Genomic DNA, 144,179 nt, shown 5'->3' with positions numbered 1-144,179 from the left:
CACACACACACCTGCACACAAACAGAACATGAAAATGTAAGCAGAATGAAAGAAAAGAGGGAAGATCTAGAGAAAAAATTGAACAGGATTTAAAATGTATGTCTCCTCTTACAGTAACTGATATTATTTCCTCAGTTTAAATTACACTTCTCTCTCTCTCTCTCTCTCTCTCTCTCTCTCTCTCTCTCTCTCTCTCTCTCTCTCTCTCTCTCTCTCTCTCTCTCTTCTACTGCAATACATTCTCCCATTTTTTCTCACCATGGTTCACACAATTCATCGAGGTGGAGAACAAATAGCACCTCACCTGTGCACAGATAAACGACTGAACGAGATGGAAAAAGGAGGAGAGGAGATTATGAATCGGGATGGGCCTCCAGTGTCGGCCTGCTACCCTCTGTTGAGCTATGAGTTCAGGAAAGGGATACGGGTCGATGTACAAAGAGAGGAGGTGAGCGCTGGGTGGTGGGTGGAGTGGGGGCACCACCGGGCTTGTTGGCAGGGATTAATGAAGGGATTTGCTGGCACAGGACATGCAGAGAATGGTAAAGAGAAATGAGATGAGGAGGGAGAGAGGAGAGGTAAGAGAGGTAAGAGAGATGAGGAGGGAGAGAGATGAGGAGGGAGAGAGATGAGGAGGGAGAGAGAAGAGGTAAGAGAGATGAGGAGGGAGAGAGATGAGGTAAGAGAGATGAGGAGGGAGAGAGAGATGAGGAGGGAGAGAGATGAGGTAAGAGAGATGAGGAGGGAGAGAGATGAGGTGAGAGAGATGAGGTAAGAGAGATGAGGAGGGAGAGAGATGAGGAGGGAGAGCTGCATGGAGAGAGATGAGGATGGAGAGAGATGAGGAGGGAGAGCTGCATGGAGAGAGATGAGGTAAGAGAGATGAGGAGGGAGAGAGATGAGGAGGGAGAGAGAATGAGGACGGAGAGAGATGAGGAGGGAGAGAGATGAGGAGGGAGAGAGAAGAGGAGGGAGAGCTGCATGGGCTGCTGAGGTGCTGCAGATACTGTATGATGATGAGGCAGAGGAGAGAGAGGGGAGAATGCCACTGACATTTGAATACATTGAAAACACCCCCCTGCCCACACACACACACACACACACACACACACACACACACACACACACACACACACACGTGCACATACACACACATGCACACACACACGCACGTATGCACGCACACACAGACACAGACACACACACACACACACACACACACAGTACACACACATCATTTTTTCTATTTCAACTTTAAAACTGCAAATTCTTCCCATCACTTTCTTTCAGTCTTTCTTTCTTTCTTTTTTCCTTTTTTGTCGTTCTTTCTTTCTTTCTTTCTTTCTTTCTTTCTTTCTTTCTGTCTTTCTTTCTTTCTTTCTTTCTTTCTTTGTCTGCATGTTTTGCACCCTCACTGGCACACAGAGGAACAAAGTTAAATTATGCTACTTTAATTGAACTAGCCTCTCCAAATTAATTTATTCAGCTCCACTGATGAGGGAAGTTTTTGAAAATAATGATAAGAGGGGGACAATCACTGTTACTAATGAGGTACACAAATCAGCAAGCGGACCCATCAGTCACCCTGTTTACCTCCGCAAGATCATTGACATCGCTCAGCTAATGTCGAACAGAGACTCAAGGCCATGGCCCGTGGCAGACTCACCGGGGGTTGTGAGGAGATTTTAATGATTAGGGCAGTAAGTTTATTTGCCTTGTGATCTGCAGTAAAAAAAAAAAAAAAAACGTGTTTGCCGAAAGAAAAATCCTTGAATGTCTACATAGAATGTGAATATTGTGTTACAATCGAGTAGATTAACTTTATTAATCCCCGGGGAGAAATTAAGGAATCAGAGCCTGTTGCTGATTATGATTCCTTAATTACGAAACCCACCAGAGCCGCATTATCTTGCTCAACAAATGTAAGGAAAAGTGGTGGGTTTGCTAAGACATTAGGCAGCACATTTTCAAGGACCATCTGCCAATCTCAGTGAACCTGGGGGCTGAGCTACACTAGATGAAATGCTGCTGAGCATACATTAGAGCTGATATAAAACCTGGACGATCCGGTTGGAGAGCCGGATCAAGACCTCATCCCGACAGACCGGATGGCTGTCGTGCATTGATCCGCCAAAGGCGGGTCAGACGGCATTTCATTAATATGTCAACAAAATGGCAGTTACAGCGCGAGAAATTGTGAAACCGGAATATATCCTCTTTAGTTGTCTACAACAGCCATTCTCTAATCTCTCTAGTATGCTGTTCAGTCACGAACACTCACTGAGTAAAACTGAACCAACTCCCACCTCGTCATTCATCGAGCCTTTTTGATCCGTCCTGCCTGTTGTTGCCAATTGAGTCGTGGATCCCCACTCCCTAGCCTATGTGTGTGCTTCTGACTCTGTTGAGGTCTACATTTCTAAATGTTAACAGTGCTCTGCCAACGCTTTTACATCTCAGTCTGTAGGCTACTCTTATAGTCTACAGACGTGACTCTACTATCACTCACTGCGTTACAGCGTACAGACTTTAAAGCCACTGCTGTCACTCCCCTCGTCCGAGTCAGCAGCGGCGCCCTCGGCGATGCGGTGAGACGAATCCTGACTTAGTTGTTGGTAGCAGCGAATCCCCTACGGATCGGATCAACGCTTAAGTTTCGTTTTTGCCATGAGTGTGCGAGTCGCTGCTCGCCTCCTGACTGTCCCTGCTCAGCTAGACTTCTGATCCCAAATATTTGACTTTTAGTCTTCTTAAATACAAACACACACATTATTTATTGCGAAATCAGGAACATGCCGTTTCACTGCTGCCAAAGGCTCTTCGAGTCGTGGTTGCATGTTTAGTGAGGAGACCCAGGTGGGTCGGATCGCAGCATGAGTTTAGGAACTGTGACGATTCATAAAGTGAGTTTTGTTGATCAAACTGTCTTACTCTTTGATTTATCAACGTGAATTGATAAATGGGACAACAAAGGCGAGGCGCATAGATACTTAACGGCAGAAACGTTTTAAAAAATGCATTATTATTATTTTATTTTTATTTATTTTAAATAAGTGATCCGAGTGATCCGAATGATCCGTCTAATCCGGATACCCTCCTTGGAATGATCCAATCAATCCGGACGCCTCAAAGATTCGAGTTAAGCACCTCTAGCATACATTGGCTACATACAAATGTCTGACAGCAATTCCAGTCTTTCTGAAACCTCAATTACACCCTTATGGATGATACTGGACCTCAATTACACCCTTATGGATGATACTGGACCGTGATGGATTGGATTGGTGTTGTTAGGGATCTTACTAGGGCGGTAAAGCGTTGCGGATCGGCCGCGGATTTTACCACCGTCGGTGAAAATACATTGAAACATATCTGCACTGATAAAAAGGATTTTGAGGGGCAGTACATTCCACTGACAAAAAATGGATATTTTTTACCCCAACAAATTAGGTTGCTGAGGTTACTCTGATGCAAGGGGTATAATATACTCACTCTACCTATAAATAAGGAGTAGGACTTAGTACTGGTGAGAAATGACTAAACTATACCTAATTTGCATTCATACGCTATAACTAATACTAATGGCTAATGTCGAAACTACCTATAAATGACTAAACTTTACCCAATTTACATTCCAACACTGTAACTAATACTATTGGCTAGTATGATCCAAACCGTCTCTGTCAAAACTACCTATTGAAATTGGTTAAGGCCCGCAATGCGCATTGCGTCCTGGGACTTCATTGGAAGAAGAATCAACCGACGACTGTGGCGAGCCTCGCAGCGGATGAAGTTAACTTCCAATGGACGGGACAAATTCAGAAGGTAAGCTGGCCAGTCGTGCATTAAACATGGGATACAAAACATGAACAATGATCAAAAGGAAACTAAATCACGCTAGAGTTGTAGTTGGCTCGTAATAACTGTCTGTCTGTGACTCAGGCAGCTGCTATCAGCAACGCACTGGGCAGACAGACAGGTCAATGGACCTGTACGCTGCCGTTCAAACTTCGTTTGGAGAAGGCAACAAGTATGCCCTGTGTTAAAGATGAACGGATAGCACTACCAATTTCAAAATGTTGTAGAATGAAACCCACTGCAGCCAAGTTTTTTTCCATTCTCAAATGTTGCCTTGTTGGCTAGTTTTGGCGCGCAGACTGGGACTGGCTGCTGGTGGGGACCTGACCTCGTGTGTCGTTCTACAAATATTTGTTGCCGAATGTTCCATCCACTGTTTGCGCTGCCACTGCCACTTGATGCTCTGCATCACGCGAAAGCACGGAGGAGAAAATTCTACAAGATAGCCTCCTTTTTTGCTTTCACACAAGGCTGTAGTGTGATAATCTTACAAGTTACATGCACCTAAAGGACTGTGCTCGTAGACAGACTACGAACGGCACATTACTCTATTTCATTCTCCACAATAAATCCATTCAACATGGAACGGCTACGTTTGTAGCTGGTCACTGAATCCTTCGTAAGTCTTTCAGCAGTTCCCTTCGCGAATCGTCCTCTTTGAATGTTGTTTTAAAAATGTGTAAATTCCTATGGTCACCAAGTTTTCAAATCAATGAAATGCGCGACGAAATGCTTCATATCAACTGTCAAAGCAGTGTGCGTAAACAGTCATCATTCTGGGATGCCTCCGTGCCGAGTCAACTAAAGACTTTTTTGTATTATTAATCATAATCGTAGACATTCTTAGTTTGAATGACAGTTTGAAGATGGGGAGCGAGACAGACGGTGTGTGCATGCCGGGTGCCTGCCTGTGAGGGAGAGGGGGAGCGAGAGGAATCGATCATCAAATTAAATAACTTTTTAAACAACGCTACCCTAGACATGCTAAATCCTGCTGAGAATAAACGCTAACAAAGGATCAATCCGTTAACATTGCGAGGAGACATTGATTAGTTTGTTGTAAATGTATCATAGTAAGTAGTCCTATGTAGACCAACACGCCCTTATGTTACTCTGAGTAGTGGTGAGAGGAGGTTTTTGGCGAGGGACCTCCCAATGTGATCATCCACGGTCATAACATCACCTAACATGAAGTCAGTTATTTTTTGTTGGACGTTGCAAACTCAATCTCAGGGTTAGTTTTGACAACGATAGTTTGATAGTTGCTTTCATAGTCGAAGGACTCGCTATGAACAGACACGCGCAGGTTCCATAAGCACAGCCATTCTCTCTCTCTCTCTCTCTCTCTCTCTCTCTCTCTCTCTCGCTGGTCTCCGCAGTTCGCACACACTTCAGTTGTACCGAAATGATGACGTTTGACATTAGGAAGGGCAGTCCAACGAAAAGAGACCGGTAGCCTATATTTTCACAACTACTGTAGTATAAAAAGTGAAACAAATGCTTCTAAACGGATAGCAATTGCAAGGAGTAGAAATGTTTACATAATAATCAAGTGTAAAAGTACAACTTCTTAAACTTTATCCATGTCAAATTATTCACAATGTTTTGTGCATAATGAAGGTGTTCTGCTTCTGCCTACTGCAGGAGTTGAGAAAAGGCGGTAACTGCTTACCTCTCATGTAAGCTACAGCCTATGTGGTGTGTGGCAAGTCATATTAATGACCAAGAATGACTTACTTGTAACTTAATTGTTATGTGCTTTTAATATGTGTTTCAGGCAGTGGTGTTGCATCTTTTATATGCATGGTTGTCCTGAAGTCATTCTGGAACAGGGTAAGTCGCCGACTGAAGAAAAATAAACAGACTTAAAGGCCATAACACTGTCATGTTATTTGTTTATGAATAGCCATTTTCACTCACTCAGGCTTGCTGTCCTTGTTGCACTGTGCACTGTGTAGGATGGTGGCAGAGTAGATTTTGCAACTAAATAATAAACTCATATTTACAGTTAGTACTATTATAACTAATATTGCAATTTGCGCAGTCATAGAGAATATTTTGAATTTGATGGTGGTGGTAAGAATCAGTGAAAAAGATTTATGACTGGGCCGCATGAATTATGGAACGAGACTGCCAAATACATTTCACAGTGCACCTTTGAGGTCAATAGATCCCTTTACTGTTTGCATACAGATGTGACATAATCAAGCTGCGCTCTCATTGTTGGAGCACAATGGACCATGTATGCACATTTGTAAAGAAACTAGCCAGGTGTTATTTCTGAAATAAGCAAATGAATGGTCACGATAACTTCAGATATGAATTGGAACCGCTCATTCCTTATGGTGGCCTCAGTCCGGTCGTTCTTAAATTTCTTGAAACAAACTCCTATGTTCTGAAACAGCCTATTCCCGTAGAATAGCGTAACAAGTGTTCTTTTTAGGGTCTCTATTTAAAAAAAGGATGGCAGGTCTTCTCTCTTTAGGGTCTGCACTGTCTCTGTGTGTGTTTGAGTCAACAATGTGTGAGCAGTCTGATGACTTAACTTCTATGTGAAGCTGTCAAGAACTGTGTAGAGGGCAAATACACTGTGGATTGGTCACAACTGTTACTAATAACTCAACCCCTTTACTTTTTCAGCTCTAGACAGATGACCAAAACAGACCATAGAATGTACCTTTAAAGAAAAAAGTTTAACCAATGAGTATTCTTAATAGTGTATCTTGTCCCAGGGTTGTGTTCAGGTGCGTGACAACTGACAACATTGAGAAGACCCAGGAGCGGGAGAAGGGCAGCCTGATGAAAGAAGGCGACAGTGTTCTGTGGTCACACCTGAGATGATGGTCCTGAAGAGGAACGAGAGGAGATACTGGGCATAAAAATACAGGCACTGTACGTTGTTTTTCTGTCCATTATCTTTTTACTCTTTTTGGCATACTGTATTTCACTCGCATATGTAGTAATCAGTATGTGTTATTGTTAAAGGGGCATCACAGTGGAGGACAATCATGAAAAGGTTGAAGACTTCACTGTGCCCATCCCTGAAGTCCCTCCACTCGGTGCAGCAGCTCTTTCCACCATACTGCCATGCTCTGGGTTGTCCCTGCCACCATCCACCTTTTGGGTCATCCGTGCCGCCAGCCATCACCGTGCCTGCAGCGCCTGGGTCATCCGTGCCACTCCCCACCATGCTGCCAGCCATCACTGTGCCTGCAGCACCTGGGTCATCCCTGCCACCATCCACCGTGCCTTCAACGTCCACAGCACCTCCGGTCTCTGTGAGCCACTTTGCAGCTCTACTGACCTCTCCAGTATACAGTATGCTGTAATTGCTAATGGTTTCTCTGAGTGGCCTGACCGGTTAATTGTCCCGTATCCCAACTATTTACCACTAAACAAGTGATTTTGTAATAAGTAGGAGATCTTTGCAATGTTATCAGTATGGTTGGACTCTGATGTTTCACTGCTGTATGTCTTCCTCAAAGAGTAAACCGAATTCTGAGTATTCTTGGATTTAGTCTTTGAAAAGTAGAGCAGCCGTTTGTTTGAAACTGTTGTCCTGGACACCAAATAGACTGGAACTGATATCCTTTTTTAAAAGAAACTGGTATCCTTTTTATGTGTGCAGTTTAATGGTAGAACAGTATACACTGATGTGCCTTTATCAGTAACAAAGTGAAAACGGAACAAAATTTGACTATTTCTGTCAAAAACTGCTACAAATTCTACATGTTGTTTATATAAACCTAGTTCTGGAGGAAGTCTGAGAGTTATTGACAGTTGCCATGTCAAGCTTCCGCCTTCGCGTAAATTTAAATCCCACCTTCCCTCCTTCCCCTGTCATGCGCAAAGGCTATCCTAATTGTCCCAGCACCTCCCCCTACTCCCTCATCTCACTGGATCACCCAGCTACATGTCCCCTACACTTATGGAGTGGAAGCGGATCTCGTGCCGCATGATCTCCGCAGGGTCCCAGGACAGAGGCCAGCTAACATCGAATTATGCCTATTGACTATGGTTACCATACTCCAGGGCAAACTCGTGAATTAAATGGTCCTGTTGTTAATGTTTGTTTACTTTTTGTGAGATAAACTGAAACATTGAGTATCTGCTCATTTTTCAAATTTTCCTGTTGGCGATATCCCTTTAAATAAAACATCTTGGTTGATATGCACAGGTTTGTTGTAATTGTAATTTCCCTGGTGGACGTTTGCACAACACAGTAGAGGCAGAAAACACTGATTGTTAAAAAGTAACTTTTTAGTTTTTCTCAAAGTTTATTTTAATTTTAAATGATATACTTTTTATTTTTACCTAAGTAGATTCTTTCAATGGTACATTTACTTGTGATTGAGTACAATTTCAACAGAGTAATTATTCTGATTACTTTATTGTTGTATTTTTCTTATTTCTATTAACCAGAGGTGAAAAGAGTACTAAAATATTTTACTCAGAGTAAAATATTTTAGTACTCTTTTCACCTCTGGTTAATAGGAATAAGAATAACACAGCAATAAAGTAATCAGAATAATTAGCAGTTGATAAATAAGCAGTAATACTAAAAGGCTCCATGAAATGAGTAAACGTTAACCCTTTTTTATCAGTAATAGGTGTTAATAAAAAGCTACATGAAATGAGTAAATTTTAACCAATTTTTAACAGTAACAAGTGGTAATAAAAAGCTACCTGAAATGAGTAAACGTTAACCTATTTTTATCAGTAATAGGTGTTAATAAAAAGCTACATGAAATGAGTAAATTTTAACCAATTTTTAACAGTAACAAGTGGTGATAAAAAGCTACCTGAAATGAGTAAATGTTACCCCATTTTTACCAGTATTTTTTACTTTGATGTGGTCAGTATAACAGAACTTCTGGAATTGGTTAATCTTAACTGAATATGTAGGGGTACGTAATACTCTATTTAGGACTGTGGAAATCCTTACACCAATTAAATTGAGTAAATCCTATAGATCTCTTTTTACAGTGTGTCCTTACACACCATCCGGCGGTAGTCGGGCGTCAGCGGCGCGGGAGCCGGCTCCACGCCGCGCTGCATTTGGAAAATAGAACTCGAGCGTATTTTTCACGATGGCGACCGGCGGTGTCTCATTCAAATGAATGGCAAAGTAGCACGCTAGCTTTGGCTGTGGGGGGGTTTTGAACAGGACTGGTCGCACACGCCGACGCTGTCAGTGTGAAAGGCAGAGAAAAACACAACGGCAGAAAGACCACATTCGTCCCACGGCCATTCCGTTCGGCTTTGGTATGTTTGACCCCTTAGAATGGCTCGACAGCAAGACATGTGTCTCTATAATCAATTTCCATAGTACGGTTTTCAGATTCCAAGAAATTACCAAGAAATTACCATCAACGCTTGAAAAGTTTCATTTCAATTACTCAATGCTGATTAGTTCCTTAAAATATTTGACTCCCTTCAAGACATTTGTTTCTGCCTCAAATGTTCTTTCTTCTGTTTTTTGTTGTTTGTTTGTTTCTTCTTTCTTTCACCTGAACATACATGAATATCTGTCAATGCATGTAAATCTATTGAATGGTGAGTGGCTGGTGCTGTGTAAACAATTCATTAATTGCAATTAATGTAGCAGGCGTCTAACTTACGTAAGGACCAGTGCTGTGCTTCAAAGTAATGGCATGGCACAGGAGATGACATCTCCCAGACTGCCATCTGGGACTGACTGCAGTTTTGAAAACATCTCAGTCAAAGTCAAACCAACAGCCTTGCCTCAGCCTTCCCTATATATATTTTTAAGAGGAGAGAAATGTTGTTCTTTTTTTGACAGAATTCTAATACATGAGTAAGCCCAGAAGTCTCTGAGGAATCCATCTTTGAAAGCATGGCTGGACTGGTCATAATGCATACAGGGCATTTGCCTGGTGGACTGTTGATGATTGTTGATGGTCCTCCCCTCAATGTACTGGTATTACTCCTCATGACATCACTGCTGACCTCTCCAAGTCAGAGTTGAGGTCAAAATAGCTTGTAACACAGATGACTAAATATGTTGTCACAGGCTTCATTGTTCCTCTCAATGCCTGATCTTGGTTGAAAATGCCCGGCATGAGTTTTCGTCCCAGTCCGGCCCATCTTTGAAAGTGCAGTGAATAGGCTGGCTGTGAATGGTGAGACATAATAGAGGGAAACAGCTTTTTGATTACTCCGTTTTCAAGGCCTGTGGCGGCTGCCTGCCACCGGCCTGTCACCCGGACTTGCTTGAAGTTGGCCTTCCATCCACATCCACAAAGCAGAGAAGAGCAGAGGGAGTTGAGTAGCGTTCAGCTAATCATCTGGGAGCACATTTAATTTTCCTCCCACACATAACATAGGCGAGTTAAGGACATCCCATAAGCATGCACAAAAGATAACATCCCTAATAGATAAATGCCTGTACTTTGCTATGAAAAACACAGTGTTTTATGTGTCCATGAAGGTAATAATAATCATATATTTTACAAATAGATATAGAGTAGACAGTAAGGAGCTGAAACCAGGTGACAGACAAATGCATAATAGAGGGAAACAGCCTTTGATTCCTCTATTTCAAGGCCTGTGGTGGCTGCCACCGGCCTGTCACCCGAACTTGCTTGAAGTTGGTCGCTGGTCTGTCCAAACAGCAGAGCGAGCAAAGGGAGTTGAGCAGCGTTCGGATAATCTGCTGCCAGCACATTTAATTTTCCTCCCACACACAAGTGAGTTAGGGAAAGACATCTTTAACATGCACAACAGATATCATTAATGGACAACTCCCTCCCCTGTGCTTTGATATGAAAAGGACTTCTATGACAGTCATTTGTGAAGTTGTTTGTGTTCGTAAAACTTAATAAAACTTTTGCGAACAGATATAAATCAAACAGATTTTTCTTTTTTTAAATCAAAAAGATTTAATAAATGAATCTTTTGACAACTTTTCTGTCTATACATAGAAAGCAAGGATATGGGAAGTCTAGACTAAATGCCTTTACAGTTTTCCTCGATTGCCTCCACACAAGTTCTGGTACTTCACACACAATTCTCGGAACATCTCACCCATTTCCCAACCCCCCTAACTGAACACTGAACACTGAACACTAAACACAATTCCTACTTAACACTCAAATTCCAGTTTTAAAACACACTCTTTTCACACCATTACACACAATTCTCTGGATTACACTCAATTTTCATAAAGAAAAACACTGGGTTTCTCATGGAACACACTGTCATTCACAACACTACAATCAACTGCCATACTATGTTCACTTCCTCATCACATGGGCAAACTCTCTTCATACCGGTTTACAATCTGAAATCATCACCCCATAAGGACACACATTGCATGTGATATTGATGAAAACATGAGTGGATGCAGTGTGAAAACACATTTTTTCCGTTTTTGAACTCCAAAATCTGTTATACAAGAGATCACTTTCATGTGGTTACCCAATATTTTACAATAAATTAGTGATTTTTTTTTAAAAATGTCAGAAAAATATGTAAAATATATTTTTTGCCACACATCTGTGTACTCAATGGAGGAGGCATGTGGCGATATTGCTGTTGATGCCTTCTCTGGGTGGATGCGCCATGCAAGACGGTATTTCCCTCGTTGCCTGGCCAGGGAAACTATTGCATGTGATGTGGATGAGGTCCTCTGGCCAGACCACAATACAGTTTTTCTCGATTGCCTACACACAATTTTCGGAATCAGTCTTCGAATTCTCAAAACTCTACACACAAATCTCCAAACCTCACACACAACGGGCCAAACTCTTCACTACCTCTGAAAAATGCACGTCTTGTCTCAAAACAATGTACTCTCTTCTAAAAACCTCATTTTGTCGTCAAATGACACACACAGAAAATTGTGTGTAGGCAATCGAGAAAAACTGTATTGTGGTCTGGCCAGAGGACCTCATCCACATCACATGCAATAGTTTCCCTGGCCAGGCAATGAGGGAAATACCGTCTTGCATGGCGCATCCATAAGGCATCAACAGCAATATCACCACATGCCTCCTCGATTGAGTACACAGATGTGTGGCAAAAAATATATTTGACATATTTTTCCTGACTTTTTAAAAAAATACACTAATCTATTGTAAAATATTGGGTAACCACATGAAAGTGATCTCTTGTATAACAGATTTTGGAGTTCAAAAACGGAAAAAATGTGTTTTCACACTGCATCCACTCATGTTTTCATCAATATCACATGCAATGTGTGTCCTTATGGGGTGATGATTTCAGATTGTAAACCGGTATGAAGAGAGTTTGCCCATGTGATGAGGAAGTGAACATAGTTGCAGTTGATTGTAGTGTTGTGAATGACAGTGTGTTCCATGAGAAACCCAGTGTTTTTCTTTATGAAAATTGAGTGTAATCCAGAGAATTGTGTGTAATGGTGTGAAAAGAGTGTGTTTTAAAACTGGAATTTGAGTGTTAAGTAGGAATTGTGTTTAGTGTTCAGTGACATTGGTTAGGGGAGTTGGGAAATGGGTGAGATGTTCCGAGAATTGTGTGTGAAGTACCAGAACTTGTGTGGAGGCAATCGAGAAAAACTGTAAAAGGCAGGATGAAGCAGAGTAGATGTGAGTGTGTGGTTTTTTTTCATAGCAATAGGCTATACAGTAATGTAATAGGTTTTTTGTACTGCCAAATAGGCAGTGGGGTTTATCTTTGTGTTGTTTTTGTGAAAAAGAAATACAAATCTTTCTGTTTCTGTTTGTGTGTTGTGGGAATGAAGTTTTTCCAACTTATGTCACAGTATCCATGCAATCCAGAAAAAGGCCCAAGTTACTGGGAGAAATTAGTTTTACCCTGTGCCCAACAGTGTTTTAATGGGTCTGCAAATGTGTATTGTAGTGACTGTCTGTGTGTGTCATTTGACGACAAAATGAGGTTTTTAGAAGAGAGTACATTGTTTTGAGACAAGACGTGCATTTTTCAGAGGTAGTGAAGAGTTTGGCCCGTTGTGTGTGAGGTTTGGAGATTTGTGTGTAGAGTTTTGAGAATTCGAGGACCGATTCCGAAAATTGTGTGGAGGCAATCGAGAAAAACTGTAATACTAAGTCTTACACCTGCTACTTTAGTACTAGAACATTATGCTTACTGTTGTACACTTTTACATACACATGAACACATACACGCAGTATAATATTCCAAGACAACTTGAAGGTAGAGAATTTTTTTTTTCCATGATGCTATTGAAATTAAATCTGAAAAAAATCTCAAAATTGCATTGAATGGCATTTTGGAAAATAGCTCTTTTTCAAAGTTCTCTAACTTTTCAGAATGAACAACACACCCCTGCACTATCTGGCTTCAAAGCCATTACAAGACACCGCAAAGTGACGTTGTGTCAAAGCAATTAGGGCTGGTGCAGGGCAGAAAGAGAGAGAGAGAGAGAGAGAGAGAGAGAGAGAGAGAGAGAGAGAGAGAGAGAGAGAGCGAGAGAGAGAGAGAGAGAGAGAGAAGAGAGAGAGAGAGAGAGAGAGAGAGAGAGAGAGAGAGAGGTGGGGGGGGGCTGCTGAAGCAACGCCGTAGACTGCACAGCACAGCACCTGACAGATACTAGTGATCAAGCAGCGGTGCACTGCACTAACATAATAGCTACGAGGGCTTCGATTGACACGAACGATTAAGCCAAGCGTGTTCGAACTACAATGACAACATGGTGAGAGGCAACGAGTGTACAGAGATAGCAAGAGATGAGCTTCATGTTCACCTCCAACTTCAGAGAGTAGAAGGAGGGGAGGGAGACGACAGAGTGCAGCTGAGCTACACAACAAGTAAATAGATTAGCAAGACTTCCACTGTACTGTAAAGTGGTTATGACTAGTAAGATGCAAGGAATTAAACGGTGGGCAGTGTTCTCCAGCCGCCAAGGCCTGCAATTTAAACAACAACAAAAGCCCAATGAAATGCCAGCGGAGATTCAGAGAGAGCGAGAGAGCGAGAGAGAGAGAGAGAGAGAGAGAGAGAGAGAGAGAGAGAGCGAGAGAGAGAGAGAGAGAGAGAGCGAGAGAGAGAGAGAGAGAGAGAGAGAGAGAGAGAGAGAGAGAGAGAGAGAAAGAGAAAGAGAGAGATTTGAAGAAACCATGGAAAGAAATCTTTTGGAGGGAAAAGTGTGACAAAAATGGAAAGAAATGCACTTTGGGCAAAACATGCTGAGGTAGCCTACATCTTAGTACAAACAAAAGCCGTCAAATGATCCAATTACTTGCTGCTAAAGGGTCATTTACCTCCCAACTACATGTCAAAACTTTTGAACAACTAACATTTATCTGCCTGTTAATTATTGAGTTACAGTGCTTAAACAGACAGCCAGTTGAGCAGATTTTCTTAACACAGGAATCTGCGTTGATGAAATTGTAATAGAAAGTGCAGCAATGTCCCAGGGGCTCGTGACACCAGGCTTGTGTCCTCCTACAACCTCAAAAATTCCCCCAAAAATTGACATCCTGAAATACAAAGCCAGTGCCTCAGATATCCTCATATAGCACAACTCTCTGTGTGTGTGTGTGTGTGTGTGTGTGTGTGTGTGTGTGTGTGTGTGTGTGTGTGTGTGTGTGTGTGTGTGTGTGTGTGTGTGTGTGTGTGTGTGTGTGTGTGTGTGTGTGTCTGTGTGTGTGTGTGTGTGTGTGTGTGTGTGTGCGCGCGCATGCGTGTGTGTGTGTGTGTCTGTGTCTCCATGCGTCTGCAACAGCAGGGAATATTGATGTACGGTGAGGTGAGGAGGACAACATGTTTTAAAGGAGTCAATGCATTATTTTACTCCATTAATTCTGCTGTGGTCTTTCATGTTGACACTCTGGTGGAGGAGGCAAGGCAAGAAGAGTAAATCCTCAGATATGCTATAGTCACAGGCCACGTGACACATTTTTTAAAGATTTATTTCGCCTTTTTTGCCTACACTTGTGACAGGACAGTGAAGTGATATACAGGACACTAATGGGGAGAGAGAGACGGGGAAGGATCACAAAAGACCCAGGTCGGAATCGAGCTTGGGTAGCTGACATAGTACTGCAACCTACAGCTTGAGCACAGCAGGGCCACATTAGGCTTTCTAAGGAAACCGCCTGTTTTTTTCTTGGTGAATATGTTGCTACGAGACTTCTTATCTCATTTGTTCATTATTCTGTTTTTGGCCATTCATTGATGAAGGCTTGCAGTAGAGCAACATTTTGTGACACACAGCAACATGGAGTAACCTGTTATAGCGTATTTTTATTTTTATTTGTTTTAAAGGCAGTAAATGGTTTCTCAGGGAATGACTCCTTTAATATGTACGCTCTTTTCCTCAGAGTGCACAGAGACGCATCTTGTCACCAGGCTAGGCAGGCAGCCGCTTGGGGCCCCCAAGCCCCTATATGGTGAAAAATGGCTCACACTTTACTATAGTAGGTGCTTTAAAGGTTTGTTTTAAATGTTCCGTCCTTTGAATTTTCGCTTGGGGCCCCACCTGACCCTAGAATCGTCTCTGAGAGTGTCTGAGGGTTTTATGTCCAGTGATGAAGTGTTGACTGATTACCTTGGCTGTTCTAGGGCCTATACAGAGGGAGGTAAATCAACTTTTGCAAAACCCAACAATGTATATATCCTTGGGCCTATAGTGGCTATTTTACTAGAATTTCAATCTTGATTGCATTGACCATCAATAGTTCTTTTAGGTAGGCCTAAATTGAGCATCTGTCAATATAAGTTATTTGACCAAATGTACTGTATAGTGTTTAATTGTTGTGACGTATGTATTACTCACAAAGGTGCTGAGAAACTGTTGCGGTGGAGGTTGACATGATGTGGTGGAGAGCAAGAGAGAGAGAGAGAGAGAGATAGAGAGAGAGAGAGAGAGAGATGTGAGAAAGAGAAAGAGAAAGAGAAAGAGAAAGAGAAAGGGAAATACATGGCAGACACAAAGTATATGACAAGAAAAGAAGCAGGTGAAGAAAGAGAGAGGGTGTAAAAACAAATGGCACAGCTCAGCATTCCAAGACAAATGACTCGGTAGAGGAGGAGTGAGGTGGGCTGTGGGGCTTCTGTGGCTTCGCCTGCTCTCCCCTCCCCAGCTCAGACTATCCCCCAGCTAAATCAGAAAAGAGAGGGATTTTATTGGAAGCATGGATGAGAGAAGTAGAAATAAAACATACCCAGGGCGAATAAGATACCCATGCATTAGACGGCAACGCAATACACCCTGTATTACATTTGATATATGGTGCCTGTGAGATATTCAATCTCCTTCTGCCCCCCTTGCTTCCCTCCCACAGTGGCACAAAGGAGAATCTTTTTAATATTAATACAACTCCCTTAATCAACAACTATTTAATATAAGCTGTCCCCGCTGTCAACAGGGGAGAATTAATAGCACATGTACTGCATTATGTGCTTTAGCGCACTATTGGATTTACAATAACACCACATCCACTCATGTGAACGCGATACTCCACAGCAGTCACAGTTTAAACAGCGCGAGGTTCTGATTTGATGGATGGAAGTAATTGTAATTTTTTCCATTGTGCTTTAGTTTTGAAGGTATAGGGTCAATTTGGGATAGGAGGTAGCACTTATATTCCCTAACTGCATTTCCTCGGTTTGTAAAGTCCTCACTGATGCGTGTCATACCATGCATTATCCGGTTAGTTGTAATATTGAACATATCAACTTACCTTAGTTTCACATTATCAGGCAACTATTCTGAAATCATTCATGTTTTATTGTTTGCATTCAAAATTCCTTGAGTGCTCGTGCAGTCTCATGGCCTCATCCATGTTCATAACACTTGTGTATTGTGTCTGATATGTCGTTTACAGCATTACACTTCTACCACAGATAATACTATATCGAGTAATAAATACATATGTTCTCAGGTAATTTTTGGTCAAAAACAGGGAACCAAAGTGCATACACTCAAATGGTTCTGAATATGTTAACACTTCCAGAGAATTCTAGAGACTTCTGACTTTTCCCTCCGTTTTGTTGTTTTATGTTTTGTCCATGAAATGGATTAGAGAGAATTCCCCCCTCGAACTGAAAAGGTGAGTAGGGAAATAAAACGATATAAGAATATAAATGCTTAACAAGGTTACTTGCATGACCACAGTTAAATTACACAACGAGCATGAACCCCAGCCTTGCAATGTAACATTCAGTCAACACCTGGCTTACATGGCTTACCTCTAAAGGCTCACTTGGACGCGGAGCGAAAATTAAATGGGGAAATGTGAATTCCACCAGCCAATTTAAGGGTGAGGTGTGTGTGTGTGTGTGTGTGTGTGTGTGTGTGTGTGTGTGTGTGTGTGTGTGTGTGTGTGTGTGTGTGTGTGTGTGTGTGTGTGTGTGTGTGTGTGTGTGTGTGTGTGTGTGTGTGTGTGCGCGCGCGTGTGTGTCTGTGTGTCTCTCTCTGTGTGTGAAAGAGACTTATATTAGAAGTGGGAATTGTCTCAGGTGCACTCAGAGGTGAAAATACAATATTATTAGTAGCCTACTTTAAAACAAAATACAGAATTATAATAATAATACTGTGACCTGTAACTATGAACGAGATTTTGCAGTAAAGTGGTTAAGCTTATTATACTTTTTGTTTGTTAATTGGATATGGAACCAGAGTGTGATTGAGTTTAAAAGCTAAAATCACAAAATTAGTCAGCGCTTAATTAAGCTACCATTCTGACCAAAGGTTTTGTTGTGAACCTCTTATGGGAAAGGGATATTCAAAAACCATTGATATCATTGAAGGCAAGGATAAAGGCTACAACCCTGAGGCAAGTTGCGACTTGATGTTCCAGACCTGCTTGCAACATACATGGGTTCACCGTGTTTATAAACACAATGTTGTGAGGAGAGGCAAGACACTGGCTGCCAACCACGTGAACTAATTTTTTGACTGACAGCGGTTTCCAACAATCAGAGGTTGAGTTGTGCACAGCTACGTAGTGTCGCGCAGCCAGGAGAAAACAAAAATATAGACCAGCATCAGGAATCATTTGGGCAGCCTGCTGTGCCATCCCTAGGGGTGTGTTCAAAATATCGGTATCGGGATACAGTATCGCGGTCCTCTTCACAATATACTGATATGGAGGCTCAGTATCACAATATTTCATGTGCAACAAAAAATGAGTCAATCAAGTTGCTGAAACTGCATGTGACAGTTGCTCCTTGCTATGCAGTAGGCAAACATCTTTGTGGAGACCGAGTTCTACATACGTGTAACTGTTTCTCTACAGATTTTTTAAAAAAGTAAGATTTGATTACCGTATACGTAAGCTATGTCTGTTTTCTGAAAAATGTAAAAAAAAAATTAAAAAAATTTAAAAGTAAAAACTTTAAAAAGGTATACAATACGTATCGTGACCCCTTTGTCGGGATGTGTATCGTATCGTATCGTGACAAAGTTGCCAATACCCACCCTAGCCATCTCAACCACCACTTTGAATGGCTTTGAATGCACATAGGTACATCATGCTGCACAGCTCTGCAGAGACAAAACACTTTTTTCTTTTAGACATTTCCTTGAGAAAATCTGAAACCCTTACTTCTGAATTGGGCAGCAAACAGAAACACCTCTGAGTCAATGTGATTTCAAAGAATTGAAGGCAAGGATCAAAAGGGACAGGAGAGCCGTTTCCCATTTCCCAATAGTCTTTTTCATGTCTCTTTCCCTGACATGGACAGTTGTGGAAATGGAAAGTGGTCATTATGTGGCATGACAAGGGTGCCAATTTTCTGGGGCATCACTCACTTTAAATCCATTTTAGCCTGGAGACACATATACGCTGCATTCCGGCTCTTGAGATTTGAGGGTTTATTTTTTATTAAACATTTATGTTAGGGCTGAATGAACACATTCTAATGCAAAATGTGGGTCTTACTTTTAATTCATGTTTGCATGTGCTTCGAAGGCTGAGATATTTAGGATTTAATAGGTACAGGGCCCCCTTTCACAAAAAGGGCTTAGGCTAAAATGGGTTAAATCCATGGGCTACACTACAGGACGTGGGGACTTTAAGTGGTTTCAGGTTAGAATCCAGAGCAAGCATGTGGTAAAATCTCCTGTTGTGCAGTGCTTGATTCACTGTAAGTGAGAGCTATGATCTTGTTTCATATAAATGGAGTTTAGTTTAATCCACATCAGTTTGCAATTAAATTGTAGTACGTGCAAAAACATGGCCTAAATCCTGATAACGTCCCCCTCTCTTATACATAAAACCCCTCAAAATAGAAAAGTATTCTCCGCTATCTTAGCTACAAGGTAGACAGATGGAGACAGGCGTGGGATGTGAGGGGTTAAAAAAAAGGGGTGGGGGGTGGATGAGGCACACTCCGTCCCATACAACCAGGCAGGGGTGGGGAACCTTTTTCATTCAAAGGTCCACTTCAAATTCCTCTGAGGGCTGTAAATGTCCTCCGAGAGCAGTATTATGAACACAAACCAGGATTTATCCTGCACTTTAGGCCTATGAGTGATTCTACGATTCCCCTACGCTTTTGGCAAAAGCAAAATGTCAATTATCAGTATTTTTTTTCAACTAAATGACCTAGATGTTTACATAGTGTATATATTTAAGTTTCCAAACAAACAAATTGCCAAGCTTAATCTTAAATCATTTGATAAATACTCTAATGAAAGCGAACATTTGCTTAATTATTTTGTCAATAGTGTTATGGACAAATACTATGTCATTTCAAACATATATAAAAATACTACAGAGTTGAAACAATATATGTTTGAAAGTGCTTATGTCCCTTAGCAGTAATGTTGTCTTTAATCTGTGCAACTGATATAGAAAATGTGATTGTTGAGCTTCATAAGTAGGATTTTATGAGTCACTGTGATACAGACTGACACATTTTTCATCATAAATCCCTGTAACGTCGGATTTGAATATAGTCACCCTCCTTACACAAGACTTCCTTCTCCAGAGATAATCCCTAGTGTATGTTCATAGGATTTTTCCAACACATAAGGGATCAATAGCGCAAAAACACTTTCAAAACAGTCAACGGTGTTACGGTCAACAGTGCAGGGGAACAAGTCGGCACTTTTTTAGGAGAAAAAACAGAGCAGACAAACCCATCTCCCTAGAACACAAATTATTTAGTTTGTTTGTCTGTCAATATGGATATAAATTGGCAAAAACATACTCCTCCTCAACTGTCATCAGTGTTGCCAGATTGGGCTGGTTCCCGCACAATTGGGCTGCTTAGGATGGCCGGGTGCGGTTAAAAATGGCATCTATCAGAAAAACCTTCCCACTGCCATATAAATCAATAGAATTGGGCGGGTTTTTAGGGCGGATTTTGATCACTTTTTGGGCTGGAAATCATCAGCCTCATCTGGCAACCCTAACACCGTTGACATTTCAGCCATTTTTATGGTGTTGTGCTAACTGAGGACCTCAGAAGTTCCACCACAACACCTTAATCAATTCATGTATCTGTATGCTTTATCTGTGTTTTTCTACATGTGATTTCTAATTCAGATTCTTATGAATATGTTGATAACACCGTTGACAGGCAATTTTCCCGCTATGAGAACATGAAAAAGAATGGATTAAATTATGGAAGGATGGAGCTCAATATTTACCAAAAAGTCTTCCCGTATCCTGCCAAAGAGGTTATGACATCACGTGATGTTATTCGTATGGCCTAAGACCAAACCATTACTGATTTATGGAGGAGGTTTCAGACCGTGACACCGTTAACACAGTTTTCGTGGACAAACACAAAATGGCAAATTTCATGTATAATGGAAAGGACAGTGGTCTTTCTGACAGTTCTGTCATATTGTGATGATTACTGTGAATCAACATTTGCAATCGTCTTGGGCAAAACAAGTTTCTTTACATGCTAATATGAAGACTGAATATGACATTTGGAAAACAGGACGGCATGAAAACCCCCAAAACCAGTATTAAATATTCATTCTTGCTGAGGGAAATAATGCTATGTCTACACTTTCTGTATTATATGAAAGATAAATGTTTTCTAATGTCCAAAACATCATTGGATGCAGTTAATAGTTAGTGGAATTGCCAAATAAAATCCACGGACTTAAAAGTGTAGTCGAATTAGAGAATCACTCCTATATTGAAGGCAGACACCTTTAAAACAGACCCACCTTCTCTAGGTCCCCTGGATGTAACTTAATTGTATTGCAAATGTAATTTCTAAGATTCCTTTACAAAATGTGTCACCTTTCATGTGAAGCTGCATAACATTAAAATTATATTGGGGGCCGTATAGAACGGCTTCAAGGGCCGCGAGTGGCCCTCAAGACATAGGTTCCCCATCCCTGATCTAAGGGTATGCATGCTATCATGATTTGAGTATGGCCTGGTTTATGTTCCAGTCTCCCTCTCTCCCCATCATGCCCTACTCCCTTAATATTTTAAATGTTGCGGTGTTAATTCAACACTTAAAGAGTTCATTTCAGTCCAAATGATGTCAAATCAACTCTCAAGGTGTTAAATTAGCACTGCAGAATTTACTGTGTACTTATATCAGGCTGAGTGTGTGAGGGGCCTTTCAGTCCCCCTTTGAGGTCCTTTTGATTGTTAGTTATTTTACGCACACTTCCTTACGGACCTTTGGACTGATGTCCATCCATTCAATGATTCATACCTTAAAAACCCTTTACAAAAAAAAAAACATTTGAATGCCTCATTGATTTCTGGGAACAGTGCCTGCCAAGAAATCATGACATCCCATTTTGAGAATACGCACGCACATCAAATTAAAGAAAATATGAAATGCTAAATGTGGTGCTGTTTGCACAAACCATTCAATTTGGACAGGCCTTGGATCTCTCGGAAAGTGAGGGTCGTGAAAGCTTTTAAAATTAATTCTGGATTGCTTTGACAAGCTGACAGTCTTGCAAGAAAGTCAGGTGCTTGCTCATATTATAACTTTAAAAAGAAACCTTCTTGCCTCTACACATAAAATGAAGGATGACATTGAAAAATATATTTTTTTGCTACCCAACCACAAATCATTTAGGGAATTGAACGTCATGTTCTTGAACATTTTCAAAAACACTTTAACTCACTCACATAATGACCTTGCCCCCCTTTCTTTACAGCAGTAGTGATGGCATTACGTACAGTACTGTTGTGGTGATGGGGAGGCACTTTGAAAAGAAAGATTTTATTACCCACGCTAATGGTCCTTCATCCTGTCACTTTCCTGTGGCAGTGATGGCAGTGATGGCACAGCTATGTACATGTACTGCTACAATGGGCACACTCACAACCCCCATCCTCGCTGGCAGCGAAACACTTGGAGACAGAGGCGCATCTTGTCACCAGGCAGACAGCCGCTTGGGGCCCCAAGCCACTAGATGGGGCACAACAGCTAACACTGAAACCAGGTTAGATTTGTTGCAATCGTTCATTCTTTCACATTTTTTCTTGGGGCCCCAACTTAACCTAGAATCGCCTCTGCCTGGAGAAATATTTCAGGCTGCCTGTCTTTTGTATCGCCGTGTCCTCGGCAGATGAAGATAGAGCACTTTAATGCCTTGCATGTTTTCCACGACCAGGAGCTGTCTTCTCAGAGCCACTGGCCCATCATTCAACATGTCATGATTACCAAGCCAGGGATTTCATGGGACATGTATGCAGCTGTTGTCTGCTGATAGGTGGTCCAGAATATATAATAATACAGCAATTATGTCTCCAATGCATAATTTATACTGGTTTGTGCTTTTTTTTACCTGAGGAAAAGTAAAAGCTAAAGTGGCTTGAGTATTGTAAAGAACAACACTATGCCTCGATTTATAATATATGGCGATAAACAATAAATTAGGAAATAACACAAGATGTATGGTGAAACTGGCTGGCAAACAATGGGTAAACACAACATAACTTCTTGTACTTTTTGAAACTCTTTTTCAACAATAGTGAATTATTGATTTGAAACCTGATCCAAAGTTGAGCTTAGTCCACAGCATTAAAACTGCAGGGAAGACCATGCAGCTGAGAGTATGTCTGAGCTGATCAATTGCAGAGAGAGATGGAGCCTGAACTCAGCTGTCTGCCCCCACCCAGAAGAGTCTAATCCCAAACCATGATAAAGGATTTACGATGCAAGCCAAAAGGCCACTTACCTATTCACCTGTGCAACCTTATACGTAATAAATATCACAGGGTGAAATAGTATGCTTAGGAGAAAATCTCCAAATCAGGGGCGTTGCCAGTCCTATTTTACAGGGGCACGTGCCTGGGTATTGGTTTGCTGTGCCCCGGTATGACATTCACAAAAAAACAACAAACTTGCTACCTTGGAATATAGCTCAAGTTTAGCATACAGAGTAATCTACATTATGTGCACAAAATAGCGCACAGGCATACGCAATTATATAATTAATTTAGAATGCGCGCTGGCATTATCTCTTGGTACCCCATGCTCCACATACCATCAGGTTTTTTTTTCTCTTCACTCTGACCCTTGTGTGTTTGATGGGTCTCTACTACAAGGTGCGGAAATATGGCCCATAACTGTCAGCAGCCTACAAAGAAAATCCAATTACCTGAAGGCGTTAATGTTCTACGACCCATTCATAACCAATTACCACCACGTCCACCACCACTACTGCAACTGTGGAGGGGCAATAGAGAGAGAGAGAGAGAGAGACAGATAGATAGATAGATAGATAGAGAGATAGAGAGAGAGAGAGAGAGAGAGAGAGAGAGAGAGAGAGAGAGAGAGAGAGAGAGAGAGAGAGAGAGAGAGAGATGATGATGATGATGATGATGATGATGATGATGATCATGCGCGTTGCGCATCAAAATCCTACCGCTCCAGACACTCCACAGAGAAGCAAGGCCAGACTCGTAGTGCAGCCAATCCTTTGGCGGAAGTACGTAGGATGGCTCGCGAGGCTAGGTCTATCAGGCATTGAGAAAGACAGTGAAGCCTGTGACAACATGACAAATGAATATTTAAATCTGACTCTGAGAGGTCAGCTGTGGCAGCATGAGGGCTGATAGCACTACACTGAGGGGAGGACCAGGCCAAAGTCATCAACAGTCCACCGGGCAAATGCCCTGTATACCTTATGGCCAATCCAATCATCCCAGTACTCAGTGAAACACTGTACCACTCGGGAAACTCAGGAACAGGAAAAAACTATTTCTCCCGAGATTGCTGTGCAAAGCATATGATGTGGATCACTACTGAAGAAAAGGGTACATCAAATGGAAGACTGTGTAGTGTATCACACAGTCTTGGGTTCTGTGATCACTTTAATCGAATGGTTTCATGGTTTCAAAGGTACATTGCTGCTCAGATTTTATACAGAGAAATGATGAAATTTCCAGACATACTGGTTTCCTTTGTGCAATTCAAACGTGGTCTAACTGGAGACCCAAGCTTGTCTTGTTTTTACAAGACCAAACTACATAGCTTTAAAGTTCAACTTGCCATGCTTAGAAGAATAAATATTCAACTGGACATTGTGCTTCCAAATATATTTAAGATTTTAGTAAGCTTATGATTGGTACAAATTTCCATTCCATTATATGATCTGTATATCCATGCTCTACACACCTCCAAAGTGGATTTAATAAAAAAAAAAACAAGCTGTGCTTTAACTGTAGACTTTCAGCATTAATTTGAGCGTGTTTACATCCAAATCATTACAGGAACCGATAGAAACTACTGCAGTTTTTGTATGTGCTCCTGTAACCAGACGTATTACTGAGCAGGCCTTGGGAGGGAGGTTTTACTAATGTTCCACACCACACTATGCTAGTTGGCCTCCGTTACACTCACCCCCCTAAACCTCACTCCCATGCGGGTCACGGCAATTTTAATGCTGAAATGACAATAAAAGTCTATTCTATTTTATTCTATTCTATTCTATGGCATAATGTTAGACTAGATTCAAATTTATTGACACTGTTATAAATAGGACTACAGGGCAATCATGAAATGCATTTTAGATCTGAGAATGACTAATTACTAATATTCTGTGTTTTTGAATAGGTATAGGTTTTCTTTTGTCCCTGTTTCTGTTAACCTACTGAACGCAGGTCATTAACAACTACCATCCTGTAATGCCATGTATGTGGGTGGTGGGATGTGGTGGATATGCACTTGAGTGTTTCTATGTATGTGTGTGTGTTTATTGTTGTTTTTGTTGTTTGGCGTCATGTGTATGTTGTGTGTATGTGGCAGCTATGTATGTCCAAGACAAATTTCCTTCGGGACTATTTAAAGAATCTTGAATCTTGAATCTTGAATGTTCCACACCACACTATGCTAGTTGGCCTCCGTTACACTCACCCCCCTAAACCTCACTCCCATGCGGGTCACGGCTAGCTTGGTTCCTACCAGACCTCCGTGTGTGTGCTCTGGAGCCCCCTGGTGGCACTCCAAACACACACATCGGTCTGGGAGCATGTGGCAGGATTCAATTTCTGGACTCAAAAAATAATGCCGAGCATTTATCACTTCAATATCACTGGCAGCTCACGTTGAGGAGTCACAGGACATATTATAGACTATATTGACGCTTTAGAGATCAACAGAAAATGGTTTTGAAAGAATTTGTTGATATTGAAGCAATAAATGCTGCGATTATTTTTTTGACTGTAGAAATGGAATCCTGCTACATGCTCCCAGACCTAGTAGTGGAGCTCACAAAGCTGTGCGGAACTACAGGTCGGGCAAGAGCCAGGCAAGGTCACGGCACCAGTGTAAACCGACATATTACGGTGCAGTCCATCCCCTTGGGGCCGCAAACTCGCCACCACGCCAATGGGAGTCACGATACCGCTGGACTAAAGGACCAGTCCGATAGTTCAGCGCTACCAATACTATATGAGGCTCCTATAGGCAGACCATTGTGAACATTGTTGTTTATTTAACTTGCATGATTGATGCAGGTGTCCATTCCCTCATTGCCGTATGCATATTATCCATGCTTATGGGGAAGGTATGCACTGTGTGCACACATGATTCACAAGATAAACGCACCTGCAGAGTTCAGTGTGCGGTGCCCTGATAAATTAAGACTGGCTGACAAAGATTGAAGGGATATATATAATTCAAGCCCAAACATCAACAAACAGGTGCCTACTTGACATATAAATAAACAACAGTATCAAACAACAAACTCATGAAATATGGATAAGCGCATTTTAGTGACTGGCCTTCTGACAAGCTCATGAATTTAACCCTAGACCAACACCCACACATACACATACACCCGCTCACCAACAGAGTTCAATTAGACCAGTGCCCATAAGAATCATGAAATTTGGTGTGACATTTTGTGAGCTACTTGAGAAAAACAAACACATGCAAAAACCATACAGGACATTACAAATTCATCTAAAGCAGGGGTTCCCAAACTAAGGCCCGGGGGCCGGATGCGGCCCGCCATGCCCCTTTGACCGGCCCTCCACCTCAATGCACCTCACCATTTGAACTGGCCCAAAGAAGCAATCCTCACAGACAGAAAAAAAGATAAAATATATTTTTTAAACATTTTATTTTGTTTTTCAGCAGGCCTTCCTGCGGTTTAATTTTCACTAACCTAGTGTGAGTAACCAGAAGTTTCTTGTCTTGATAGTTTCTCATCTCAGGGTAAACAGGCCAACCATTTCTATTGTATCACTCATAAACTGTCAATCACCATATTTTTCTAACCTTTCCTTGTTTTTTTTACATGGTTATTGGAAATTAAAAGGAATACCTGTGGTATTTCAAATTGAACATGTGAATACTCACTTCTTTTGCAAATCACTTGTAATGATGAACTATTTTGTGCTAGAAATTATGGCTATAACAGGCAGTGGCCTAGTACAGCCCACATGATTGATCCCGGCCCCTGATCACAGCCAGGAACGATAATGTGGCCCCCAGAGAAAAAAGTTTGGGGACCCCTGATCTAAAGCAATGGGAGAGGTACTTAATCCAGGTTAAGCCACCTTTATCTTTTTAAGGTCAACCTTAAACCTGTCTGCTAAATATTATTTACATTATTTACATTAAACATTATTTGTCGTGAAAATAAATCATACTCATACTCATGCTCAAAGTCATACTCTCATAATTGTATGAGAAAGAAAATATATCGCCCGTAGGCTGTGCATCACACAAAGTTTTCAGAGAGATCGATGTGAACAATGGCAAATAAGAGAGCACAATGAGGTAGAAGAAAAGTACTGCTGTTTTATCGACATTTCATGGACACAAACAAACGTTGCCACAGGTACTGTTTGGCAATATCTGAATCCCCTGGGGATTCGAGTTGGTTTATCTTCAGATTAATCCAGGGTTCTTTATTCTTGCTCAGTATCTTTGTCTCCTCTTTTGTCTTTCTCCCTCCAGCCAGCTCTGTTATCTTTTTCACACACGCATGTAAGCACACGCACACAAACACACACGTGCGCGCACACACAAGCAGACACACGCACACACGCACACATGCATAAACACACATACACACAGAAGTGTGAAGATACTGTGTTATGGTATCTTCACACTGATTTCCTATTATATTTCTTTAGCCATACATATATGCACTCATTTGAAATTGCATACACAATCTTTATGTACGTCCGACTCATGTACACATACGCCTGAAAGGGCTTTTGTGGGCTAGGTATTATGGAAGTTCTGTCTGATTTTTTTTTTCAGAACAATATAGCACAATCAGAACTGTATGGTGTTTATAGTACTCTGTTCAGTACATGCTCAGTACAGTAGCCTATGCTGAAATGCATGGGGATTCCCACAGACACCATCTAATGCCCATAAAGTAATTAGTAACTAACTGGTGGTTGATATGTTGCAATGAATATGCTTCTTAAGGTGTCTCCACACACCAACTTGACGGCTGGGTATTGTCGAGCGTTCAGGACAGGCTGAGCAGCCTGTTTTTCTTGTTTTTTGCTTTGTTTTTTTCAAACCACTTCATGTACATTTTAAGTAGGTTATGCTGAAATGCAGGGGAAATCCCAAAGACACTTTGAACTGGGACATCTGGGCTGGGCCTCTTAGGGGTCAAACATGTGTGTTTTTTTTCTGCCTTGCACACTGACAGCGTCGGCGTGCGCGGCCAGTCCTGTTCAAAACCCCCCCACAGCCAAAGCTAGCGTGCTACTTTGCCATTCATTTGAATGAGACACCGCCGGTCGCCGGCGTGAAAAATACGCTCGAGTTCTATTTTCCAAATGCAGCGTGGCGCGGAGCCGGCTCCCGCGCCGCTGACGCCCGACTACCGCCGGTTGGTGTGTAAGGACAGATATGTTTCAATGTATTTTCACAGACGCCGGTAAAAAACACGGCCGTTCCGCGACGCTTTACCGCCCTGGTGTGTAAGACCCCTTACATCCGTCCTGTTCTGCTGCCACCATCATCCTCCACGGTTACGTGGCGCTATTCCGACATGTCGCTATTCCGACATTGATGTCTATTGTCGGAATACCGGCGCGAGTTATGCAATTTCTTTGGTTTGTGCTACGTTGCTCAGCTTTTACTAAGTTTAGGGAGAGTGCATACAGTTACCCTAACCCTAACCCTAACCCTGACCCTAACCCTAACCCTAACCTTACGGTATGTCGGCTGTCGGAATAGCGGTATGTCGGAATAGCGGTATGTCGGAATAGCGATTGCCCCCCATCCTCCACAAGGTTCTGCCACTGCACTTCTCTGAGGAGCAGGGCTGGACTGGTCATCTGGCATACAGGGTATTTTCCCAGTGGGCCAACCCTCATCAGGGGACGATGCTATGGTTTTACTGTTTGTTTTTTCGCAGATGCTGTTGTTGTTTTGGAAAAAGTTCTTTGTATTTTTTAGAGACTGGACCACCATTTACATGGGGCAGCCCATTAAGTTCATCTTCACTATACATAATGGACTGAACCTATTGTAGACAAATAGGATATATGAGTGCCTGGTCTATGCCTGGGCTGTCTTTTGGTCCCAGTCCAGCGCTGCTGAAGAGCACTTCTTTTTGTTTTCAGAGGGGCTTCAAAATGGTCGGGCTAGATTTCCATCAGGAGGCGCGCTGGGGGTCAGATCAGAGTGTGGGGGCTGTCGCGATGAAGAGTGAAGAGCAGTGTGTATCTGTGTGGGGGTACCGTCTGTGTGTAGATGTCTTTTTGTATCTTTGTGTGTGTGTGTGTGTGTGTGTGTGTGTGTGTGTGTGTGTGTGTGTGTGTGTGTGTGTGTGTGTGTGTGTGTGTGTGTGTGTGTGAGCGTGCGTGCATGCGTGTGTGTGAGCGGTGGCACTTGTGCATTGCCTGTACAGCACAGAGCTCTTGGATCCTCCAATCAGATTGAAGCACCAGCCCCTGGAGGGCCACAGGCAGGTTATTAGTTCTTATTTGATCCAGCCACCATGGTCCACTGCATAGCAAACTGATATCTGAATCTGATTTGGCAACTTTCAGCATAATAGCTGACATTAATATCACAAAAAAACATCAAAAAGCCTTAAATCGTTTACTGGATGAAGGGAGAGGGGAGGGGTCATATCATATCCAACATGATACTGTGATATTGATTACTGTCTCTTACCGATATTTTGATTTTTTTCCCCCCCAGCTGGATGGTCAGTTCCAGGGCTGCTGATAGTTTCGGCCAGGCCCAGGACAAAGTAGTCTGAAAGGGCCCCCCAGCTCAATACATACTGTAATGAGGACCCAATTCTGGGCCCCCCTTCTCCCTGGGCCCGGGACAAATGTTCCTTTTGCCCCCCCTGTCGGCACTCCTGGTCAGTTCCACCATGCATTTGACGGCTGAGGGTCTGACTATCAAAGGACCTTGAGGCCTCCACATGAGTGAAATAATGTGAAACTTTATGCCTCCTAGTAAAAGGTTTCCCACCACTCAGTGGTGTAGTCTACGTAGAACGCAGGTATACGGAGTATACCCACTTCCAAATTTCAGGAATTTCAGTATACCCACTTAAAGTTGATTGATCCATTATTTTGAATAGCACAACAGTATACCCACTTCAAAAAGTGCTCAAATATACAGTATACTCACTACAAAAAAGTAGACTACACCACTGCCACCACTCAATCCATTACTTTTTTCGGGAACCTGATGTGATGGAGTGGCTTTACCAGCAGTGGCAGCGGCACACAATCGCCCGCATCAGTGAGACACACGGTATCTCCCCTCTTCCCTCCACATCTCCCCTCTCCGCTCCACATCATCCCTCCACATCTCCCCTCTCCCCTCCACATCTCCCCTCTCCCCTCCACAACTCCCCTCCACATCTGCCCTCCACATCTCCCCTCTCCCCTCCACATCTCTTCCCGTCTCCGCTGGGCTTTAGATATCTCTTGACACGCTTCCGGCTGTGTGGTGAAGAGTGGACCTGAATGACTTGCCGTTGGCTTTCTCCCCAGAGAGGGCAATGCACTGTAAAAGATTTCAAACTGAAATTTACAGCTAATTGATGGGGAATAATTGCCAGCAAATTGTTTTAAATTTACAACTAATTGCAGAAAAAACTGTTGCCAGCAAGTCGTTTCAAATTACAACACTGTTCCGTTTTCAAAACTACTAGGCACATGTCCTGCCCCCTCATCCGCCCGCCTCCTCCCGCCTCCACCCCCGCTGCCCGCCTCCATGTCTGAGATGCCTTCAACATGGTATTGTCCCCATCCTCCACCATGACTGAGATAGCATGGTACCATAATGCCACTCTGCTCTAAGCATATATTTCTACAAGTTCAGCTTAGCATGGGTGAGGCACAAATAATAAATCACTCAGCATAGTGTTGTCACAGTGACAGTGATAGTTTCCTCAAGAGGACTTTCATTTATCAAGTCATCTCAAAGGGGAATTCAAAAACAATCACAATAAGGACTGTATGGAAATGCATTTGTCAAACCAATCAAGTGGTCTAAATTTAATATTATGCAATAAACACCATAAAACATGCTATGCTACAAGATGGCTCTCAAAAGATGAAACAACCCAACCAGTTAACCTGTCAGGCAGCCAACCGGCCAGGTAACCAACTGGCCTTGACAGACTGGCTGGTTGACTGGCCAGCTGCCTGTCCGATTCACTGGCTGGTTGACTGGCTGCCTGGCTAAACCAGCCAGGCAGCCAGTCAACCGGACAGGCAGCCGGCCAGTCAACAAGCAAGGCAGCATGCCAGTCAACTGACCAAGCGAACAGGCTGTCAGTCAACCTGCCAGGCAGCTAGCTGGTCAACTGGCACTATGCTGTCAGCCACCTTGTCAACAAACCAACCACTCATCTAGTCGGCTAATCAATTGATTGCCATTACCAGTGAGTGCCAGTGAGTCAGGCGCTATGCTGTGCCATTCAGACAAGCAACCAAAGCAGTGTGACAGTCCAGGTTTATATAGTGGGGCAAGTGAACCATGTGACCAGAGTAATCAGGCATTGGGCAGGTGCTGGCAATCACTGAATCACGGCATGAAAGTGATTAGTAATAAAGTGGGGCAAGGCACTAATTGACAGATTGGTTAGGTATAGAGTGTGTCAACAGAGTAACAAGAGAGATCTGTATCAAAAAGCTAACATGTTCCTAGAATGTTCCAATCATTGATGCTCCTGCTCTAGAACTACAGTTTAAAAACAGACTGGGCTCCTTCTAAGATAGTGTTTAAAGAAATATAGGGATATTCTTAAATGGATTGGTTTTGGCCCTTGTTTAATGCACATATCAAAACTTCAGTTCCAAAAGTTTTCATTCTGATCCATGTTCATAAGTAAACATTCCATATATATGTGGAATTGTCTACACAGTGGTTGGACAAAATAACTGAAACACCTGTCCTTTTAATATGTGGGAAGTTTCATGGCTCAAGTGGGCCAGCATGTTGGCCAATCTTCATTAATTGCACATTGCACCAGTAAGGTGAAGTTGAGTTGAATTGCTGGTGAAAGGTTACCAGCTAACTGTTGTAAAATTACAACAAATTTGCTGGCAAAAAAATTGCCAGCTCATTGTTGTGAAATTAAAGCAAATTGCTGGTGAAAAGTTGCCAGCTAATTGAAGTAAAATGAAAGCAAATTGCTGGCAATAAAAAGTTGCCAGCTAATTGTTGTAAAATCACAACAAATTTGCTGGCAAAAAAGTTGCCAGCTCATTGTTGTGAAATTAAAGCAAATTGCTGGTGAAAAGTTGCCAGCTAATTGTAGTAAAATTCAAGCAAATTGCTGGCAATAAAAAGTTGCCAGCTAATTGTTGTAAAATTACAACAAATTTGCTGGCAAAAAAAGTTGCCAGCTCATTGTTGTGAATTTAAAGCAAATTGCTGGTGAAAGGTTGCCAGCTAATTGAAGTAAAATTCAAGCAAATTGCTGGCAATAAAAAGTTGCCAGCTAATTGTTGTAAAATTACAACATATTTGCTGGCAAAAAAATTGCCAGCTCATCGTTGTGAAATTAAAGCAAATTGCTGGTGAAAAGTTGCCAGCTACTTAAAGTATAATTAAAGCAAATTGCAGCAATAAAAAGTTGCCAGATAATTGTTGTAAAATTGCAACAAATTGCTAGCAACAAGTTGCCAGCTAATTGTTGCGTTCTTCCAACGCAAACACTGGAAACTTCACAACATACAGCCTTAGCCTTTGAAAATAATGGTCCTGGGCCTCTGCTTCCATTCCTTCTCATGGGATTTTGAGATATATACTGTTGCCGAAGCCATCAAAACGCCAAATTGAACCACCGGGGGGCTGCCACACCTGAGTATCGTTTATGCTCTATGACCTGCCCATCGTCTGTATAAATGGACAAACCATCATTGGCCTCTCCCATGCCCTTTTAACAGAGAGAAGCCCGTTTTGAATTGCACTGAGCTGAAATTAGCGCACCTGGACGTCATTTACAATCAGCTGACCCATGACCAAAGAAGGTAGATTGGATAAGCAGTATCACTCAATGGAAAATGCATTGGCCACAATTTAGCAGTTGGGGGCAGTCGTGGCTCAGTGGTTAGAGCACTGGGTTGGCAACCCAAGGGTTCCCGGTTCAATGCCCGACCGGACCGCAGCTGAAGTGCCCTTGAGCAAGGCACCTAAGGCTCCCCGGGTGCCATTCAGCAGGCAGCCCACTGCTACGGACTAGTGTGTGTAATTCAATGTGATTCACTAGCCCAAATGGGATAAATGCTCCGCTCCAATTGGCTTCGTAGTATGAGGGTGTTGCTTTAATGCCATAGAACTACATTTATGCTTAATGACATGGTGCACATGGTCAGTGTGTGCGATACCATGATGGACAAAATTTGTACTCCACAAATTTGGTCGAAAGAGGATATCCGGTTGTCAGTGCTCAATTTGTGGCCAAATTTACTGCAGCTGTCGGTCAGCATTAATTGCGGGGGATAATTAAGGACAGGTGACAATCATTCACTATTGTATCCTATGACCTGTTCCACACTTTACCATGCTTCCAATTTGACCATGGAAGAAGAAAATTGGACTCCCCTTGCTATCATTCCGTACTACGCTCCGATGATGTCTGTAAACCCTCCTATGTCTACCTCCTTGCTCATGACCAGGTGTGTGCGATTGAAGAGTTCCAATCAGTTCAAATTCTCTCCACCTCTATCAGGCCTGTATGCATGTTTTAAAAGCATCCAATCAGAATGTGACCTGAGCTCCATAATTTCTGCATGTGGCTTTGCATACATTTGCAGTAGGACAGCAGCCCTGACAAAACAGATCTTTACAACAGTATGTTGTAAAAAGTACTATGTGTTGCTGTACATTTACAATTGTGAATAGTACTCTATATGATATCCCACAATGCATTGCACATTACAGCAGTGAATAGTAAACTGGTATATACATCTTCTTGATGTAGAATTCTAATGTGAAATCACAACAATCTTTTACAGTGTGGGGCACCTAAGTCACGCCCTCTACTTCCTGGTTCATGGGGCAGAAGGAGTCAAAAAATGATTACTGGGCTTGAAAATGAGTGATTTTTGGATTTGTGGTGCACAGGTGGAGGTCCAAGGTTTGGATTGGTGTCAAAAAAACACTAATTTTCAAGCCCAGTAATTATTTTTTGACTTCCCCTGCCCCATGAACCAGGAAGTAGAGGGCGTGACTTAGGTGCCCCATAGGACCCTGGGGAGATGGAGATTTAAAATGAAAAAAGAAGACAAGGTAGGAGGGACCAATAGTGATGCTGTCTTTTGTTCAAAACGAACCACCAAATTATCTTGTTCCAGAGAGACAGTCAAGTGACAAATACAGTCAAGTGAATGATACTATGCGTGTGTGTGTGTGTGTGCAGTAATTCCGATTCATGGTCTGTATTTATGGTGAAATAATTAATACATTTTGTTTGCAGTTTAAAGTAAATGTGGTTCATCATTGATAAATTAATTGCAGGATTTTACTAATCCAGTATTACCACTGCGGATAAAAGGCATGCCATATCGATCCAGTGTCAGTTAGGCCTATACCTGAATCAGTAGCCTAAATCCTTTATTCACTAGCAACCTATTACTCATGGGACTTGAGCAATCGCCAGATGATCCAATCGAAGCTCAGTACTACAATCACGGCGAATGGCAGATGGAAGCATCAGTCTAGACCCGCCCTCTGGCGTTACTATAATACTCCTGATGCCCATTCCAATGTCTTCTTAATCGCTTAGCGAATTTGAATGTCCACAGCTCGTACCTACTGTACTTAGCATTTTTCATAGCTAGCTTCCAACAGTGTGGCTTGTAACTCAAAGCCGGTGTGAGTTCACTAGCTTTGAGTGCAAACGGTTTCGTTTGACTTCAACATGTCTCGACTCTACCACTGCGGTCACCCGAGGGCGAAGGGGGACAATCAGCACCGCCGATGCCTCGACTGCTTGGGTAGAGCTCACGCTGAGGCGGCATTGAAGGACGAAGGAGACCCTTGTCAGGCCTGTGCCTCCATGCCCTTAGCGAAAATCAAGAAACGTCTTGATCACTGGACTTGTTTAGCCGTGGATGAAGCGGAACTGAACCCAGCACCCACAAAGGTAACTGAGGGAGAGAACGAGAAGTCCATGGAGCTGCTAACTCTGCTAGCCACCGAGGATACTCGCTCCCCTGAACACATGGCACCCAGGGCCGGCTTCACGCCCCCCCCCCCCCCCCCGGTCCTACCCAGAGACTTCCCTCCGGAGTCTGAAGGTTATTTCGTGTTCAGTGCAGAGTCCGACGAGGATGGTGACGATTTTCATGAGGCATCCATCGAGGATCCACCATTGACACAGGAAAACGTGGCTAGCAGGCCGCTGGCTTCGGAGCTACGCAAGCTAGCCCAACGTGCTGCAGCTAAGCTAGGCATTCCGGCGGCCGAGCCGCCCGCTCGAGTAGCTTCTCTTTTGGATCGAGAGTTTTTCGGTGCGTAGTTTCGATGCCTTCCTAGACGTGGACAAAACTAACGAGCTAAGGTACCTGAGTTTCCCACCGGTTGAAGATGCCGTGGCTAGTTACCTCGCCAACTATGCGAATAGGCAAGAAACCTGTGCTTCCCTCTCGCGCTGGTAAGCAGCAGACGGTGATAACCGAGAAGGCCTATCTGGCGGCTGGTGCCATCAACACCCAGGCCTTACTCCAGCGTTACCAGTCCAAACTTCTCACGGAGTTGGCCGAGACGTGTGGGGATCTGGAGGTTGTGAGGAAAGCTTCGGACCTTTCCCTTTGGCTTACAAGGTGTGCTACACAAGCTATTGATCTCAACATGGGTGCTTTGATTGTGTATATTAATCCAACAACTCTCAGCTAACATTCCATAACTATGAAGTCACTATGTTAAACATAGCAGAGCTCCACACACCACAGATGAAAAAGCTCTTTGGTTTGGTTTGAAAGAGACATGGGTGATCATCATAGTGAAAGATCTATGGCCATGTGCCACTTCAATGACCCCTGCTGAGAGTGAGCAGAGGAACAGCCTATCTCTCTCTCTCTCTCTCTCTCTCTCTCTCTCTCTCTCTCTCTCTCTCTCTCTCTCTCTCTCTCTCTCTCTCTGTTGTTAAAGAAACTTTATTGGCATGACCAGTAGGTGGTTACGTTGTCAAAGCACAATACATAATGAACATGGATTAGTTCATTTGTTCACTTAAATACAGTACAAGGAAAGTGTGTGTGTGTGTGTGTGTGCGTGCGTGCGTGCGTTACTGCTTAATTACTCCCCCATGCACCAACCAGGCGGGTCGGAATCAAACTGGCCACCTTTGGGCTACGTCTGACACCCTTGCTTACCCATGACTGCCCTGACCTGTGGTAGCTGGCTGCTTTAGATATTAAAGACATGCATGACCTGACACTTAAAGAAAGATGCCACAAAAAAGCCTGTCAGATGTCGGTTTGCTTTTTCAGATGAATCATGGGTAGAAAATTTTCACCATTGGAGGTAGTACCACAAATAGACTGGTAAGTGCATGACTACTGTGTACTCAATTGCCTTGCAGACATACAAGTAGGCTACACAATCTTACTGAAGCAATTTAATAGCTAATGGCTCTGGGCTTGCAGTGCATTAGGCTTAAGTGGTGCCTTTAGTGTTGAATCTTATTCAAATATGCAACAACAGGAAACAACTTCTCCTTGACTGAGCTGACATGGACATTTTTTGATGTCAAGACACAATGTTACCAAATCTTACCATATATTTATTATGATTTCATGCAAAGTCACATTAAAACAATTACTCTTTATACAGTATACACTCTCAGAAATAAAGGTACAGAACTCGTCTCTGTGGCAGTACCCTCAAGGGGATTACCATTGCGTAGCTTGATTCGTACCCCAAAAAAGAGGTGACAGATGCACATTGGTCGACATTGCAAGAAACTGAACGCACCTCTTTTTTGGGGTACCAATCAAGTGACGCAATGGTACTGCCCTTGAGGGTACTGCCATAGCGACGAGTTTTGTACCTTAATTTCTGAGAGTGTATGGCTGCATTGCATTATCCAGGCATACGTCATGGTAAATATGATGTATTTGGAAGAGCTTTAACTTTTGACGTTGATTTACGCTTGTAATTGATGTGTTCCTGTACATTAGTGGTTCTCAACCTTTTTTGAACAAACGCCCCCTGAACATCATCATAAGCCTTCCAACGCCCCAGTGGCCTTATCATAAGCCTGACAACGCCCCTTTAGTATTAAAAAATGATATAGACTAATGTTAGGTTTAAGCCACCAACATTTATCTCTAACAACCTGTACAGAAGAGACACAGAGACTTTGAGTTAAATTTAAAACAACTTGCAAGGAGAATGAATAGGAGACTGCTTTCAGTTACAATGTCCAACTCACTCTGAAAACAGTCTCCTTCTCCTTACTTTTTATTGAAGGATAGCCCTAGTTACAATGGTTGTTTCAACTGGTCTAAGGGAGGGGGTAATTAGCTAAGCCAGTTGAAACCAGTTTACACAGTAGCATATTTCTTAGCAGAATATCTTGTTATTTAGTTGAAACAGACTGAATGTGACCTTGTCCTTTTCTCCTCGCCTAATCAGAGAGCGTTTGTTACAGTTGAAGAACATTCCTGCTGTCTCTCTCTCTCTCTGGCCTGCAGGCACAGAGGAAAAACAAATGACACATCCATAATGTACGCACACACATATGCCCTGACTTTAAGCCTGGGCCAAGAGTTAGTCAAAGTGGATAACTTATGTACATTACTCCAACAACTAATGCACCCTAATGGCAAATAAACCCTGCCCCCTCTTATTAGCTGAAGCCTTGTCAACGCCCCCAAGACATCCCCAATGCCCCCAGGTGGGGCTGTACCGCCCCCGTTGAGAAACACTACTGTACATCGTACAGTGGCTATGTACTGCATGTACAAAATACAATTTAGACTTTTGTGGTAGGCCTATCCTGAACCCATGGCTCCTTTTACCAGCAAAACTATGTGTTCGTGGTAGGGCTTTATAACCAAAGTGACTTACATACGAGGACATAATCATAGCCAACATCAATAGCAAATACAAGGTGCACAGGAAAAATACAGAAGAACAAGTGCAGATGTAAAGAAGAATCACTGTTCCTGCAAAGTGCATACCTGACTATACTCCAAATCCACCTCCTGTGCTTTACATGACAGACAAAGGCATCACTTCCGGCACAAACAAACACAACTGTCATAAGGCATTGAGCTGCCTGCGACTTTAGAGATACAGAGAATGATGTCGGGAAAAGGGGACATCATTTTTGTGAGGGACTTAAGTAACTCATCCGCTCCGTTAGCTTCCTGACAGACGTGAGCACAGGATCGAGTTTGCACCTGTCAGGACTGTCACCCTTCCCATCAGCGTCTCAATCATCTTCAGAGAGGATGAAAAAAAGTAGTCGCACCTCCTCTACACACTGGGCTGCCGGAAAAGATCCGATAATGGTAGATGCTATGTCAGTGTGGCACTGTGTTGGATGGGAGCAGACATTGAAGGGCCAGGCTATATAGAGCAGGGAAGCCGACAGGGGGGACAAATTAACTGATGAAGGCTTGATAGCCGAAACGCGTTTGCTTTTTGGACATGGTGGTAATATAAATAAATAATGAGACGCAGTTTGTGAGTGCGGATTATTCTTCCTTAAGTCATTTGTCCTGGGCCCAGGTAAAGAGGGGGCCCACAATTGCATTGTATGTATTGGATCGGGGGGCCCTTTCAGATAACGTTGTCATGGGCCCAGCAAAATCTGTCAGCGGCCCTGATATAGAGCATAAACAGTGTGTAGGCACCAGCAGGGCCGGTTCTAGTCAATGTGGTGTCCAGCGCGAGCACCGATCTTTCCTTTTCGTGCAATTTAACATTGGCTAATATGGTGTCATGCATCTGATCAAGTAGAGCTGATCTAGTACCATGTAAATGTCAAAGCATACAGGTAGCGTGAACAAGAAGAACAACAACGCATAATAAGAGCGGATGTATCTCAATGCATTTTGCATTCATTTTGTGTCATCTGCGCTGCCAACCCTGACACTCTGCTCCGACAGCAGACGGAAAGCCAATTATTGACTGACTGCTATTTCCATGGCCCCTTGTGGTTGTAGTGAGATCTTCTTTCTGGAGTGGCTAGAGAGAGAGAGCCACCACTATACAATTAAAAAAGAAATGAGCAAACGAAATCAATGGGATCGCTTTCACTGTGGTGACAAAAGGAGTCAACAAAGGACAACACGATCCTACATCTTAATTAAGGGAAATAATGAGGACGACACTGGAAAGAAAATCCAATTATCATGCAGAGACCCAGCTGAACCATATGTAGCACTCCTCACATGAATCTATGAGTACAAAACTCAACACAGTATGAACCACAGCACTCCTCACATGAATCTATTAGTGCACCACACAACACAGAGTGTTTATGAGAAGTGAATACGTGCATGCTGTACATGCATAATTAGAGCTCAGCTCACTTTTGTTTGTAAATGAGGCAACACATGTCACATGTTGTTTGTAAATGATTGAACACTGGATGCATCTAATTAGTGTATTTTTAAGGCAGAATGAAGGAATTGCTGGTATTTTGCTTGAACAAAATTGATTTCTTTCCAAGACGGAAATGCTGAAAGTATTAAAGGTGCACATTCAAACTGGCCTGTCGTCTGCAGGTAAAGCATGTACAGTGTCTCTAAAGGGTCAAGGATAGGACAAAGTAATCTAGGGTGTCAATAAAACGAGAGCTCACTTTGCAAATAGTGCCCTCGATTTCTTGAACTGTTTGTTCGTGTAAGCGGAGCACACCTTTGCTTAAACCGTTGACTCGATGTACTGAAGTTGCGCTCGCTGACAGTAATTCAGGCCCATGTTTTGTATGATGTGAGCACAATTTACTAAAGCGTGGCCATACGATTAATAAAATGTGCTAATGTTATTAAACAATCGTGATTTTTTTTTGTATTCTATTCGAAATGACGTGTCCATAGCTCAACTACTTGCAAATAAACAAGCTTGGACAGGCGAGAATAACATAAATTACATTTTTTGCAAACACAAGACGATGGAGAGGAGATTAAAGTGGCAAACCTGTCTTTGTGATTTTATGAAACAACCACTACGGTCTTTACCTCATATTAACAGGGAAGGCGTAGGGGAGAGTGGGAGAAAGAAAGGCACACACACACACCAAGGTCAGAGGAGCTTTATGGCCAGTGTCAACAGGAAGTGCATGATAAACAAAAGGATTATGGGATAGCTAGCGTCCCCTTCCAGACAAATGGAAGCAACTGCCCGTGCTGCCCTGCAGAATGACCTTGAGGAACTGACAACAGATGATACAGTCTCTTTCTCAATGCCCAGTGTTCTAGCCTTGCTAGGATGTGAAGCGCCCTGTGATTGGATACTCCACGGAGTTAACCAAAGAGTATACGATCACTGGAAATTTCAAGTCCTATCAAGGCTAGAACACTGAGCATTGAGTTAGGGCCACAGATCACTCAAACACACAAATGCAAAACTGTGGAATCTTTTTCATTTGCCACCATTGCCGAATACAAATGAAATGCATGAATAATTGTAACTTTAGTTTAGTGCTGTGGTGACTTTTTAGATATTTTGAATTGTTTAACATTTAGAAAGGAAAAGAACAAAGATATCTGTCTGAATGTTAAGAGGCCTTCTTTGTCCTCGTCTAACCCTTTGCCTCCACAGCCAAAGATATTATGGCTGTGTGTGTGTGTGTGTGTGTGTGAATGTGCACGCGTGCGACGTGCGTGCGTGTGTGCGTGCATGCGCGTGCGTGCCTGTGTGTGTGTGTACGAGAGAGAGAGAGAGAGAGAGAGAGAGAGAGAGAGAGAGAGAGAGAGAGAGAGAGAGAGAGAGAGAGAGAGAGAGAGAGAGATCTATAGTTCCTGGGCAGAAATTGATGTTAAGTTAAAAAAAATATTATTAGAAATAATAATAATAATACAAAATATAGGCCTCACAACAAAACAAGTACTGGGTGAGACTATGTGCAAATGTAGGCCTACAATATGTTGCAGGGACAAATATGCATAGGCCTACATAATTAAAAAGACAAACACAGCTGGCTGTTCATTGGTACTGGAAGTGAAGAATGTACCCCATCTAAAGGCAAATGGTGTATTATTATACATAACTAGATTGATTGATGAATTAATTAGAGTTTTTCAAGCCACAATACAGCATGGTATACAGTATATTTACCACAGCATTCCTCACATATACTATCGTTTTGCAAACAAAAAGCCAAAGGGCACATGTGAAAATATCAGGGACAAACATCGTCCTTGACGATTCAGTGAGCGCGGTAGGTGTTTGCTTGGAAATTAACGTGCCCATAAAAGCAACGACCTGGAATGAATACAAGCAAACGGCGCACCAATCAGGTGGAGGTCGGGAGACAACCAGCTGTAGTGCCCAGTGGTGTATGGGCCATGAAAGCAAGGAGCTGGAGGGGTCAGAGAGAGAGAGCAATGTTACTTTTGTCCTCGAAAAGTGGGATTAAGTGTTTAAATTACAGGAACTAGGCAAGGCAAGGCAAGTTTATTTATATAGCGCATTTCATACACAGGTGCAACTCAATGTGCTTCACAAAGTTATCAAATGTAAATGAAAGGAAACAGGGAAGAAAGAAGGAAAGACAGGCTATGGTACATTACATCTTTCATACTATCCAGCTCTCTGTGTTAAATGCAGTGGTTTTCAAAGTGGGGGTCTGGGATGCGGGGGAACTAATAGACACTGTCTTCTCTGCTTTTTGAGGTTAAAATCCCCTTTCCCACTGGAATGCTTCTGTAAAAGCGTGCTGAGATGATGTAGTCTAAATTGTTCTCAATTACTCAAACCTCTGCTCTACACCCCTGAATTTGGCTCTCACAGTCAAATCCCTCGACCAAAGATCAGGTGAAATAAGCACTGAAGCGTCTGTTACGTTAGCTCTTGTATTGTATGTAGTTTCATGGATTAGCCGTGTGCACATCGGCGATCCTCAAGTCCAACATTTCAACTCTTGTCATAGGACATCACATCATCACGTGCAATAAGGACAAGCCTTTCTCCCAGCCAGCCCACCCAATTATTGAAATCCTCCTGCCCGCCGGGTTAAGACCTGTAATCTGTATCGATACAAAGTGCATTAGCGGGGCTCAGGCCAGGACTGGGGGGAGTCAGAACGGGCTAACAGTCCTCTCTCAGGGGCTTACACTGTAGGGCCGCTGCTAAGGTTTTGGAGGTCCTAAGCATGGTCAGGAGGCCCTCCCTCATAATGAAATATTTAGAATTGAATACACATTTGATAATAATAAATATATGTTTTGTAATGCAATTTTTTTTCTTGATGATTTTTAGTCAGTCTCAATTTAGGTGGCACAAATTTTGGGGGCAAAGTGGTTGAGGCATTGCGTACTCTGCTAATGGCTAGCGGTGGCCCTCACTGTAGTCCTCGATTGAGAGGTCGAGGTCTGACTGACTGGGAGATGTTGGCTCAAAGTAGCTGTCTTTAGCATTCATTACACTTCACATATGCTTTCATCCAAAGTTATATATATACAGTATGTACACAATAGGCCTACGTGTTGCAGGTGATGTGATAAATTGCCTTGGCGGCACCTCACACTTAAGTACTACTTGGGCTTAAGAACTACTGAAGAGTTTTTGGGACACACAGCCCTGTCTGATAAATCATGGACACAGGGCTGTATTACAAACTGAGGCCTAGGGGCCCAGGGGCCTGGGTGGGGGGCATTAGGGCTGCCCAGCCATTTAGTCCGTCCCTGCACGGACAAAAGTATTTTCTTGTTTATCAGCTCAGCCTCTGCAGTTCAACAACATAGGATACCTTCAGTTTTACTCAGACAAACCTTGAATTCAGAAGATGAGGGCATATGGATCTGACTCTCACCTGAACCTTGTGTTTTTCCGGTCAGCTTTGTGAGCTTTTGGCTCATTATTTCAAAAGTCAGCGGTCAGAAAGTTCAACCTTATGCCTCAGGAAGTGTACGGATACAGAGTTCGGAAACACACACTCGGAGCAATTTGGTGTATTCCTTAAACATAAGTGTTTTTTCAGACATTTGTATTGTCCCCAACTGTTGCAACAGAACACATTTATAACGGGTGTCGGGAGAACTAACTCAAATCTACAGAGTTTCAAAAGAATGAGTCACTAACCAAGGGTCTGGTAGTTCCAGAAGAATGTACCTGGAGAAAGGCGCATAACCCATTCATCTTGCGACAACCAGGTAAAATTATGGTACCATCAGGTCACGTATTACCGTTCTCGGCCTCATATGTGTTTTTGTGTGTCTTCAGCGACAGCCTGGCGTTTGGAACAGCTGTCATTGCCTGGGGTTGCCCAAAGGCGATGAACTTGCCTATAGGTTCCAGGTTCAATATCTGTCAAGATGCAGGTACTTAATGATCTTATCAGATAACGTTAGCTGCCTATACATGGGTTCTAAATTTTTGTTTTCTCCTGACTGCGCGAAACTAGCTGCGCACAACTCAACCTCTGATTGTTGGAAACTGCTGTCCGTCAACAAATTAGCTCTCGTCACGTAGTTGGTTGCCAGTGTCTTGCCTAGGGTGGCCATCGGTCCGTTTTTACGACCTGTTTACGACGTTCGTGTGTCCCTCTCTTTGTCTTTCCTCTCCTCCTCGCCTTGTGCTTATGGCCTCGATATACGAGGTAACGTCATTGACACAAACTAGATTGACAGACGGTCATGTTTCCAATATCTGCGGCTGCCATGTTACTCCAGATTTTACTTCAGACCCCGCACAACAAATTAACTGTATTGCTGTACTGGCAACGCATAGTGCAAGCAAGTTTGTCCGCTAAATGCATTTACAACGAGGGCTCTCATAACTTTTCAACCAGGGCAAAGAAAGCGTCTTTCTGCACGGGCGCTCTCTGTATTTTGAGCTCGTGCTGTTGCTATGGTTATCCAAGCGTCTGCAGGGGAAAAAATGCTGACAGAAGCGGCTGCCTCTCGTTTTAAAACACAGCTGATCAACACACTCCTGACATTTACTTTCAGTAAAGTACTTCAAATAAATTGTAGGCTATGCACATCATGCATGCATGAAAAAGATGAAATAAATACCGTAGACTACATCAACGGAGGGATTGTCTATCGTATAGCCTACTCTACTGTCTCTGATACAACGTTAAATTAGTTGTTCTGATGAGTCCTTTATCGGAGTGGGGATGTAGGTGTAATGAAATGCGAAAATCCTTCCCAAAACATCTTGTTTTAGAACTAAAACTGTTTTGGTAGCCGATTTAGTCGAGGTAAGATGGCAGCGCAGCTTCCTCATTCCAGCCTGCTGTTTAGAATGACACGAAGTCTGGGAGTGACACGAAGGCGGGGAGTCAGCCAGTTGAAGCCACGGGTACTGCGCAAGGACGCTAGGTTAGATAGTTAAGGGGCGGGGTTGTCCGGCCGAAGTCCGGACAGGTGGTCACCCTAGTCTTGCCCCTCCTCACAACACTGTGTTGAAAAACAAACAAAAACATCTATACTGTATGTAGGTGGAGGGAGGGGCTTAGTAGCAGTAGTAGACTGCTGGTACCACACTCATCTCCATATATTCAGTTTACATTACATTACACTTGGCTGACGCTTTGTAATCCAAAGCAACTTATAGTTATTATCCATACAGGGTATTGGTTACAGTCCCAGGAGCAATGGCGGGTTTGGTGCCTTGCTCAAGGGCACCTCAGCCAGGGAGTGAGATAGAGAATGGAAAGGGTGGGATTCGAACCTGCAACCCCTGATCTAAAGCCCATCTCCTTAACCACTAGGCCACGGGTGCCCCGTACAGTCATCTTGTTTATTGTGTCTGCTACACTGGGGGTCGGAATAGGAATATATGCAATGTTATTGAAATTCATAGGCAATGGGGGGAGATGTAGCATTTTTCCTTTTCAATTTAGATTCATTTTCCTAGATGACACAATTATCCCTGCTGTTGTCGTCTGCTGTGGATGATAATGATGCTATCAGCACCAACCTTACAGTCACGCCTGCATCCCGCTCCTTGTTCTCTAGAAGGAGATCACCGTCTTGTTTGCGTGTCTTTTTCCCAGGGGCCATGGCCAGCGCTTTAATTAATAAATGGAAAAGCAAGCAATCAGAGTCAGAGGAGGAGAGCAATTTCAGTGCTTTTTTTACTCCCTCCCTTTCAGTCTCCGTCTCCGTCTCCCTCTCCGTCTCTCTCTCTCTCTCTCTCTCTCTCTCTCTCTCTCTCTCTCTCTCTCTCTCTCTCTCTCTCTCTCTCTCTCTCTCTCTCTCTCTCTTTCTTTCTTTCTTTCTTTCTTTCTTTCTCTCTCTCTCTCTCTCTCTCTCTCTCTCTCTCTCTCTCTCTCTTTCTCTCTCTCTATGCATCCATGTCTCTCTGCTGCCTCTAGCTCCCACTTGTTTGGTGGTGTTTGCCATATTCCTAGGCATTTAGTGACACCTACTGGCTTAAGGTGGAATCATCTCTGCCTAATTTATTCACAATTTGCATCCTTGGTGTTTATATATTCATAGAAATGCAAAATAAGGAGGGGTAAAAAAAAATACTGGAAAAGCATTAGTAAACAAATTGCATTTACAGATTCTCTGAAGTGCTCGCATCTCTTTTTTTCTCCATTTTCTTCAATAGGCAAAATATTACACACCAACTAATGTTTTGCCCATTTGTGAGTCAGACAGCTTAGACAAAGAGGGTGGATATAAATAAAGAGGCTTCTAAACCCGCTTAGACATATGAAAGCAATTACTTTGTTGATTTGACACTCCATGGCCATGCTCTGCTTGCCAGTCTGTTCGACAGTGACTCGTGTCAATAATTATGCCCTGGGTGCTAGGGACAGCTGACATGGTTAACTTATGGACTTCATGACTAAAGGGTTACATTTGTCCAAACCCAATCCATATGAGTATTCTTTAAGTCAAAGTAGGCCTATACTTAGTACAGTATGCACTACAGTACTTTTATAGGCTATACTTAAATTGTTCCAATTCAGTCCGAAGAAATATTAGTACATTAGTATACTTATACTTAAATGAGTATACTTTCTAGTACACAGGAAGAACATGACGAGAGAACTTAGAAACTGTTGTCATGAAATTTGCAGTATTGAAGTATTTGCATCTGTCTGTCTGCTTTGTGATTACATGCCAGTTGGCTTTTCATGTCTTCCATAAAGACCATCTCTGATCTGGCCAGCGATGACACTCATAAAACATAATCAGCTTCCCCATCCGGTACAACACAAGATATGTTTCATCCAGTTTGTCTTACAGGGCGCAATTCACAGGCCATTCATGAAAAGCAATTAATTATAAGGCACAGACGTAGAGCTAGCTCTATAGCTTTTCATGGGCAGCTGCATTTGTACTCAGTGACTGGCACATGCTTTTGTATATCATATGACAGAACTTTAGAAAGGCGGCCTTGTTGCTGCTGGGTGAAGGCAAAGCCTCATCAGAGTCAAAATGCTTCGTGAAAGCCTTGCCAGCTAATCGAATCCTCTAACCAAGCCTTTAAAAACATACCTTATACAGCTTTTCATGAGCAGTTTATGCCAGACCTGAAAAAAAAATCAGTGTGTCATAAACCAACAGAGACGTGTGATAACCTGCAATGATTTTCTAGGTCCTTTCCACCCTCTCTGATATCTGTTCTCAGTCCACCAACTATGTACACAGTTTTGAAGATACTTTGAAGGCACTCTTGGTCTTTGTTAAAAAGCTTTTAATAACAAGAGCTAGTTCATAGTAGAACACACTATAAAATGGCCAACATGTTTCAGCCTGCAATGATCTGCCTCTGGGCTTTAAAAAGTTCAAACTTCCCCCCAAACTCTCCCTCATGCATTTCATGTCATTCCTTGGTGTGCGTCTCCATGTCCGTGCGTAAAGCGTGTGGTGTGCGCCATCAGGTCTTTCCTTCTGTGCTTCTGCATGTACCCAAAACAAACACGGTGGTGAATTCATGTATGCCCATGTGATAGCTACTAGTACTTGTGATAGGTCTTCTCTTTAAAATAGGGGTGGGGAACCTTTTTCATTCGAGGGGCCACTTGAAATTCCTCCAAGGGCTATATAAGTCTACCGAGGGCTGTACTATGAACACAAACCAGCAGGAATTCCCCCTGCACTTTAGGCCTATATTGATGGCAGCTACCTTTAAAACAGACCCCACCTGATCTACTTCCCCTGAATATATCTTAATTGTATTGCCAATGTATTCTCTACGATTCCTTTACAAAATATGTCATATATGTCATGTGTAACACCTGGGGGGGGGGGGGGGGGGGGGGGGGAGGGGGGGGGGGGGGGGGGGGGGGGATTAAATGGCCTCAAGGGCCGCAAACGCAAACTTTAGAGTACACAGTGAGGATGCAAGGAGTCGGGGAGTCCTGAGGGCACTGAAGGGGAGCAAAGAGTAGACAGACATGAGGGTCATTCCAGCTGGAATCAGCAAATTTCTGAAAAATCTCCCTATCGACCCCCTCGGATTTGCCTGAAAAAAATGTATGTGATAGCTTAAACATCCAATAGATCATATCCACAATATCAGAACTCAGCTCTGGATACTTTTGGCACAAAAAATCTGTAAATAAGTACACCCCCTACGCTTGTTTTAGCGACATTGCATGAGTGACCATGTTCAGACTCAATTATCTCCAGAACTATTTGTGTCAAATTCATTATATTTTCAGGGCTAAGAGTCCCAGACCTGAATATCATATATTACAATTTACAGCACTGTAAGTCAAATCACACCGTAATAATGTGCCTCTACTTTTTGTAGATATCATATGTTCTAGGGTTTCCAAATGTCTGTAAAAACCTCAAAGTTCTACATGTAAGGTTCATCCTTGGTAAATGGTCTGATATGTACCATGACTTTCACATCATAGTATATCTAACAAAAGGCTCCAATGGTTGTTGAGATACAGAGGTCCAAAGATGGGAAAAAATTAATTTGCACCAATGTTTGGAGCAATATTTCCAATCTATGACACTAGTTAGGAACTTTCTGTTTGGTGTTTCTGAAAGAGGATGTTTTTTTTAACAACATATAAAAAAATTGGGATGGTGTTTTGCCTCATTCTTTTTATAACGGACTTCAAAATCTCAATTGGCTACAATTACTTGAAGCTATGAGGCCCATGTCACCAACCGACTTGTCACAACTCTCAAATCCATGGCTCTGATGTCACCTTAATAGTGAAAACAAGATGGCTACCCTGTGAATGACAAAGCAAATTCTAGGGAAACCATAACACTTGTCAATGAATTGATTGATGCCACACAGCAAGAATAGCACATTGCACATGGCTTTGATAGACATTAATTATTTTAATTGTAAAATCATAATAATCATCATCATCATCATTTTAGTAGTAGTAGTGGTAGTGGTAGCGGTAGTAGTAGTCTTGGAATAAAGTGATGAAATAGGAGAGGATTAAAGAATTGTAGCACTCTTGTTTGCAACAAGGACTCCCATCCTAACTAGTCTTTCAATCAGCACCTGTAACTTTATATTTGCTATGAAGCTTGTGTCTTACTCGTTAAGTTACCAGCTGTATTGCAAAATAACTTAATTCATACTGGCTAGAGATTCCCTCAGACAATTTTGACAGCATGGTCCTGGAGTTTTAGTTAGAAGAGCTTGCTTGCATGCAGTATTCAATATCAGGTGAATATTGAAGGCACAGAAATTCATATTGGCACCAGACAACCATGTGGTTCTTGTCACATTGTTGCAATCTAATTCAGCTGCTTGCATCATTATAATATTGTACCACTGCAATGTTGACAAGCGGATTGCAGATTGGCAGCACTGATTACAACAATCATGGTTTGGATACTTGTAGACAATGTTCATTACTTGTAAAGTTCATTATCACATTGATCCAGGTGAGATGATGGAAGCCGAAAGGAAGCTTTGCAGCATGCAAAAGCGTTCAAATATGGTGGTGTATTGGGGGCGGGGCACAGTTCTACGGTCAGAGTACCTCTGTCGTGGTGACTGTTGGCGGGGGTGGGACTGTTTTATGGTTGCATAGGAAAGTAAAAGTTGATTAGAGATGACACATAGGAGGAGACAGTTTGTAAAGAGGTATCCTGATTGTAGAACTTCCCGCCCCCCATCATCCTCCCCTGACCGAAGTGCCCTGAGCATGGTGGTGGTATCCTTACTGAAATCAATACCTATGTTGTTGTCATTGTCCTTCAAAGTACCAATATCGTTGTACCTATACAAAGGACAATGACAACAAAGTTTCATTCAAAGTTTCATTCAGGTGTTCCTCATTGAATTGCCAATGACGGATGGTTGCACACAACAATATGAGTGCAGATACCTAATGCATCATCAATGACAATGTCAAGCTACCTTATAAAGTCAACTCATAAGATGCAGCTGGTGATTGAAAGTTAAGTGTGTATAAAATAATTTGCCACAGGCCAGAGCATTAAAAGTTCCTGACTTGTTTAATACATTTATTTTTATTTTTTTCAAATATTCAATCACCATCAAGGAAGTCAAGGTTGCATCAAGGAAATCATATCAACACCTTGTTTTATTTCCAGGGGTTGTTTTTTTTATGACTTCTCTCAAAATGGTACTTCTCTCAACCATCTTGAATTTATTGCTAACGTAGCGCCAGTGAGAACATGTTGCGTAGTCACTTGATCATCTGGCCGATAGTACACTTAAAAAGATGAGGCCAGAATCCCTGAAAAAAATCAGAAATACTGAGCTGAACAAACAGCTTTGCCTGGGCCCGGGATAAAGTCGTCTGAAGAGACCCCTTCCCAATACATGCAATGTAATGAGTACCCAATCTTGATTCCCCCATGTCCTTGGCCCAGAACAATTCACCACTTCCGCTTCCCTCTGCACTATTTGATCACAGGCTTATGTCACACCGCAATGCGCTTTACGATCATTAAAAGGAATGAGGCAAAACACCATTCTATTTTTTTGCTATGTTGTTAATAAAAATATCCTCTTACAGACACAACAAAAAACAAGTTCACAGCTGGTGTCATACTTTGGAGGTATTGCTCTAAAAAATGGTGGGTTTTTTTTTCATGACGCCACTTTGGATGGATTTGAGGGATGCATGCCACACTGCATTGAGATTTGAAAAGGCATTATACAAATAAAGGGGCAAAACACCATCCCAATTTTTAGATATGTTGTTAATAAGAATATCCTCTTCGAGAAACAACAAAAAGCAAGTTCACAACCGCCGTCATATATTGGAAATATTGCTCCAAACAATGGTGTATTGTTTCCTTCCCATGATGCTGACTTCCTGGAACTATTTTGGAACTATGCCATTGGCTCTGTGAGCCGCCATCTTTGTGTGAAAATGGAACACAAAAATCAAGGGGATTGGCCACCTTCTTAGGATGGATTTGAGGGTTAAGTCAGAAAAACTGAAATACTGAGCTGAACAAGTATAAAATCACCTATTTGGTATCAGAGATTTTAGGTTTTAGTGTACACTGACTTGGCTATTCATTTTAGGTGTAGTAAACCCATTTTTTTCCTAAGGTAACAGGGCTTCTAAGGTACACCTGCATGTCACACAGGAATGAGTTTTTAAAATTCTTTATAAAAATAATGGGGCAAAACACCATCCCAAATTTTAGATATGTTATGAATAATAATATTATCTGTCAGAGACACCAAACAGCAAGTTCACAACTGGTGTCATAGATTGGGAATATTGCTCCAAATAATGGTATAAATTAGTTTTTTGCCCATTTTTGGACCTCTGCATTTCAACAACCATTGGAGCCTTATATTAAATATGATGTAATGTGAAAGTCATGGAACATATCTGACCATGTACCAAGGATGAACCTCGAATGTTGAAATTTGAGGTTTTTATGGACATCTGAAAACCCTTGCAATTTTAATTTCAAAGAAAAGTAGAGGGCCAGCATTAAGGTGTAATTTGACATACAGTGATGCAAATTGTAATGTATGCTTGTCAGGTCTATGACTCTTAGCCCTGAAAAAACAATGGACCCACCACAAATAGTTTTGGAGATAATTAAGTCTGAATATGGTCACTCAGGCAGTGACACCAAATCAGGGGGAGGGGGTGTCCTTATTTACAGATTTTTTGTGGAAAAAGTATGCACAGCTGGAATCTGCAATGGTGGATATGTTCTATTGGATGTTTAAGCCATCACATATATTTTTTTCAAGCAAATCCGAGGGGGTCGAGTGGGGACCATTTGCTGATTCCAGCTGGAATGACCCATGAGATATTTATTAGCCGAGGTGACAGCCTGAATCTTAAGAAGCCTTCTTTGTCCTCGTCTAACCCTGTGCCTCCACAGTCTAAATGCCTGTGCCCTGATTTAACCTGACTGCTGTGTACTGTAGTAGAGATATGAGTTAATGTAAGTTGGATCTGCGATGCTGAAGGTTTCCTCAGGATAGAGAGGGAAGGCTAGTGTCCCCCTATGGTATCCAAACCTGATTAGATCCACTTTGTCATATTGTCCTTGCCTGATATAGCCCTAATTACTGTATGTGTGTGTGTGTGTGTGTGTGCGCGCGCGTGCGTGCGTGCGTGCGTGCGTGCGTGCATGTGTGTGTGTGTGTGCGCGCATGTGTGTGTGTGTGTGTGTGTGTGTGTGTGTGTGTGCGCGCGCGCTGAGGGGGATATTATGTATTTCGGGCCTCACATACACACACACACGCACACATGCATGCAAAGATTCCTTCCACAGTTGTCTTGTTTTATGCCATAAGAAGTGTAGGCAAAGACCAGAGTCACGTTAAAAACAGTCTGTCGGGCCACTCAAGCAGATGGTGAGAGAGAGCTCCAAGGACACCCAGTAGGCTGAGGAGAGCCAGAGCAGAGCAGTCACCCAGAAGGGGGTATGGGGCTGGGGCACCCCTCCTTCTCCTAACCCACCTCTACTCAAGAGGTTGGCACAGGGGCATATTTACAAATCACACAACATGCCGTCCATATGGTGCTATCACCCAGAATAAGTAAAAATGACTTTAGTGGCTCGAACTAGCCAGCTGCTGCATTCCAGAAGGAGAGAGGGATAAGGGGTGAAAGAAAGAAAGAAAGAAAGAAAGAAAGAAAGAAAGAAAGAAAGAAAGAAAGAAAAAAAGAAAGAGAAAGAAATAAGGAAAGAAAGAAAGAAAGAACGAACGAAAGCATGGACTTGTCTGTTTTAAACGAAGTCTTGCTGCTTCGACACGATGCACCATGCACCATAGCAGCAGAAATGGGAGACACAAACAATTAGTTCAAACAGCGTACATTCTGAGGGAGCGAGCCAACATGCTGTAAATAACCGTTCACAAGTCCATTATGGCAGCCCTTAGTTTAGGCTCCTTTAGCAGATGATTGGACTGAAGATTTCATCTTATCATTTTCATTCATTCTTATTAGTTATTTATTGTTCAGCAATTTCCAAAGGCAAAGTACTCACATCAAATGTTGATGCGATCTGGGAAAACCCGTCGGATGTCGCGCTGGCTGTTTCTCAGGAAACAGCGAAAATAGGTCGAGAACCAATGTTTTCCTGAAATCGGTTTCTCATTAAATTATTGTTGTTTAACATCCTGTCTATCATCTCTGAAAATATTTGGTCTGAAATCGCTGTTTTAATGTGTTAAAATAAAGATTGAAATGGCCCGATGTGTGGTGAGAAGGGAGGCAGCCGTGAGCAGTCTACCTGCGCAGCCAACGTGCTGACTACGCTTGTAGCGCAGGGGCGCGCGAGGTTGAGGGAAAAACATCAGAGCTTGTAGACTTGAAGACTGAGAATTTACACATGTGTAGGCCTATTCACTGACTCATTGTCAGCGCATCTGAACAATTGAAAACGCCTTATGTCTCAATGAAGCAGAGTTTTCCCTCAAGTTACAGGTCCAAAGAAAGAAGGAACAGTGAATACAAACAGTAGGCGACACCTCTCCGTGGATGAGAGGCCGTCGAGCCCTGTGATTATCAACTCCAGTCTCATGTAGCCTACCTCTTGCAGTTTATCACTATAACTGCGATTAGGCTACTAAACGGCACTGGAATGTAGATTTCATTTTTTGATTGGATAGCTCACATGCAAACCTTAAACTAAAGCGCCCGTGTGATTTATCTATTAGGAAAAGTTTAATTTACTGCGCTGTGTTGTTGTCATAATAAATGGTGCTGAAATGAAAGATGTAGATGTGGTCAAGACAGGGCTTGTTAGGTTTCTGTAATTTAAAGAAGCCTCATAGGATCATCTCAGATATGGAAGATTAAAATGCTTTTATTTAGAACCGTGCCCAATGAATGTGTTCAGTTAACAAATCTTCAGCAGTCCGTTTCCAGAGTCAGTCTGAGATACTCGGTGACGTTTAACCTAGTTCATGTCAGTCATTTACCGCGACGCACCGGACAGTATAGAAGAGCGCGATGAAAAACGTTTCTCCTCTCTATTTTTTGTGCTGCCTGCTGCAGAGGGTCAAAAGTGGTCTTGTAGGCATACTATTCCGAGGCAGCGCATAGCGAAAATATTCATTCTTTTGCCGCGGTGGTACACACTTTGTCATAATACGCTGTGCTGAATTGAGTGTCGTGAATTTGGCCATAACTGGCTCCCTAACACTGTAGAAGCGTCACTGGATCATCTCACGTGTTGAACAAAAATGCTACCTATGCATTTATGTCTTGCCTAAGTAATGAGTTCAGTAAAGACATCTTCAACAGTCAATTTTCAAAGTCAAGCTGAGATGCACCGGTGACTTTCACCCCAGTCTTTCAAATCACCTAAGTCCTTTCAAGCGATGCGCGAGCTAGTGAAGAAGATAAGCGCGGAGAAAACCTTTTCTCTTCTGTTATGTCTGTGCTGCCTGCGGCAGAGGGTAAAAAACAAAGCGGTCTTCACCGCCCTGTGTAGCCTACAAGTAGCCTATTCCGAGGCATGATGTATGTTTGCTTTTTTGCGTGCAGCTGGTGTTTTGGAATCGCGCAAAACCATGTTTTACCTCCGAGCAGAGAGCTCATTGCACTTTTCCGAGACACCTGAAAAGTTTTTGCTGATATTTTCGCTTCATACCCTAAACAGTGAAATGGCTGGTCCGACTCCAATAGGCCTAGGCCTACACATCATTCGTTTCTTTACCCGATGGAATGCTTTAGGAACCTATTTAAAAATGGCAAAAGTTGGGCAGTAAATTACGAATAGGCTACTAGCTACTAACTGGACAGAGGACCCAGTGAAGCATCTTATTTTTATTGGATAGGCTAGCTCATACGCAAGCCTAAAACTACGCTATAGACTAACAAACTCTTTCTACCCAACGGTCGTTACAGCACTTAATTTAGGCTAATTAAGTTGATTAAGTTACAAAAGCATAGCTTTTATAGGCTACATAGGCCAACTTCATTTTTATATTAATATATTTTTTTAAACTTTTATTGGGCAATTGCTTCAACAAGAAAGCTCAATTTCGCGGTTCTCGTCACAATGACAAACAAAACTATTCTATTCTATTATGGGAGTTATCTGCGTCGCGAAAAGATTCATTCTTTTTTCCGCACTGTGTTATATTCACTTAGAAGAGGGGGAAATCTGTGCACCGTAGGCCTACACACCTGAGGAAGACCATGCCGAAGCCTTCTGTTGAATAAATCAGTGAGCAGCAACACTGAGCGGAATTTTCAGCATCTGGGCACCCATTTGTGAGTGCGAACCCCGCACATTACATTTAGGCTAACATAGGCAAACATAAGCTGTGCTGGGGATTGGGAGATGTCGTCTCTTTAGTCAAAACTATGTCTAACTTTGAAGATGCGTTAGCCTACTTGTTCATCCAAAATGTGAAATATAGGCCTATGTTTTCATTTAGAGCCGTGCCAAACTAATGTGTTAACACGTCTCCAGCGGTACCTTGCCGTGACGCACCAGAAGAAGAGCGCACAGAAAACCTTTTCTCTTCTCTAATTTCTGTGCTGCCTGTTGCAGAGGGTAAAAAAACAAACCGGTCTTGTACTATTGCGAGGCATGCTGTTGTTGCGTTGAGCTGGTGTGTGTTTTCAACACAACATCTCCTCTAGGCTACCACTCCTAAATAAATCTTGTATAAAACGCCTGTTTAATAAGTTAACATTTTGATTTAAATCAACCACTGCATTCTCATTGGGGTGGCAGTCGTGAGCTAGGCCTAGGTCTACCTGAGAAGTTATTTCTACCTGTCAGTCTGCTGAGAAGGCGGGTCAGACAGACGAAATGGCAGACCGAGCAAGCGAGATAGCCGCACATCTGAATGATCTCAATAACATCAATCTTTTCAATCCGGGGGATGCTTCAGCCTTGAATGAGGTTATCCTGGATTATTTTACCACAAGAGAAGAGGACAAGGAGGATGAGGATGAGGATGCCGGTGATGTTGAACGCGGAGAAGAGGAATTTGGCGAAGAGGAAGACAATGAAGGTGAGGCCTTTGCCCATTTTGGTGAATTAATGACGAAAGACTTTCCCCGTAGTTATTAATTTGCATGTCCATCAGTCGAAACAGACAGTCTAAATTATCAATGAAATAAAAACTTCTCCTTTAGTTGACATCTATTTTAAGCCTACAGGAAGTGTTGGTTTCCTGACAGCGTTTTCGGTGGTTTCTCCGTGAAAAAGCTTTAATGATGTTTGAAACGAAGTAAAAACCCACTGTTAGTGGTCCATGCAAGGCACTATTGATATTAATGTTGATGACGGCACAGACACTTTTTTTCTTGCACGAAGAAGTAGGTTAGATGGCCCATGAACTTTCCCAACAAACATTTTCATGAGTTTGTTTCCCTATAGGCCTAACTATTTGAACAGGACTGGATAGGGCCAAAAAATCTTACCGGGCATTTTTATCTAAGACTGGTCCACCAGTCATTGAAAACAACAATGAAGCCTGTCACAACCTTTTAGTCATTTATTATGAGCTATTTTGACAACAACAGCCAAAAATAATTTGTAAACCTTGCTTTGAATGGTCAGCTGTAGTGGCATGCACTGGTAGCACCGCATTGAGGGCAGGAACAAGCCAAAGTCAACTGGGCAAATACCCTGTATGTCTTATGGCCAATCCAGCCCAGCATTCAAACCAGTTTCCTTTAGGTATTTTAGAACATTGTGGAAACCTGTCAAGTAGCATAATATAGGATTTTTCCCATCTCCTAAACTAAGTGCCTATACATTACAAACTACATTTTAAATATCCCTGCTCAGTCACACTTAAAAGCTTTTTTTCAAAATGCATGCATGTGTATTGCATTACAAGAAATAAGATACACGATTTTTATTTGTTCCATTTTTGTCTTGTTCTGGTACAATTGGCAAGGAAATAACACATACATGAGGATATGTATATAAATATTATATAGAAATGACAACTGTTCTTTAAAATAATCACTTCCATTATAATAGGCCTATTGCTGAATTTAACATGTAACGCATTACACTACTTTCACATTACTTTATACTCTTGCCAATATAATTAGAAATGCTGATTTAGCTCATCACATATCTAATGGCGGGTGATGTGGTATGTGGCTGAGCTGACTGTAATAAAATGACAAAATATAAATTCTTCCCAATATTGTACAATATTGTTAAGCCTATACATTCAACTTGATATTAATTTAGCTGTGTCATGGATATAAGCATAGTTCTTCAACCTTTTTGGGCTCTGGACTGCATGTTGACTAAATTTCTGGTGACCCTGCACACATTTTGTGAACTTGTAGGCTATCAAAGCTGTAGATATTATCTAAGGTTGTATGCTGTGTTTCAATCGAAATATTAATCAATAATTATGTTATATCAAAAATTAATATTTATCAGTGTTCCTTTTTCAAACCTAGATATTTCAGGCTAACCCATTTCAATTCCAGCCAAGTAGGCCTAGTAATTAATTACAGCAGGGTTTACCAAACTGGGGTTCATGCACCCGCCACAAGGGGGTGTGTGAGCTGAAAAGAGGAATGGCAGATATGCCTTGTTTTTATCATCAGCATCAATTAAGTAGTTTATCATTGTATGTTGAATTGTATGCTGAAAGGGTTCATCTGAAATGTACTTTATAATTCCTACACTTGTCATGCAACAAGTTTTATTTCAATGAGTGCATAAAAAGCCATCAGGTCTATTATGAATGAGTATTCCCCAAAACTACTGTGCATATGTGTGGTGATGTGCTGTCCCATAGCACTGTGTGAACTCATTCTTGTATGGTCATCAGCTTACTAAAACATTTGTACAAACCACATTGAAATGTACACGGGGGTGCACAGGGGGAAAGGTTTGGGAACCGCTGACTTAGGCCGGCATTAATTAACTTTTAGAACTAGTTAGTCCCAACACTACCTATAAGACTTAAAATATTTATTAACCAGTCTAATTGTAATGATGCGTGATATTATTTTTCATTCTCCATTTCAGATGATGAGCCGACTAGGATGTAGGATTACAGGCAGATTCTGCCGCCATTACCACCAGGTCCTCCTCAGGGTGATGGCGGTGATGGCGGTGATGGCGGTGAAGGCGATGATGGGGAAATTGGGAGTGGTTTTACCTGTACTTGCCAATACAATGATGGGAAGCCATGTCCCACCCGTTACACAACAGAGGAGCTTCAGGTGATTAGATTCACATACATGGAGATGACCCGAGAGGAGCTGGACATTGCCATACTGGCAAAACTTTCATGTGGGATGCACTTGTCCCAGCTGACGAACTGTACGGAAAAAAAAAGGAGCAGACTGTGCGTCAATATCAGCGCACTGATTTTTTCCATTAGGGCTTGAAAATTTGCAGGGCTACATTCAAGTTCATGCATTGCATAGGACAGGATAAACGGAACGCCTTAAGCTAACACTATAAACAGCATGGTGTCACTGCCTGGAAGCATGGAAGTCTGAAGCGGCAACCTCCAAATGCACTGAAGAAGGAGGATAACATCTATGTTGCGCACTTTGTGATCGACTATGCTGAGAGACTCATGGAATGCACCTCCCTGGGAGAGTTCCAGGTTTCTGGAGGAGTGACCTAAAACTTTTACCAACAAGCTGCACAAAAGTGAAGGTATATAATGACTACTGTGTAGCTGCTGCTGCAATTAACAGGCGTGTGGTTTCACTGGTCACCTTCCGTCGTGTCTGGCGGGAAGTGGTTCCCTTTGTAGTGACCATGCGTCCAGCAACGGACCTCTGTTGGACCTGCCAGAAATTTCAACAGAAAATTGGTGAATCTGCCAATAGGGCAGATGAAGAAAAGGCCGAACTGCATCATCTGCCCACTGACCACCTTGACAAAGCCAGAATTGAAAGAGCTTTCTAACAAAAGCTTTGTAGGGAATCAAAAACACAGTTGCCACCTGACTTGGAATTAGGTCCACATCTCCCCTGCAGTTTTAATGGTATGTCACATTACAGCATGGATTTTGCTCAACAAATTCATTACCCCAGCAATCCCCTCCAACCAGGTCCAATGTATTTCAAGACCCCACGCAAGTGTGGAGTGTTTGGTGTAGCCTGCGAGGCATTACCCAAACAGGTCACCTTTTTGTTAGACGAGAGCGTGCAGACAGGAAAAGGAAGCAATTGTGTAATCAGCCTTTAGCATTTCTTTTTGGAGAATTACGGCTTAGGAGAAAAACACATGCACTTGCACGCCGATAACTGTGCCGGACAGAATAAAAACTCTTGTTATGTGGTACCTTATGTCGTGTGTCTTGACTGGCCGGCATATTTCAATTAAAATGAGCTTCCTTCTGGCAGGGCATACCAAATTTTCATGTGATTGGTGCTTTGGGCTCTTTAAGAGAAATTTCAGAAGGAACAAGGTTGACTGTTTAGAGGACATTGCAAATGTTGTTCAAACCTCTAGCCCATCTGGAGTCAATGTGCCATGCCTGTGTGGTAAAGAGGATGGCACTGTTCTTGTCCCAATGTTTGACTGGAGCACATTTCTTGCCAGATACTACAAAAAGGTGGAGAACATCAAAGCCTACCACCATTTTCATTTCAAGGATGGAGCCAGTCTCAATGAAGCGGTTGCTTCACGATGAGGAGATTTCTCTGGATTTGTCTAAGAAAGGGTTTAGGTTGGAGGATCTTCACGACAATGCAATGCCGGATCAGACAATCCCAAAGGGCCTTGATTCAAAAAGGCAACAGTACCTATTTAATGAGATTAGAGAGTTTGTTGCAGAGGACAAGCAGGATTTGGTGTGCCCCCGACCCCAGGTTGCAAGGGAGACAGATAGTTAAGACACACACACACACACACACACACACACACACACACACACACACACACACACACACACACACACACACACACACACACACACACACACACACACACACACACACACACACACACACACACACACACACACAATCCACCAGTCACTTTTTATTTTATTTTTTTAATCTTTTTGGTTTGGTTTTGCTTTCATATTTTTCCTATTTGAATGGTGTGTGAAAATGTCAATAAAAACATATGACTGATTTTGATCATGTTTTTGCCTTGTTTACCAAAAACACATTTTCCGCTGTTTTACATGTATCAAAAGTAAGTCAAATTGCTTATATCAAAACCGAGTCATTCGTTTGACTTTTTGATAGCACATTTCTTGAGTGACAGCAGTTTCCAAAAATCAGAGGTTGAAGAGGGAGCCCTAGTGGTGTGAATGTTTTAACAAAAGGGAAACCCATGTGTGGCATAGACAGAAAGACAGAATGAGCAGCATTGTGAGGGGTGGTAAGTTATGCAAACATGCTACTTTGACTAAAAAAAAACATTTTCAATTCAATCCATTATTCTATGCAAAATTGCTTATGGCTACCTGATGCTATTTGAGGTTTGCATTAAACTGTTTTTGTCAATGTTTTTCTTCCCCTGAGCCTGTTATGGATTCAGTACACCCTTTGTAAATGAGTTGAATCTGAAGGTATATCTGGAGAACTCTTGATGCTATTCTATCTTACTGCAAATTACACTAAAATTAATTTATTTCTTTTAAGGTTTTTTTATTTTATTTAATTTTATGTTTTTTTAATACCTTGAGATGGTGACAGTAGGTATGTGGCGGAGTGAGATGGGAGAGTGAATAAATTATCCTGTTATAGATACATGTTTGCATCTTCAAGATAGAAACGTGTTGTACCACTCAATAATTTTTGTCTGAATATGACATTAATATCCTGATTTTGCATCAAGTAGAGGTACATGGGTTATGACATGTAGTGAGGAAGTGGTACCTTGTCACTGAGCTATTCAAGGTGTTTCAGTAATGGTTAATCACTTGGGGCGTAGAACACTTCTACGGTCAGGTTGCTTCTGTCATGGTGGTTAGGGGGTGGGGCCATTCTATGGTCATGGATGAGAAAAAAAGGCAACTAGAGACAGTACATAACATTGGGTTGCTAGCAAAACCGCCTAAGTCAGTTTTTGGTCAAAATTAGATTTTCTCATAAAATGACTCCCCTACCACAGCTGCATCACCCTGCCTTTCCACCAAGGTCATTGGTCAATCACGACAGTCACCAGAGTCAAAAATCTGTATGTATAAAGGCAAACACTGCCTACGTGAAAATGAATGACCAGGGACATTGATAGGGAGGACAAGCAGGGCATTTGCCTCTAGGTTTAGGGCCCTCCTGTAGGTGGCAGGGGTAGGGGGGCCCTATCCATTAACCCTAGGGCCCTGTGCACAATTGTTCTGCCACTGTGAATGACTTGAGCAGCTTGACTGCAAGCAATTTGACATGGGCAAGAGGAAGCAGTTTATTCATTTACATCTGTTTAGAGGGTTTTTTTTTTCATTTCAAAGACTATGGCCATGTGTCAAAACTTCATCTTCAGGCATCTCTGTCTGAGTGATCATGTCAAAGTCATAGTACTCAGCGTCAGAATGAAGTGATAGTACTACAGCATCAAGCTATACTGGGCACATTGAATAAGCATTATCAAGCTCATTTGATATGGTCACAAGATTGAGAGAAGCTAATGTAATCCCAATCTAGCTATCATTCTTTTTATTTTGTACAGTTTCTCAATTGTTAACACTGGTGTGAGACATTACTTATCATAAGCAGTGTCAAAGGAAATCTTGAACCCAGTAGTGGAGCTATACCGTGTTCTGATTATCTCAGTCATGGTGTTGGAGTGGGCGGGGCACAGTTCTACGATCAAGTTACGTCTGTCATGGATGGGGTTGGGGGGGTGGGGCAGTTCTATGGGCATGGAGAAGAGCAAAAGTTAACCAAAGATGATAAACTAGGAGGAGACAGCTCTTAAGGAGATACACTGTCCAAACAACTGCCTCATCCCTCCATTCCACCCCATGACTGACGAACCCTCAGCATAGAGATAGGTTGCCACTGCAATAAATCGTCTGTTTAATGACACAAACTGGTTCTGCACCACCACGAACAATACATTCATTATCACTGTATACATTGCTTTGATAGTGAGAATATTCCAGAATGCATTGTTTTGATTGAAAAAGTTGATGATGTATTGAAACCAAGCAAAAAAAAAAAAAAGAGAAGAACCGTGGGATGCTGCTAGTGGACTTAACATTTACTAGGGTGGGACTGTCAGAATGCTAGACTTACAAGTTCTATCATTCACCATTTCCACATTTTTTCCCAGGATTTACACTTCGGAAGAAAAATAACAAGAAAAGGCTAGTACAGCTATCAAAGTCATGTGCAGTGTACTGTTCTTGTTGTGTTGCATCAAATAATTTATTTTAAAAGTGTTTTGCTTTCCTTAGAAGTTGCTTCATGATTTACTTACAGCTTCACTCAAAAAGAAATAGATCAGATATATCAAGTAAATGAACATCTTGGACAGGTGCTTTTAACTGACCAATGACAGACAGGAAGACAGGGATGCAGAAGTGGTGTACATTAAAGTTCTGCAAAAATCTCCTTTCGACCTGATTATTTGGGGGGGGGGGGGCGGAAAATTGCTCTTTGCCCAGGGACTCAGATTTCCTAAAACCGCCACTGGTATTTGGCGCCCCCTAGGTAATTCCCCCCCCCCCCTGGTTTTGCTAACAAGCTGACAATAAGGAGGAGACTATTGGTAAGGAGGTACCCTGACCAAAGAACTCTAGGCCTACTGCCCCTATCAACCACCATAAGTGAGGTGCCCTGAGCATGGCAGTAGGGTGCTGTGTTGCATTGTTAATGTTGTAGTTGAAAAAGATTTTCTGTAGTGAAGTAGTGAAAATAGTGCTCATTAGAGTACAATGATGTGACAAAAAATAATTAATATTCAGAAGTTCATGTGTGCAAAGTGTCAAACATGTCAGATGTCAATTGCACTATTGGTTGCAGTAATGTCTTTATCACAGGTAAGATTGTTCGAAGTTTTTAGAATGATTAAATCAATGATAACAATAATAATAATAATCATAATGATAATAAATATATATATATATTAAGGTAATATAATTGTAATAATTGTATAACCATCAAATTTATGCAATATGCTATTTCTGCTGAGTTGAATCAAGGAATGTATTTTGTTTTGGTTTCCTTAGAATGTGTTTCTTTGACTGAAACTCAACACATTAAAGGAAAAAGTCAAAGGAAAAATAGTTGCAATACCGATTCTGCCCACAATCCTCCATATTCAACCTTCCGTCTTCCTTAGTTGCAATACCCACTCTGGCCACAATTGCCTTGTATAGTTGCAATACCTTCTCTGGCCACAATTGCCATACTTAATTGCAATACCTTCTCTGGCCACAATAGCCTTGCAGAGTTGCAATACCTTCTCTGGCCACAAGTGCCTTGCAGAGTTGCAATACCTTCTCCGGCCACAATCGCCTTGCAGAGTTGCAATACCTTCTTTGGCCACAATCGCCTTGCAGAGTTGCAATACCTTCTCTGGCCACAATCGCCTTGCTTAGTTGCAATACCTTCTCCGGCCACAATCGCCTTGCAGAGTTGCAATACCTTCTCTGGCCACAATTGCCTTGCAGAGTTGCAATACCTTCTCTGGCCACAATCGCCTTGCAGAGTTGCAATACCTTCTCTGGCCACAATCTCCATACCCAACCTTTAGAGTGATTTTTCTCAGAATTCCTCTGAACGTCCTAATTGACTTTGGGTAAGTATAACACTTGATAGAGACAAGATATAAAAATAGCGAAAACATCTTTGAAAACAGCTTAAACTTGACTTTCAAATGGTATAGAAATGTCAAAAATGTAAAATCCCACCATGTGAAGGGTTTTCCCAGATCGCATCACAAATGTTGAAATGCAAGGGCGGATCTAGCCGTTTTGGGGCCCTAGGCAAAATATAAACACGGGCCCCTCAAAAGTCATTATATAGGCCTTGACACAAAATTCTGTGTTTTGGTGCTATTTTAGTGTTTGGGGCCCTATGGATGACAGATTTGGTTGGGGCCCTAGGCAATTGCCTATGGAAAGTCCGCCTCTGTTCACACGCTTCTGTGGAAACCTTTTGCCATTTTTGTTTTGTTTTCCAACATTGTTGGTTTGTTTCAGCATTCCAACAAGAAACTAGAAAGAAAATCAGACTTCTGAGGTAGACTCCTACCTTAGATATAGCCACATTTAAGAGCTCAGCACCAGCTTTCTTATCCGCCGGAAGTCCAGGATGAGCTCCTTCATCTTGGAGATGTTCAGGGCCAGGTTGTTGGATGCACACCACTCTCCAAGTTTCAGGACCTCATCATATTTTTGAATAATTAACATAAGTGACAAATTAAGATCAAGCCTATGTTTTTTTTCCGCTAACCACGACTGGTGTGACAGCTGGGGCCCCTATGGAGGACAGCTTTGGTTGGGGCCCTAGGCAATTGCCTAGGTTTGCCTAATGGAACATCTGCCTCTGTTCAAATGCTTCTGTGGAAACCTTTTGCCATTTTTGTTTTTATTCCAACATTGTTGGTTTGTTTCAGCATTCCAACAATAAACTAGAAAGAATCAGACTTGGTATTTTCTACCTTAGATATAGCCGCATTTAATAGCTCAGCATCAACTTTCTTGTTCGATGAAAAGATGACAGCAGCAAAATATTGACTTTGCCTCAGTTGATCATCATGAAGACATTCCAGGCACTTGTAGAAGAAACTCTGAAAGGTTTGTAGCCTTTGCACAGCAGCTCGGACAGGTGACTACAACAGTGTAACAATTGTTTGATTTCTTTTCATTCCAACAATACGACACACACACACACACACACACACACACACACACACACACACACACACACACACACACACACACACACAAAATACAGTACATTTGCACAGCAGCTTGAATAGGTGGATCTAACCTGCAAGCATCATGTGCACTAATATGGCCATACGCTTGTCAATAATGGTGTGCAGTAAAACTGATGTTAAGCCCGGTGAAACTTTTATCACATTGAATCTTTTTCCCCAGGCTTCTTATGGATGACATCTGATACAGAGAAATAAGAGTTATTGAGGAAAGGCAGAAAAAAAGTAGTAGAAATAGAGAGAACGAGAGTCTGAAAGGGTAAGTATGAGAAATATTATCTCCCAACTCTTTCATCGTCCCTTATCTCACTGGCAGGGGATGAGTGAAGCCAACACACCCAGGCAGAGGCTCTCCTCCCTGGGCCAGTTGACAGTGTCTCCCCCCCCCCTCCCTTCTTCTGGACATCTGGCTCCTGTCTTTATTAACTTGCCAGAGGGTCTGGCAGCATCCGCACCTCAGTCTGCCGTTCTGGCTCTCTACTCCCCAAGTGATAACACCAGCAGATGGGGCAATAAAAAACCCTTTTCACTTTCATGACGCTGTTGTTGTCATTTCTGGTCCTGATCATCCCATAATACTACCATTTCATAGTAGTGGAGCCAATCCTTTGGTGGAAATACGTACGTAGGATGGCGTGTGAGGCTATGGCGGCTGAAGGCTGCACCCTTTACTTCCTGGGCTACTATTAAGGCTGCCTCTTACCTAATAAATGAAGAAGTGATTGTATGTCCACATGTCTGTACGTTCTCTGATACATGATGTTTAGGTACACAGAAACACTTCAAACAGAAACAATTTTGCCATCATGCATCAAAGACACCCTCGTCTGTGTTACTGTCTGTTGTTGAAATGCATGCCAAAGCCATGTCTCCCGAGACGGTGATCAGAGCAGATGAGCTGCTTGAAGGCTGCACCTTTTGTTGTCTGGCCTACTATTAAGGCTGCAACCGAATAATTGGAAACCGAAGACTTTCGCAAACCCAAGAATTGGTCGTACGTTTCTTTCTCTGGTACAAGACCATGTTTATGTTGGCCTACAATATTTTGAACAGAACAATTTTCCCATCATGCATCAAAAGATGCCCTTGTCTATGTTGTCATCTCTTGATGAAATGCATGCCAAAGCCATGTCTCTCGAGAGGGTGATCAGAGTGGATGAGCTCAAACCAAACAGACAAGTGAAGTGAAGTGCAGCCCAGCGGAGCAACCCAAACTCATATGCTTTGCCTTTGTGCACTGACCCTTCAGCAAACCAACTACCTGTCAAACATCAGTGTGATACGCAAGGAGGCAGGAAGGGCATGGCTAAAACATGCCAGAGAAGAGAGACAGAACAACACAACAGAACACCTTCACCCTTGCAACTCCTCTGAGAGAGAGAGAGAGAGAGAGAGAGAGAGAGAGAGAGAGAGAGAGAGAGAAGAGAGAGAGAGAGAGAGAGAGAGAGAGAGAAGAGAGAGAGAGAGAGAGAGAGAGAGAGAGAGAGAGAGAGAGAGAGAGAGAGAGAGAGAGAGAGAGAGAGAAGACCACCTTGGGAATGGGGGAGAGAAAGAGAGAAAGTGACAAAGCACAGAGAAATCACAACACCAAGGAAAAAGGTCAGGTATCATGGGACCAACAGAGTGAGAAAGAAAGACAGTGGGAGAGACAGGAGGGAGCATGACAATTGAAGGAGTTAAAATGGCACCATGGGACCATAGAAGGAGAGTGAGAGAAGTAAAGGATAGAAAGGAGAAATGCAAAGTAAGGAATAGAAAAAGGGGGACCATGGGGAGGGAGAGAAAGAGAGAGAGAAAGGGCCGAGGGACTGTGGGACAGGCAGTAATGGCAGAGGAGGGAGAGAGAGAGAGAGAGAGAGAGAGAGAGAGAGAGAGAGAAAGGGCCAAGGGACTGTCACTGTGGGACAGGCAGTAATGCAGGCTGTCTGATCTGATTATACAATAGGCCGTCGCGTCGCAGCAACTCCTGTGACTCGGCTAGCTTCGCTCATCCTACCGAGGGTCCTGGATGGAAGGAAGGCAGACATGAAAATGTGGCACTGGAGCTAATACAGCATAGTATTCAGTCACCAATTGAGCCATCAAACAGTAACGTTTTCAGTGCTAATTCAACACATACAGAAACTAATTTGACTCATAAGGCTCTTTTCCATTGCCAGTGTACTGGTAGGCCTACAGCTCGAGACAGCGCAACTCAGCTGCCACTTTTAGCTTTTCGAATAGGCCTGACGCAGCTCAATCATATGGCATCATTGGCGGCCGAGCTGCGCTGTGTCGAGCTATAGGCCTACCTCCAGAAAACCGGCAGTGGAAAAGATAGACAGGTCATCAGCTGGGAAAATCAGGCCTTTCGTCCTACCGCACTTTTCTCTGTGGATTACTGACCAGAAGCCCTATTGGAAGAAATTAAAACATGGGGCCACGTCAATTTTTGCTCAGAATTCAATATGGCCGCCATTTTCCAAAATGACTTGTTTTCATGCATTATTACATTGTTTGATAAGGTGATATTCATGAACGATTAAAGATGGCCTCTCAACGTCATTTGATTAATATTGCTGTGTTCCCCATTGTTATTGAATGTGTTACGCGTTGGTCCTGTTTTAAAAAACGTTCTGGTTGCTTTGTTTCAAGCCGTTTTTGCAAGCCAGCAATGGGGCACCTAAGTCTCCACCCCTTCCGGGTGGCTTGTGGGGCTGGCAACGCAAAAACTTTTGACTGGGCTGTAATGGACTGATCAAAGCTATTTTCCGACCCAACTCATTTCCCCGTCGATCACACATATGCGGTGCCTCAGAATTAATAACAACCAATGGTGTGCTTGTTGACTTCACTTGGCAAGCGATTTTTGAGTTGTGTGTGTGCAAAAATATGTAATTATTTGGACTACACAACAGACGTCGCATGTCCGACGTGCAGCCACTTAAGCCACGGTGCAGCGGTAGGGTTGGCTGTGCCTCGGTTCACGTCAGATATGCGAGGCGCACGTGTAGTCTCCAACACAGTTTTGCACAAAAGCTAAAATAACGTTTCTTGCGTGCCGAAAATGAGTGGTCTTACGACGTAAATCCAAACCTTTCAAATTCACTGTCATCATATGTGAAATCCGGAGCACATGCCAAACGGGATGAGGATTTAGCTTGACTCGCTCCATTAACTCGCACTCAAAATTTTGAGCGCTCCAGCCCCATAGATCGGAAGTAGAAAGGCGTGACTTAGGTGCCCCATGTGGCTTGAGGAGAAATGAGAGAGTGTTCCGTGTTTCTCGTGGAAAAGCGTCTCTGATTGGCTCACTCTTCCTGCTCTCGTGGAAATGCGTCTCTGATTGGCTCAGTCCTCCTGTTCTTGGATAGAATGTAATGTGAAACAGAGTCGCCACTTCTCCGGGTGGTACTGCACTATAGGGGCGCCAACGGAGGCGTGCATGCTCCATTCAGGGCTGTGCTCTTTCGACAGCGACCCCTAGGCGAGCTGCAGGCACGGAGCAACCAGAGTGGGCTTGCTGTATGGATGAGGCTTTGTGCTGTGTGTGTACCTGAGAGTAGCAACCAGCTGATATCTAAGCTATGCTAGTTTCGGGCCACCAGACGTTGCTTGTATTGAAAACAAGCAGAAAAAAATTACTCGACAAGTTTTTAGAAAAATGGGTCGAAATAAACCTTTGTGGGCAACGCCTTCTTTCGACGTGACGAAACACAGAAAGGCTTTCGTGATTCGCTCGTTTCTCTGCATTATTAATGTAAATTGGGAAACACCGGGAAACACAGCCAGGCGAGGTGACGCACCGCTTTGAGAGCCTTGCAAGTGAGTTTAACTTGGGGTGACCGTCCGATCTTCAAAAGGAGTGAGTAAAACTGTGTTTTATCGGAAGTTGGCCTTTAACATCTTTCAGCACTATTCTGTCCTATTTCCTTACATACATGTTTACAAAGGTTGACTAAACTAAAACAAATGAAAATAAAGTTGGCCAGCTTGCAATATCCAAAGGAAAGTGCTGAAAATAATGATTGAAATGCACATACAGAGTCTATGGCAGGGAAAATTAAGCCTATTGGGTCATTCCACGCCAAATCTCCGAATCATCCCGCACGACCATCTCAGATTTGGCAGAAAAAAATCAAGGAGGTTCACAAACGTCCCAATAGGAAAAGTGCAAAATTATAGCTCTCAACTCCTCATAGTTTTGTCATTAAAAATGTTTTTGTCAGGTACCCCCCTGACTCATTTGGAACAGAGTTCTCAGAGAGCCCACTTTCAGATTGCCGTATCCAAAAAACTGCTTTAAGTAGGTCCTTACAAATTTCAAGGGGTAACATTTTGAACATGTACTTGTGAAATGTGGATTTTCACACATCCTCTTGTCATTTACCACCGTTTTCTGGGGGCTTAAAGTTGCTTGAACAATTCTCACCTTTGAATTTGTGGGCATCTTTGAAGGACTGTGGTAAGCGCAGTTTTAAAGACAGAGGTTTGATATGGACACTGTATGTTCCCAACCATTCTGTGCATGTTGTGTTGAAAGACTGATCTTCTGCGATGAACAGTTTAGAAGATATGAAGTCTTTAAAATGGAAAAACTGAAACTTGGTGCCATCTTTGCCATGTCATTAAAAAAAAATGTCACGACTCACCACCATATTATCAACAGTTTTGGAAAGATTAGATGTCTGTTCTTAACATATCCAAAAACTGTGATGGTATTCTGCCTCATTTGGTCACAATGATTTTTCAAAAACCCACTGTTGGGTGACTTCCATAGCTCCTATGAAGAATTGATATTAGTGGCATCTTCTCCATGTTATACAAAAGAAATGACAGAACTCACCACTATGACAGTTACAGTTTTAGAAAGACTCAATGTCTGTTTTAAACATATCCAAAAACTGGGGTGGTGCTCTGTCTCATTTTTTAAGAATGGACTTGTAAAAACGGCTGTGTGACATCTTCAGCTTGCTGCTCTATTGAGGTGGGGCCCCTGCTCTGATCTTTGCAGGCTACATGGGGGCCCTATCTACCAGTATTTGCCATGAGGCCCTATGTGCAATTGTTCCGCCACTGTGAATGACTTGAGCAATTTGAGTCAGACATTTTTGATACAAGATATTTGACTTGAGCATTTTCTACACACTCAATATAATACGGCAAAAAAAGTAAAAGTGGCTGTTGACAGATTTTTTTTCAGCTTTTTCTGAAACTACATTTCAGTAAATCAAAGGTTATAGACGTGTGTAAACTTCATCTTTAGGCACTGAAAACCAAATACCGGAATAAAGTGATGAAATGTTGAATCACTGAAACATCCCCGTAGATCTTGAAACAAGTACATCCTGACTATCACTACATATCAATGCTTTTTATTACAATTCATAACAATCTTTAATAACTTGTTTACCAATTTTGATGCAGTTCTGAGGACTGATGTTGATTATTTTGGATTGTGTATGAGATCTATCATGATATATCACCTTTTGTCATGTGACATCTGATTTGTGTTTCACTCCATGTAAACATGTATGTCCAATTGTGCAAATTTATCAGCGTCAATGTAGAACTTCAATCATTAATGCTTGCATTGTTCAGCTCTGTGACAGAGTTGACCCAGGTTGAGCATTCAGTCAGTATTGCAGTGGTCTAGTACCATGCTCAGGGTAGCTCAGTCATGGTGATTGGAGGGGCAGGACAGCTGTTTAGTCAGGTTACCTCCTTACGAACAGTCTCCTCCTTTTGTATCATCACTGTTTTTTTCTCTTCTCCATGATAATAAAAGTGTCCCACCCCCCCAAAAAAACCATGACAAAGGTGACCTGTTCATAGAACTTGGCCCCGCCCCAGTCCTAACCATGACCGAGGAACCTAGCGCATTGTATTGGTTCATGGCAAAGGTCCATGTGTTAAATCATTTGATATGCATCTCTATTAACAGAGTAGTGTTGTAGAAGTCTTTGGTAAATTGGAATGTACAGAAGTAAAATATCCATGTCTGAGGAAGGGCCAGGGTGCCCCGAAACGACACAAGATTAAAATTTAAGTAAATGGGAGCTTCAGTGTTGCGGTTCTTTTTCATTTTTTTATCAAAATATCTTTACAGCTAAAAGAAATTTGTTAAAAAATCAAAATTTGGCAAACATCCTGTATCAAGACTATGTGTTAACAATGCTACTTTACCAATCAGAATGATTCAATTAATTTATCACTACTGCAATTCAAGACGTACTTTACGGTATAATAGCGAAATGTTATCTCCTACAGTGTTGAGGTTTAAACACATGGCTATAACCTTAAATTCACGAACATTTAGTTACCCAAAAAATGAGTGACCTAAAAGCTAAAATAAAAATAAAAATAATAATGGTATATAAATCACTCAACTGTTTCTTATTGTGTGCTTCAAAAATACTCAAGTCACATTTCTTGTATCAAAAATGCCCAAAACTGCCTGCCATTCACTGTGTCAGCCCAAATAGATTGGCACCCAAAAGTCTGCAAAGGTCATGATTATGGCCCCTACCACAAATTCAAGAGGGCCCTGGAGAAATGCCCTGCTTGTCCCCCTATAGCTCCGCCCCTGGTAATTCATGTGACTTAGGCATTTTCACAGGAGCTGCTGATGTAACAGCAAAGGGTTTTTCAAGAGTCATTACAAGAGATTGATGCAGAACACCATCCCAGTTTTTGGATATGTTACAAACAGACATCCTATCTTACCAAAACTGTTGAGTTCATTGTGGTGATTGCGGTCATTGTTTTGGTATAGCATGGCAAAGTTGCCCCCCAATATCAGGCTTTCATAGGAGCAGTGGAAGTCACACAACAGTGGGTTTTTAAAAAATCATTGTGACCAAATGAGGCAGAATACCATCCCAGTTTTCGGATATGTTAAGAACAGACATCTAATCTTTCCAAAACTGTTGATAATATGGTGGTGAGTCGTGACATTTTTTTTAAATAACGTGGCAAAGATGGCACCAAGTTTCAGTTTTTCCATTTTAAAGACTTCATATCTTCTAAACTGTTCATCGCAGAAGATCAGTCTTTCAACACAACATGCACAGAATGGTTGGGAACATACATTGTCCATATCAAACCTCTGTCTTTAAAACTGCACTTACCACAGTCCTTCAAAGATGCCCACAAATTCAAAGGTGAGAATTTTTCAAGCAACTTTAAGCCCCCAGAAAACGGTGGTAAATGACAAGAGGATGTGTGAAAATCCACATTTCACAAGTACATGTTCCAAATGTTACCCCTTGAAATTCATAAGGACCTACTTAAAGTAGTTTTTTAGATACAACACTCTGAAAGTGGGCTCTCTGAGAAGTCTGTTCCAAACGAGTCAGGGGGGTACCTGACAAAAACATTTTTAATGACAAAACTATGAGGAGTTGAGAGCTATAATTTTGCACTTTTCCTATTGGGACGTTTGTGAACCTCCTTGATTTTTTTCTGCCAAATCTGAGATGGTCGTGCGGGATGATTCGGAGATTTGGCGTGGAATGACCCTATTGTCCTGTCAGGGTTTTCACAGTGGATTACAGCCCAACCATTTTTACACACCTGCCATTTAAAAAGTAATGGGAGTTGGGACATGATCTTTTCACCATTTGGAGTCATCTTGCAGAGCTCGCTAACAACGCTTCAACTAAACTTCTAGGTGAAAGTGTTGATGTTTGATGAATGAAAAAGCTTCCTACACTCTGATCCCTAGAGTGGCGGAACCTTCATTCATGAGCATTCTACCATTGTTTTCTATGGGGACCCAAACTTGCACAAAATCGACGAAAACAAAAAAACGACATGGGGTATGGACATACGAATTTTTGAAATCTCCAAGCCGAGTCGGTCGTTTTAGTGTTTGAACGGTGTCTCTATCTCGAAAGGCCTAGGAGGAGAAGCGATTTCTATTTTTACAGCCCTGCACAAGAGAAGCAAGCAAGCATAAACTGTACTTAGAGATTACTATAAGCGTGGCAAGCCTGCTTAAAAATTATGTAAAGGCAATAGCATGAAACTTAGGTGGTCAGATTTCTGGCCAGAAACACCAGCCTGTCAGTATGTTCCGGCTTCAAGGACTCTCTCAAAGGTAGTTCACTATTGCCACGATTAAATCACGATTGAAATCACGACTTCGACTTCACGATTTTATCACGATTTTCGATTATTCTCGATTAATTGTGCAGCCCTACAATCAGGCACCATAACATTATAGGTTTATGAAAAATCTTACAGCTCCGCTGCCTTCAGAGTACCATATATTATGCTTATTCCAATGGAAGGAGGCCATATGCTGTTTCCTCCCTGTCTAATTCAGTGAAAAGTTATGAAATCACAATGGAATGCCCTTCCAGGTGACCTGAAGAGTTGTGGCTCCTTCAAGAGCTTTAAGTCACAGCTTAAATAGGCTCTTAAAAAGAACCAAACTTGTAACCACTTACACGTGCACGCCGACGCTGTTGGTGTGAAAGGCAGACTAGAACACACCGTCCGAAACTAGAGATAGGTTGATTATTTGAACCCAAAAGTAACAGTATTACTTAGCAGTATTAGATAGCAGGCTATGCTATCTTCAAAGTTATCTTTACTGTGTTGTAGTCATTCAAACTCTGTCTTGAAAGGGTAGTTTAATAATAAACGAACACATCAACATTATAATGACATGAGAACCATTGGTAATGCACCATTTTAATGTAAATCAAGGTGTACAGAATACTGTTACCTATCAGGCCAACAGAAGCTAGCCATTCTGGGCTAACCGGCACTTCGCTCAAATAATCAACCCATACATTAATCACAATGTTCCACAGTCAAGTCAATTTGGTCTTATTTTGAAGAAGACAACCTCCTCTTTCACATGAGCCATACAATAAGTGTGATGGTTGTAATCACACTGAATCACTTTGTTTTAATTGTGGAAACGCCATTCTGCGAGGTGACGTTGTACGGAACACTGTGCATTCCTCGTAAGCAGAAATACCTCAGTCGTCTCACTACCGCCACGCTCTAGTCTGAATCTGGCCTAACTGTCCCCATTCACCTCTATGGGCGGCTTTGTCAGTGCTCTGTCTTGTCTTCTCTTAGTTACAAATGTGTCTGTGCGGCTACATACGTACATGAAAGAGCAAAGAGGAACGCTGCTATTCTCTATTCTTTTCCCAAATGTACAAGTAGGTCTACATTTGTTTTTGTCTCTGTACAGCTATACATTGGTTCGTGTGTTTTGATTCTACCCAAATGCACACACAGCCAGGGATTCCAAAATGCTAAGTGGCTAGGTGTTTAACATTGGAAGTTGCATTGGACTTGTGTGGTGTGTTTTTTTCTAAACGGCTGGATGTTGTAGCGGTTTGCGTGGTTTCTGTACTCCTACCGACTCCATTCTGGGATAACATATCTTAACGTGAGTACATCAGAATTGATTCATATGCTTTGTAAATGAAGTTATATTGTTTCACTCCACCGCCGCCTAGCATTTTGGAATCCCTGGCTGCGTGCTCATTCAAAAGCTTACAAACACTGAGAAGGTATGTATACATGGGTTTCCCATTTGTAAACAATTCCTGGCTGTGCACTTTTTAACCCCTGAATGTTGTAAACTGCTGTTGGTTAAAAAATGAGCTCAAGTGGTTGGCTACCAGTGCCTTGCCCCTACTCACAACATAATGTTTATAAACAAAAAACTATGTAAGAGCCAACCACAAGCTTGGTCAGCCAATGCAGTGTCTCTACAACAGTGCTGTACTAGTGAGCGAGCCACATGGCTAGAAGTGTTGTCCATATGTTGGCTGTCAAACTGACAGCTGCATTGTAGAAGGTCTTGTCGTGCACGTAGGTCAGGATTGAGCGCACTCCCTCGTAGGCCTCCTCACAAGCCGGCTGGATCTCGTTCTCGGGCAGCAGGAAGTGGTGCTCGCTGTCTGGGTCTGGTCTCAGCTCGAAGGTGAAACAGTAAGGGATGCCCATGAGATGAGCCCAGTCCATGGAGGTGCCCGACGTAGGGTCTGGAGAACAACCAGAACCGATATTTTATTGGTAACAGTTTATTTTACGGTTACTTTTCTTTTAGTGTATCATCTACATGCATCAACATGTAACATTACATAACATATTTAACCCTAACCCAGAGTGTAAGAGGGTTATGATCATAAAAATGAATTTAGTCCCTCATGATCAGCCTCTTGTCATTTCATTACAAGTTTAATATTTCATACACAATTTTAGTGCAAAAGGGCTCCTGAAACTGAAAGGCACTTTAAGAATACATACATACTACTTTCGCCTGGGTCCCCACCTCATAGTCCATTCCATGAACGGCCCTGATGGCTGTGGCTGCAGCATTCGCAATCTCTGTCTGAAAACAAGGATTCCAGTTTTAAAAATGTTTCGAGGGCAGGCTGTAGAACAGGACTACAGTATGATCTGACTGACCTAGTGCAGCCTATGTTTAGACCAACCTTCAGCCACACAAACAAAACAAAGCACACAAAATGTGTTAAATTAAATATGCAATTTGTATGTAAATATGTTAAGATATGTTTTTTGTTTTGTTTTAAAAATGTCCTTTTTATGAGGAAACATTTACCAAGCGTATCAATGCACCTGTGACAATGACGTTTTTTTTTATTTATCCACATGCTGTGTATATGTAAGATATAAAAAAGGGAAAAAAACTGTAATCAGTGTGCAGTGTTTTCTGAACGTTGATCTTTGAAAATTTGAAAAAAAAATTGCAGAAGTGTAAACAGTGTGCAAGCCAGTATCAGCTTACCAGTTCATCATGGTTTTGGGCCTTGATGTTGATATTGCCATAGGGGAAGAGGATCAGCTGGCTATAGGAGTGCATGGTCAGGAAGCAGATGATGTCTTTGCTCCTGGCCTGCACGTAGTCCACCACAGCCCTGGTCTCAGCCTCCGATGTGGCGTTGGGACCAGGGTAGACTTCACTGGTACAGTCTGAGGACACGCCAGTGGCTGTAAGTGTAAATACATTGTCAGCTGTGAGAATCTCATATGAAGAAACACTGTTGTTCTTTGACTTACTCTGCTGGTCAAAGCTTCACACAATCACATGTATGGTTTATTTTCAGGTATAAAGGTGTTCAGTGTAATATTTGCACTGTGTAATGATTTATTAGTTTATTTCCAGAATTAATGCTGCCTTTTCACAAATGTTACCTGGAGACCTGCCAACTGTAAATCCTGTAGGGTGTGTGGTTTACAATAAACGATGGCTGATAATTGGTTGTTACAAACGTGTATCATTTGGCAAGCCATAGCCAATCGTGTCAGTTGTATCTATTCAAACAAACTGCAGCCATCACCTTTCCACGCTTCCCTGGTCTCTGATTGGAGAGAGGCAGAGACTGTGATCTGGAACCCTCACTGAGGGTAGACTCCATGCTGTCTTTCATATCGGAACGATTGTGCAAAGCAGCATGGGATTTCCCAGGCTTTGCTAATACAGTAGTACACAGAGGACAATACTCACTCCCCCATGATACAGCATGATAATTGCGGTTGAGGTCGACGCCTGTGCAGTTGCAACCTTCAATCCCAGGTGATCTGTTTTTCCTCCACATACGAGCCTAAAGATTCATCCACCAATGACATCATTTATTCACAAAACCAAAGACAGACTTACTCTTAGTAAAGTAAACGTATGAGTTACTAATTTTCTTAATAGCATGTTTGTTGTTCGCTGTTTACTCATTTTTGTGGTTTGGGCCAAGCTATTCGTATCAAATTGCATGGAATTCAATAGACAAGGCGTTCCAAAATTATTTCAATAGTTATTTAACTTGTAAAAGGGCAAAAGGAACCTTTGATTTGAACAATGTTGCAACAAAATCTGTGCCCTTCTACTGTGGACATACTGGAGGCCAACTAGCAGAGTGTGGTGTGGAACTAGCCTGGTAAACCAGCGCCACCTGCTGGGCGCCGACATTTTTCAGCTGCGAGTGGGTCTGGCCTCGAATCTGAGAACGTTTTGAACACTGTGCCCTGAGTCTGGCAAAACCAATTACAACGCAGAGATTTGTTTTGAATCAAAGCGGGCGGAGTTTTGAGGGAGTGACGACGAAGCTTGCAACAATGTTGGGAAAGCACATCAACGGCAAAGATCGCCGATTGGTCAGAGCGCCAGCACAGTTTGGAAAAACAACAGGTTGTTCTCATCAGCAATCGTCCGAGGTATTGTTCATCGGGGCCAGACTAAATTACTCCGGTCTCACATTTAGGCTGGTTTATCAGGCTAGTGTGGAACATTAGTAAACCTCCCTTCCTAAGCCTCAGACAGTATCGGTAGCACACTGTGCCTTCAATGCCCGAACTGGAGCGTTGACTAGGAGGTGGTGGATTTGAGCCCTGAGTGGTGGACTGTGCAGGAACACCTAAAGCTGGGCTTACACTGTGCGACCTTTGCCCCGATTTTACCCCGATTTGGCACTCGCACGACTTTTTGAGAGTCGGGCCGATTTCTTGCTTAATCGCAGGTCAATCGTGAGTCTCGCATCGTGCAGTGTACATGGGGTAACGACAGGCGATTTTGCCTCACAATCGTGCAATCGCAGGGTCGCAAGAAAATCAAAACGGTTTGAAATTCTGGTCGTGGCTCGTGCGTAAATCGCACAGTTAAAGCAGTGCTACGACCCGATTGGACACTTCACATGCACAAATTAATAGGGCCGTGCGATTCGCTGTTGAGCGCGACCTCATCTCCACCTCAGGTGCGCATGTTCCCTCCTCTGCAGACCGGGGAAACATGCCTGTCGCGTCGTACGGTGGAAGCATTTCGCTGGCATCCGACTGTCTGCTCTTGTAGTGTGAGGACGTGAGTCGTGAGTTATGAACTTTTAAACAGCGAAATTCCATCGTGCAGCGTGAGCAGAAGCTTAAGACCCACGAGTGAAAATATCGCACAGTGTATGCCCGGCTTTAGTTACACTGGTAACTTGACCCGGGATCAGTGTTGCCAGATGTGTCTGAATAGTAATGGTGGGGTGGCGTCCGCGCCAATGTCTTATCCTGTGCGTATCGCTCGGTGTGTAATTCCAAGAGCAGTATGATAAAGGGAAGAAAGGAGTCGCACACTGGAGCTGGATGCGAAATCAAAAAATGTATTAAACAAAGCCGAAAAAATGTAAATAAAACCGACAGACAGGGGACAAACGTTTCGGGTCTAGCCCTTCATCAGTGTTCCGGAACACTGATGAAGGGCTAGACCCGAAACGTTTGTCCCCTGTCTGTCGGTTTTATTTACATTTTTTCGGCTTTGTTTAATACATTTTTTGATTTTGCATCCAGCTCCAGTGTGCGACTCCTTTCTTCCCTTTATCAGATGTGTCTGACCAAATCCCGCCCAAAAGGTTCTCAAAAACCGCCAAAATGCGCTAAATTCCGCCCAAATTCAACAAATTACATTGACTTCTATGGGCCCAAAACGGCTTAAAAAAACGCCAAATGGCCAATTTTTCCCGTTTTTGCCCGCCGACGCTCATCCCTAGTAGCCCAGTTGGGTGGGCACCCGCTCAATCTGGCAACACTGCCTGGGATGGGAGTGAGGTTAGGGACGTGAGTAGTGGAGGCCAACTAGCAGAGTATGGCGTGGAATCGTAGTAAACTTCCCTCCTGAAGCCTCATATACCTGTAGTATTGGTAGTGCTGGAATGGTAGTAAACTTCCCTCCTGAAGCCTCATATACCTGTAGTATTGGTAGTGCTGAGCTATCGAACTGGTCCTTTGGCTCTGCTGTATGATGCTGTGCCTCCCATGCCGGAACTGGAATTCTGCCAGTCTACACTCCAGTTCCGGCATGAGAGGCACAGCAGTGGCGGGTACAAGCCCCGAGTGGTTAACTAGCGTAGATCACCTTAGTTCACTAGATCTCCAAAGTGTAATAATTTGATACTCCTGCGAAAAATGGGCGTTATTCACATTAGCAAGTCTAGAACACTTCACTTTGGGAAACACCCAATGACTTCTTCAACAGGTATGGCAGCCAAACAACTACTTACGGTCACGTTAGCTGAAATGATTGCTGTGCTCATGGGAAAATCTTGGAACAAAACATTCAAGAGTGTCTAGTGCCAAAGTGTCTAGTGACAAACCTCGGCAGTAGCATTTGTCCAGGTGTATGTGTAGCCATCCACATTTAGCACCGGGGTGACATAGAGGTCCAGGTTTTTAAGCATCTGTTCCACCTTTGTGTCTGTTTTGTAGGTGCGGAGAACCTGTATCAGAGACAAACAGGAATTTGAGATTTAGGTATTTGCATACCTGTAGGCAATCTGAAAGACCTGCTTTAATAGAGTTTATGCTTAAAAGCATCTAACCTCTTTGATAAAGTACTGACAGAACGCTGGCGCGATCCATTCTCTAGCGTGGATACCACAGTCCATCCAGATAGCCTTCTTGTTTTCACCTTTCAACCCAATCTGTAGAATTGAAGGCAACAAAAATGTAATCCAAAGGTTTATAACAGTGGTCCTGGCACCAAATATCAGGCTGGATAATGATTTGGTTATCTGAACACAAGTAACACATTGCATACACAGGCATAATTTCTGCATTGAAAAGTATCAATCTTAAATGTTTTTACAATGCTGTTTTACACAACAGTAGTGAAATTGCATGTTGTAGTGTGTTGCATGAATGTGGCTGTGCTTGTGACTGTGTCCACCAGGGAGCACAGTGTTTATTGATTCCAGTTTATTGTTGAGTCTATTCAGATCGAGATTGGACTTCAACACACGTTATCACACATGTTGAAAGAAAAATTCAGCCATCGTCGCTAGATGACGTCATGACGTGCCCACATGCCTTCATTGACAGTGCGAATGGGCAGTGCTAGCTACTGTTTGGGGATTCAGAGCTAATCTGTAGCCCTGCTTAACCGTGGGAAACGCTTCTGACGGTGGCACAGAGTTCTAATTATGGTGAAAAACAATAATTTTGCATTGAAAATGCACGCTTTAAAAAGTCGCCAGATGCACCAAAAAGTGCTTAAGTCGCTTGATGAGGTTTTTAGTCGCCAGGGACATCAAAAAGTTGCTAAATCTAACGACAAAGTCGCTAAATTGGCAACACTGGCAGGATGTTCACCTTGAGGAGTGCAATGTCTCGATCCTCATAAGATGTTCCGTAGACCTCACTGGAGACCACACCTGGGTTTTCAGTGACCATCTGCTTCATCCATGCCATGATCTAGACAAGAACATAATTATTGCAGAATGCTGTTTAAGATGGAGTAAATAATATCAGACACTATTTGCTAACAAACCTGTGCATTCTGTATTATTTTTGCATTTGTGTCATTTCAACTGCAAATATGTTGTAATCATGAGCTTTCTTGGCAGGGACACGATTGTCTGATCCTCTGTCATAATTTCCTTTTTAAATACTTCAAATGCAACAGCAAATCTCACATTGTAGCCGGTTGGCCATATGACACATTTTGGCTTCGGAAAGTTGTGCCTCACCTAAAGCCATATACAAGTACATGTTTTTTGTTGTTGTTTATAAACACTGTGTTGTGAGAAGGGGCAAGACACTGGCAGCCAACCATGTGAGCTAATTTTTTGACCGACAGCTGTTTCCAACAATCAGTGGGAGAGTTGTGCACAGCCAGGGTCGCACAGCCAGGGGAAAACAAAAATTGAGAACCCATATATAATCAGATTTGCTGTCTATCAGGCATTGTCTCACCTCGGGCAGCGGATGGTACTTGGTGTAGTCATAGTTTATTGGCTCAAATTCTCTGACGCTTCTGACTCTGGTGGAGAAAAAATCCAATAGAGGCAGATTACGTCATGACCCAAACGCTAGTGATGGCATAAAATCAGAACCAAAAACATTGGGTTCACTCCACAGTGTTCAGTCTTATTCTTAGCAAGAATATTCTTGTATTTTTCTGTCCATAAATCATTTTAGAAAGCTGATAAGCAATCACTTAAGTATGTGATGTTGCACAAACCTCATATAAATTAATAGTAAGATCAGCATCTAAAATTCCCTTTTTCATTCAATGGAACTATTCACTTTTTTCCAAATAACATAAATCATTATGTAGGCTATCTGTAATAATGTTACTTGATCTACCCCATAAACCTTTATTCCAACACTGTTAAAGGTGCACTGTGTAAGAGGGTGCCCAGAGTAGGTATTGCAATATGCTGATCATGGAAACTGTACTGCTTATTGCCAAATTTCATCTTTTCATAAATATTTACTAAACCAATATTTACTAACATGACCAAAGTGTAGCACATTCTGCAGTTAAAAATAGCTATTTCTGGAAATTCAAAATGGCGAACCATGGAGAAGATCCCCATTTTCATGTACGAAAAGTGCAATTTTTCCAGTCACAATGAACACTTAGAATTTGATGATGGTGGTAAGTAGTCATGAAAAGGGTAACTTTTGTGAATGTGAAGGATGACTTCTGGAAATAAACTACTAAAAATATCACACAGTGCACCTTCAATACTGTACATACAATTACAGTACATTCGCATTATCAGGGTTCACAGCGAAATACAGTGTACTTCATTATAGTATTTGATTTACAGGTCTCACCTTCCTGCGACTGCCTTATAGCCAAACTGAACCAGCACAAGAACCAGAATCGGTAAGAATTCCATGATCCCTCAGGGTCCTTTGTTAAGCAATTCTCTTCCTCAGATGCAGACGGGTCCAAAATCACAACCACCGAGTTCAATGTTGCCCAATGACTTCTGATGGCACATCAAAAGAAAAACTGTACCAGCGTAAGAACCATAATCAGTGAGCACTCCATCATCCCTCTGGGTCCTTTATAAAGTAATCCAACTCCTCAGATGTAGATGTGTCCCACCTCACAACCACTTTAGTGTGATGTTGACGAGATGGGATCTATGTAGACTTTAGAAGGATTATCTGAAACATTAACAATTATTGTTTTTGATGCAATTGTATATCCCTCCGACACAGAACACTGACTCTCAGTTCCTGAATTTCCAAGTGTGGCTGACCGATGTTTAGAAATGGATGTGCAAGAATTTCCTGTTGTTTAATGTTGATGTAAACGGATCCTCTCATGGCAAGTCCAGCTAAATGTAAATCTCAGTTTCCCACAGAGTACTTGTCAGTCAGTGTGGTTGGGAGGTTAGCAGCTGATATCAGCTGGAGGTTAGTGGGAATCAGAGATCAATAAATACAATACCTTTGTTGGTAAAGCAAAGTTTTAAAATGAAATTCATGGTACTCATTACTGGACTTTTTTAATGAAAAAAATCCACCAACATCTTATCTGCAACCCCGCTCTTCCCTCCCCCACTGATCTCTTCCCCCTCCACCAGTTATTTTCTACCTTTCATCTCCCGGACTCGTCTGAAATATCTGACTTCATCTCCAAATCCACCTGTCAGCTTGATCCCCTCCCCACAACCCTTGTCAAATCCTGCCTCCCCTCTCTCCTCCCCTTCATTTCTGCCATCATCCACTCCTCACTCTCTACTGGTACTGTACCCTCTCTGTTCAAAGTTGCTGCTGTCACTCCTATACTCAAAAAACCTGGCTCTGATCCCTCTGACTACAACAACCTCCGGCCAATCTCCAACCTTCCATTCATCAACAAAATTCTAGAATAAATTGTAGCCTCTCAACTCCATTCCCATCTAACTCATAACTCCCTCTATGAGCACTTCCAATCTGGTTTTCGCCCCCAACATAGCACTGAAACCGCCCTAGTTAAAATCACTAATGACCTGCTCATGGCTGCTGACTCTGGACTACTCTCTATTGTCATTCTCATTGACCTCAGTGCAGCCTTTGACACCATCTCTCATTCCATCCTCCTCAACAGACTCTCCTCAATTGGCATTAGTTACACACCCCTTGACTGGTTCCATTCCTATCTCTCTGGCCATTCTCAATTTATTCAAATGAAGTCTTTTAAATCTAAGCCCTCCCCTGTCACCTCTGGTGTCCCTCAGGGTTCTGTTCTGGGGCCCCTCCTCTTCATCACCTACCTCCTTCCCCTTGGTAATATCTTCCGCAAATTCAAAATTAATTTCCATTGCTATGCTGATGACACCCAGCTCTATTTATCTGGAAAACCCTCTGACACTCTCCCTCCCCCTCCCTCACCAGCTGTCTCTCTGAAATCAAATCCTGGTTCACCTCTAATTTTTTGAAACTCAATTCTAACAAAACTGAAGTCCTACTAGTAGGCATCAAATCCACCTTATCCAAAGCAGATAGTTTTTCCTTCTCTATTGATAACTCTCCTGTCTCCCCTTCCCCTCAAGTTAAGAGTCTGGGCGTCATGCTTGATGGCTCTCTATCCTTCCTCTCCCACATTAACAACATCACATGGTCTGCTTATTTCCACCTACAGTACGCAACATTAACCGTCTCCGCCCCTCTCTCACTTCCCATTCTACCTCCATTCTTGTACACAGTCTTGTCACCTCCCGCATTGATTACTGTAATTCTCTCATCTTTGGTCTCCCTCAAAAATCCCTTCACAAGCTCCAACTGGTCCAGAACTCAGCTGCCCGCATCATTACTAAACCCCTTCCTGTCACCATATTACCCCTGCATTGCAACATCTCCACTGGCTCCCTATCAAATATAGAATTCATTTTAAAATACCCCCCCCCCCCCTTTTCTATCTAATCTTATTCACATTGCTGTTCCCTCCCGCCCCCTCCGTCCCTCTTCCTCCATTCTCCTCTCTGTCCCCTCTGCCCGTCTTAGTACCATGGAGAATAGAGCTTTCAGCTGCTCTGCTCCTCTGCTGTGGAATGCAATACAATGTTTTACTTTTTATTTGGCTACAATGCCTACGAGTTTCGGCCCTTATAAGGCCATAAGGGCCGATGGGAAAGTTTAAGGCTAGGCAACCCAGCCTGATGCCATGATGAGGCGCAAAAGGGTAACATTTTTTTTAGCATATATTGAGGTGTAATAGATATACATCTCTGAGCCATAAGCCAGAGAAGTGGTGAGGGAAACACCATCTTTTGGTATTTTGCAATTGTGTTCCCAGCGTAGTAGAAGAGAAGTGAAACATTCATGCGACATGAACAGGAAGGAAGTGCAAAAACAACAGCACAGCAGTTTTATTGCCTTTTACATCTTTGTATGATGATGAGTTCACTGACTGACATGGTTATGAATGTAATTATTGTATTAATGTAATATTGCATAATAGAAACCAGGATTGTCAATAGCCTGATGTATTATCATCGACTTTCAAATCTCTTCGAGACTTCCCAAACGGCATGGTTGAGCCGCCTCGCTAGGTTTGCTACTGGTTGACTGGTGTCCGACAAAGTGGATGGAGTTCCCAATTTTTTGGGAGATCAGGAACGATATTTACATTGCTCTTGGTCTGACTAATAGGAGGGCGTGGCCTGGCTACATTGTCAGTAATGTGTATAAATTTGGAAGGCCTACTGGAGTGTGTAGTATTTTTTTTCTGTCAGTGAGAAAAGCTTTTGTCCTTCAATGAATGTTATGCAGTGACAGCTTGTTCTGCTGTTTTGTCATACCAAGTAAATAAAAAAATGTTACCTGTTTCCCTATTGTACAATGAAAACAGGGAAATGTCATATTCGGAGGCATTCTTTAAAAAAAATATTTAATTATGTTTTAAGTATGTCCTATTTTGCCTTTATTGTGGATAGAACATTGAAGATCATGACAGGAAGAGGGTAGGGGAGAGAGACAGGGTAGGGTCAGACTCAAACAAGCCCTTTCATTGATCGGCTCATTAGTGTGATACGCCACTTCACCTTATTGGGAGGCATTCTTGTCTAAAATGTACAGCTAAAACAAAAACTGTGGCATCCTAAAAAGACAAGCAATGTTGCAGCTCTTGCGGAGAAGCCATTATTATGGCAAATTTGCTATGTTGGGCCACTATTGGGTAACACTTTACTTGACGCTGGTGTCATAAGCATGTCATTACAGTATCATATTACAGTGTCATGACACAGTCATAGATAAGTCATAAACATTTTATAACCGCTGGCCTTAAGTGACATTCGGATGTCACTTAAGGCCGACAGTCTTAAAATGTTAATGACATGGACATAATGTTTATGACACATGCATAACCAGTGCCATGACACTAATATGAAACTGTAATGACATGCTTATGACACCGGCGTCAAGTAAAGTGTTAGTACCCACTATTGCAACCTCCTGACACATATCACGCAAACATTGTCTCATGGAGGAATTCAGCTTTTTTCTATATTCAGTTCCCAAATGTACAAGTATTGTAGGTCTGCATTTTTTGTCTCTGTCAGCCAATGCAGTGTCTCTACAGCAGGGTGGCGCTAGTGAGCCACGTGGCTAGAAGTGTCGTCCACACGGTGGCAGTTAGACTGGCAGCTGCATTGTAGAAGGTCTTATCGTGCACGTAGGTCAGGATTGAGCGCGCTCCCTCGTAGGCCTCCTCACAGGTTGGCTGGATCTGGTCCTCGGGCAGCTCGAAGCCGAAGTCTCCTTTGTCCCTCAGCTCGAAGGTGAAGGAGTAAGGGATGCCGATGAGACGAGCCCAGTCCATGGAGGTGCCTCCCGCGGGGTCTGGAGAACAACCAAAATTGACATTATTTTCTTATTTTTTTGGTCTTTTTCGACTTTACTTGAAGGGTTTACTTCAAACTTCAGGACATTTAATTCAAACTTAAGGACGTTTCGTAGGTCTTTGTGGTAGATGGAACGTCCTCTACGAAACGTCCCAGGCCTTATACGAATGGTCCCAATTTTTGAACAGAACGTCCGATCGGAAAAATGCATTAGCATCGACCTGTCCCCCTTGATAGGACAGTGTGAGAGGTAGACAGGAAGCGAATTGGGAGACAGAGACAGGGAGGGGTCGGCAAAGGACCCGGGCCGGGAATCGAACCTGTGTCAGCCGCATGGTTAGGGCTGGGCCGACGGCACGGCCGACAGTATTCTTTTATAACCACCAGCATCACCCCAGTCCTCCCAATACACTACATCAACTATAAGTGTAATTATTTGCATTCATAACTTTATCTTGTTTAAAAATGTAAGGCAGTATGGCTTAATTGTTAGGGAGAAGGTCTTTGGATTAGACGGTTGCAGATTAAAATGTCACCCTCACCTCTACGTTCACATCCAGCAAAGGACCTAGCCAGGAACTATGACCAATACTCTGTACCTAAATTACGGCATAGCATTAGATACGTTTAATGTAAATGCAGTTTTCTGTCCGAGCTATGTAGAGTAGAGGAGAGGAGAGTAGAGTAGAGTAGAATGTGGAAATGGAAGTGTGAGGGTGTTTTAAGTGTGACTAGAATACATACACAGTACTTCTGCGAGAGCTCCCACCACATAGTCCATTCCATGAACTGCCTTGATGGCTTTCCCTGCAGCATTCACAACCTCTGTCTGCAAACAAATAGTTTTCAGCTTTAGAAATTACAGTCTATGGTCTTTTTAATAGGCCTTTGATCTGGGCTTATCTTCTGTTTCAGACCACCCATATAATGTGTAGGCTATGTAACTACATCCCAGTCTTGTTATCCGCAAACTTCGACCAGAGACAGTTTTATGAGATGACGGAGCACTGACAAAATCTTCAATAGATATGAATGGTTCAAGCAGGTTTTCTCAAATTGATTAAATTTGACTTTAAGTAACAAACAAAATGTATGAAGGAGGTCCTGATATTTGACGATAGCAATTTACACACATTTTGATTCACACACATAGGCCTACGTCCTGTACTGTCCTGTACTGAGTCCTGCACAGCTTACCAGTTCATCATAGTTGGGGGCCTTGATGTGGGGATGGCCATAGGGGAAGAGGATCATTTGTCCATAGGAGTGTATGGTCAGGAAGCAGATGATGTCTTTGCTCCTGGCCTGCACATAGTCCACCACGGCCTTGGTCTCAGCCTCTGATGCGGCGTTGGGACCAGGGTAGATTATGCTGCAACAGTCCGAAGACACACCAACGGCTGTTAAAAAAAAAAGAATTGGAGCTGTCAGAATCTCAATTTGCTACTTAATGTATGATATTCATGGAAAACATTTAAATGTAGCCTTTAAAGTGTTTCAGGATTGTCACAAAAATATGTTATGCCAAAAATTTGAATAATGCAATTAGGCCTAAGTAAAGTGATGTGCTATTGAGCAGACGTGTATGCAGGAAACACAAGGCGATACTCACTCCCAAATACAGCATCATAATTGCGGTTGAGGTCTACGCCCGTGCAATTGCAACCTTCAATCGGTGGTGGTGGTGATCTGTTTTTTCTCCAGAGCCGGGTCTGAAGATATCCATCATTGACTTATGTTACTTACAAGACCAAGGAGAGTTACTCTGAACAAAGTGGATGCATTACTCATTTTCTTGCTTGCATGTAGGCCTACTTGTACGTATGCATCATACTGTACCATCGTATTGTAACAAACTTTATAAAGCGCAATCTCCTCAAAGATTCAATAAGTACTCTGTTGACGTTAAAGGTACACTGTGTAAGATTTTTAGTTGTTTATTTCCAGAATTCATGCTACCCATTCACTAATGTTACCTTTTTCATGAATACTTACCACCACCATCTAATTCTAAGTATTCATTATGACTAGAAAAATTGCACTTTTCATATATGAAAAGGGGGATCTTCTCCATGGTCCACCATTTTGAATTTCCAGAAATAGCATTTTTAGCCGCAAAAATGACTGTACTTGGGCCATAGAAAATATTAGTTAATTACTTTCATAAGAAGATCAAATTTGACAATAGGTAACAGTTTCAATGAGCAGCATAGTTGCAGTACCTTTTTTGACCATTTCCTGCACTGTGTACCTTTAAAATAATATTAATTTTCAGTGTTCCATTAATTTCCCCTGCCCTCCTGCATGGGTTATAATAACCATATTATGGTTTGGAGGAGCAGGCGCAACTCTCACCAGATGAATGTTGTTCCACCTTCCAAACATACATTTGGGTTGGATTCCAATATGCAGACTCCCGTCCTCCCTTGCTCACTTGCTTGCTTGTGACCTCATGATGATGTCACTGACGACAGAAAATGAATTCACTATCTTGCAAAAGCACAATTCTAATGCCATTTCCTAATTTGCAATTGGGATGGTGAATGAAAAACAGTCCCCCAAAAGTTGTTGTGGCTAGAAACTTAATTGTTTTCTCCACGGAGGTGGGGCCAGGAGGCGGGTTGAGGCGAGGCCACAAGCACAAGTGGAGGACAGGAGTCTGCATATTGGAATGCAGCCTTGGAAGGTAGGCAGATGGGAGGCAGGACAGAACAAAAATAAATGGCCCAGTCGAGAAGCTACAATGGCGCACAGTACATTAGTGTTAATTTAATACTATTCTGAGCACATATGGTCCCACTCGATTTTAGTGTTAATTTCAACTCTTTTGAGTATTGAATTAACATTGTGAAGCCAATGTGGCTACTTCGTGCCACGTTAACTAAATCATAGCAGTGTTCATACTATTTTGAGCATGCAAGTGTGCATAGTATAGTGACACACCGTGTTATCTGTCCAGGTGTATGTGTAGCCATCCACATTTAGCACCGGGGTGACATAGAGGTCCAGGTTTTTAAGCATCTGTTCCACCTTTGGGTCTGTTTTGTAAGTTCGGAGAATCTGCATCAGAGACAAACATGTAAATTGGGATTTAGGAATTTCCATATAGATAATCTGCAAGACTTGCCTCAGTGTAATTTGATTGATGATGTATTGAAGTGCCCCACCTCTTTGACAAAGTGCTGACAGAACGCTGGTGAGATCCATTCTCTAGCGTGGATACCACAGTCCATCCAGATAGCCTTCTTGTTTTCACCTTTTATTCCAATCTGTAGAATTCAGGACAAAATATATATATTCAACTCCAGATGTTTATTACTAATTATAAGATTAGCAGTGCTTCCCACCAAATATCAGTGAATGAATTCAGTTAGGCCTATATGAACACAATGGGGGACACAGTCTGAGCATACTGAGTTGAGCATTGTATTTTAATCGCTTAATCACATCTGAAATATATTGTATTTGTGATATACTGTATATTACAAATATTTTTGTAATATTTTTGTAATATATATTACAAATATATATTTGTAAAAAAATATATTACATCTGTAATATAATAACATCTTATTTATTTATTTATTTATTTATTTGTAGTTTATTTTTCAGGGACAATGCAGTGCACATCATTACGAACATGACATGGCAAGGCCATGACACAGCTTGCAGATGTGAGTAAATGGTTTATAGCTAATTTGCTTTAGAACAAATTAGAATTTTGAACAATTTTGAAAACTGCATAGCATACTGCATCTTCAGATGTGTTGCATAATGAATGGGCGTGTGTTTACAACACGTGTCCACCAGGGAGCGCAATGATCACAGAATGGGAGCCAGTACAGTAGATCCAGTATCATGATAATGACAACAGATACATCTTTAAGCTCTCTTCGTGGTCACCATAGTGTATTCTTCTTTATTTTTTGTCAAGTTTCACAGAAACTTTTTTTGTGTTGTTAATTTTGGTCATTTCTGCCCATAATGTGTGCTGCATTATCTGTTACAGGGCACTGAAGTATCACTGAGGTAACCCAGACTGCAACATTAAGGATCAAGGATAGGGTATTTTTCACATGAGACACTTCCGTATCACAAGCAGTGACATGAATGAATTGGCCTGAAACATGCAAAAACATGAACTAGAAGGGGCTGAGTATCTGTCAAAAAAGCCAAACAATTTTGCTGGAAGGATAATCAAAGGATAATCAGCAACAATGATAGCACTCTATTTACAAACACTGTTGAGTCACGCCGAGATTGACCTCCAGCCCTAACAGCCTGCAACACGTGACCTTGTGCTTTGAACTTTGAGATAAGGAGGATAAGCTTTTCACCTTGAGGAGTTCAATGTTTCGTTTCTCATAAGACATTCCGTAGACCTCACTGGTCACCACACCTGGGTTTTCAGTGACCATCTGCTTCATCCAATTGACAATCTATGGAAAAGCACACTGTTAACGTGTAGTAAAATATAGTACAGACAATATCAAATGAATTACAGTTCTGTGGTATATAATACAATTAGTATTAATATTAGTAGTAACTGTCTCACTTCCCGCCATCTCTCACACCAAAAGACTTTTTGTAACACGAATGTAATCACATTAGGCTATTTAGGATGTTGGGTATTTCAACCCCAGCACTCAGAAAAAGTTGAAACATTTTATTTGCGTAAATGTAAATTTTAAAAATAACTGGTCTTCAGAGATATAACTTCCGAATCCCACATTAGAATTAGAACCGAAGACAGTGTCATTCTGGAAGAGATCAAATGTTCTCGTGCAGTCGACTTGCCTAACAACTTAACTCTTAACTCTGACTGAAGATTATTTGGATGAATGTGCATCTTCACAGATCATGGTGTTTTTTCCTGCCATAGGACCCACCAGTGTTTCTTTTAAATACACTGTTTCGCATGTGTAAGGGAGTAAACGTGAAGCCATAGCTATTGGCCTTGATCTTTGACAAAGATTTTGAGCTAATAGCATTCGGGTTTGTCATGCCTAACACTCCACTTGGGATGCTTTGATACAACATTTCAGTCATCCAACCTTAGAAGGACGCTTGACTGAAGCGTTATATTATTAAAGCTTGCTGGTGGAATGCATAGTGTGCAAGATCCTTTTTACCGTTAATTACTTTTTTAAAAAAGTGCAAAGCCACCTCCGTGTGTATGCACACCAAATGTGATGTGATTGTAAACACACACATGTTGCTAACAAGAATTCAATACACATAAATCAAGTCTGCCTCAGATGTACATGTATCAGAACAGTACAATACACTTCACATAGAAAAGCATGCACCTAAAGCCAGGCTCAAACTACACGACTAGCGATTGTGTGTCCGATTTTGGCGTCGGGGTGCACCGCACACTAGAAGAGAATCGCAACTGTCAATCTTGTCGCTGCTCGCAGCCACAGAGACAATGCCCGACGTTCTATTTCCAGTCGCAAATATCAAACACTGTTTGATTTCTACGATTTGCGATCGGCGACTCTTTGAGCTGCCAAAGTTCTATCTTAGAATGTCGCTCACGACGAGGAAATCTTTCCCGACAATCGCTTGCGATGGTCCTGGGGGTCCCACTAGTTTGACGCCCTCTCGGGACTTCACATGGTAATCAAACATTTCAAACAAGCGATTTAAGGTTAGGGTTAGGTTTAGGGTTAGGGTTAAGGTTAGGGTTAGCAGGGCATTTACCCCTGGGCCCAGGGCCCTCCTGTAATGCTGGTGGGGACCCTATTGTGAAAATGACAAGCTGTTTGAGGGACCCCATCAGTGCTTTGCCTTGGGGCCCTGTGTGCAATTGTTCCACCACTGATTGAACCACCGAACTGTAGGTGTATTTGTCACTGGGTGATCATTAGTTCTATTGATGAGGGAGGACCGAAAACTCTGGAGCGAGAGCTCTGGAGAGAGATGGCACAGCGTCCCAGAGGCAGAAGATGACTGGCCAGGGCCTTGAGAAGAGGGGGATGCCAAACTGATAACTGGACTGAGCCAGGCACAATTTTATTCACAGTTCATAAAACCTATATTCAACAATCCTATCAGGAGTAGGTGCAGTATGGCAAATTATGAGAGATTATGGCTGTAAGGCATGTCCTCACCTCTGGTAGTGGGTGGTATTTGGTGTAGTCATAATTTCTGGGCTCTGGTTGATCAAGAACTCTGATGGAAAACAAAAATGTTGATGTTGATAGCAAATTTGATGATCAGACACACGTTGTGATAAATTGTTATACGTTGCTCTGGTAGACGATGTAGGAGGACATGTTTGTCATACTGTTATCAAGTGGATTACATCGATAAAGACTTTCTTACTGATGTTTCAGCAGTACATGTGCACTTTCTGTTCATTAAATATTAACCTTACAAAGACTACGATGGCTAACTACAAGAAGAGATATGCCATCTGTATGAGATAGCAAGTCTGCAAAACAAGCAATCCACCGGCCGCTGATAAAACCGGAGTCCATATCCAAGGTGATCATCAACTTAGTTATGGCACCCCTTTTGCCTTAGGTCAGATATCCAAGCACACTCTACAGCCAAGTTAATGACTTGAGCAAATGGCTCCTACACTCTAAGAAAATTTCCCTGCAAAATAACGGCAGTTACTGGCAATTATATTTACCTGTAATTCTACTGTTATTTCACACCAAAAATCAAATACAGCTCATTGCTGTTTAATGTATCACAGTATATAACATTTTTTCAGCAGCAATTGAACTGTTAAATAACAGTACTCTACAGAAAAATAACAGTACATTTCAGTTAAAAAGTTGAATAGTACTGTGTGATGACAGGCAAATACTGGGTCATAGTTGTATTCATGAATATGGCCATGGCAACTTCCCACCCCACCCATCATTCTCCATAACTGTGGTACCCTGGCCATGTTACCACCCCACCCTCCCATCGTTCACCATGACTGGAGTGCCTTGAGCATGATACTATGGCGCTATGCTGTATTGAGAAAATGGTTTGCGGTGGTCCTTTGAAAGTGTGGGCATGAATAAAATTTCAGAGTGCACAGTGCTATGTTACAATGATAGTGTGCAAGGTGGGCTTTTTACTGTATCTCTTGATGAGCCAATGATGAATATAGCATTGGTCAGTCTTTAAAAAAATATTTTACACCAAGTAGCACAGCAAACAAGCAGCACTACAAGCTAGCTCTCAAAGCAATGCCTAATTTGCAGCAGGCACATTATATGCAACAATGCCACAAATGATGCCACATACAGCAAGCTTTCACAAAGAGGAAAGTGTGCAAGCATGTAAGCAAGCTTGTAGGCAAGCTTGTAGGCAAACAAGTGCTATGCTGTGCCATGCAGGCCAGCCAGCAGGCAGGCAAGCAACTGAAGAGTTGATAGTCCAGATTTATATACAGGTGCAAGAGTACCATGTGACCAGAGTCATCAGGCCCTTGGCAGGTGACGCCCGTAATTGAATAATGGCATAACAGCCCTACTCAGGTGAGGCCAGGCACTGATTAGCAGATTGGTTTAGATGGGGCTGCTTGTTGCAAGAGTGTTACAAGTTCTTAAAATGTTTCAGCCATTCACACTTTCATCACTATCAAAATGCATGTGCTACTCACACTTTGCTGCATCAAGCACTTTTTAAGTATTGTAGTTTCCTTAGAAATTGTTTCATCATGCTTGATAGTATCAGATAATCTTTAACCAGTCAGAATGACTTCAGTTCTTCAGGTGGTATTGAAGTGTGATGGTGATCACGGACAAGTGGAGGATGAATGGGTTTCAATGGTGCTGCCTAAAATAACTTGTTATTTTCTAGAGATGCACCGGATCCGGTTCCGGTTCCGGATCCGTCAGGATAATAGAGTTTTTCACAGGGTCCGGGTCCGGCAGGATCTTAAGCAGTGGATCCGGTATCCGGCACGTTACCTAAAAATCAGGGTCTGGTGCATGTCTAGCCTAGGCTTTTCAGTCTTTCACAACCCCAATCACTGCATGGAGTGAAATCCCTTTGGAAGCGGCTATTGCAGGCAGTGTGGCAATAAGCCAATGAGTCTAAAAAATAGTTTGCGCAAACGTAATAAAAAGGGCCCACGTGTGCGAGTAGACTATATGTTTCAACCCTTTTGTAGGATCCGGTATCCGGTTCCGGATCCGGCAGGATCTTATTCAGTGGATCTGGTATCCGGCAGGATCCTAAAAATCAGGATCCGGTGCATCTCTAGTTTTTTCCACAACGGCGAATACTGCTATTGTGCAGTACTTACTGTTTATGCTCAATATGTGACTCAAAGTAATATTTTCACAGTAGTTGTCTGTTTTTTCGAAAAACAGTAGAATGCTGTTGCAGAATTGCCGTAAATAAACAGCTATTTGTTACAGTGTAGTAGAGCAACAGAATACGAAATTATTATCATTATTATTATTTTTGATTTTTTTTCTCCATATTTCCATTTCACAAAATCGATAAGCAATCACTGTGTATTATATTGGACACTTATACTAAGTATAGATTCGGGGACATTTTGAAATCAGCTAATGGACATGAGGTAATGAACATCTCTTGCTCTAAAATTATGATTTTATTTAGTGCAATTTCAACAATTTTCCAGTCAAATAATGTAAAACCTCAATAATTCTGCCTTTACTCAAGCATAACCTTTGTCTAATTTTAGTGTGCAATTTGAAATATGTTAATGTGCTGAAAACATTGCCGAGGTTAAGTATGTATTGCACAGATCTCACCTTGCTGTGACTGTTTGGCCGCCTAACTGTGCCAGCATAAGAACCAGAATCAGTGTGGACTCCATTATCCCTCTGGGTCCCTTGTTAAGCAGTCCTCTTCCTCAGATGTGTCCAAAATCACAACCACAGAGTTCAATGCTGACCAGATGGGGTTTCTATGGAGTTTATAAAGATAGTTATCTAATGGCGCATCAAAATAAAACCACTTATCTTCTTTTACTGTCTGTCTTCTTGCTTTCATCCCGGTTTGATGAGCATAGACACAAGATAAGATTAGAACAAGCGATAGCGCGCGCGTGTGTGTGTGTGTGTGTGTGTGTGTGTGTGTGTGTGTGTGTGTGTGTGTGTGTGTGTGTGTGTGTGTGTGTGTGTGTGTGTGTGTGTGTGTGTGTGTGTGTGTGTGTGTGTGTGTGTGTGTGTGCGTGTGCGTAGGCCTACAGTGGAAGTCAAAGACCCTTCTTGTTTTTAAGGGTTATAAAATTGCCGGGATAACCAAATATATTTCATATGGTGTCATACAGCTGTGTCACCAGGTGAGGCAGTCTGCATGAAGGTTGTCAACATTGGGAAGCTGGATTTTAACATGGACACTGGCTACTTTGTACCTAGTATGCAAACATGTGGTTTCTACTGTGTGTGTGTGTGTGTGTGTGTGTGTGTGTGTGTGTGTGTGTGTGTGTGTGTGTGTGTGTGTGTGTGTGTGTGTGTGTGTGTGAGCACTTTTTCTCTAGAACCCCAGATACTTGGTGCCTTCTTGCAGCCTCCAGAGCTGGTGTATGAATGTGTACTGTACTGCATGGGGAATTTAAATCATTTTGAGTCAACTGTAAACAAGAGCAGGTGTTGTTACTTGCTCCTTCCTGTTTGACGATGAGGTCACTGGCTGATACAGGTACAATAAGGGCTGAAAGGTACGAAAAACTTGCACCACTTGCAGAGGTGTCAAAGTAAAAAAGAAACACAATTTCCTTCCAACACGGGTAACTGTGTTACGAGTGTTACGATCAGCTGACTCTGCACTGGTTGGATCAAGTTCGTGGTGGGTCATTGTTAGGTTTTTAGTGATTTTCAGTAACAACACAGTACAATGGAGTAAATGGTGTAACAGCTATGTAACGCTGTATCATGTGCTACTGTTGTACTCGCACCATGAATTTACTTTTACTTTTGACTTTTAGCTACTTTTTATTGCACTGACTGATTTTTTTCAATACAGCAAAACAGGACAATCACTTCTTGCACCACTATGTGTGTGTATGAGAGAGAGAGAGAGAGAGAGAGAGAGAGAGAGAGAGAGAGAGGGGTGCGGCCACACATAACTTGTGGATTCCCGGCTATTGAAGTGATACTTCACCCTGATTTCTTCCTGGACTTGTGACTTGAGGCACCTGGACACTTTTGACACTTTTCCAGTTTCTGAGATTTTTTGCTGCTTTTGCAACTCAGCTGGCACATGTGATGAGCCACTCTTATTCTTCTCATCACAACCACAGCTGTGTGTGTGTGTGTGTGTGTGTGTGTGTGTGCGTGCTCGCGCATGTGCGTTCGAGCGTGCGTGCGTGTGTGTGAGATCTGACTTGGCTAAATGTATGTAAGCGTGTGCTGTATGGTGTATATGTGTATATATGTGAATATGATGTGTGTAATGTTTTTGTGTTTATCTTCTGTATTTATGTAGGCCTATGCTACTGGACATGCTAATTTCCCACCTAAAACCAATCAATTCTTTCTCTAAAGTTTACTGATAGAACACAGGAACACAAAAGGTTCTTTAAGGAGCCCTTACATTGTTTGAAAGAAACCGTAAAGGTTCACCAAAGAGATTCTTCCGATAACATTTTTGGGTTCTTCAGCGGAGTTTTAGATACCCCTATGATCCATCTCAAGGTTCATTGAGGAATCTTTTAATTGTTAATATGCTATTCGTTAACCCCATAATCCATGCAATAACCCCATAATCCTCCTTTGGCACGTTGTAGGCCTAATAGTGATTGGAAAGTTAACTACCACAGTAGTGCTACTATGACATACACTGTAACAAATAGCTGTTTATTTACGGAAATTCTGCAACAGCATTCTACTGCTTTTCGAAAAAACAGACAACTACTGTGAAAATATTACTTTGAGTCACATATTGAGCAAAAACAGTAAGTACTGCACAATAGCAGTATTCGCCGTTGTGGAAAAAACTAGAGATGCACCGGATCCTGATTTTTAGGATCCTGCCGGATACCAGATCCACTGAATAAGATGCTGCCGGATCCGGAACCGGATACCGGATCCTACAAAAGGTTTGAAACATATACAGGTAGTCTACTCGCACACGTGGGCCCTTTTTATTATGTTGGCGCAAACTATTGTTTAGACTCATTGGGTTATTGCCACACTGCCTTCAATAGCCGCTTCCAAAGGGATTTCACTCCATGCAGTGATAGGGGTTGTGAAAGACTGAAAAGCCTAGGCTAGACATGCACCAGACCCTGATTTTTAGGTAACATGCCGGATACCGGATCCACTGCTTAAGATCCTGCCGGACCCGGACCCTGTGAAAAACTCTATTATCCTGACGGATCCGGATCCGGAACCGGAACCGGAACCGGAACCGGATCCGGTGCATCTCTAGAAAATAACAAGTTATTTTAGGCAGCACCATTGAAACCCATTCATCCTCCACTTATCCGTGATCACCATCAAACTTCAATACCACCTGAAGAACTGAAGTCATTCTGACTGGTTAAAGATTATCTGATACTATCAAGCATGATGAAACAATTCCTAAGGAAACTGCAATACTTAAAAAGTGCTTGATGCAGCAAAGTGTGAGTACACTGTAAAAGATTGTCGTGATTTCACATTAGAATTCTACATCAAGAAGATGTATATACCAGTTTACTATTCACTGCTGTAATGTGCAATGCATTGTGGGATATCATATAGAGTACAATTCACAATTGTAAATGTACAGCAGCACATAATACTTTTTACATCATACTGTTGTAAAGATCTGTTTTGTCAGGACTGCTGTCCTAATGCAAATGTATGCAAAGCCACATGCAGAAATTATGGAGCTCAGGTCACATTCTGATTGGATGCTTTTTAAACATGCATACAGGCCTGATAGAGGTGGAGAGGATTTGAACTGATTTGAACTCTTCAATCGCACACACCTGGTCATGAGCAAGGAGGTAGACATAGGAGGGTTTACAGACATCATCGGAGCGTAGTACGGAATGATAGCAAGGGGAGTCCAATTTTCTTCTTCCATGGTCAAATTGGAAGCATGGTAAAGTGTGGAACAGGTCATAGGATACAATAGTGAATGTTTGTCACCTGTCCTTAATTATCCCCCACAATTAATGCTGACCGACAGCTGCAGTAAATTTGGCCACAAACTGAGCACTGACAACCGGATATTCTCTTTCGACCAAATTTGTGGAGTACAAATTTTGTCCATCATGGCATCGCACACACTGACCATGTGCACCATGCCATTAAGCATAAATGTATTAGTTCTATGGCATTAAAGCAACACCTTATACTACGAAGACAATAGGAGCCAATTTGGATTGGAGCCAATTTTGGTCCCCTAGGGGAAATTCTTTCTCTGCATTTATCCCATTTGGGCAAGTGAATCACATTGAAGTACACACACTAGTCCGTAGCAGTGGGCTGCCTGCTGAGTGGTGGCACTTCAGCTGCGGTCCGGTCGGGCATTGAACCGGGAACCCTTGGGTTGCCAACCCAGGGCTCTAACCACTGAGCCACGACTGCCCCCAACTATTACACTGTGGCCAATGCATTTTCCATTGAGTGATACTGCTTACCCAATCTACCTTCTTTGGTCATGAGCCAGCTGATTGTAAATGACGTCCAGGTGCGCTAATTTCAGCTCAGTGCAATTCAAAACGGGCTTCTCTCTGCTAAAAGGGCATGGGAGAAGCCAATGATGGTTTGTCCATTTATACAGACGATGGGCAGGTCAGAGCATAAACGATGCTCAGGTGTGGCAGCCCCCCTGTGGTCCAATTTGGCTTTTTGATGGCTTCGGCAACAGAATATATCTCAAAATCCCATGAGAAGGAATGGAATGGCCCAGGACCATTATTTTCAAAGACTGAATGTTGTGAAGTTTCCAGTGTTTGCGTTGGAAGAACGCAACAATTAGCTGGCAACTTGTTGCTAGCATTTTGGTGTAATTTTACAACAATTAGCTGGCAACTTTTTATTGCCAGCAATTTGCTTTAATTTTACTTCAATGAGCTGGCAACTTTTCACCAGCAATTTAATTCAATTTCACACCAATGAGCTGGCAACTTTTTTTGCCAGCAAATTTGTTGTAATTTTACAACAATTAGCTGGCAACATTTTATTGCCAGCAATTTGCTTTAATTTTACTTCAATGAGCTGGCAACTTTTCACCAGCAATTTAATTTAATTTCACACCAATGAGCTGGCAACTTTTTTGCCAGCAAATTTGTTGTAATTTTACAACAATTAGCTGGCAACTTTTTATTGCCAGCAATTTGCTTTAATTTTACTTCAATGAGCTGGCAACTTTTCACCAGCAATTTAATTTAATTTCACACCAATGAGCTGGCAACTTTTTTGCCAGCAAATTTGTTGTAATTTTACAACAATTAGCTGGTAACTTTTCACCAGCACTTCAACTCAACTTCACCTTACTGGTGCAATGTGCAATTAATGAAGATTGGCCAACAGGCTGGCCCACTTGAGCCATGAAACTTCCCACACATTGAAAGGACAGGTGTTTCAGTTATTTTGTCCAACCACTGTGTAGACAATTCCACATATATATGGAATGTTTACTTATAAACATGGATCAGAATGAAAACTTTTTGGAACTGAAAACCAATCCATTTAAGAATATCCTTATACTTTTTTAAACACTATCTTAGAAGGAGCCCAGTCTGTTTTTAAACTGTAGTTCTAGAGCAGGAGCATCAATGAATGGAACATTCTAGGAACTTGTTAGCTTTTTGATACAGATCTCTCTTGTTACTCTGTTGACACACTCTATACCTAACCAATCTGTCAATTAGTGCCTTGCCTCACTTTATTACTAATCACTTTCATGCCGTGATTCAATGATTGCCAGCACCTGCCCAATGCCTGATTACTCTGGTCACATGGTTCACTTGTCCCACTATATAAACCTGGACTGTCACACTGCTTTGGTTGCTTGTCTGAATGGCACAGCATAGCGCCTGACTCACTGGCGCTCACTGGTACTGGCAATCAATTGATTAGCCGACTAGATGAGTGGTTGGTTTGTTGACAGGGTGGCTGACAGCATAGTGCCAGTTGACCAGCTAGCTGCCTGGCAGGTTGACTGGCAGCCTGTCCGCCTGGTCAGTTGACTGGCTTGCTGCCTTGCTTGTTGACTGGCCAGCTGTCTGTCCGGTTGACTGGCTGCCTGGCTGGTTTAGCCAGGCAGCCAGTCAACCAGCCAGTGAATCAGACAGGCAGCTGGTCAGTCAACCAGCCAGTCTGTCAAGGCCAGTTGGCTACCTGGCCGGTTAACTGGTTGGCTGCCTGACAGGTTAACTGGTTGGGTTGTTTCATCTTTTGAGAGCCATCTTGTAGCATAGCATGTTTAATGCTGCTTTTTGCATAATATTAAATTTAGGCCACTTGATTGGATTGACAAATGCATATCCATACAGTCCTTATTGTGACTGTTTTTGAACCCCCCTTTGAGATGACTTGATAAATGAAAGTCCACTTGAGGAAACTATCACTGTCACTGTGACAGCACTATGCTGAGTGATTTATCATTTGTACCTCACCCATGCTAGGCTGAACTTGAAGACGTATATGCTTAGAGCAGAGTGGCATTATGGTACCATGCTATCTCAGTCATGGTGGAGGATGGGGACGATACTATGTTGAAGGCATCTCAGACATGGAGGCGGGCAGCGGGGGTGGAGGCGGGAGGAGGCGGGCGGATGAGGGGGCAGGACATGTGCCATGGTCAGAGTAGTTTTGAAAACGGAACAGTGTTGTAATTTTAAACGACTTGCTGGCAACTGTTTTTTTTCTGCAATTTGTTGTAAATTTAAAACAATTTGCTGGCAATTATTCCCCATCAATTAGCTGTAAATTTCAGCTTGAAATCTTTTACAGTGTAGCACATGCATTTTGATAGTGATGAAAGTGTGAATGGCTGAAACATTTTAAGAACTTGTAACACTCTTGCAACAAGCAGCCCCATCTAAACCAATCTGCTAATCAGTGCCTGGCCTCACCTGAGTAGGGCTGCTATGCCATTATTCAATTACGGGCGTCACCTGCCAAGGGCCTGATGACTCTGGTCACATGGTACTCTTGCACCTGTATATAAATCTGGACTATCAACACTTCAGTTGCTTGCCTGCCTGCTGGCTGGCCTGCATGGCACAGCATAGCACTCGTTTGCCTACAAGCTTGCCTACAAGCTTGCTTACATGCTTGCACACTTTCCTCTTTGTGAAAGCTTGCTGTATGTGGCATCATTTGTGGCATTGTGGCATATAATGTGCCTGCTGCAAATTAGGCATTGCTTTGAGAGCTAGCTTGTAGTGCTGCTTGTTTGCTGTGCTGCTTGGTGCAAAATATTTTTTTAAAGACTGACCAATGCTATATTCATCATTGGCTCATCAAGAGATACAGTAAAAAGCCCACCTTGCACACTATCATTGTAACATAGCACTGCGTACTCTGACATTTTGTTCATGCCCACACTTTCAAAGGACCACCGCAAACCATTTTCTCAATACAGCATTGCGAAATAGTATCATGCTCAAGGCACTCCAGTCATGGTGAACGATGGGAGGGTGGGGTGGTAACATGGCCAGGGTACCACAGTTATGGAGAATGATGGGTGGGGTGGGAAGTTGCCATGGCCATTTTCATAAATACAACTATGACCCAATATTTGCCTGTCATCACACAGTACAATTCAACTTTTTAACTGAAATGTACTGTTATTTTTCTGTAGAGTACTGTTATTTAACAGTTCAATTGCTGCTGAAAAAATGTTATATACTGTGATACATTAAACAGCAATGAGCTGTATTTGATTTTTGTTGTGAAATAACAGTAAAATTACAGGTAAATATAATTGCCAGTAACTGCCGTTATTTTGCAGGGAAATTTTCTTAGAGTGTAGCACAGGGCCTTTGCACTATGACTTGGTCATTCCCATTCTAGTAACAGCAATTTTAAAATAGTGTGTCTTAACAGGTTAAGGAGAATATCGAAAGGGACGAACTACATCAAGAGACTGTACTAGGCATTGTATCAGAATGGTTTCGATGAAAAAAGTTCAATACCTCTATAAAGCTAACTGATTACTTAATTTGACTTTGCCCCAACTCTTATCTCCCTTCAGGTTCAGCTATTTATATCTACCATTTTGTTGGGTGTTAAACGCAGTCAATAAGGGCTATAATGCATTCATAAAGCTGTATCATGAGGAAACAAGCATTCAGAAGTAGTTGTACATACAGGGGTTGGACAAACACCTGTCATTTAAGTGTGGGAAGTTTAATGGCTGAAGTGGACCAGCCTGTTGGCCAATCTTAACTGTGGTTGCAAGAGGAAGCTGTTTCAAAAGGATGTTTGGGTGACCCTGTATCGACCCTTTGGAGCTCTTGATGGAGTTGGAGCTGTGGTTTTATGTTTTTTTGGCTACATTCCGGGTTAGCACTAGCCTGGTGAACCAGCGCCACCAGCTGGACGGCAAAATGTTTTGTCTACGGGTGGGTCTGGCCTCGCATAATGATTAAATGAAGCCAGAATGCCATGAATCTGGCAAACCAATTACAACGCAAAGATTTGTTTTGAATCAAAGCGGGCAGGGTTTTGAGGGAAGGTTGTTCTCATCAACAATCTTCGGATGTATTATGCATCGAGGCCAGACTAAATTAGACATCCACATTTAGTCTGGTTTATCAGGCTAGGTTAGCACCCAAACATCCCTTTCAGAGTATTCAGACAGCTTCCTCTTGCATCCACAGTTAATCCTGTTGGATGTGGTTCATCCTTCTTGGTGGTATGCAGACATTACCTTGGATACCGTGGCTCTTGATCAATCACAAAGACTTGCTGTCTCTGTCAAAGATGCAACAGTTACACGCGCACCAAGAATTTCTCATTTTTTTGCTCTGATACGTCACCCATAATGTTGTGTGCATTGCACAATTTTGAGCAAAACTGTGCTCTTACCCTTCACACTTCACTTTACTGGTTCAATGTGCAATTAATGAAGATTGGCCAACAGGCTGGTCCCCTTGAGCCATGAAACTTCCCACACTAAAATGACAGGTGTCTCGGATATTTTGTCCAACCCCTGTACGCATTATCATGAGGCATTTTAAACCTGTAATGTTAAGTGACAGTGCATTCTGAGGCTCCAGAGGTTCATGGTCATAGCGAAGTGTCTTGTGAAACTTTATAGTTGTCAATTGGGCTTTATGAGGACTTACAGGTGCTCCACTACAACTCTACCATAAGTGAGATGAGTTCATAATAATGCATAAAAATCCACAAGGAACCATTGACCTACTAACACTAAGAAAAGTGGTCACATGCTTCTCACAAAAAACAAACATTGTAAAGTATTTCCAGTAAGTGTTTAATCTTCTTTTAATTACATGGAAGTCTTGAATAAAAAATGGAAAAACACAACAATGTAGTAATATATTATTAATATAGGCCTATGTTATTAATATAGCAATTATATTATATATACAAACAAATCTATAGCCTGGGACCATATATGGCTACTATCTGGTAAAGTGCATCATATTTCGCTTTAAGCTAGTGCACTGTTAGCCTGGGAGTACCCATGCTGCCTTGCGCATTCTTTTCAAATGATTTAGTATGGCGTTTGCCGCCAGACAAGTGCACTGTGTGAATGATTACATTTGTGTTAGACACTGTAATGGGAGAAGCAGTAGAACAGTAAAGTCTTTTTTAAAAATAGCTGTTATGGTAATTGCACTAGCCGTCATAATTGTGTGTGAGTTAGGATTCGTACCTTATGTACAGTATCAGGCTAGTCTACCTGCATGTTATTCAGCATGATGCTGCTAGATTAGTGATTCTCAAGCTGTGGGCTGGGGCCCATTGATGGGCCATGAAGGCAGAGATTCTAAGAGTAGCCTATAATTATGGCCGTTTCCCAATGTCTAGTATGCGCCCTTCGAAGTGTGTCAGCCTTCGTAATGAATCACGCCCAGTGATTGGACACACTTTTGTGAACTCTGCGAAGTATCCAATCACTTGGTGTGTACGATGGCTGACACACTACCAATGGTTAATGGTAAATGGACTGCATTTATATAGCGCTTTTTCACTCCTTCGAGCACTCAGAGCGGCCACTTTACATCTATGCCGCACATTCAAGCATTCACACTCACATTCACACTACCAAGGCTCATACACTTGACTTTGAGAAATAGTATGTGTGACTACTACGGCAAGACGTTTCCGCCCGTGAGACACAGTGCGATCAGGACTGTCCACACGGTGGCCATAAGGCTGGCGGCGGCGCTGTGGGGATAGCTCTTGTCGTGGACGTAGGAGATGATGGAGTGGACCCCGGCGTAGGCCTCCTCACAGGCGGGCTGGATCTCGCACTCGGGCAGCTTGAAGCCGAATGTTCCATCGTCCCTCAGCTCGAAGGTGAAGGAGAACGGGATGCCGATATACCGAGCCCAGTCTCGGGACGAGCCAGAGTTTGGATCTGGTGGAAGAGAGAGACAGACAGACAGGGAGAAAATGAGATGGGAAGAGAGAGAGACATATATAGTAGACAGACAGACAAACAGAGAATATAGGAGGCAATGAGAGACATAGAGAATGCACGAAAGAGACAGTGAATATGAGAGAGAGAGAGAGAGAGAGAGAGAGAGAATGAGCGGGGACGAGAGTTTGTATGACAGAGGAAATTGAATTGTTTCTTTAGAATAATAAAAACAATAGTTTGAAATTTGTGATACTCACATAGAACATCAGGAGAGGTACCCACTGTGTAGTTCATGTTATGAACTGCTTTTATAGCCTTGGCAGCTGCACGACCAACTGACATCTACAGTACCAAAGCAGACAGCAAAAAGATAACAAAATAAGTGAAGGAGGTTATAGCATTCTCACTTGTTTCCATTTTCCTCTATCAGTGGCATGCAGTCTAATAGGCTACATTATTTTTCCTCTGTGTTTTCTCTTGTATTTGAATTATTTCCATTTGTTTTCATCCGTTACTTTGTGTCCATTACTCCCTTCGTTTCATTTCTCTCTCTCTCTCTCTCTCTCTCTCTCACCAGTTCCTCGTAATTGTCTGCAGTGAGCTCTGGGTTTCCGTAAGGCACCAGAATGAGCTGTCCATAGGAGTGGATGGTGAGGAAGCAGAGGATGTCTTTGCTTTTGGCGCTCACAAAGTTCGTGACCGCCCGTGCTTCAATCTCTGACAACACTTCGGCGCCGTTGTACACTTCGGAACAACAATTCCTTGATACTCCAATCGCTGGAAGGTAAGACCCAAAAGGTCAGTGGTGCTAGCATACTTCTTATACTAGCAGTTGCTCCTTTACTTTTATGACTTGTACGCTGCACTAAATAACAAATAGAGGAAACAACTCCACCTACAGTACTACCTCTATTTTGTATCACTATGATATAACTATAGTATGTTTTGCCGCTAATAATGTCTATTTCTGGAAATTTAAAATGGCGGACCATGTAGAAGATCCACCTTTTCATGTAGCCTATGAAAAGTACACATTTTCCAGTCATACGAATACTTAGAATTTGATGGTGGTGGTAAATATTTGTGGAAAAGCTAACAATTCTGGGGTGCATTTCTGGAAAGCGTAGTTGCTAATTATGTTAGCTACTTTGTTGGTTGCAATGGAATTCCCCATTGGCAACTAGCGATGTTGCTAACTGCTAACAACTACGCTTTCCAGAAATGCACCCCTGAAAAGGCAGCATGAATTCAGGAAATAAACTATTATTTTTTTTTTAAAACAATTTAGAAAAAAAAGAAAAAGGGCTTACCACCCCATGTGGCATTAAAGTTGCGGTTCAGGTCCGTGCCCATGCAGGTAGAGCCTGCACAGTTGCCAGGCGATCTGGATTTCCTCCACAGCCGTGTCTGATTGGTCAGATTGGTAATGGTTGTTTGTGAGACAATAAAGATTACGGGTTGCACAAGCTGTCTCATTATGCACCTTTGCCTTTGCAAGTGGCGCCATAAAATATATTATTATGAATCGATGATGACCCTGAATGCATATCATCAACTATTTTTAAAAGTATTACTGGTTGATATACCACCATTATTAGTATTTAATAAGATTAAGATAAGATTAAGCTGAAGTTCATTAGTAGGACTCTCGATGCGGATAAACAAATTGCGCTTACAGACTCGCCCTGCCATGTGTACTCGTAACCATCCATATTCAACACAGGAGTGACGTAGAAGTCCAAGTTTTTGAGCATTAGATTTATTTTCTCATCCGTCTTGTAGTTATCCAGAATCTATTTCAAAGCACAGAAAGAGTGTTGATGCACATTCCTTGCGCAAACTGACTTATAATAAGCATTTTATATTATTATTTAAGTGTATCATAGTATTTTATTATTCATATTTCTCTTAATACCTGTTTGACAAAGTACTGACAGAACGCAGGTGCGATCCATTCTCTAGAATGGATACCACAGTCCATCCAGATAGCCTTCTTATTCTCAGTGGAAGCCAGCCCAATCTACAAAATAAAATGTCATTGCACGTATGTCGGATTCACAGGTTATTTACACATCATTTTCACAATGAACTTTTGATGCAGGTTCTGAAGGCCTATGTGTTTTTGTGTGTTTTGTAAATGTGTAAACGGACAAATTCATGCAATAAGTACAAGTTTGAGGGTGTATTTTGGGGGAAGATTAGAATAATAATGTAATTAGGCTTATTAAATAAAATGTTAATGGAATAAGAAAATACAATATTTCTCAGAATGGCTTACATTAGTCTATTTCTTCAAGCTATGGAAGACTAGCCTAGCAAACATGGCTGGTAATGACAGACAAAATATAGGCCTGCCCCCGATATTGCAATGACCCTGTCTGTCTGTCTGTCTGTCTGTCTGTCTGTCTGTCTGTCTGTCTGTCTGTCTGTCTGTCTGTCTGTCTGTCTGTCTGTCTGCCCACAGAGTTTTGAGACACAAAACAAGAAACACACATCAAGTGCATCTACAGTAGGTTGATTCTCTGATTGTTCCAGATGTCCTCTGAGGCCAGCCTAAGACTGATGACCAATAATTTACGTACCTTCAGCAGTTTAATGGACCGTTTCTCATACGTCTCCCCATAGGGAATGATGGAGACCACTCCAGGATTGTCTCTTTCCATCTGCTCCATCCATTGCAAGATCTGTAGGGACAAATACTCGATGTGAGTAATTTGTTGCGAGTTACACATCAAAAGAATACGTTTGGAATTTTACTCTTAAATACCTATTTCACCAATACCTTGCCTGATTATCATCGACTTTCAAATGTCTTGGAGACTTGGTCTGACATAGAGTATAACAATTAACGTTTCTTAAACGGCATGGTTGATCCACGTCCCTTGTTTTGCTACTGGTCGAGGCCAGAAAAGGCTGTGCCAAAGTTTAAACCAAACATGTTCTTAGTCCCAATAGAACGTCTCTACTTAAACCATGTCACTGCCTTGAACATGACTCTAGGGCTGCTGGAGCTGCTCAAAGTTGATTGCTTACTGACAAAGTGGGTGGAGTTCCCGTATTCTTCAGAGCTCAGAAAGTACTTGCATTGCTCTTGACCTGACTAGTAGCAACGCTGAAGGTGTTGCGTTTCTAGGAGGGTGCTGTCTGGCTATTGACGTGGTTATTTTGGTGGTCAGCACCTCTTCTTCTCCCAGGGGACATTCAAGTTTAGAGTTGAATTGCAATAAGGCAGCACTAAAGGTGGCGTTGTTGTTGATGAAAACCTTATTCATCTGACTTGGTTCAGAGGTTACAGGTCAACACTATTGTGCTAAGTCTTAACTGAAAGCGAAGTCTTGAGCAACAGGCCTACAACCAGAACCAGAGTCAGAGTAACTCGCTGTAAGCAGCCAGACAGCAACATAAAGAAACTGATCAGCCCTGAGCGTTGTTCGTGCGTCTCAAAGGAGGTCCCAGATGCAGATGCAAAGCTTAATTTCGGATTGGTGCATGCAACTTCCCTCCGGGGCACAACCAATCACAAGCCTACTCTCTACCCAGGCTCCCTCCCCTCAACCAATTAGGTTCTTGGTCCTTCCTCACTGGGGAAGAGCCAAGTCCTAATTAATATTATTCTCCTCGTGAATATTGATTGGCCATTGTCTTGTCAATCATGGGCCTCTTGGTTCTGGTATGTATGACCCAAGCTCAGGTGGAACACAAACATCTCACAAAAGCCAAGCATCTTACGCGTATTCCTTTTGATGTTTCCCAATGAATTTGCTACCATAGTTTTCATAAAGGTGTATCACTTCCCTCCATGGACTCCATTTATGTACAGCGCAGCCATAGGAGAGCAGAGAGAATCATTAAAGACCCACTCCATACAGCTAACTCTCTGCTCAAACACAAGAATTGCACATACAAACTGAGACACAGTAGAGCGGACAGCATTCCTACCAGAAAAGCAAGGTTTTTCAACAGTTTCTTCTCAGCAACAGTGAGGCTGATGGCAAAAAAGAACATTTGATCCACCTTTTTTATTATTCTTTTGATCTCTTTGATTTCTATCAGTTTTTAATGTATTTTGTCTTCCTATTTTTCTATTTAATTCTATTTATTGACTCAGAGGGCCTGCACAAGAGTTCCTATGTGCTTGGACTACTAGTTTATGCACAAATGGCAAATAAAGTACTTTGAACTTTGAACTTTGAACTTTAAGAAGCATCTTACACTCCCCTCTCCTTATTCCTTTGATATGTCCCAATTAACATAGTTTCACCATGGTGTATCACTTAGGGGGAGTGAGTGTATGTGTATGTGTAAGTGTTTGTTCTCACGCACCCTAGGCCGGCAAATGCTTGTGCCACTACTGCAGCAGGTCACCCTGACCTTTACCCAAGGGTGAGGGGCCTGAGGCCTATTCATACACTTTGTGCGAGAGCGTGTCTCTTTGTCCTAGGTTCGGTGAAGGCTATTAATGTCCCTGTGCACTTGTGGAAGCGTCTGTGTACAGTCTGTGTATGTTTGTCTGTAACACTTTATAATAATGTCTGCTTATAAAGACAGTAATTAACTAATGGTGAACAAAACATTAACAAATGGTTTTATTATTAACTACATTGTATTTATCCTTTATAACATATCTATAAATAATATATTTAAGATTTTACAAACTTTTTAACATTTTTATTTGTATTCATTTATAAAAAACTTATAAATGTTTGAATATAAAATATTAACATAACATTTCCAAGTCATTTACAAACATTTGTTCTTTTTTTCATAATTTGTTCATTATTTACTAAGTGTTATGAATCCTTTATAAGCTTACATTATTATAAAGTGTTACCTGTGTGTCTTTGTATGTGAGAGTGTGTACAGTAGTCGTTATCAGTAAGGTGATAACGCATGACTTTCTTCTTTCAGGTGATGACCCTATTGCTTTTAAACAGCTTTTAAACTGCCTCGAGGACATAAAGGCATGGATGGCCCTAAACTTTCTTAGTTTCAATGAAGGTAAAACGGAGGTCTTAGTATTTCGGCCCAGCACCAGCGCTCTCCCCCTCAAATACCTAGGTCCACTCAAACCCAATGTGAAAGACACAGCCAAAAACCTTGGTGTGATAGTTAGATTCATTTTTTAACATGAACAAGCAAATTAATTTGGTTGTGAAATCTAGTTTTTATCATTTAAGGGTTTTATCCAAGACTAAACCTCTTTTTATCTTTTAAAAGCTATGCTTATATTTCCTCCCGCCTGGACTATTGCAATGCTCTATATGCTGGCATAAGTTCTTCATCCATCTCACGCCTGCAATTAGTCCAGAATGCTGCTACCCGCCTTCTCACGAAAACACGAAGGCGGGAACACATAACACCTGTGCTTGCAGCTCTTCACTGGCTCCCCATACGTTTTAGATTACATTTTAAGATTGTTTTTAAATCCCTTCATGGCTTGGCACCCTCTTCCCTGTCTGATCTTTTAAAAATGCACACCCCCCCCCCCCATGGGCCTCAGGTCAGTTGACCAAGGCCTTCTAGTTGTGCCCCCCTCCAGACTGAAAAGTAGAGGAGACAGAACCTTCGCAGTCATAGGCCCAAAACTCTGGAACGAGCTCCCACCCCACATATGTTTGGCCCCATCCCTATCGGTTTTTAAAAAACATCTTAAGACACATTTTTATGCCTTAGCTTTCAACTCTTTATAACTTCCTAGTTTTTCTTATCTATTGATTTTTACTTATTGTTTGCCCTTCTTTTAATTTGTTACGTGAGCCCTCTGTAGTCTTAGCATATTTATTTGCACCTTAATTAGCCTCTTTTTATTTTTTTCAGACACTTATATTGTGTATATGCATTTTCTATTGGTTGTTATATTGTTTTTAAGTGCTTCATTTTTTTACATTCAAAGATTACTCTGTTTCTATGTTTATTTTATGTTTATTTGTTTCTATGTTTATTTGCTGTCTTTGTGTGTCTTAAGGAGTCCTCAAGTCCTTTTATCTGCCTGTCCAGCACTTCGGTCAGCTATCTTGTTGTATTTTTAAGTGCTCTATAAATAAACTTTGACTTGACTTTTGACTTGAGGTACAAACAAACGTTCCCTGCAATGTTTCAGCCTTTTTGTGTCTGGGTTACCACTTAACACCAATATCCACTCTGTGACTTTCAGATCTTTGTGGACAAAAGTATGATGTGTTTTATGAATGATATTCTCAGCATGGGTAAAAGAGGCAAATCTAACCATTGCTTTATACACATCATGAAATACCCCTTTGAACTGATACACCTTTAAGGTGCACTGTGTACGATGCAACTATGCTGCTCATTGAAACGTACTTCTGTACTGCGACATGTGATCTTTTCATAGATATTTACAAAATAATTCACTAATATTTGCTAGTATGATCAAAGTACAGTACATTTTGCCGCTAAAAATGTCTGGAAATTTAAAATGGCGGACAATCGAGAAGATCCCCCTTTTCACGTATGAAATGAAAAGTGCAATTTTCCCAGTCATAATGAATGCTTGGAATTAAATGGTGGTGGTAAATATTCATGAAAAAAAGTTGCGTTTGTGAATGGGCAGCATGAATTCTGGAAATAAACACAGATTAACAGAAAAACACATATTACACTGTACATCTTTAACTTTGAAAAGTCTTGCCAATGAAATTGATTATTTATTACTGCAATTGATAGACAGTAGTAGATGTGTGTTTTGCTGAAAGAAGAACATCTCACCTCTGTTAAAGTATGGTAAACATAGTAGTTATAATTCCTCTGCACAGTACCCTCTCCAACTCTATGACAAACAAAACAATGAGGAACAGAAAATTAGATAAATAGATGAGTGAGAGAAAACACAATAACTTTTCATTATCCAAGTAAGTCCAAATAAAAATCACATTATTGTGACGAAAACAATGTATTCGAACGTTTCAATTCATTTTCCAAGCAAATTCCCAAATTTTCCTTAAAAAAACCCCTAGCAAACCAATAACTTATACAACCAATACAATTAAATTGCTTAAATGTTATATTACTACTAAGCAGGTTTAAATTTTATTTAGAAAATTTAATTAAAAAATAGAAAACTTATCAGATATATTTATCCCCTTAAGACACGGCTTTATAAATTAGCTGTTACCATAATGGCAATGACCAAGTCGTAATGTATCACTAAAGTCCCTGTGCGCTGACATAGTAGTGTAGTACTATAGTAGTTAACTTTCAATGTCTATTACAGCGTGCCACAGGAGGTACAGGGCGTGCATTAAGGGGCTACAGCTCCACAACATATAACGGTAAATAATAAATGGTGGTCTTACCGTGCCAAACACCCTAATCCACTAAGAAGCAAAACAACAAACACCCTCGATAATTCCATGTTGTAACTTGGGCTTTCTCTACCTCCAAACTCAATATTCTCTCTTACCTAAACCAAATATATAGGGATCTCTTATCTGATAATAGTGCTGTGACACTGTGTGAACCGCAGGTAAAAGGGTGTGAACGTCTGTTGAACATACAGAGAAAGAGAACGAGAGAGAGAGAGAGAGAGAGAGAGAGAGAGAGAGAGAGAGAGAGAGAGAGAGAGAGAGAGAGAGAGAGAGTGTGTGTGTGTGTGTGTGTGTGTGTGTGTGTGTGTGTGTGTGTGTGTGTGTGTGTGTGTGTGTGTGTGTGTGTGTGTGTGTGTGTGTGTGTGTCTGTCTGTGTCTGTGTGTGTGTGTGTGTGTGTGTGTGTGTGCGTGCGATCGCGTGCCGTTGTGTGTGGGTGTGTGTGGGTGTCGGTGTGTGTGGGTGTGTGCACGTGAGCGCCTGTGTATGTGCGTACAGTCGAAGTCAGAAGTAATCACACACTGAATACAAAGAGACCCTTCTTGTTTTAAGTGATATAGAATTGCCGGGATAACCAAATATATCTTATATGGTTGACATCAAAAAAATGAAGAGCAGGAAACTGGGGCACTCCGTTTCCTTATTTTTTAATAGTGCAAAGGCAAATAGATGGCCTGACGCGTTTCGACCACAAGGTCTTTGTCAGGGTGCAGTCACTCAATCACAAGGCACAATATATTACAGCTGTCCGTTAGTCATTGGTGGTGGGTGTAGCCCATCCCCTTAACCAAAATTAGCAGACAGGTATGAAACTTGATCACACAAGGCATGAACAACATTCAAGTTACACAAAACACCAGTCTTGACTGCTGCTTGAAAATACTGTTCAGTTAAGTATCAGAGTAATATTAGAGTAATATTATATACACAAATCATGAAACTTTTTTGTGGGTCCATTATGTAGAAGCTGATATTCACACACTGACATAAGACACAATCACAATAAAAGACACAGGTCTGCCAAGGAGTTGTTAGTTTGTTGTTTTCTTTTTGTCACAAGAATGGTAAAAAGTCCACTTCGTCATTGAGTCCTGGCGGTTTGGTAGCCTGTAAAGTAACAATCCAAAATGTTTCTCTTTGTAGAAGTTTTTTCTCTCTGTCACCTCCTCTTATGTTATGAGGTACAGCCTCAAGAACCACTGCTCTAAGGGAGCTGTAATATATTGTGCCTTGTGATTGAGTGACTGCACCCTGACAAAGACCTTGTGGTCGAAACGCGTCGGGCAGTCTATTTGCCTTTGAACTATTGAAAAATAAGAAAACGGAGTGCCACAGTTTCCTGCTCTTCATTTTTTTGATGTCAACTTTATCCACTCACTGTTAGAGCACCTGTGTCAAAAGATCTGGATCCAGGCTTCCGTTTTTTTTTTCCTTTTTTCTGGATATTTTATATGGTGACAGACAGGTGTCACCAGGTGAGTCAGTCTGCATGAAGGTGGGCAACATTGGGAAGCTGGATTTTAACATGGACACTGGCTACTTTGTGCCTAGTATAAAAACATGTGGTTTCCACTGCATGTGTGCAGGACGGTATTCCTTAAAGGTACACTGTGTAAGATTTTTAGTTGTTTATTTCCTGAACCCATTCTCTAATGTTACATTTTTCATGAATACTTACCACCACCATCAAATTCTAAGTATTCGTTATGACTGGGAAAATTGCACTTTTCATGTATGAAAATGGGGATCTTCTCCATGGTCCACCATTTTGAGCATCAACATTTTTAGATGCAAAAATGACTGTACTTGGACCATACTAGAAAATATTAGTTTATTACTTAGTAAACTTTCATGTTAAGATACAATTTGGCAATAGGGCAGCCCAGTTTCAATGAGCAGTTTCAGTACCTTTTTTGACCATTTCTTGCACAGTGTACCTTTAAGTTCAATCAAGCATCTTAAATGTTCTATTCAACCATGTCGTTGACACAGGATTAGCCTATGCAATTTGGGTGGTGCAGAACCGGATTTCTGAAGAGCCTGAAACGGATACAAAATATCTTATTACATGATCAACAAGTTGGATTGAAGGGTTGCCTTGCTCAAGGGCACTTCTGCCGTGATCCGGTCGAGCCTTGAATCGAGAGCCCTTGATTTGCCAACCCAGTGCTCTAACCACTGAGCCATGGCTGCCCCCAGTCTTGGAGCCAGGGTGCACATAAGATAAGAAACATCAGCAGGTGCTAAATCAAAAAAGTGCTGGAGGAGAAAAGGGGTTAAGGATTTGAACACTGCTTGAGAAAAAAAAAAACATTTTGATCGTAGATCTTCTTCAGGCAAAGTGCATTAAAGATCTGTGATCAAAACATTGCTTTCTTCCATAATGTTGCTATCCTCAAAAAAAAAACGTTGCGTGTTATGCGCATGGCTGGACTGGAGAAATAGGGCCTGGGCACTTTTGGCTTAAAGGGGCCTCTTATAATCAGCGGTGCAGAACTGCCACCCTTGATGGCCCCTATTTTCAGAAATGTAAAAAAAAAAAAAGGGTGCGGAGCCCACCGCGAAAAGCCCGCTATGCCAGGCGGCCAGTCCAGCCCTGGTTACACGGTGAGCCACAGCTGATTTGAAACTCGTTCTTTTCCATGACTGCTGTTTCTCCATAACATCTTCGACATCTAATTTGGTACCTATTGGCCATGTCTCATTTCTCATTTCAATACGGACAGCAATGCATTCTGGGTTAGCCGGGTTAGCTTCGCAATGCATAGAAAGCTTATATGACGTATGCGGGTGTCATGCTAAAAAGCGACTCCCCGCCAGAAAACGACTGACTTCATGGAACAACCCCCTGTAACTCCGGACAACAGAGGGTCAGCTGAGTCAATTTCACTGTACACACACTGGGCACCCTCCACTGTCACCCCATACATTTTGGTGTGTATTGCCCTTTGCAATCCTGACTTAACTCGTAACTAAGCGGTTGCAAGAATATGACTGCCCCCTTTAAATCAGGATTCAAAAGGGCAATACTCTGGGGTGACAGTGGAGGGTGCCAGCTGTACAGTGAAATTGAGTGCGTCTTAATATGCGACCTTGCCTCCTCCACTTGCCTCCTCCACTTGCTCCTCGTCATGATGACATCACTGACAACAGCATTATATTTCAATATCTTGCAAAAGCTCAAATGTAGAGTCTTTTTCTCTTTTGCAATTGGGATGGTGAATGAAAAACAGTCCCTCAAAAATTGTTGTGGCTAGACTGACAGCTGGGAAACTTTATCGTTTTCTCCACGGAGGAGGAGCCAGGAGGCGGGACGAGGAGACAAGCGCAAGTGGAGGAGGCAAGGTCGCATATTAAGACGCACTCAGTGATGCAGCTGACCCTCTGTTGTCCAGAGTTACAGGGGGTTATTCCATGAAGTCAGTCGGTTTCTGGCAGGGAGTCGCTTTTGAGGACGACACGGGATCATTTACTGGCCTAGAACTACTTTATTTATGATAACTTTTTACCCCCGTGGAAAAGCATGACCATGGTCTGCGATGCTATTGTCAGACAAAAAGTTAGCCTGGGACCAAACTTATTTGCCGAGCCCTTGTTACATCCACCTCCCACCAGGGGTCACCTTCACATGTCCACCTATGTTGCTGCACTGGGCCGTAACCACACATTTTCAAATACCAGGTCTACCGAGCAGGATAACTCAAAAAGTTATGAACGGATTTTGATGAAACTTTGTGAAGTTTTTGGAAATTACAAAAGGAACAAGTAATTCAATTTTGGTGGTGATTTGGATGGTCCTGATCGAGGAATTTTTTAACCACCATTGCGGGATAGTGTGAATTTTGACATTCCATTTTCTAACTTGAAAAACAAGGCAGAAAGACTTGGGGAAAAGTAGTGTAACATAGTGAAATGTTCTATCAAACAGCTTCCTTGACAGAGGTCTGTTCTCTGAGTGCATTTCTAGTATTGAAAATGTTGTTGCCGTTTATGAAAATGAAATAAAGTTGATATTTTTGTAGCTAATGCCCAGTGTGTGGACCACTTCATCACACAGTATTGAAAATGTGACACTGCAGTCATAAGGTTCTCACTGATCTTTGGCCTCATGTTGAGGACAATCAACTAATCAGCAATAGATTAATGAGGATTTAATGCTTAAGTGTTCCTCTGAATTCCTCTGATATCTCCTCTCTCCTTATCTCAAGATCTGCATCCAACCTTTACTCACCACTTTATGCTTTAACAATCACCATTAAAGGGTACCTATGCTCCCATTAAGGGTGAGATTATTATATTGAGTTGAAGGTAAAAGCTCACACACCCAATTGCCTGACCTGGGAGCAGGACCAATAAATAGCCAGATAAAGAGAGGACAAAGACAGATGCAACCAGGATTTTTAGCTCCCACTTATTTTTTATTTTTAAGAAAGGGTTTCTACCCGAAACGTCACGGTAAAATAAAAAATAAGTGAGAGCTAAAAATCCTGGTTGCAGCAGACTTTTGTCTCTCTTTTTATCAGAGTATTATTATATCCCTTCATACAAACATGTCTTCTGTTGAGATGCTGTGGTACTGGAGTGAGATTTTTAGCGGTAAGATTTTACGTATGTGCATTACTCTAAAACAGGGGTGCTCAACTAGAAACTGAAAAGGTCCACTCACCAAATTTCGTATGTTTCCAGGGTCCAAAAAAGTCGCTACGGACCGATGCAGAAAATAGCCTCACTCGCTGGCCGCACTGGCCTCTTGCTCACTCACTGAGTTGTCATAGTGATGATACTTTTATTTGTCATAAGACTGGCAAAATACACCTATAGATCGCATTGCAGCGAAATCTCATGTATAATTTATACATATTAAATACAGATGGATTTTGTCTTGGTCCAGATGACATTGCGTTTGGGTCCGCATCCGGACCTGGGTCCGCCAGTTGAGCACCCCTGCTCTAAAAGCTGCCAATCCCAGGTTAAAATGATTTAAAGGTGCACTGTGTAGGATGGGGGGCAGAGTATTGCAACTATGCTGCTCATTGAAACTGTGCTGCTGCCAGTGTTGGGAGTAACTCATTACAAAAGTAATTAATTACTGTAATGCATCACTTTTAGCTGTAACAAAGTACAAGGCATTCAAGGGCAAAAGTCTGTAATATTTACTTAGTTACAATGTTAAGTAACGTTACAATACATTATTCTGTAACCTGGATTTTAGTGGTGTTCACTGTGGGGGGTCAGGAAGAAGTTATTCCTGAACCTCGTAGTTTATGCGTGCTGCCAAAACACCTCCTGGACAGGATGTGGAAAAGTCATGACTCATGAGCTTGATTTACACTGTAAATGGCCATATCCATTCTGAATGGGCAGCATAAGTTCTGGAAATAAACCACTAAAAATATTAGACAGTACACCTTTTACCAATGTGTGGTATCCTTCTGCCTTTTATGAAGCCAGTCTTGTGATTTCACTATCTATAAATCTTCCAACCTACCGTATGATGATCATGAGCTCAGAAGGTTCAGGTTGTTAAGGAAATGGTGGGATCAAAGCTGATAAGAATAGATAACTGTAATATTTCCGTCATCAATGGCTAATTATACGTAGTGCACGCTTCTTGCAAACATCAGCAATCAGACAGTGTGACGTCTGTACATTTCATGAAATCTGACATGCTGGTCCAGAACATTTCTTTGAAAGGGATCCAAATATATTTTGGCATGGCGTTGTAATTATACAGTAGTTTAAATGTGAAGACCCCAGTGTTCACTTGAGTTATAAAACTATTATTTTATTTTTTTTAAACTAGATATCTTTATATATTATCTTTGTAAATGTGACCGGGCCTTAATGTAGGGGTGACCTTTATAGAACATTGTAGCTGATTGATTCATCTGTTTCATGACCAAGGAAGTTGCAGCATAATTTGGGTCCTATGAACAATCAACTCCAACGGAGCCCCCCAGCCATATATTGTCATAAATCGGACTAGGTGTGGGCACCCTATACATGGGGTGGCTGTTGACCAGGCTTGTACGAAATTCCGAATGGAAAGAATTTCAATTCAAAGTAATGCCATAATACGAACACTAGGTGGTGGTGTTGTATGTACTTTCAATGGGTGGTGTAGATTAAATTCAAAGAAATTCAAGGTAATGGCACCACCCAGTGTTCGTTCATTCGTTCGGTCATTCACACTTTACCCCGCTGAAGGACATCCCTGGTCACGACCTGCTCAAGACTTCACCTAAAATCACTGGATAGTGGCATTATTTTGCTTGCTGGCTGACAGTACATCTTCCTTCAAAACAAAACAGCATTGACTGCTGTGAATGACAGAAATGTCAGAATATTTGAATGATATTTGAACATTTTAATGTTTTCCATTATGATTTCATTTAACGTCTTTACTGATCGATCGATCACACATTAACTTCTAGATGATTTTCCATGGAGATTCACTTTGTTCACAGTTCACTGAAAGGTCATTGTTAATGTTTACTTCAGTGACCTTTTCATATCCATAGTTGTGGCATGGCCCGTTGAACATAGCCTGAGTGAAAGCCGATTGTTGACTCCGTCACACAGTCTGGAACAAGCTCAGAGGAATCTGTTTCCATGGAGGGTGGGAGATGGTCTGACCTTACTCCGCAATTTAAATTAATTGGAGTTTTGAATTCAAATTCAAATTCAAATTGTGCTTTATTAGCATGACTGTTACGATACAGTGTTGCCAAAGCATACAAATAGCAAGACAAAAGTGTGAATAGTGTTAACTTAGCCAATCAGTAACGGACTTCGCAGGTGACTTCTGTGTCACCACTCTTAACTGTTTGCTGATTGGCAGAACCGTGAGCAAACCGAGCTAGGGGGGTTGGGCCAGACTATGTAAGGAGCCGAAGTCTTTGAATGTAAGTACGTAAGATGACATCACCAGGCTACGTTGAACATGCTGCAACATAAAAAAGGAGAAGTGTGTTTCTGTGTCTCAAATGGTACTCTTGTGCACTTCCGGCACTATGTTTCAGTGCGTAGGGTGCTCATACTGAAAATTAAGTGCGCTGCCCAAACTTTCCCTCGACACTACACACTAAATAACACTGTGTGCACGATGCACTAAACGTCAGTGCCCCATATGACACATGTGGCATTTGAGTGCCTTACTGTGTGTGTGTGTGTGTGTGTGTGTGTGTGTGTGTGTGTGTGTGTGCGTGTGCGTGTGCGTGTGTGTGTGTGTGAAAGAAACTAAATTCTGCTTTCATCTAAGGCTAGGGTAGTTAGTGAAAGTTGAAAATTGATAGATAATACTGTAGAGGTACAGATGGTGTAACTTCAATCTGCTCATTACCGTGCCGCACCGCGGCAGCGTACCGTGATCATTACACCCTGTGGCCATTCGGAATGCGGGGGGCAGTATAGCACCGCTTTTGCAGAGCAGCGTCTGCCTGTGTCTGTGGTCTATTTGTGCTTCCGTCCTTGCCCGTCCCCCAGTTTTAGTAGTAGTAGAAATACAGTCAGCAAATTGCATGTTTTATTTAGCATTGGGTATTTGATAGGGCATTTGATAATAACACAAGTGTGAGCCCTAAACAAGACCACAATGTGAATTTAAACTCGACTTTTTTTCTGTCTTGCATTCACCGTCTCCCAATCCGTCCCTAACTTATTTCGGCACTATTCAAGCCAGGAACGGGTATCCTCAGGATACAGAGTTTGCATACCTACTACAATTTGAACCGGTAAAGACAATTAAAACCGAGTCAATCAGACAGGAACACCATTGTAATTAAGTGTGTCCCGTAATGCCAGCATGAGAGAGATCGAATTTTAAATTTGGCGACGACATTGTGTTGCACGTAACATTGGGCATTTGATAATAACAGAAGTGTGCGCCCTAAACAAGACCACCATGTGAATTTAAACTCGACTTTTTAAACTCGTCTTTCATTCACCGTCTTTCATTCACCGTCTCCCAATCCGTCCCTAACTTATTTCGGCATTATTCAAGTCAGGAACGGGTAGGCTATCCTCAGGAGTTTGCATACCTACAATTTGAACCGGTAAAGACAATTAAAACCGACTCAATCAGACAGGAACACCATTGTAATTAAGTGTGTCCCGTAACGCCAGCATGAGAGAGATCGAATATTAAATTTGGCGACGACATTGCACGTAACATTGGGCATTTGATAATAACACACGCGTGAGCCCTAAACAAGACCGCCAGTCGACTGTGATTTGATTTTATTATTCTGCATTCATGCCAGGAACGGATTGTGAACACTTATGACTGCTTCTTTGGAGGCTGGATAACCTGTCACACCACGACGTGTCACAAAAGGCTGTGCACTGCCTTTTCTTTTTTAAAAACACAGCAGTCGTATTGTCACGGGGGTGACAAACTTGGACTAACTGTTATTCTCACTGATTGCAAATGTTTGCAGGTGCCAATGGGAAGAGGGAGAAAGGTGATTGGGTGTACGGGGTGGGTGTGGGCTTTTTGAATGCAGGTGGCAAGATGGCGAGGAGGATCCGGAGGAGGACGAGACGCACAGCTACCGCACGAGAGAAGGGTCGGAGAGACTACCGCGGCCGGGGGGCAGCCTTGGGAGGGGGGTGAGCTGCACGCCGGTATCCGGATGGGGCCAGGAGAAGATGGGGCACGCGTTCGGCCCTTTGGACGACACAAGCAACAGACGACTACGAATGGCGCGGACGGCATATTGCCTGAACGAGGTTTGCGGCCAGAGTCACGAAGAGGTTGCGTTGGAAAGCTGGTGGTGGAGGACGCTCACCACCGAAGTTAAGTGCCACGCCTGGTCACCATAGCCTTCACCTTGAAGCCTCCTCCCCGCTGTGTGCGCTGCCCCTGGCCCGCTCTGTCTGTCACTCACTCACTCTCTCACTCCCGGACCCAGCGAATGCACGATCGGAAAAGACTTTTTGCGCAGCGAGGATGGCCACCCCTACACCATCGTTTTATGTGTGCTGTGTTGGTTGCTGTGCTGCTCACGTGTGCTCCTTTAAATAAGTAGCTTAGTTACTCGTGCTGTGTAGGCCTATTTTATTCACAATTGGTGATGGGAGTTAGCATCCCCCTGTGCGTTATTCATACGAATTCAGAGACTGGAAGCCTGTTTACCCTTCTCCTATCTCCACCAGCTGATCCGCCTCCGCGTGCCCAGACGAGCCAGGTGGCCCCGCCCAACCTGTCGGAGGCTACGATGCGCACGGACCGAGTGAGAGGTTTGAGGTGCTGATCAGAGACATTGGACCATTAAGGACCCCGCGGACAGAGAACTGGTTACACATCCACACACACACGCGCACACACACACACACATGCATACAGAACTATGTCTCCAAATAGAAAATAAATACTTGATTTAAATGACTTTGTTGTCTTGGTGTTTCCTGATGTGTACAATGCTCCTCGGGGTAGTTGGTATTAAGTGGGGGTGCCGCTGTCAAACGCGCACCCCCCACCTGTGACAGTATGATAAGTGTTTCCCAACCACTGTGCCGTGGCACACTAGTGCCGTGGGAAATTCTTTTTTTTTTTTTTGCTTAGGCCTAATTTTTTTGGCAAACGTATTCATTAATAGGCCTAATTAGGCCTACTTCTATTGTTAAGGCGGCTACAGAGTATAATTTGTTTTCATTATTTCATAATTTTTTGTGGTGGGGATATAGGCTATAAGCCTAGGCTATATAGGCTATTTGAATGATTCAACCAACCGCCCGAATTTAATTAAAATATTTGGCTATAGGCTACTTTCGATTGTGTTAATTCGATTCGATTGTGTGTGCTCTTCTTAAAGGAACAGACCACCGCAATTTCATACTTGAATATGTTCTTCCCAGAGGTGAGACGAGATGATACGTCTATGTCCGAGCGCTGTGCGACCTCCCAGTCAGCCAGACGCGCTGCCACTCCTGCTAGCATTTGTGGCTAGGCCCAGTATTGCTACCAGTATGTTTCGGGGCTGTAGTTAGATGCGACCAAAGTCTTCCACGTTTTTCCTGTTAACGTAGGTTTATATGACCAGTAACATGAAACAAAGCTTGGTTGCGCAAATTCAAACGAGGCTTTCTCTATGCTGTGGAAAGTGTGTACTATAAACGCAGGCGTAGTAATACCTTCTGCGCGCTTCGACAGTGCATTGATACGTTCACTTCTGATTTTTACACCTCCCCGCCCCCCTTACTTCCGTCAATATAACCAGCGTGATAACACAGTCAGGAAGATACAGCGTGTGGAGAGAATTTGCTGAAGTTTACAGCATTTAACAATGGAACATTTTCAAATGGAGGACGTCGATGCTGACGACTGGCTTGTGGCGGATCCGGAGCCATATCTGTTTGAACCGGAATATACCGAGGAGGAGCTAGCACAAATGGACCGGGAGAGGGAAGAAACGCAGGAAGATGAACCGGCTGGGGGCACCATGAGGACACGGGCAAACAGCACTTGGTGGTGCCAGTGTAACTACTGTGCGCAAATGTCAACAGAGGAAGAGAGTTTCTGCTGTACCGAATGGGACCAGGTGCTACCTCCTGTTCAATTAGAAGACACGACGCAATGTATCGCCGCAACAGATGCCTTTGCTGCAATGATTCACCCATCAGTTGTGGACTTCTTCTTCAGACGTGACAAAATCAACTGGAAAAAACGACACACGCCCAGTGGGCCTGATGGCCAGCTATCCTCAGAGTAAGTAGGCTACTGTCTGAAACCATTGCACCATGTTTGTAATCCCATCGTTTGTCAGTAGGCCTACATTTATTTATCATCTCCCTGTTCCCTTAGTCAACAGAGATTGGTGTCCTACCGAATAGTGCTGGAATGGGGACTGCGCGGTGAAACTCTAGGAAGAGGACATCGCAAACCCTTACCATCATGTGTCGTCGAGGCTATACGGCAGCGATACCCCTCCGAGTCCGGTGTGTACCATGGATTCCAAGAAGTGCAGGAAGCTGCGGATCTGTAGATACACTGGACTTGTAACTTGGCTGTGGGCTGTTTTGGGAGTGGGACGCTTCTGATGGCTCACGCTGACCTTTGTCAGTCTGTATAGACCTAGAACCTAGAACTACCAACATGAATAGGCGGGGGCTTTGATGGTTAGCCAGCGCCTGTGTATTTCCTTGAAGTTACAGAAGGACGACAACATTTCTGTCTGTAAATACCATTTATATGTAAATAAACTTGTAGCACACTGTTACTTTGCTTCTTTCTTTTATCTGTAAGATAAGTTCAAATTTACATGAAGTCTGACACTTGGCAAAACGCAATTTATCACAATGAACAGGTTGCCTACATAACATGTAAAAAAGCTTACACTTGGTGTATTTGACCTCATAGTGAAATAAGAAAAGAATCTCAGTCAAACCATACTACTATAAAGAGTATTTTATTATTTACAAGAATAGAATTTACAAGAATAGAAAATGGTAAGCAGTATGGTGGAAAAACCCTCACACCAACTGATACTGAACCCGGTTACTGTATTATACATGTTACTTTTGCAGTAGACATTCTGAAGACCAAGTGCAAAGAAAAGGAGAAAAAAAACAAACACAACAAAACAACAAGTCAATTGAAGAGGTCTTTCAAAAATATGTGGTAGCCACTGACACCCAGTTAGTCCTCCTTCTGTGGTGGGCCTTGGAATCTTGAGGTGTGTGATTTCCTGGCATCCTCTTTGCTGGGCTTTGGCACACGAGCAATGTTGGCTGCCAGTTGAGGGATTGGCATATGAAATGCCTTGTCCTTGGGTCGGACTGAGGGGTCACGCCGTCTCTCAAGCACTCGTTCCATGAGATCCTCCCTGAATTTCTGTGTTGTCTCAACATAGATCGGTCTTGAAATCCAACGGCCTGATTGCCTTTTGTGGACAACATTTGTTTTCGGAAGGCCTGAAATGAATATGAACAAAGGAGGTCAAAATACAGAACGTGGTCACTTGTAAATGCATCACATTACACATTTGTTCGAGTTATGGTCTTGAGAGGCCAGGTTTTTTTAGTTTTTAAAAAAGGGAATATATACGGTCAAAAATATCATTATCATTTGTAGCATTATGAGGTCACCCATGTTTGGGCACTATCTCCCTGGTATGTTTTTCCTGAAAACTTGAAATGATGTGGTCATGATCATGTTTGGAGGGCAGATCTGTGATACCGCTGTTATTACACTATTTCAGTAGTGTGGTACTTATAGTACCGGAGTACCAACCTCCTGCTGCTCTTGCTTGTTCCCGTTCTGTTTCGTGATTCTCGTTGTGGTCCATCACTGCTAGCATAGTGCGTGCCTTCATTGCTGGATATTCAAAATGAAGTCGCTTTGGGCAATACTTCAAGAGGGAATTATGAAACACCTCAAGTTGTCCTGAAACACATGAAAACATAATTAGGAAACACTGTGGTGACGGTAATGCATTCCAGTTTTACTTTCAATGTGTTGAAAGAATATCAGACATGTTTCCTATTCGCATTGGCAATTTAATCTCATCCTTTATGTTTTGCTTTACTTTGGCATTTCAGTTGTTGGTACAAAGTGTCAGTCCTCCCTGAAGATGGCCTTTTTACCTACTGTCCTCATGTCAATAGGGGGTAAACTGCCCATCTCTAAATCCCTCCCCACCCCCGGCCGTTCACAGCCTTTCTTCCCACAATGGATAGTCCCACCTGTGTATGTGGAATTTTTTAAACCTGGTAAAGTTTGAGAATTTGGTGCTAAACCCCCTAGACTCATAATGTGATAATTCCGGAAATCTCTGGGAAGTCTTTATCTTTCCTTAGATGATTGATCCAAAGAGAAACACCTGGATCAATTAGTTTTATGAGTGGCAGAAATTTACCACCAAGATTTACAGTGGAAAAAAGACAATTGGATGTGTGATTTACTATGACTGTGCCATGACTATTATTGTGGATTAGTAAAGGTGTATAAAATACATGATGGATACAAGTGCTGTTATTGTGTGGTGGAAAACTCCAGAGCCTATTCACAGTCTCACCCATAACTTTCATGATGTCACTATTTACCATTAGTATCACACACATACCTGTATGTTTGAATAGTGTCATCTGTTGCAAGTCTTTGAGGAAGCGAGTGTCCATCATCATCGACTTCAGGGCTTTGTAGGAAGGGGAAGTCACCATTAGCCACCTCTTGCTCCTTTGCTGATCTGCAGGCAGCTCTTTGTGGAAACACGTGTATTCCATGTTATTCTCTTCCCAGCGGTGGACCCCAGTGATGTGGCATAGCAGAGACAACCATCGCCTGAGCAGCTCCTGACAAAATTAGAGTATAGGAGATATTACAACTAACTCAAGTACAAGACAGTAGCTTTTCAGGTGCAACAGCAAAAGGATTCAGAGTAGTCTAACTGGAATGGCAATACAGGTGTGTCTGTAGGCTTGTTACCTTTGGATCTCCTTTGCAGGTGCAACAGCTCCACCACATGTGGTTGGCGATACTCCGGACCCAAGGACCAAGGTCTTTGTACTCCCTCCTGTTGGATGTCGCCACCATTTTCTTTCGAAATCCTGTATAAATCAAACAAAATCTTTTTACTTTCAGTGTTTACCCTTTTATGACTTTCACTTGAGTACCACCCCTCCCCCCCCTTTCAACATGTGAGAACTTGAGTACCCCCTTTCACATGATGTATACTTGTGATTCAGCATCATTTTAGTCTAATATGTCAATAGTGTACTCTGTATTGTGTACTAAACACATTCCGCAGCCTACAACATTCCTCAAGGAACAACTGTTTAAAAATGAAGGAGATATAGACTAACACAGGGGTCAGGAACCTATGGCTCTCGAGCCACATGTGGCTCTTTTGGGAACTGTATATGGCTCTTATTTATCTGGGGTTGCCAACCATCCCTTGAAATACGGAATGGTCCTATATTTATAAATAAAAGTACAGGTTCCATATTGAATTGAAACGGGACATGGGACGGTAAAATGTGTTAAAATGCAGGAAATTACATCTAAGAAATACAAAATGTTCGGGGGGAGGACTCCCAGACCCTCGCCATAATGAAGTTGACAGTTGGCAACCCTCTACTTACATGTTATCAATTAAAGTAATAACTTGACAGTAAGATTGTTGGGCTCAATTGAAATGCTTTTAATGGTATTCAGTGTTTTTTAAATGGTATGGCTCTCGTGAAATGTTCTTTTTAAAAATTTGGCGTTTATGGCTCTCTCCACCAAAAAGGTTCCTGACCCCTGGACTAACAGAACACAAACCTTTTGCAACATGCCACGGGTCAAACTGATGAATGAGCTCAGGATAATCCTCTCTCATAATTTTCCGGATGGAGGGATGCCGATCCGTGGTGACAACTGTAACATTGATCCCCTCATCCAGGATGTTGTCCAGGCCTTTCCTGAAACCCAATGGTTCCATGGCAGCAGAACTTGAGGCCTGAGACACCTGTGGAGCACAAATATATATGGATGAGGGAATCTTATATGCAGTTTATGCGTTGGTTACAGAGCTGTATGACAGTTCTCGTAGAACTGACCATGTTTTGTGACAATTCACAGTCTTACCTGCATCAGCTCAAACCCCACAATCTGCTTTGTCGCGTCATCCATGAAAGAATATGTATTATATTTGCTGGAATGCCCAGGGCTGTCGCTTCTGCCATCACCACATAGCTGCACTCCCTCGCCGTCCTGTGATTGGCAGATAAGCCTGGCTTTGATGATGTCCTCCTGTGTTCTGTATGCTTGTTCAATCACTGGGATCAGGTAAGTCCTCTGGACCTCGTTGTACCATGTTTTGTGGGGCAACTGCAGGTTGAGAAGTCCTGCCCAGTCAGCAATATCGGTGTATGTTGCACCAGTGAAGAGGATTGCGGCCTGTGCCAATAAGTTGTTTTCTGGCATCCCACGGACTTCTGGACATGACTCCCATTTTCCCACATGACCACGGTCACATTGCCATTTCACTCGAATTCTGCTACCACAGCATGATATAGATTGATGGACGTCACACATCGCGGAATGGCACTCTGGGCATCTTTGAAACAGCTCCATGAGATTGGCCTCATCCACGATCCACTTCCGACCCCTCCATCCTCTGAGTTGTTCAGGGAGGCTTGAGGAACTTCCTGTGGCGGATGTTGAGGGGCTGGTATCTGGAGCATAACTGCTGTCTGCAGGATCAAGGGCAGTCTCAGAGGTCATGCTGACATCAAAGTCCGATGTTGCACTCATGTCCATTGCTGTAGCTCCAATGAGGTGTGGATCCTGATGTAGATAAATGAGAATATAAGAATAGATCTTATATCACTGTAACTTCAGGTACATCAATACATTTACACTCACACTTCTATTCATCAGTGTATTCCAGTCACACTCACACCCCATAGCTAACTTCACAAACATGCATGCATACATACTGGTACATACATACTACATATACATTACAAACTGTAACTTTACAGGAAAAAAAGTTTACTTGTTTTTCATCTATAATAGAACTTATCGGTCACTCACATCATATATAAGGCTTTTTCGTGGACTATGGGTGGTGGCCATTGTAGATGATGAAGAGGCAGTGTTCTGGTCAGAAAACATTCAAATATAAGTATAGGTCGCAATTCAGTTATTACACTAATATATATATATATATATATATAAAAACATGAACATTTCTTAGCTTACTGATTGCATTGTCCAGGTGGGAGCGAGGACAGCTCTTTTGGGATGACGCGTTTGTGAAGGACTGCCTAGGTGGACAGGCATGGGTGCTCTGATTTTAGCTGTTGTCTCCTCAGGTTTTTGCTTCTCAGGGGTTGAATGAGGTAAAGCCTCAGGGAAATCCTCCGGTCCAGGCAAATCATGTATTTCCTGTGTAACATTGACCACACAAACAGATTTTTAGATTACTCTTTTCAAATACAGCAGAAATCACTACAACACTTATCAGATTTTACAAAGTCACTACGTAGGGCATTATATAGACAGACATAGACATAGAACCTGTGCATTTTATGCCTAACCAGTAATCCCTCCCCCCAACCCACTTTGGCCAACTGCTCACTAAAATCGTAGGTTCCCCATAGCAGTACACTGCCACGACACACACACACACACACACACACACACACACACACACACACACACACACACACACACACACACACACGTTTTCACAAGAATCAGGCTGTGCAGCATGGTGTTGAAGATATGGTCAATTGGGGGTGATCTTTTTTCAATATAAATGGATCGAACGATCAAAATCATAAACATCCCCCTCAGTCGACTCACTAGACCTAGGCCCCTGTAGACCGAGGCTACCAGGACATTGCCATGGCATGAACTACACGCGACGTGTAGTTGCCTGTGACCAAGAAGTATTACTAAATATTCATACTGTGCAATATGATGCTGTAGATACAGCGCATGTATGGTCAATGGAAGACAATCAGTACCAATGATAAATTGAGATCGCCCTCCTCCCTGCACAGTCGTTCACTGATGTTATATACCGAGGCTACCCTCACTAGTAGCCGGACACCGGTAGTCTGACACATTGGTAAATATTCAGGCGTTGTTGTAGAATGGTACTGTAGATACACCGCATTTATGAGCTTTTCAATGAACAAAGTTGAAAGTCTGTTCAACAACATCATAACGGATTGAAGCGTCAAACACATATCATATTGCTAGGCTATACAACGCCGTCAGACAACGCTAGGCTTCACTTCCCCTCCCTGCACAGTCGTTCACTGATGTTATATACCGAGGCTACCCTCACTAGTAGCCGGACACCGGTAGTCTGACACATTGGTAAATATTCAGGCGTTGTAGAATGGTACTGTAGATACACCGCATTTATGAGCTTTTCAATGAACAAAGTTGAAAGTCTGTTCAACAACATCATAACGGATTGAAGCGTCAAACACATATATTGCTAGGCTACACAACGCCGTCAGACAACACTAGGCTTCACTTCCCAAAAATGAAGTGCAGAAAGGATACTTACAATGTTGACCGGAGCCTCTCTGTATAGGATGCGCAATTTCTGGATTGACGGTGTAGCAGTGTCTTTTAGCCGTTTTCCAGTCTCGGTGTAGTCCTCATCTGTGAAGTGTTCGGAGCACACTCTCCAGGTCCTCACAACATCCAACGGAGTTGAAATGTCCAACTCTAAAGCTGCCAGCCAAACTCTCCGCCGTTTGTAATGAATTGGAATGGTGTGAAACACCACGGGGCTGTAAACCCTGGGTTTGTTGCCACAACCCGGCACGATGCACGTTAAAACCATTGCTGATGTTCTTCTTTGATTATAGCTTGCTAACAAATGCTTCCTCCGTAGACCACTGAAGTTTCTCACGTTGGCTGTGTTATGGTGGAAGTCAGTGGGTGAGGGGCGGGGGATGGGGAGGAGGTGTAAAACTCAGAAGTGAACGTATCAATGCACTGTCGAAGCGCGCAGAAGGTATTACTACGCCTGCGTTTATAGTACACACTTTCCACAGCATAGAGAAAGCCTCGTTTGAATTTGCGCAACCAAGCTTTGTTTCATGTTACTGGTCATATAAACCTACGTTAACAGGAAAAACGTGGAAGACTTTGGTCGCATCTAACTACAGCCCCGAAACATACTGGTAGCAATACTGGGCCTAGCCACAAATGCTAGCAGGAGTGGCAGCGCGTCTGGCTGACTGGGAGGTCGCACAGCGCTCGGACATAGACGTATCATCTCGTCTCACCTCTGGGAAGAACATATTCAAGTATGAAATTGCGGTGGTCTGTTCCTTTAAAACCTGATTTTAATATGGCAACCAGCATAGGCCCTACACATTGTGAGGGACTAAACAAGTGAGTCCAATGCGAATATTCCCTCTTGTGTTGTTGGGGGGGGAGAGAGAGAGAGCTCTTTTGTGTGCGTGTGGGGGTTTAATCACCCCCTCCCCCACAGACAAACATTCATACCGTCACACAGTTGAAGACTGTAGTCAGTTGACATCTACGTATGTAAGCGCCCCTCCAAGCGTCTGCCTGTGTCTGTTTGTGCTTCCGTGCTTGTCCATCCCCCAGTTTTAGTAGTAGTAGAAATACAGTCAGCAAATTAGGCTACATATTTTATTTAGCATTGGGCATTTGATAATAACACAAGTGTGAGCCCTAAACAAGACCACCATGTGAATTTAAACTCGACTTTTTTTCTGTCTTTCATTCACCATCTCCCAATCCAGTTTGCATAGGCCTACCTACAATTTGAACCGGTAAAGACAATTAAAACCGAGTCAATCAGACAGGAACACCATTGTAATTAAGTGTGTCCCGTAACGCCAGCATGAGAGAGATCGAATTTTAAATTTGGCGACGACATTCTGTTGCACGTAACATTGGGCATTTAATAATAACACACGCGTGAGCCCTAAACAAGTGTTTTGATTTTATTATTCTGCATTCATGTCAGGAACGGATATCCTCAGGATACAGACTAGGCCTATTATTATTATTATTAGTGCTTGTGAACACTTGTAAACTATGACTCCTTCTTCGGAGGCTGGATAACCTGCCACGAGCTCTTTTGTGTCCGTGTGGGGGTTTAATCACCCCCTCCCCCACAGACAAACATTCATAGCGTCACAGAGTTGAAGACTGTAGTCAGTTGACATTTATGTAAGCGCCCCTCCAAGCCGTGTGAGTTTAACAGTTTGCGGCCAAGAGGTTTTTTCACGAGCGCGCGCGCGCGCACACACACACACACACACACACACACACACACACACACACACACGAGAGATGCAAGGCAGAGTATGGATATTGTTTCAAAAGTTTGAATGTTTATTTGTTGTGAAGATCTATGATCGAAACGTTGCTCCCAATAAATTAAGTCTTTTGCAAGCAGTGTCCTTTCCCGCTCCTACATGTGACAGTTTTTTGATCTGGCACCTGCTGATGCTTTTTTGCTGGATGTGCGCACTTTCCACTACACAAATAGCAATAAAAACATAGATCAATAAAAAGGCGTTCAAAAAATCAAACTATGCCTAAAAATAAATCCTTACAAAGTCTTTTAAGTGTCCAGGTGTAGGCCTAGCCTACCCTACTTCAATGTCCTTACTCCCGTGTCCATACAGTAAATCCCATGGTGCAAAAAGTGCAGTTGGCTAGTGACTCAACAAGGGTGGCAGCAACGCAGTCTGGTCTTGATTCAGAATTCACTCAGGACAAAGGCGGCATTCAAAAAAATCTAAGTAGGCTATGCCTAAAAATAAATCCTTACAAAGTATTTTAAGTGTCCAGTCACCTGTATAGGCCTACAGTCATCGAACAAATCATCGATCTAGGTGGTGAGCCCACTGATAGGTGAAGGGAAACAGCGCACTACTGCACAAACAACAGACCGAGTCGCAGGAGACACAGCGAAAGGGACGGAACGCAATTCTGGTTAAGCCGGGCAGAAAGGATGTTTTCTGCTGTCTTTATCTGCAGTGTAGCCTACATTAGGCAACTTGTAAAGGCTGCTGTATAGGCATTGTCTACTAAAACTCTGTAGGCCTACTTGTAAAATAAATGTTCACTCTTACTGAAAGTTTAGCCTACGTTTATTTGTTTATACACAGAATTAAAAATCAATACACTGTAAAAGATTTCAAACTGAAATCTACAGCTAATTGATGGGGAATAATTGCCAGCAAATTGTTTTAAATTTACAACAAATTGCAGAAAAAAAGTAGTTGCCAGCAAGTCGTTTAAAATTACAACACTATTCCGTTTTCAAAACTACTCGACCATGGCACATGTCCTGCCCCCTCATCCGCCCGCCTCCTCCCGCCTCCACCCCCGCTGCCCGCCTCCATGTCTGAGATGCCTTCAACAATCGTCCCCATCCTCCACCATGACTGAGATAGCATGGTACCATAATGCCACTCTGCTCTAAGCATATACTTCTGCAAGTTCAGCCTTGCATGGCTGAGGCACATATAATAAATCACTCAGCATAGTGTTGTGACAGTGATAGTTTCCTCAAGAGAACTTTCATTTATCAAGTCATCTCACAGGGGAATTCAAAAACAGTCACAATAAGGACTGTATGGAAATGCATTTGTCAAACCAATCAAGTGGTCTAAATTTAATATTATGCAAAAAAAACCCACCATAAAACATGCTCTGCTACAAGATGGCTCTCAAAAGATGAAACAACCCAACCAGTTAACCTGTCAGGCAGCCAACCAGTTAACCAGCCAGGTAGCCAACTGGCCTTGACAGACTGGCTGGTTGACTGGCCAGCTGCCTGTCCATTTGACTGGCTGGTTGACTGGCTGCCTGCCTAAACCAGCCAGGCAGCCAGTCAACCGGACAGGCAGCCGGCCAGTAGTGATGGGCAAATGAGGCTTCCTGAACCAATGAGGCTTTCAGGCAAAAAGGTTCGAAGCATTCGAAGCATTTTTTGAAGCCTCATTTCTCACTGGCGCCATCTGGTGTGCAATGAAATGACACGGCAGGCATTGATTTCATTTTTAAAAAATTCTTGTCTTATTTGTATTCGTTCCGTTTCAATAAATGTGATGGGGTGTGTGTATGGAATTAATGACTCGTGATTGTGGAACACTCAAATCAAGTTTAACGCTGACCCATGTGTTATCGTGGAAGTGAGAGAGAGCATCATTTTGTGGAGGTCGGCGCGCGACCGGGAGTGGGCCATAAACGCAACAGCAGCCAATTAAACCGGAAAGAAATATAATGAATAGAGTCACATTATAGGCCTATGAATGAAATGTAGGCCTAATTCAAGAGATTCTAACAAATATCAGTTATCCACTAGGCCTATTCGAACTCACAATGATAAAGGTAGCATTCTGCCGCCTTCACCACTAGGCCAGGCTCACAGATAATTTCATTGTTTATTTGGTAAGCTTTGACAGAAAGCTACCCTGCGAAATTAAAAGTTTCATTGTTTATTATACTGCTACCACAAGGATTTGAACCAATGATCATGAGTTTTCAGGTCGTACAGTTTAACCACTGCGCCAGCTATGCGCCTTCTCACTCGGCAGAGTTTCGTTGTTGTGGCCAAGATGACACAACTTGTAAAGCCATTAAAACCCGCACAAAAACCATTAAAATAGGCTAAATAAAATATATCTGCACTCTCATTTAGCTATTAAGTTGAGTACTAGCCTACTAATAATTGCTGACTGAACTGCTGTCTCATTTATGGTAGCTTAGCTTAAGGTAGAACTAAAACAATTTTCCGCCTCGTCTTCGGAAGCGTCTCACTTTGAAAATCTACTTCAAAGGGGAATTGCATAGATCGTATTTGGACATTTGGGTCAATCTACGGCATGAGCTGAATTTATTGTATAGTGGAACCAAATCAAAGTCACTACATATCCAGTCTCAACATTCACACAACAAACGCAATCTGAAAACTTGACAAGTGCTCCGAGGCGCAGAAAGCTTGTTTGGGTAGCGGCGCGCAATGACACGTCCACGCGCTTCGCAAAATGTGAAGCCTCATCTGGCATTGTCACGTGGTATTTATTGACGACAGACGCCTCGAAGCGAGGCTTCAGATTTTGCGCCCACTTTTGCTCGAAGCACGCTTCGAAGCCTCGCTTCAAATTTCCCATCACTACCGGCCAGTCAACAAGCAAGGCAGCAAGCCAGTCAACTGACCAGGCAGACAGGCTGTCAATCAACCTGCCAGGCAGCTAGCTGGTCAACTGGCACTATGCTGTCAGCCACCTTGTCAACAAACCAACCACTCATCTAGTCGGCTAATCAATTGATTGCCAGTACCAGTGAGCGCCAGTGAGTCAGGCGCTATGCTGTGCCATTCAGACAAGCAACCAAAGCAGTGTGACAGTCCAGGTTTATATAGTGGGGCAAGTGAACCATGTGACCAGAGTAATCAGGCACTGGGCAGGTGCTGGCAATCATTGAATCACGGCATGAAAGTGATTAGTAATAAAGTGAGGCAAGGCACTCATTGACAGATTGGTTAGGTATAGGCTGAATCTCAAATGGCACACTTGTGCACTTTAGTGTTCAGGTTTCAATGCGTATGCCGTATTAGTTACGCACTGAAACATAGTGCCCGAAGTGCACAAGTGCGCCATTTGAGATCCACCCATACAGTGTGACAACAGAGTAACAAGAGAGATCTATATCAAAAAGCTAACAAGTTCCTAGAATGTTCCAATCATTGATGCTCCTGCCCTCCTAAGATAGTGTTTAAAAATGTATAAGGACAGATTCTTAAATGGATTGGTTTTGGCCCTTGTTTAATGCACATATCAAAACTTCAGTTCCAAAAAGTTTTCATTCTGATCCATAGTCCTTTTTCCATCAACGAAATAATTCGATTAAATGTGATGCGTATCAAGAACGTGATGCGATACATGTGATGGAAAAAGGGTTAAATCGATTCAGCGCCTGTTTTGTCGCATTAAAATAATTCGCTCGAAATAGGTGGTTCAGGGTTAAGTTGTATCGCATCAGAAGTGATGGAAAAGGTTAATGCGATACAGACTGCCCACGCAGGCGCAGATGGTATTGGTAAAACACAGCGCGAGCATTCAAATGTTGTTGTTGAGCCGCTCACAGCTTCCCATTTCATCTATTCTGTCAAAAAAAGCAACCAACTGTGATCACCGCCGTGAATAAAGCCACAGTTGACAACGGTAACGGTAAGTTTGTGTGCCTGTATTCTTCCAAATGTCCCGTATTTTTGAAGTATGTGTGTGTGATTGGCTTGTTAGCTGTTTTTAGCAAATAAGATGACGTTAGCATCTTGCTGTGTGTTGGAGGAGGGGAAGGCTTAATTACATGAACTGTTAAACCTGGCTAGTAAACCAGGCTAAATTAACCGTGAGGTAGCCTAGTAACTAGTAGTAAATCAGCTAGTCGAACAGCATGTTCGTTCGTGTGGGCATTGCAATGCATAGATGTAGCGGAGGCACTGCTGCCAAATCTGTGGACATTATGTTCAAGATCTCAGGTGAATTGACCCTCACTTGTAAACCTTCCTGCATTTAGGCTATCGATGTTTTGGCAAGGTATGAAAACTCCACAGCTAACTTAACTAACAACCTATCCACCTATGTAGTGATTAACCATATGAGTAGGCCTATGGAAGTGTGACTGGAGCTTGATGTTATGACCTGTATTTAATGTCTAGACCAACACACGCCTTTCCACATGCAGTCTTTTTTCACTTGTTTTCTATTTGTTTTATTTTAGGTCTCCAGCTAGGATGGAAAAGACCATGAGTTGACAAGGTTTGAGTACAGGTACAGTGATATGTTGTGCTTCCTTGTAGGGGAGAGCCAGGTATTGTGGGACATTTTTTTTTTTAAAGAGAGAAATTCCTGGGGTAAAGTGAACCACCACAGATTAAGCTGATAAAACATACTTTTCTGCTTAAAAACAACATGTTTACATCCCAACATCTCGATTAATAGCCAGCCACACATTCCAAATTCAACATTGTAGAAAGATACTTTTTTTTCCATCTGTGACCTCAGTGGCTGTACGCTGCCCCATATCTGTGAGGGGTGTTTTACCGGTATCCCAGATTGTCTCCCTGGTGTAATTACTTCATTATAGCTTTCCTACGGGCCATAAGGGCCAGATGAAGATGGCCCGATATAGGCCACAGGTTGCTGTGAGCCTCCGTGGAAGGTAATTTTCATGACAACTACATAGTGTCATAATTGAAATAGGAATTAAGGATAACATGTCTGCCAGCTGTGGAGAAGAGTATTAACAATATTTAAAACTGTACTCAACACTACAGATTCATTTTTCAATATTGCATCTTATCACAATTCTGCAGTTTGTGACTTTTGGCCAATCAGTGCCCCCCTGGCATATATAAGCTTAGTCTTTCAATCAATGACTTTATTAAATACTCATTCCTTGAGCGAAATCCAATCAGCCTCGTGTTCACTTTGAAGCTGCTCATACATGTCTAACAACATGTCCTTGTGTGCATGTCTTTGTATGTCAGTTTTTTCACAGTATCAGAATTCCAGGGCAGTCCTCCTCCCGTCTGAAGATATGTTAACGGTGGTGTAGCCACAGGTATGAAAGGTTCACTCACTAAGGCAATGTTCAAAAATGCCCATGCAACTAATACAAAGATACAAGGAGTTTTATTTGTCACTTGCCTAGAATTACTGGAGTAGAACATGCAGTGAAATTGGAGTGAATTACCTTTATGTGCAAGGGTTGTTAAAGCAGACGTGACATTTTGAAATGTATGTGCTGGGTATACATATGCTTGAACATTCCACAGAAAAAGTACAGTAAATAGTAACATTGGTTACATTTCCCCTATCCAGCCATTTTCATACACCATGGTACCTCCTTGAGTAAAACCTGAACTGGTCTAATTTCTTTATATTTGTTCATTCAGATGGGTGTGTGGAGACTGTGAAGATGGAATTTGCCAGTGCTCTACAGCTCCAGCCCTTTACCCTCTGCACAATGTTTACAATGTTGTGGATAACAGTAATTTACATTTAGCTGATGTTTCAACGAATATGACTTGCATGCAGTTAATACATACTGCTTTCAGTCCCTGAAGCAATGTGGGTACCAACAACACAAGAAGCAGCCCCATGTACAGGCATGTCATGAGTCGTGTTCAATGTAATCTTTTTTCTTTTTTAAATAAACATTTACTATTATGATCCCAATGTTTCTTGTGCCTGAGATCTGTATGTAGTTTTACTATTTGACTTCTCGTTGTAGTGCTGTCTGTTCACTGAAGTTGCACACAGGAAAGGCCAGAACAGGTTTTAAGTATGTGTAATTTATTAATTTATTGTTTTTACTTCATACAAATGCACACAGCCATTATTTATCAACTACTTTCAATTGCAGAGGGATTTAGCTGTACAAATTGTGTAGTTTATTTACAGCTCTGGTTTGTACAAACCAAACGAAACAGTCTTTGCAGGCATGCCATTGCAATAACCACAGCTGCATTATGGAAGCCAATGGTGGGGGTCCCTGTCAGATCAGGTGTGTCCATGTTCTGAAAAGTGCAAGACAAATGGTTGGACAGGATATGTCAGGACAAAGGCCACTGGGCTCAGAATAAGATGCACAGTTCTTGTATAACTTGTAAAGTTATTGCTTCAGAGGTGTTGTCCATGTAAAATGATGGTGGGTAGCCTATGTGATGTTTTTAGAAGTTGACGTCAGGGTGGCATAACTACTGCCTAGTTATTACATGAGGTTGGTACATTGATTGTACAACACCTGAAGTTTACATGGAAGGTTTTGCATCCTTATACAGCAAAAAAAAAAAAACCTTCATCCATACAGACATGTAAAACGTCATAGCCAACCATACTAAAACAGAAGCAATCTCAAGATGCCACTAGTTAGGGTGGAAGTGTAGGCTTCTTAGCAGTAGCCTATACAGACTGCCAAAAGTAAACAATGCAAACCTTTTGTCGATTAGATGTAGCATGTTTGGAACCGTAACTTTGATGTTTCTGACTGAGCAATATTCGCCAACTACAGAATAGATCGCACATTACACAACTGAATACAATAGAATACATGTTTGCAAATGTAATAACTATGATGGTTTAACTTACCGGGGTGATCGAAGTTGGTGGACCTGAAAATGACGTTCCTGGCTGCTATTTTCCATTATGCAAATGCACAATACTCCGATATCTGCTGCTGCTCGGGACGGTTGGGGAGAATAGAACGTCCTGCCACCAGGTCGGGCGTGTAGAGTAAGCTAAATAAGATCCCATTGGTGGTATTCAGAAATGAAAAGTGTAGCCTATTGAAAGTTAGTAACTCTTTTCCGGGAGGCTGACAACAGCGCGAGCAATCAAATTCTTGCTGCTGACCATTCTAATTCGCTACATTCGTCGCATTTTGTTATGGAAAATCATCTGTCGAGCCAGAATAATGCGCATCAGCACGTTTATTGTGACGTCATTTTAATTCGCTAGAATCGTCCGGTTTGATGGAAAACCAACCGAACTCATCCTGAATCGCTTCAAAGTAATGCGATATAACTTTTAATTCGCTACAGAATCTGATGGAAAAAGGACTCATGTTTATAAGTAAACATTCCATATATATGTCTACACAGTGGTTGGACAAAATAACTGAAACACCTGTCCTTTTAATGTGTGGGATGTTTCATGGCTCAAGTGGGCCAGCCTGTTGGCCAATCTTCATTAATTGCACATTGCACCAGTAAGGTGAAGTTGAGTTGAATTGCTGGTGAAAAGTTACCTCCTAATTGTTGTAAAATTACAACAAATTTGCTGGCAAAAAAGTTGCCAGCTCATTGTTGTGAAATTAAAGCAAATTGCTGGTGAAAAGTTGCCAGCTAATTGAAGTAAAATTAAAGCAAATTGCTGGCAATAAAAAGTTGCCAGCTAATTGTCTACACGGTGGTTGGACAAAATAACTGAAACACCTGTCCTTTTAATGTGTGAGAAGTTTCATGGCTCAAGTGGGCCAGGCTGTTGGCCAATCTTCATTAATTGCACATTGCACCAGTAAGGTGAAGTTGAGTTCAATTGCTGGTGAAAAGTTACCAGCTAATTGTTGTAAAATTAAAACAAATTGCTGGCAAAAAAGTTTCCAGCTCATTGTTGTGAAATTAAAGCAAATTGCTGGGGAAAAGTTGCCAGCTAATTAAAGTAAAATTAAAGCAAATTGCTGGCAATAAAAAGTTGCCAGCTAATTGTTGGAAAATTACAACAAATTGCTAGCAACAAGTTGCCAGCTAATTGTTGCGTTCTTCCAACGCAAACACTGGAAACTTCACAACATACAGCCTTTGAAAATAATAGTCCTGGGCCTCTGCGTCCATTCCTTCTCATGGGATTTTTAGATATATTCTGTTGCCGAAGCCATCAAAAGGCCAAATTGAACCACTGGGGGGCTGCCACACCTGAGCATCGTTTATGCTCTATGACCTGCCCATCGTCTGTATAAATGGACAAACCATCATTGGCCTCTCCCATGCCCTTTTAGCAGAGAGAAGCCCGTTTTGAATTGCACTGAGCTGAAATTAGCGCACCTGGACGTCATTTACAATCAGCTGGCTCATGACCAAAGAAGGTAGATTGGATAAGCAGTATCACTCAATGGAAAATGCATTGGCCACAGTGTAGTAGTTGGGGGCAGTCGTGGCTCAGTGGTTAGAGCACTGGGTTGGCAACCTAAGGGTTCCCAGTTCAATGCCCGACCGGACCGCAGCTGAAGTGCCCTTGAGCAAGGCACCTAACCCCCGGGCGCCACTCAGCAGGCAGCCCACTGCTCCTTCTAGTGTGTGTACTTCAATGTGATTCACTAGCCCAAATGGGATAAATGCAGAGACATAATTTCCCCTAGGGGACTAATATAGAACTAATACATTTATGCTTCATGACATGGTGCACATGGTCAGTGTGTGCGATGCCATGATGGACAAAATTTGTACTCCACAAATTTGGTCAAAAGAGGATATCCGGTTGTCAGTGCTCAGTTTGTGGCCAAATTTACTGCAGCTGTCGGTCAGCATTAATTGCGGGGGATAATTAAGGACAGGTGACAAACATTCACTATTGTATCCTATGACCTGTTCCACACTTTACCATGCTTCCAATTTGACCATGGAAGAAGAAAATTGGACTCCCCTTGCTATCGTTCCGTACTACGCTCCGATGATGTCTGTAAACCCTCCTATTTCTACCTCCTTGCTCTCATGACCAGGTGTGTGCGATTGAAGAGTTCAAATCAGTTCAAATCCTCTCCACCTCTATCAGGCCTGTATGCATGTTTTAAAAGCATCCAATCAGAATGTGACCTGAGCTCCATAATTTCTGCATGTGGCTTTGCATACATTTGCATTAGGACAGCAGCCCTGACAAAACAGATCTTTACAACAGTATGTTGTAAAAAGTACTATGTGTTGCTGTACATTTACAATTGTGAATTGTACTCTATATGATATCCCACAATGCATTGCACATTACAGCAGTGAATAGTAAACTGGTATATACATCTTCTTGATGTAGAATTCTAATGTGAAATCACAACAATCTTTTACAGTGTACAATAAAAACAATATGAGGTAATAAAAGAGTATGACGTGTGTGGATCCGTTTTTTTGTTCAACATTGTTCAACATTGTCATAAGATGGTGCGGAGAACCAAAGACCACAAATAGACGCTAACCAGACATGGATACCAAATTATTTCTATTTATTTATTATATTTTTAGGCTTAAACATATGTTAGCCTACTAAATATTGAAAGAAGGAAAAGAAAAGACAGACACGTCGAGGCTACTGGTCGTAGCCTATTACAGCAAATCGAACATGCGCTTTATGCACACATAGCAATAAAGTAGTAAAAGGAATTCAATTTCGGAGCACAGTGGGTTTCGTGGGTCCGGGGGGATGGTGATGGCACGTTTGGTGTCTTTCCACCACCCCTGCACGGAGAGTGCATGGATGGAAAGCATATCCATAAAGCATCTGCATTCCTTCTGGAAGAATTAGGCTACAAAGAGCTGGTTACAATTTCAGTAGGCTATTATTTCCATAAAGGAATCGAATAATTGTCATAACAAATGTTGCGGTTTCAGTCAAATAGCTCATATTAAGTGGAGGACGAGTAATATTTCATAAGCATATTTTAGTTCATATATTATGTAATTCATTCTGCAAAAATGAGTATATTTTTCTCTCAAAAAATGACATTGGTTTCAATGAGGGCACTCTTGTTCTTGCAGGGACTCGCTTTTCGGCACGACAGTCACATTCAGGCTACCACAATAAGATGAGCACAAAAATGAGTACGCGCCTTTCAATGGGCGGCTAAATATGCCTGTTGCATAGCGTAATTATTCACACATCACGTCAACTTCAAGTCACAAATTAGTAGTCCCTTGCAGTTGACCTATGTCAAATTAACGTCCTCTCCTAGCCTATATGAACACGCGGGTGTGTGTGTGAGTGAGTGAATGAGAGAGAGAGAGAGAGAGAGAGAGAGAGAGAGAGAGAATCCCTGGCTGCGCAGACATTGTTTAGTTTAAAAATGTTTTGGCATAGGCATACTTTTTGGGCATAATTTAATGGCATAGGCCTACACTACACTCAGTGCATTGATTAGTCATAGCAAACAGCAAAAAATGCAGGTGGGGATGTGACATCTGACACGTGACATCTGTTCTGTTGGTTATGGCTACTAGAGTTCCGCATGTGTGCGCCTGTACCCCGACAGTTGCTTACACTTAATTTGAGCACGAAAACAGCTATATCAATCGCTTGCTAATTTTTTGTCAATGTGACAACATTAAATTCATTACGGAAGTGTAGGTTAGGTTATCGCCCCAGCTGTTGGCGATGTAAGATAAATAGCCAACGCTTAAACGCGGCGCTGTAGGTTACTGCGGTGAGGTTTAGGCCCCCTATTGCACTCTCCGTAATTTTTACCAAACGAAAAAAGTATCCACATCCAGAAAACAAGTTTGAAGTTGCAATATTAGACGTTTCAAATCTTGCGATGCAAGAATCGGTATAGGGGCTTGTGGCTACACTCAATTTAGGTCTACACATAGCATAGAGCTTGCACATTAATGGCAATTCATCCGATCATCATAAAAAAAAGAAAAGAAAATTCATTAGGCTATTTATTCTTTTTATGACTCTTCCTACTTCCTGGAGCTGTTCTCACACAATTTAATTAGGCATGTCGTTATCCGCTGAATCGGTGCGTGCTGGTGAATATGAGCATATTAATATGCCGTCAACATCGTCTAAAATATTCCATATGGTAATAAATGTTGCCAACACATTTGCGCTTCTTCACCACTCTGTGCTATGGTTATCTGATATGAACAAGAGAGAGAGAGAGAGAGTGAGAGAGAGAAAGAGAGTGTGTGTGTATGTGTATGTGTATGTGTAGGCCTGTGTGTGCGCGTGAGTGAATGTGTATTGAGAGAGAAAGAGAGAGAGAGAGATATCATATATATATATATACAGTTTTTTTAAATCCTTCTGGATTATGGGTTATTGGGTCATTGATCTCTCAATACAAACCTGAACATGCGCTACCAAGTACAGCAAGCGCTGTATAGCGAGCGCTCCCAAGTGCCACCCGGCGGTTGTTTGGGTACACTGCAGCTAGGCCCGGTACGTACCGAGGTGGATGACGTGGCATTACCTCGGTAAAGGGTGTGCATTGTAGGGGGACCGACTGTATATAGGACTGCACCATAATTTAAAACAAGGTAGTGCTTCGTTTCGGAGAGAAATTAAGGTCAGATTTTTATTTTTACAGTACAAATCGTATAGGCCAGCGTAGCCCTTCTCCTAACCCACAGTAACGTCAACATTTTTTCCTACCACCAGAGGGTGACATATATACATTTTTGCATGTGCACACCGAGGCACTGAGGTCGAGAGAGAGAGAGAGAGAGTGAGAGAGAGAGAGAGAGAGAGAGAGAGAGAGAGAGAGAGAGAGACTGCACATGGTATGCGTACGTGCATGTGTGTGTCCATATGCAGGGAAGTCAACAGTGGGGGCTCAGTTGTCCCGGGCCCAGGGAAAAAGATGGCCCAGATTTGGGTCCTTATTTGGTCAGGGGGCCTTTTAGTTGCTTTTGTCCCGGGCCTGGCCAAGGCTGTCAGCGGCCCTGTGCTTATGTGCATGTGTGCATGTGCATATGTGGGCAGGTAGCTCACACTCTCTTCACACACAGACCTGTGGGACATAATTAACCTCCTAGGACTGCACCACTATTCAAAACAAGGTAGTGTTTTATTTTGAAAAGAAATTAAGGTCCGATTTTTATTTTTACAGTACAAATAGCAATAGGCCACCCTAGCCCATCTCTTGACCCATAGAAGCGTCAGTATTTTTTCTTACCAGCAGAGGGTGACATACATCAATTTTTGCATGTGCACACCGAGGCACCAAGGTCTAGAGAGAGAGAGAGAGAGAGAGAGAGAGAGAGAGAGAGAACAAGAGAGCGAGAGAGAGGCTCACTGCACATGTGTGCATGTGTGAATGTGTGCGTGCATATGCATGTCCATGTGTGCATGTGCATATGGGCAGGTAGCTCACACTCTCTTCACAGACAGACCCACCTGTGGGACGTAATTTACTTCCTAGAGTGAGTCTTGGCATTCTGTTGTAATGGCGTTTAAATCATTTGTCGAAAACCTGAAGGGAAAAACCCTCCCCAAACATCGGCATCACACTAAGAGCCTCTGACAACTCTGTTATTACGCTGCAGGTTCCACATGTGTTTGCAATCGCTCTGGCCCCACGTCCATGATGGTCCACACCCATATTATATCTAACACAGACATTCAGAACGAGATCTAGAAAGTGGTGGTCCTATTAACATTTTAATTCGTCCATTTACTAAAGCAGCTGATTGCAATTACCTCACCCTCTTAAGGCCAGTGTCTGAGAGCCAGTTGGAATCAATAAAAAGGTTTAAAAAAAAGAAAAACAAATTAAAACAATGGCCGAGGTGGGCCGCAAAAGATGGCAAAGTAGGGGGCAACGTGGCTCATTAGTTAATAACTGCATTATAATAATCCATTGCATCTCTGAACATTACTACGTTAAGTTATTATTTTAAATATCCCACTGAGGCACTGACTTTATGAGGCTTGGTTGTAAAAGGGGAAGTACAGAAAATTACTTAATGCTACATACAGTAGTTCACTGCCTATAGTATTCTTTAGCTTAAAACAGCAGTTATATTACATTACTTGAGACTTTTATCTAGTGATTACTTATTGTTATAGTCCCTAGGACAATGAGGTGTGTATTCAAGAGCACTTCAGCCATGAATGCAAACCGGCAACCTTCCTAATCCAAGACCACCTCCCTGATCATTTGGCTTTGGCTGCCCCTTACAGAAAATGACATCATACTGTATTTATTCTATGCAGTGCACAATGATCAGCTGGAAAACATTATAATCACAACATGCATACATACATCTAATGAATTCAGGGCCCCAGAAATTACTGAACTGCACCCTCCCCTCCAACCAAACACACACACACACACACACGCACGCACGCACGCACACACACGCATGCACAAACACAAACACACACATACACACACACACACACACGTGTACACACGTGTACACACACACACACACACACACACACACACACACACACACACGCGCGCGCACGCGTACACACAGGCGCGCGCACACACACAGGCGCGCACGCACGTACGTACACACACACACACACACACACACACACACACACACACACACACACACACACACACACACACACACACACACACGTACATGTACACACACACACACACACACACACACACACACACACACACAAACCTCTTCTAAATTCATCTAGGGTAGATAAGCAGTATTTTCCACATTAATAATAATCAGCCCATTCGAGCTTGTATAGGCCCCATGGGGAGCTCATGCGTGTTAACCAGGAACTCGCGCACTGTTCTGCAGAGACATCTGTTGAACTCTCAGAGGTTAACTGACATAACAAGGGCTTAAGAAATGTTTGGATGGGGGCTTGGGTCAGTGTTTATAGCGATAAACTGAACTTTAAAAAGACAACATCAGAGAGGCTCTGCTCTGATCAGATATGTGTGAAGTGCATGTGGACTGTGATCTCTCAGAGATATTTGAAGTCTTGATGTAGTTGTGGCAACATCGTAGATCAAAGGGGAAAATATCTTCTTCTACTCGTCAGCTGATTCTAATTGCCTTTGTGTAGTTTGTGTGTGTGTGTGTGTGTGTGTGTGTGTGTGTGTGTGTGTGTGTGTGTGTGTGTGTGTGTGTGTGTGTGTGAGAGTGTGTGTGTGCGTGTGGATCTGTTTATGAGTCTATTCTCTGTCTCCCTCTCTCTTTCTCACTCTCTCTTTCTCTCTCACTCAAATACTAATACAATGTGTTATCATGTGTGCATAGCTCTTTATGTTTCCCTCATATCTCTGCCGCTCTCTGTCTGTCTGTCTGTCTGTCTGTCTGTCTGTCTGTCTGTCTGTCTCTGTCTCTCTCTCCTCGCTCTCGCTCTCCATCTCGTACATGAAAAATTGTCACAAGCATGGCCAGCCATAAGTGCAGTTTCAACCCATACAGTAGGCCTATACACAGGGTGCGATTTGTTAGAAAACCAGAAGGGGGGATATGTTTCAGATTTTAACCAATATCAATGGAATTACATTGAACTGTGATAAAATCATGTAGAAAAAGTGGCGATATCAAGACCAGAAGGGGGGAAAATCCCCCCCATCCCCCCCTACAAATCGCACCCTGCCTATACACTACTGCAGTCCCATCACTACAGTTGCTTCTTTCCCCCCGGAGCGGAGGGAGCACCTGCGTGTCTGAACAGAGGCTGAGTGCTGTGCAGAGCAGAGATGTCTCCCGGCGATTACCTCAGGTATGTGTGTGTGTGCGTCTGTGCTGTTTCAGGAGTTGCAGGAATCAGACAGTGACTAACGCACACAATGTTATCGCCCCAAAGTACCGATAAGGGAGCCTGGCTGACTACCCACCCCACCCCACCCCACCCCCTCACACGGACTCCCTCGCATGGCTGGATTGGCCATAAGGCATGCAGGGCATTTGCCCGGTGGACTGTTGATGATTTTGGCCTAGCCCTCCCCCTCAATGTAGTGGTATCCAGTCCTAATGCCACTACAGCTGACCTCTATAAGTCAGATTTAAAT

The 144,179-nt window shown here is 42.3% G+C and overlaps 5 protein-coding genes and 1 long non-coding RNA gene across 6 annotated transcripts; 2 read left to right on the top strand and 4 right to left on the bottom strand.

Annotated features, from left to right (window-relative positions):
• Positions 1–73,164: 73,164 nt before the first annotated feature.
• Positions 73,165–80,707, bottom strand: LOC134459563 (carboxypeptidase O-like). The gene is made up of 9 exons (XM_063211922.1): positions 80,643–80,707; positions 79,773–79,839; positions 79,170–79,271; positions 78,401–78,502; positions 78,176–78,298; positions 75,559–75,655; positions 74,839–75,041; positions 74,337–74,421; positions 73,165–74,071 (listed from the first exon to the last, which is right to left on the bottom strand). Exons 1-9 carry the CDS (start codon positions 80,705–80,707, stop codon positions 73,812–73,814), a joined length of 1,104 nt encoding a protein of 367 aa, XP_063067992.1. The 3' UTR covers positions 73,165–73,811.
• A 3,396-nt stretch (positions 80,708–84,103) lies between these two features.
• LOC134460320 (carboxypeptidase O-like) lies at positions 84,104–93,535 on the bottom strand. The gene is made up of 9 exons (XM_063212758.1): positions 93,385–93,535; positions 90,763–90,823; positions 88,984–89,085; positions 87,814–87,915; positions 87,590–87,706; positions 86,259–86,358; positions 85,844–86,046; positions 85,391–85,475; positions 84,104–84,644 (listed from the first exon to the last, which is right to left on the bottom strand). The coding sequence occupies exons 1-9, from the start codon at positions 93,447–93,449 to the stop codon at positions 84,379–84,381; spliced, it is 1,101 nt and encodes a 366-aa protein (XP_063068828.1). The 5' UTR covers positions 93,450–93,535; the 3' UTR covers positions 84,104–84,378.
• Positions 93,536–102,105: 8,570 nt separating this feature from the next.
• Positions 102,106–120,398, bottom strand: LOC134459562 (carboxypeptidase O-like). Its single transcript, XM_063211921.1, has 9 exons — positions 120,298–120,398; positions 109,862–109,922; positions 105,718–105,819; positions 105,051–105,155; positions 104,812–104,928; positions 104,446–104,542; positions 103,710–103,912; positions 103,393–103,477; positions 102,106–103,132 (listed from the first exon to the last, which is right to left on the bottom strand). Exons 1-9 carry the CDS (start codon positions 120,396–120,398, stop codon positions 102,861–102,863), a joined length of 1,143 nt encoding a protein of 380 aa, XP_063067991.1. The 3' UTR covers positions 102,106–102,860.
• Positions 120,399–120,665: 267 nt separating this feature from the next.
• On the top strand, positions 120,666–121,617 carry LOC134460319 (uncharacterized). The gene is made up of 2 exons (XM_063212757.1): positions 120,666–121,166; positions 121,263–121,617. The coding sequence occupies exons 1-2, from the start codon at positions 120,745–120,747 to the stop codon at positions 121,441–121,443; spliced, it is 603 nt and encodes a 200-aa protein (XP_063068827.1). The 5' UTR covers positions 120,666–120,744; the 3' UTR covers positions 121,444–121,617.
• Positions 121,618–121,914: 297 nt separating this feature from the next.
• On the bottom strand, positions 121,915–127,752 carry LOC134459561 (uncharacterized). The gene is made up of 9 exons (XM_063211920.1): positions 127,471–127,752; positions 126,147–126,332; positions 125,979–126,044; positions 125,028–125,729; positions 124,722–124,908; positions 123,885–124,006; positions 123,523–123,751; positions 122,691–122,843; positions 121,915–122,371 (listed from the first exon to the last, which is right to left on the bottom strand). The coding sequence occupies exons 1-9, from the start codon at positions 127,750–127,752 to the stop codon at positions 122,097–122,099; spliced, it is 2,202 nt and encodes a 733-aa protein (XP_063067990.1). The 3' UTR covers positions 121,915–122,096.
• Positions 127,753–132,885: 5,133 nt separating this feature from the next.
• On the top strand, positions 132,886–135,416 carry LOC134460318 (uncharacterized). Its single transcript, XR_010037057.1, has 4 exons — positions 132,886–133,135; positions 133,689–133,738; positions 134,458–134,531; positions 134,866–135,416. It is a non-coding gene; the product is annotated as an uncharacterized LOC134460318 (long non-coding RNA).
• Positions 135,417–144,179: the final 8,763 nt, after the last annotated feature.

Source organism: Engraulis encrasicolus, chromosome 12 (genome assembly GCF_034702125.1).
Source record: "Engraulis encrasicolus isolate BLACKSEA-1 chromosome 12, IST_EnEncr_1.0, whole genome shotgun sequence".
In the NCBI taxonomy this organism is placed as follows: domain Eukaryota; kingdom Metazoa; phylum Chordata; class Actinopteri; order Clupeiformes; family Engraulidae; genus Engraulis; species Engraulis encrasicolus.
Note: the sequence above shows the minus strand (reverse complement) of the source record. Positions and strands in the feature narration are given on the sequence as shown.

Excerpts from the sequence above, each read along its gene's own strand:
- LOC134459563 (XM_063211922.1), bottom strand. The coding sequence starts at position 80,707 with ATGGAATTCTTACCGATTCTGGTTCTTGTGCTGGTTCAGTTTGGCTAT. Across the intron at positions 78,299-78,400 it reads GTCAGTACTTTATCAAAGAG|GTTCTCCGCACCTACAAAAC; the intron begins GTTAGATGCTTT and ends TCTCTGATACAG. Across the intron at positions 74,072-74,336 it reads GACCCAGGCGAAAGTAGTAT|ACCCTACGTCGGGCACCTCC; the intron begins GTATGTATTCTT and ends GTTGTTCTCCAG.
- LOC134460320 (XM_063212758.1), bottom strand. The coding sequence starts at position 93,449 with ATGGAGTCCACACTGATTCTGGTTCTTATGCTGGCACAGTTAGGCGGC. Across the intron at positions 86,359-87,589 it reads ACACCTGGACAGATAACACG|ACCCGGCTCTGGAGAAAAAA; the intron begins GTGTGTCACTAT and ends GGATATCTTCAG. Across the intron at positions 85,476-85,843 it reads CCCCCAACTATGATGAACTG|ACAGAGGTTGTGAATGCTGC; the intron begins GTAAGCTGTGCA and ends ATTTGTTTGCAG.
- LOC134459562 (XM_063211921.1), bottom strand. The coding sequence starts at position 120,398 with ATGCTAGCAGGAGTGGCAGCGCGTCTGGCTGACTGGGAGGTCGCACAG. Across the intron at positions 109,923-120,297 it reads TCTGGGAAGAACATATTCAA|AGTTGGAGAGGGTACTGTGC; the intron begins GTATGAAATTGC and ends TGTTTGTCATAG. Across the intron at positions 105,820-109,861 it reads TTTACCATACTTTAACAGAG|ATCTTGCAATGGATGGAGCA; the intron begins GTGAGATGTTCT and ends TTGTCCCTACAG.
- LOC134460319 (XM_063212757.1), top strand. The coding sequence starts at position 120,745 with ATGGAACATTTTCAAATGGAGGACGTCGATGCTGACGACTGGCTTGTG. Across the intron at positions 121,167-121,262 it reads GATGGCCAGCTATCCTCAGA|TCAACAGAGATTGGTGTCCT; the intron begins GTAAGTAGGCTA and ends CTGTTCCCTTAG.
- LOC134459561 (XM_063211920.1), bottom strand. The coding sequence starts at position 127,752 with ATGGTTTTAACGTGCATCGTGCCGGGTTGTGGCAACAAACCCAGGGTT. Across the intron at positions 124,007-124,721 it reads CCCGTGGCATGTTGCAAAAG|GATTTCGAAAGAAAATGGTG; the intron begins GTTTGTGTTCTG and ends TGATTTATACAG. Across the intron at positions 122,844-123,522 it reads GACACTATTCAAACATACAG|GACAACTTGAGGTGTTTCAT; the intron begins GTATGTGTGTGA and ends CATGTGTTTCAG.